The 121896-nt window shown below is 43.2% G+C and overlaps 1 protein-coding gene across 2 annotated transcripts; it reads left to right on the forward strand.

Annotated features, from left to right (window-relative positions):
• The first annotated feature begins 14006 nt into the window (after positions 1–14006).
• On the forward strand, positions 14007–119128 carry LOC144597615 (deubiquitinase DESI2). Of its 2 annotated transcripts, none has more exons than XM_078407123.1 (5): positions 14007–14920; positions 94049–94121; positions 95649–95742; positions 100445–100586; positions 115861–119128. In XM_078407123.1, exons 1-5 carry the CDS (start codon positions 14882–14884, stop codon positions 116104–116106), a joined length of 594 nt encoding a protein of 197 aa, XP_078263249.1. In that variant the 5' UTR covers positions 14007–14881; the 3' UTR covers positions 116107–119128. The 2 variants fall into 2 exon arrangements, with proteins under 2 accessions (XP_078263249.1, XP_078263250.1); XM_078407124.1 differs by lacking the exon at positions 14007–14920 and adding an exon at positions 78555–78606.
• Positions 119129–121896: the final 2768 nt, after the last annotated feature.

Genomic DNA, 121896 nt, shown 5'->3' on the forward strand with positions numbered 1-121896 from the left:
TCACCACCGACAGCGCATTCCAGGCACCCACCACTTTCTGTAAAAAAAACGTGCCCCGCATGTGACCTTTAAACATTTCCCCTCTCAACTTAATGCTATGCCCCCTAGTCTTAGATATTTGTAATCCTGGGAAAAAGTTTCTGAATGATTACTCTATCTATGCCTCTCATAATTTTATACACTTCTATCAGGTCTCTCGTCAACCTTCGGCATTTTAGAGAAAATAATCCAAGTTTGTCCAACCTCTCCTTGTAGCAAATGCACCATAAATCAGGCAGCATTCTGGTAAAAGTCTTAGTTTAGTTTAGTTTACAGATAAAGCATGGAAACTCACCCTTTGGCTCACCGAGTCCATGCTGGCCATTGGTCACCCATTCACACAACCTCTGTTATCTGACTTTCTTAACCACTCCCTACGCACCTGGGAGCAATTTACAAAGGTCAATGTGGGTGGAAACCGGAGCACCTGGAAGAAACCTAAACAGTCACAGGTAGAACATGCAAAACTCCACATAGACCTCACCCGAGATCAGGATCAAGCCCAGGACTCTGACGCCGTGAGGCAGCAGTTCTATGTGCTGTAACCAATATGCACTTCTGCACCTTCTCCAAAGATTCTAACAACTTTCTGCCTGATAGGGTTTATTCAGGTCATGTTTGATCTTTTTTCCCTGTCACGTTTATTCCATGTTGGTGACCCCTCCACCAATGCGAACACTTTATGTCTAACTGCATTGTTTCTAGCTATCACTCAAGACTGGGGGATTTGAGACAGTCAATGGAGATGTCATGAGAACAGTCCATATTACAGTCAAAGAGGAGCCTGACGTCCTGAGGAATATGAAGGTATCTGGGCCTGATAAGATATATCGGAGTGCTCTATGCGAAGCAAGACATTGCAGGAGCCCTGATGTAGATCTATGAATCATCGTCGGACATGGGTGAGGTGCTGGATAACTGGAGGGTGGCTAATGTTTGAGAAGGTTGCAAGGAAAAGGCTGGGAACTATGGACCAGTGTGCCTAACAATTGTGGTAGGTAAGTTACTGAAGAGGATTCTGGGGGATAAAATAATATATATATGCATTTGGATAGATGGCGGGTGATTAAGGACAATCAGCATGGTTTTGTACATGGCAGATTGTGTCTCAGAAAGTTTTTCAAAGAAGTAAGCAAAAAGGTTGTTAAGGGCAAGGCTGTGGATGTTATCTATATGGACTTCAGCAAGACATTTGATTAGGTTCCACATGATAGACTGCTCTGGAAGATTAGATCACATGGGATCCAGGGAGGGCTAGCTGACTGGATAGAGAATTGGTTTTATGGAAGGAAGCAGGGGGTGATGGTGGAAGAGTTTTTTTCAGACTGGAGGCCTGTGTCCAGTGGTGTGCCTCGGGGATCAGTGTTGGGCCCATTGCTGTTTGTGGCTTGTATCAACAATTAGATGAGAATTTGCAAGGCATGATAAGTAAGCTTGCAGATGACACTAAAGTAGGTGATATCATAGATAGTCAAGATGATTATGAAAAAATACAGCAGAATCTTGATCAACTGAGCAAGTGGTGTGAAGAGTGGCTAATGGAGTTCAATGCAGATTAGTGTGAGGTGTTGCAGTGTGGTAAGTCAAACCAGGGCAGGAATATTAGTGAATTAGTACCACAGTGAATATTAGTGCCCTGGGAATGTTGTAGACCAGAGGGGTCCAGGAGTATAGGTGGACAGTTCTCTGACAGTAGGGTCACAGGTAGATAGGATCGTAAAGAAGGTTTCTTCAGTCAGGGTATTGAGTATAGAAGTTGGGACGTTGTGTTACTGTTGTTCAAGACATTGGTGAGGCCGCATTTGGAGGATTGTGTTCAGTTTTGGTCACCTTGCTATAGGAAGGATATCATTAAGCTGGAAAGAATGCAGAGAAGATTTACGAGGATGTTGCCGAGACTCGAGGGCCTGAGCTACAGGGAGAGATTTGTCAAGCTAGGGATTTATTCCTTGGTGCATAGGAGGCTAAGGGGTTATCTTATAGAGGTGTATAAAATCATGAGGGGAATTGATAGGGTGAATGTCCAAGGTTTTTTACCCAGGGTAGATGAATCAAGAACCAAAGGCCATAGGCTTATGGTGAGTGGGGAAAGATTAAATAGGAATCTGAGGGGGCAACTTTTTCACCCAGAGATTGATGGGTGTACAGAATGAGCTACGAGAGGAGGTAATTTAAAATACATTTAAAAGACACTTGGACAGGTACATAGATAAGACAAGTTTGGAAGCCTATGGGAAAAAATTGGGCAAATGGGACTAGCTTAGATGGAGCATCTTGGTTAGTATGGACGAGTTAGGCCAAAGGATCTGTTTTTGTGCTGTATGACTCTATGACTTTATCTTGATTTTAAATACCTGTCAGATCTCCTCTCAGTGCCTGTGTTCCAAAACGTACAACTCCTGCTGCTCTGGTCTGTCCATGTAAATAATGTCCATATTCCTGGAATTAATTTAATAAATCATTTCTCCAGCCTTTCCAAGCTAGCAATATCTTTCTTAAATTTGTTGCCCAGAATTGGACACAATGCTCCAATTTTGTCTGAACCAGTGCTATAAAATGGTTAGCAACTGGGAGATGCAACAGTCTGAAGAAGGGTCCTGACTTGAAATGTTACCTATCCATGTTGGAAAGGGCAGACACAATCGGCTTGGAATGGGCAGACACAAAGTGCTGTAGTAACTCAGTGTGTCTTTATCCCTTTAGAGAGCTGTGAGTCTTTGGAATTTTAATCCTCAGAAAGTTGTGGAAGCAGAAGTTGTGAATATTTTTGATCAGTAAGAGGGTAAAATGTTGCCAGAGTTAGACAGGAATATGTTATGGTTACATCGAGATCAGTCATCATCTTATTAAATGATGTAGCAAGCTGAAGGAGTTGAATGATTCTAATTTACATGTTTGTATGTACATAGATTATAGATGTTTGGAAAATGATGGACAGATGCATTACAATTTCCTTCCATAGTCCCTTAGGTGACCTTGGATACATTCCATCTAGACCAAATGATGTATCCTCTAATTGCATCTCCCTTTCCAGCACCTCCTCTTTATCAATTGCTCGTCCATTAACATCTCAATATAGTTTTCTTTATTGAGGCTCCTGCAGAAACTTATTCCTCGGTAATGACTGATGTAAAATTCTTGATTTGTAGCTTAGCCATGCCTTAGACCTGTTTAGTCAATTTACCTTTTGGTCTCCGGTTGCTCCCCCTCTCCACTTACAACCCTTTTCCTATTCACATACCTATGGACTATCCCTTTGCATTCCCTTTCATATCAGCTGCCAGCAATTTTTCTCATGCTCTCTCTTATTTTCTTACTTACTTTCCCGCTGAATTTTCTGTAATCAGTCTGTTTATCCTTTTGCGTTTACAAACTATCATGTTTTTTTTCCATGCTCTATTTTGCCCTTCGTTAGGAGTCATCCAGGGATCTTGGCATTAATTACGCCCACCTCCCCGCACCCCCCACGTCAATGTAAGTTGACTGCAACCAAAACACCACCACACAGTTCCTATTGTTCAGTTGCAATTTTGCCTACAACTTTTTGGTTTCAGTTTATCAGGGCCACATCTATTCACATTCCATTGTCTCTTGCCCTTCTCCAGTTGACTTGTTTTTTGCAGTGGACTAGATCCCTTTTCCTTTGCTATTCAAAATCTCCATTGATATTCATTTGGCTTTCATTTCTCATTTCTCCAGCTTCCTTGTTAGGCCAGAAATGTATTGAATAAAGAAAACTATCTGAATGCCCTTTAGAATCACCTTCCCCTCCTTGCATCTCATGTTATTTGTATTCCAGACTAAAGCAGAGAAGACGGAAGATGTGCAAGAGCTCAAACTGCAGCCGATCTGAGATGGTGGGTGTTGATACGACTGGAAAGAGTTACAGAGGCAGAAGGGTGATGGACTTTAAAAACAAAGGTGGGATTTAAAAAAAATTAGATGATTCCTGGGTGGGTAATGAATGCCAGCTATTAGATAAAGACAAAAGAATAAAAAGTGCTGGAGTAACTCAACGTGTCAGGCAGCATCTCTGGAGAACATGGAGAGGTAACATTTTGGGTTGTACAGGTTCTTCATACTGATAAATCTGCCAGTCTGAATAAGGGTCCCGACCCTTGTAAACATATTGTAGAAATGAAGGAACTACAGATGCTGGTTTACAAAAGGACACAAAGTGCTGGAGTTACTCAATGGGTCAGGCAGCAACTGTGAAAAACATGAATAGATGACATTTCGGGTCAAGACTCAAAATGTCACCTATCCATGTTCTCTGGCAGTAACCCATTGAGTTATTCCAGCACTTTGTGTCCTTTTGTGTAAACCATCTACAGTTCCTTATTTCTGCATTAGATAAAGAGAACTGCATTAGATAAATTAAGTAAAATAGTTGGGAGGTTATGTTGCAGTTATATAAGACATTGGTGAGGCCACATTTAGAGGATTATACTCAGTTTTGATCACGATGTTCTAGAGAAGATGTCAAGAGTGCAGAGAAGATTTATGAGGATGTTGCCAGGACTAGAGGCTCTGAGCAAAAGGAAGCATTTGAGCAGGTTAGGGCTTTATTTTTTGGAGGACAAGCGTATTTTTTTTAAGGGTGGTGGGTGTATGCAACGAGCTGCCGGAGGAAGTAGTTGAGGCAGGAACGATCGCGATGTGTACAAAAAAATGGAGATATGCAGAGGACAGGTTTAAAGTGATATGGGCCAAATGAAGGCAGGTGGGACGAGGGTTGCCAACTGTCCCGTATTAGCCGGGACATCCCGTATTTTGGGCTAAGTTAGTTTGTCCCGTACGGGACCGCCCTTGTCCTGTATTAGGCCTGGACAGCGCTGTAGGCCTGGACACTGTAGGCCCGGACACTGTAGGCCGCTGTAGTCCTGGACAGTGTAGGCCCGGGCGCCACCTAACGGAGGTTGCGTAACAACCCGCCTCCCGGCTCAGGCGACCGCCATTGGTGGAGCGGGAGCATGTGACCGCTGGCTGGGTGAGGTAACGTGGGGCACCGGGTGGTGACCTTACCCTTTGCCCCTTATTTGGGAGTGAGGAAGTTGGCAACCCGAGATGGGACTAGTGTAGTTGGGGCATGTTGGTTGGGCATGGGCAAGTTGGGCCAAAGGGCCTGCTTCCACACAGTATGACTCAGTAACTCTATAGCCCAGTGTAAGGTGGAACATAAATTGTACTAGTTTGCAACTGTGCAGAGGGTGGAGATGGGTGCCTGGCTATAAGACTTCTGGAGAAGGACTGTTTATGTAATAGACAATAGACAATAGACAATAGACAATAGGTGCAGGAGTAGGCCATTCAGCCCTTCGAGCCAGCACCGCCATTCAATGCGATCATGGCTGATCACTCTCAATCAGTACCCCGTTCCTGCCTTCTCCCCATACCCCCTCACTCCGCTATCCTTAAGAGCTCTATCCAGCTCTCTCTTGAAAGCATCCAACGAACTGGCCTCCACTGCCTTCTGAGGCAGAGAATTCCACACCTTCACCACTCTCTGACTGAAAAAGTTCTTCCTCATCTCCGTTCTAAATGGCCTACCCCTTATTCTTAAACTGTGGCCCCTTGTTCTGGACTCCCCCAACATTGGGAACATGTTTCCTGCCTCTAATGTGTCCAATCCCTTAATTATCTTATATGTTTCAATAAGATCCCCCCTCATCCTTCTAAATTCCAGTGTATACAAGCCCAATCGCTCCAGCCTTTCAACATACGACAGTCCCGCCATTCCGGGAATTAACCTAGTGAACCTACGCTGCACGCCCTCCATAGCAAGAATATCCTTCCTCAAATTTGGAGACCAAAACTGCACACAGTACTCCAGGTGCGGTCTCACCAGGGCCCGGTACAACTGTAGAAGGACCTCTTTGCTCCTATACTCAACTCCTCTTGTTACGAAGGCCAACATTCCATTGGCTTTCTTCACTGCCTGCTGTACCTGCATGCTTCCTTTCATTGACTGATGCACTAGGACACCCAGATCTCGTTGAACTCCCCCTCCTCCTAACTTGACACCATTCAGATAATAATCTGCCTTTCTATTCAGATTCAGAATGTGTCTCTCTCAATCAGACTTCTATTTTCCACACTGATTATTTTCCAGCTGGAACCCTAACCAGCAAATGGATTTAATCTATGTTGCCTGAACTGAACTTTTAGAGTCTGTTGGTCTTTTTTGTCTTTTTTTTTCACAACAGTGAACAGTTGCCATAAAAGCAGACTGGTTGCCATGGTGAATTTGCATGTGAATTGCTCATTATAGTTAAATATTATCTTGGGTATTTCAGGTCATGATGAGTGATGTGCTGTGTAATACTGAGTGACCAGGTATTGTTTTAAATGTTTTGCCCAACTTCAGTAAATGAAAAAAAATCATATAATGCTATTTCAGTACTGGACATATGGATCTGGGATTCAGTATTATTATGTGGAATATGTTGTCTTTTCATGACAACAGAACATTTTGTGCCTTTTCTGCTCTTTCTTGTATTGGCACTCATACCAAAGATTCAGACATAGAAAATAGAACAATACAGCATAGTAACAGGCCCTTCAGCCCACAATGTCTGTGACAAACATGATGCCAGGATAAACTAATCCTATCTGCTTACACATGACCCATAGCCCTTAATTCTCTGCATATCCATGTGCACACCTAAAAGCTTATTAAATGCCACTTTTATATCTGCCTCCACCACTACCCTTTGAGTTTAGTTTATTATCACATGTCCCGGGGTACAGTGAAAAGCTTCTGTTGCGTGCTAACCAGTCAGCGAAAAGACAATGTATGATTACAATCAAGCCATTCACAGTGTACAAACACATGATAAAGGGAATAACATGAATGACGTTTAGTGCAACTCTGGGCAGGCATTCCAGTTACTCACCATCCTCTGTGTAAAAACACTTGCCCCACATATCACCTTTAAGCTTTGCCCCTTTTACTTTATGGATCCATTTGTAGATCCAGATACACATGGAAGCATATACTTTATAAGCCATTCAACCCCTTGAAGATATTCTGCCATTCAATGGGAAATCTGTGTTTTATCTCTGTCAAATAATCTTGGTTCTGCAGCAATTTATATCATATTTACATGACAAATTTAAAAGATATTCGGACAGGTACATGGATAGAAAAAGTTTAGAGGGATATGGGCTAAATGCAGGCAGTTACAACCAGTATAGATGGGGAATCTCGGTCAATGTGGGCAAGTTAGGCTGAAGGACCTGTTTTCGTGCCATATGACTCTAGGGCTCTATATCTTTGCTAGACGCTGATCTGTCAATCTCAGAATTAAAACCACTAGTTAAACTCGCAGATGCTTTTTCTATTGGAGACGCCTTCATACTTCTACAAATCTGAATATGAATAATGCTTTATTTTTGTGTTGGAAGGAACTCCAGATGCTGGTTCACACCAAAGATAGACATAAAATGGTGGAGTAACTCAACGGGACAGGCGGGATCTCTGGGGAGAAGGAATAGGTGATGTTTTTGGTCGAGACCCTTCTTCAAACTCCATTCTTTATTTCTAACAATTCTAATTTCTAATTTCGTTGTACTGTGCATACAATGACAATAAAGGCATATTATTATTATTATAATTCTAGCAAAAAGCTTTTTCTTCCTCTTTTGAAATGCTTGGCTCTGATTTTAGGATAATGCCATCTTGTCCTGGATTCCTTCAGTAGCAAGAAAAGTCTCTCTCTATCCACTCCATCAATTCCTTTCAAAGTCCTTAATACAGAAACCATTGCATCCCTTAACATCTAACATTTCAGGGAACACATCCTACTTTGCAATTTATTTGGTTACAATAGACTTTTTGGAGCTTCAGCAATGGTCTGATGAATTTGTGCTGCACTCTGTACACAGGCAATGTACCTTTTGGAGGGAGCAGTGCCAAGACCAATGCCATTAGAGACACAGCGCAGAAACAGGCCCCTCAGCCCACCAAGTCTGTGCTGCCCAGTGATCACTCCATACACTAGCACTATCCTACACACTGGGGACAATTTACAATTTTACCAAAGCCACATGTACGTGTGGAAGGAAGCCGGAGCACCTGGAGAAAACCCACTCATTCACAGGGAGAACCTACAGACAGACACACCCGTATTCAGGATCAAACCCAGGTCTCAGGCACTGTCAGGCAGCAACTCTATTGCTGCACCACCGTGCCACCCCAAATGCTTATCTAATCATGGCTCAGTAAAGCCACATCAAAAGTTCTTCTTCTTTATATTCTAACTCTCTGATTATAGTAGCCGACACAATTGGTCTTTTTAATTATTTTTTTAACTCATTCCTGCATTCCCTGCTTAAATGATGATTTGAAATTTTCTTTAACCTCATATTTAGCTGCATTGAAAGCTATCTTCCAAAATTACAATAACTCACATAATTAGCCAGGCCCACTTGTTGTTTTATGCAGCTTGCTTATGGGGCTGGCATTTTCTGGACAAAGCTAATAATCATGTATTTAATGGTTAGTATTTTTCATTGTGACTGTCGGGAACATCAGGGCTCCAGTGGAAGGCACAGGTGAAAGCAATGGATCCATACTTCATGATAGTTCCTTGCTGCTATCATTCTGACAATGAAGTCCTCATGGAATCCAATGCTGGAATGTCCAATTCTTGCAGTTTTATACCAGTGATATTGGGAAACCTGACCTCTGAACCTGATCATATTGAGTAAAGTAATTCAATTTATTTCAGTAGCTATGAGATAAATGGGTAAGTCATAGGTGATTTTTATTTTGGGGGGGGGGGGGGGGTGGGTGCAGGGGTTATTAGTTGAGTTAATTTGAATATATTTAAGAGAGTTGAAGACTTGTATTTTTGCTTTGTATTTTCTTGTCATCTTTAAATTTTGAATGGTATCTTAAATTTCGACACGTTAACAAATATTCAAAAAATATATCCCCTTTCCTAATCTAGAACGTAAGTAACCTATAAGTTTCTTCTGCACTTTAAATAAATCTTGGCAAATCTTGTTTTAATTAACCAAATTCATTCGCTATTTACTTTGAAAGTCAACTCAAAGATCATTGATTAGCATGGGCTCAAATAATGCTATGCTATTTGATGTGTTTATGACTGAATGACAAGCTCAAGAGGAGTTTCTCCATCCTTGCATCTCTGTACAGTATATGTTAGTTTGAATGCACGGCATGTTTCCACTTTCAACACAATCAGTCTTGGACCACATACTTGTAACGAGTTTGACTTGGGACATAGATTCTGGTTGTGGTTCATTTTTAACACTGGACCAATGGATTGAAGAAACCTTTACTGAGTTAAAGCCACAAATACAGACATGGCTTTTAATGATGCTCTAGGTTGTGACATCTAATTTCTGCCAGTTTAGTGAAGGACATCTCATCACAATGTCTTGTGATGTGCATATGTACCTTTGATCTACTTGCTCCTCAGGTATCTTTGGTAGAGCAGAGATCTATCTTTCCTGAAGAATTAATGTTAAGAGATCTATACTTTTATTTTCTTGCATGTTAGGGAGAGATGGAATGGTGTTGGTTGGGGAGCTGATCTCTGTTTTCACATAACTGACAGGAACAAACAAGTGGACTCTATGGGTTATAGAGTCATATCATATCATATATATACAGCCGGAAACAGGCCTTTTCGGCCCTCCAAGTCCGTGCCGCCCAGCGATCCCCGCACATTAACACTATCCTACACCCACTAGGGACAATTTTTACATTTACCCAGCCAATTAACCTACATACCTGTACGTCTTTGGAGTGTGGGAGGAAACCGAAGATCTCGGAGAAAACCCACGCAGGTCACGGGGAGAACGTACAAACTCCTTACAGTGCAGCACCCGTAGTCAGGATCGAACCTGAGTCTCCGGCGCTGCATTCGCTGTAAAGCAGCAACTCTACCGCTGCGCTACCGTGCCGTGCAGAATGGAAATAGGCCATTCGGCCCAACTTGCCCGTGCTGACCAAGGTGCCCCATCTACACTAATCTGCCCACTTTTGGCCCGTATTCCTCCAAACTGTTCCACTCCATGTACCTGTCCAAATGGCTTTTAAATGTTCCTATAGTAACTGCCTCAACCTTTGGCAGCTCATTTCATATATCCACAACCCTCTGTGTGAAAAAGTTACCCCTTATCATATCATCATATCATATATATACAGCCGGAAACAGGCGGTTCCTATTAAATCTTTCCCCCTTCACGTTAAACCTATGTCCTCTGGTTCTTGATACCCCTACTCTGGCTGAAAGACTTTGTGCATCTCCCCAAATCTTTTTCCCTCATGATCTTATATACCTCTGTAAAATGATTTTCGGAAGTCTTTAAAGTGATAGTAAGTCATTTTTTGAAAGATTGGGGGTTTGAGGTCTGTGGGGAACTGGCACGCAGTTGGATTAAGGCCAGAGTAAATTAGCCATGATTATATTGAATGTCAGGGAAGGATTGAGGTGGTGGGTAGCCTACTCCGATTTTCCTTTGTTCTTGTGTGACACAAGGATCATTGGTTTATATTATTCTGAGTGTACTTAGAATTTAGATTATGAAAATTAGGCATGTTCAGTTTGTGAACTAAAACCAACAGGGAAGGATCAACTACCTGTAGTTCGTGAGATTAAGTCGGGTAGAAGCAGCCAGCGGGAAGAAGTCACGATCTTCACCCTTCAAACCCAACTCTAGATTTCAAAATCAATTCCACGATGAAAGAAAAAGAATTCCAAGTACTCACTCAGCATCTTGCACAATGGGTGTACGAATGGCTCCGATTGTAGTGACATGTAGATAGATAATTAGTCTGAGGAAGGGTCTCGACCCAAAACGTTACCCATTCCTTCTCTCCTGAGATGCTGCCTGAGCCGCTGAGTTGCTCCAGCATTTTGTGATACCTTAGATAATTAACTGAAAACTTTAAAAGATTACAAATGGATGGCACATCTTAGTAATTGAAACTTGAACTACCTCAACAAAACATTATTAAGTGCCCTCTAACTGTGAGTCGTGGGCAAGTTATCAGCCCCTACAGTCATGCAATCATTTTTTTTTTTAGATAATATTAGTTTTGTCGCAGGGATAGAAGAGACAGAATCTCTGGAGAGAAGGAATGGGTAACATTTTGGGTCGAGACCCCTCTTCAGACTGAACGTCTGAATTATGTTAATAACATTAAATGGCAAGAATCCATCCTTCATTCTATAATCCATTTATAAACTTATTTTGATTGCACAACATTTTCACTTTGATATTATATGTTTCAGAAATAAAGCATTTATATCACAACCCTTTTAAAAGACATTATCACAGTTCAAGAACATTTTGCCTTCAGTGCAGACACCTTAATGTCACAAGGTTAGAATGGATGTGAAGCTTTTCAGCTTTCGAGTACAGCTAAATTTCACAGTTAAAAATTATATTTTGAGGCTCATTCCTGCCTGAGAATTTGATGCTACTCGGTTTGAGATGATTCCATTGAAGTTTGTGTATGGACTTGAGTAGGCGAGGGTTATTATGTGCTATAATAATGGTCTATCGTTGATGTTAGTCCAAGCGGCGCTGATTATAGGCATTAACACACCGGGTGCTTTGACTTTGTGGACGGCTGTCACTACTGGCCCCTCGTGGTGCTGTTCATGAGGTTTATCCCCACCTGCATCCCAACCCTATTCTCCAACATTGGGAGCTTTCGAGAACATTAAAAAACGATGCTTTTATTGTAACTCTTGGTTCAGGATAATGCTCTGATTTTTTTTTCAAATAGAAGAACTTGAAAGACTTGAAAGGACATGAAGTTCAAGAATGTCGGACCTCCCTAGCCTAGCTGCCTAGCTTTCTGTAGCCTTCTGACTCAAGAATCGCCAATTCAAATGTCATAAACTGCAGCCCCGCTTTCAAAGCACCTGCTCGGAGGAAGGAGAAAAATCACGTGTGGTTGTCCTGCGAATGCATCGGGTGTAGTGTATTATTTCGGGATTGCTGCAAGGCTTTGCACAAACTCGTCTCAAACGCCGGGATTTAAAGGTGAACCTCCCCGCTGCTGTTCCTGACCCCGGCCCGGACCACGAATCGCAACGCAACGCAACGCGCCGCAGGAATGTGATCCCACGTTGGCTGGCGGCGCTGTCAGCAACTAGTCACTGAACCTTTCACATGACCCGCTCTCTCCAATGTCGTCCCTTGCACCGGGTGACAAATTCTCATTGCATCCTGCACATCTCAAAATGAGAATATTCCCATCAGTTCCCTCTATTGACTTTAAACTGTGATCCAATCTTAGCCATAAGAAGATAACTGCAGATGCTGGTACAAATCGAAGGTATTTATTCACAAAATGCTGGAGTAACTCAGCAGGTCAAGCAGCATCTAGGGAGAGAAGGAATGGGTGACGTTTCAGGTCGAGACCCTTCTTCAGACTGGGTGAAGTCACCCATTCCTTCTCTCCCGAGATGCTGCCTGACCTAAGTATAAGAAAATAACTGCAGATGCTGGTACAAATCGATTTATTCACAAAATGCTGGAGTAACTCAGCAGGTCAGGCAGCATCTCGGGAGAGAAGGAATGGGTGACATTTCGGGTCTAGACCCTTCTTCAGACTGATGTCGGGGGTGGGACAAAGGAAGGATATAGGTGGCCCCATCCCCGAACTCTACCTCTGCTACATCGACGACTGCATTGGTGCTACCTCTTGCACCCATGCAGAACTCACTGACTTCATACACTTCACCTTCAATTTCCATCCTGCCCTTAAATATACCTGGACTATCTCTGACATCTCCCTCCCGTTTCTGGACCTCACCATCTCCATCACAGGAGACAGACTAGTGACGGACATTTACTACAAGCCCACCGACTCGCACAGCTATCTGGACTACACTTCTTCCCACCCGGTCCCCTGCAAAAAGTCTATCCCCTACTCCCAATTCCTCCGTCTACGCCGCATCTGCGCCCGGGATGAGGTGTTTCAGACTAGGGCTTCCGAGATGTCCTCGTTCTTCAGAAAACGGGGCTTCCCCTCCTCCATTATAGATGAGGCTCTCACTAGGGTCTCTTCTACATCCCGCAGCTCCGCTCTTGCTCCCCCTCCCCCCACTCGCAACAAGGACAGGATCCCCCTCGTTCTCACCTTCCACCCCACCAGCCAGCGGATCCAACATATCATCCACCAACATTTCCGTCACCTACAACGGGACCCCACCACCGGCCATATCTTCCCATCCCCTCCCCTCTCTGCGTTCCGCAGAGACCGTTCCCTCCATAACTCCCTGGTCCACTTGTCCCTTCCTACCCAAACCACCCCAACCCCGGGCACTTTCCCTTGCAACCGCACGAGATGCAACACCTGTCCCTTTACCTCCCCCCTCAACTCCATCAAAGGACCCAAACAGTCTTTCCAGGTGAGACAGAGGTTCACCTGCACCTCCTCCAACCTCATCTATTGCATCCGCTGCTCTAGATGCCAACTTATTTACATCGGCGAAACCAAGCGCAGGCTCGGCGATCGCTTCGCTGAACACCTGCGCTCGGTCCGCATTAACAAAACTGATCTCCCGGTGGCCGAGCACTTTAACTCCCCCTCCCATTCCCAGTCTGACCTTTCTGTCATGGGCCTCCTCCAGTGCCATAGTGAGGCCCACCGGAAATTGGAGGAGCAGCACCTCATATTTCGCCTGGGCAGTTTGCAGCCCGGTGGTATGAACGTCGACTTCTCCAACTTCAGATAGCTCCTCTGTCCCTCCCTTCCCCTCCTCCTTCCCAGATCTCCCTCTATCTTCCTGTCTCCACCTATATCCTTCCTTTGTCCCACCCGCGACATCAGTCTGAAGAAGGGTCTCGACCCGAAACGTCACCCATTCCTTCTCTCCCGAGATGCTGCCTGACCTGCTGAGTTACTCCAGCATTTTGTGAATAAATAAAAATGCTGCCTGACCTGCTGAGTTACTCCAGCATTTTGTGAATAAAATCCAATCTTAGATGCTCCCGTTCACTTAATAACGGGGAATTAACATTGCATTAAAAAAGTAATGTTGTAATTCGAGTTTTTTTTTTGGTAAATTCAAGGGGTTCCTGACCGCCCCAGACGTGAATGATTTTTAAGCAAGTTTATCTTTCTCAGGTTGCAGCCCAGCTTTAAGCGTTCCCCGGGCCTGCTGAAACGCTGAACGCTTATGATGTAACCAGCTCGCAGCATCTCCATCTCAATTTGCAGTGGCTGCTTTAAGAGCCAGGCTTGGGAGCTTGCAGCTTGCAGCTTGCCGCTTGCCGGGCAGCCTTCAAGTGATGTCATTCTACTCCAGCCAGGCGAGAGGGAGCCTCGCTGCATCAGTACCGTGGACAGCGCCGGCCACCGCTCCTGCTGCCGCTCGCCTAGGCAAGGCAAGGCAATCCGCCGGCGGAAAAGTAACCTGCACCTCATCTCCACACCCCTCCTCAACCCTGGGCATGAAGCAAGCTTTCTCCAGCGGGGCAGGGGCGTCTAATGCAGTGACGTCTAACCAAAACCCAGCAGTTGAGCCGGTATATTGTTGGGGACTTCGATGCATTTTGTTCTAAAGTGCTGCGATACGTGTTTCAGCCTTTTTATTCAGGCTGAATTTACAGAACCTATGGATGAACTGTCAGCACACTCTCCCGATCACATTGCACGAAGTAGAGGCTGTCCGGTCCTCACCGTGTATTTTTGGACAGTGGATAGATTTTCGATTCTTGCCTGAAAAAAAATATTGTTGCGCCCGTTTGATCTTGGATGCAACCGTAACCGTGGGCCAGTGAGAGAGACCCAGGGCCAGCGATTGATCTAAGGATTATTGGATCTGAATGATCTCTGCAACGAGCGATGGCAAATGAACCAGTCATTCTCAATGTTTACGATATGGTAAGTCCTAAAGAACACCCATTTGATGCAATAAACATAAAATCTAATGGGCTGCATAATAAATATGGGGGTCAGTGTGTTATCCTATTCCCCAGAGGTTGCTCCATTTGTGTTCAGGAGCCATAGAATGTACATCAACTGAATTCACGTTAGATTGAAGAATGATAAGTAGGACTCTTGGTATTGGGAGGATCTCTGCTCTTTCTTTGTCAGTATATGCATATTGTTTCTGTTTTACAAATCTTATGATATTAAAATAATAAGTACTTATGACTGCTATATTAGTGCCATTGATAATGAACATCTTCAGTGTGGCACTGATGTATGGAGCAATACTAGGATTCTCCTGTAATTTAACATCTAGTGGCTGTCTTTAGGTGTTCTTACAATACTTTACTGAATTATATGAAATCCAACTCTCAACCTTGAGTACAACGGAGTGCAGTAATAGATTGGCGTGTTGCAGGTTGGAGCATTCTTGAAGAGCATGGAGAGTTACTCTTGACTTCTCTGAGGTCCCTATTAATGGTTCACTTCAGAGAGATGTCAGCCGGGATCAAAGAATTGTTGCTCCCCTGACCCCAGGCCCGAAGAGGCAAATGAAATAGCAGAGCAAAGGAAAGCAAATACCACCAACCTACTTCAAATTGAAATGACAATTCATTTGTCATACAATTGATAAATAACTTGAGACTCATTACAGTAATTGGGACTCATCACTCTGCATCTGAGGGTGATCACTAGCAAACTACGTCTGGTTATCCATGATATTCTAGTTCTTACATCATATTATGATAATTTAGTACAATGCTATATTTATCATAGCATACACCAAGAACTAATATATAGAAAAGTTCTGTTCAGATCACATTTTTGGGGCATTGATGGCAAAAGCCTTAAAGCATTGATATACAGAAAGATCTTGGGGTCCATGTCCTTATCTGCCTGAAAAGGGCAACACAAGTAGATTAAGTGGTAAATAATGTGTATGGAATGCTTGCCTTCATCAGTCGGAGCATTGGGTATAAGAGTCAGCAAGTCATGTTGAAGTTTTATAGGCCTTTTATTAGGTTGCATTTGGAATAATGTGTGCAGTTCTGGTCACTCCATTACAGGAAGGATGTGAAGGGTTTGGGGGGGGGGATGCAAAAGGGTTTACCAAAATGCTGCCTTGATTAGAGGGTATTTGCTATAAGGAGTGGTTGGACTAACTTGAATTGTTTCTTTGGATTGTCAGAAGCTGTGGGGAGATCTGATAGAAGTATTTTAAATTATGAGAGGCATAGATAGGATGCCTGGAACATGTTGCCAGGGCTAGTGGTGTAGGCAGATATGATAGTGGCATTTTAGAGGCTTTTAGGTAGGCACATGGATATGCAGGTAATGGGAGGGGAGGGATATGGATCATGTGCAGTTGGAGGAGATTAGTTTAACCTGGCATCATGTTCATCACTGTCATAGTGGGATGAATTGCCTGTTCCTATGCTGTACTGTTGCATGTTTTATGTTTGGTCTTTCTATGAGACCAAAGCAAGGTAGATCAAGGAGAATAATGAATTTTTAAATTAAGTATAATGAGCTATGACTTTACCAAGTGGCCAAAGGCAATAACATATTTTAAGGCTGTAACATTGTTTAACCTCGTGGACGTGGTGTTGCATTGGCTTTTGTGTCACACTGTGCAAACTCCATATCTCATTATAACATAACCTGAAATTAAAGTCATGTTTCTGAATTAATTTTATTAAAATTGCACATAAAGAGTCTGTAATGGTAAAATATCGAAGCACCTCATGCACAGAAGGGCAGATAGTTCTTCACATGTGAGATGGTTGAGTTCAGTTCAGAAGTTATATGAGGCCTTTTTCATATACACCTCCTTGTTGCAAAAACCCTTAACATTTATAAAAATAGCAAAAGTATGTAACACTTATGTTACATCTTTAACGGTGAAATGTGACTCCGTGTAATTCAAAGAAAATTTATCTAACAAAATATGACACTGAGCTGTATTAGACAACATGACTTAAACTTGGTCAAAGATCGGTTTTATAAGTGGCATATTAAAAGGAAAGGGAGAGATGAACCAATGGAGAGGTTATGGGGGCGGGAGGGAGGTAAATTTCAGTTCAATGACTAGGAAACTGTTGGTCAATGGTGAGGTGATTAAGTTCAGGGATGAATAAGGGAGATGGGCAAGTTGGGTTATGTTATGAAGATATGGAAGAGTGTTGCATGTAAGACATGGGAAGTCAAGGAAAAATATTTAATATTGCCCAAATGGATCGCCAGTGTAAGCCAGTGATGTCAAGAGTAAAGTGTAAAAGGGATTTGGGGGGAGTTAAAATATTGTTGAGATGAGTGGATATCTTTGTAAAGTGAAAGATAAGGGGACAACTGGGAGAACATTGGAATAGTCAAGACAAGCGGATCAGAAGTACAGATGAGTGTCACAGCAGTGGATGAATGGAGGTGATAATGCATAATGGATGTGAGAAAAGACAGTTTTGGTGATTGAATATCATCTTGCAGTCAAATAAAGAAACCAACGGTGCAAAAAGTCTGTGTCAACCTCAAGGTGATATCCAGAGATCCAGTGTGTGAAGGAGAGAGGGGCAGAGAGAGAGAGGCAGAGAGAGGGGCAGAGAGAGAGAGAGAGAGAGAGAGGCAGAGAGAGAGAGGGAGAGGCAGAGAGAGAGAGGGAGAGGCAGAGAGAGAGAGAGGGGGGCCAAGAGAGAGAGAGGCAGAGAGCGAGAGAGAGAGAGAGAGAGAGAGAGAGAGAGAGAGAGAGAGAGAGAGAGGCAGAGAGAGAGGCAGAGAGAGAGGCAGAGAGAGAGGCAGAGAGAGGCAGAGAGAGGCAGAGAGAGGCAGAGAGAGGCAGAGAGAGAGAGATTATAATAGATAGGAAGTATTCTGGTTCAAAGATGTACACAAGTACTTAATGTTAACTTTCTAAGGATGTTAAGCATGCCTTCTTACATAAAAGGAGCCAGTGACATTAAAAAAAAATCAAATTGTGCTTAATGACAATGTTTATAAGGACAACAATGTCACTCTTAGGAGCAAAACACTTATGTTTGCAATGAGAATTTTAAAATGCATATTCACCACCCTGCACACTGTGTTCAACAACTGGCCTAATGGCCACAATTTGAACTGGGATTTATTTGCAAGAACATTTTAAATTTTCTTTAATCATCCGCATCCATACATGACACAAAACTGGGCAGAAATTGCTTTGTAAATTGAAAATAAGATATTGTTACATCAACCATTAATTAAGACTTTTTTAATGTGCTGTATCTGGTTCATATCATCTTGTCCGATTCTTATTGTCATTTTACATCCTCTATGCTACCAGGGCCATCTTTGACAGAGCGATGTTACATCTCACACATGGCTTTGGTTTGTTATTCATTGCCTTTAGGTAGAAAGAAATCCTTGCAGGTCTTGTTCAGAAAAAAACATGCAGTGATAAGCAATCAGAAGGCATTATCAATTATTCCATGCTAATTTGTGTCATGGCAAATACTGCCTGAACAACAGGGGGATAATCCCACAGGATTGTCTGAGGGTTTGTTTATCATGAATAAGCTTTATGTTTTTTGAAAGAAGCAAAGTGCTGGAGTAACTCTGCGGGTCAGGCAGCATCTCTGGAGAAAAAGGATGGGTGACGTTTTGGGTCAGGACCCTTCTTCAGACTTGTGATTTTTGAGCCTGTTTCACCGGTCTGTAAGACCATGACTGATCTTCTCCCTATTTCCTTATATCTATTACCTCTTCTGTTAAAACATGGTCACCCTTAACTTGTGGGCAGTGATATGTGCCGATTCACTTATCATATGAAGCAAGAGGCAGGATTTTCCCAGGACATACAGTATCATTTAGGCATTATTTTTTAATCCTTTCCATCCTTTATTGTGGAAATAGTCAACGTGGGACATTGTCCCATTATCAGACATGTGTCATGACTTGAAGGTTCTGTACTTTCACATTGTGATTTCAGTAGTTAATATTGAGACATATTCTACCATTTATTTCAATAGCGATATTTAATTGGGTGGCTGATCGAATGTAAACGGTGGCTAATGGAACAAGTGCAATTTTAACCAAACAGCTTTGTTGTTTTTACAAATTATATAAGTACATATCCAATTTAGTTCTCGAATCCTTCTGACTTTGTAATTACTGTTATCTACCTTTACCTTCCACACCCCATCCATCGCAACCCCTCACCATTAACTGTGGCTGGTGCATTTTGATGTGTGGATTTGCGTTGCGTAATCAGAAGTTGTCAGATTTACAATGTTAAATATGATCCCAAGCAAGTGGATTTTTATGGAAGAGAACTGTTTAATTATGTGATCAATTTGGTGAGCTTGTGATATTTTAGATTGCTTTATTTTAAGCAGTAAGATGCAACCTGAAGTGACACTTGCTGAAATTGAAGTAGATTATTCAATAAACATCAACCAAATGTATATAGCATCGGAAGTGTTGACAGGAATCATTCTGTTACATAAAGACTGCTGCAGGTCTGGGACTCTCATTCAAACATTTGGAGGGTAGACCTACATGGAGTGTGTAAACTGAGACTGATAGATTTTATTCAAGCACAAATATTAAGGGTCGCAAACTATGGGATTCAACAAAGCATTGGTCTATTGTGAATTAATTGAAAGGAAGAACAGGCTTGATGGACTGTTTCTATTAATTTACACTACCTTAGGAAGGGTATTATTTAGGCAATGAATATGTTATGATATTAAAAGGAATTGCACAATTGCACAAGTACATTGAGCAATATTCCACCAACTTTACAAATGGCAATTTCTAGGCAAAGATATGGATGAGCATTGGTTTACTTTGGGCTTGTATTTACTGGAATTTAGAATGATGAGAAGGATGAAACATATAAAATTCTTAAGGGATTGGACAGGCTAGATGCAGGAATAATGTTCCCCTTGTTTGGGGAGTCCAGAACTAGGGGTCACAGTTTAAGAATAAGGGGTAGGCCTTATTCTTAGGACTGAGATGAGGAAAAAAAAAATTCACCCAGTGAGTTGTGAATCTGTGGAATTCTCTGCCACAGAAGGCTGTGGAGGCCAATTCACTGGATGTATTCAAGAGAGAGTTAGATATAGTTCTTAGGGCTAACGGAATCAAGGGATATGGGGAGAAAGCAGGAACAGGGTACCTGTTCAGCCATGATCACATTGAATGGCGGTGCTGGCTCGAAGGGACGAATGGCCTACTCCTGCACCTATTGTCTATTGTCTACTGATTCTGGATGATCAGCCAAGATTATAATGAATTGCGGTGCTTGCCCGAAGGGCCGAATGGCCTACTTTCCATGTTTCTATGTTTCTATATTTACTTGCATATGAGTAATGAGGGTGGAATCATTCTTGAGTTCTGAAAGGATCTTCCTACATTCACTGCCCCAAATGTTTGCCCCAAACCTTCCAGATTCCCATAAAATCCACATGTTTATCCATATCCCCATGATATACTTTAATTTATTCCTAAAATGCAATTCATGCAATTTCGATGAATTAGATTAAACATTATCGATTATTCAACAGCAGAATAAACAACAGCATCAAAACAAGCCAGGGTGGATCATAACATGAAAACTGAATTATTCTGCTGGTGTTTTCACAAAAACCCGGAGCTGCGAGAATTACCTGCCATTATTTTATTGATGTATTACGTGGGAAGCAGGGCATTTTGTGTTTAATCATGTCTCATCTAAACAGGCAACAAAGCTGTCAGCTTCTGAAATAAACCTTTTACAAAAGGTCTTTTGTAAATAAGTAATTATCTATCAGGCCCACACGAGTTACCTCTTGATCCTCCAGTTCGCACAACCGGAAAGGTGTTTTCTTTTCCTAAGCATGAAGCTGTCATGTTTCACAGGAATGCTTCTTAAATATTTGAATAGACAAATACGATGACATTTTACTAAAGACACAGCCGCCTGGTACCTCAGCTGCACGGAGGCAGAAAGGAAAGCTCTACAGCGGGTAGTCCATAGAGCTCAGTGGGCCATCGGAACACAGCTACCAGACTTGGAGGGCATCTACAACACACGATGCCTCAGAAAAGCCACCAGCATCCACAAAGACTCTTCACACCCCTGCAACAGTCTGTTCGAACTCCTTCCATCAGGCAGACGATACAAGGCCTTCTACGCCCGCACCTCCAGACTCAGGAACAGCTTCATCCCCAGGGCCATGGCTGCTATGAACCGGTCCTGCTGAGCCGGATGGTCACAACGCATAGCGATCCAGCACAGATCAACTTGCACTTTATCCTGTCTAAAACTGTTACAATTGTTTCGTTGGGTTGCTGTTGTCTAAATTAATTAAATTATTGCATCGTATGGGAGGCGCATTCCCAATCTCGTTGTACCCCTGGGTACAATGACAATAAAGATATATTGTATTGTATTGTATTGTATTGTATTGTATGATGAACGTTATCCCCAGAAGCTATTACTTACAAGCAGGTTAGTTCATTGCGATATGCAACTAATGTGTGAACTTTTATATAGTTTCAAAATAAAGCTTCCATTTCTTTTGTGCTTTTCCTTCCCTAATTTTCTTGACTACACTACCCCGTTATGTATGACATGCAATGGGCAATGTGCACTGTCAGCATTCAGCCAGCCAAGTTCAGGAAGGTAATTCGCCTAGAATGTAAGGGGCAAACACGTCTCTTGCTAAAAATTACAATTAATTTTGATTCCATAGTTGGCAGCGTAGAGTTCATAAAAAATATGTGAATAGTCATTCTCCACCATTCCTGCCAGTTCAGGAGTGAGTTAGAATATCATTTTAGGCATCATTTGCAAAGCTGCATCTAAGAAGCTTTATAGGCGGCATGGTGGCGCAGCGGTAGAGTTGCTGCCTTACAGCTCTGGAGACCCGGGTTCGATCCTGACTCCGGGATCTGTACGGAGTTTGTACATTTTCCCTGTGACCACATGGGTTTTCTCTGGGTGCCAAGGTTTCCTCCCACATTCCCAAGACATCCAGGTTTGTAGGCTAACTGGTGTCGGTAAAATTGTAAATTGTCCCTCGTGTGTCGGATAGTGTTAGTGTACGGGGATCGCTGACCGGTGTGAACTCAGTGGGCCGAAGGGCCTGTTTCCACGCTGTATCTCTAAACTAAGCTAAACTAAAGATGGGCACGTGGATATGGAATGGAGGGATATGGATTATGTGCAGGCAGATGAGATTAGTTTAGCTTGGCATCTTATTCGGCACAGACGTTATGGGCTAAAGGATCTGTTCTTGTGCTGAACTTTTCTACGTTCAAACTATTTTAACATGACGTACAGGTATGTAGGTTAATTGGCTGGGTAAATGTAAAAATTGTCCCTAGTGGGTGTAGGATAGTGTTAATGTACGGGGATCACTGGGCGGCACGGACTTGGAGGGCCGAAAAGGCCTGTTTCCGGCTGTAGATATATGATATGATAGGAAAGAGTGGAAAACTGCTAACTCATTGGAGGTTAACATTGGTGTAAAGGAACAGTTTATTGAAGCCAAGGGATCAGCCCTCCTTAATCACGGGAAACCCAAATGACAAGACCCTGAGTGCATTAGGATCTGCTCAGAATAAAGTAGCGTAGCGGTCGAGCCACTGCTTTACAGTGCCAGAGACCCAGGATTAATCCTCGCTATGGGTGCTGTCTGTACGGAGTTTGTGCGTTCTCCCTGCATGGGTTTTCTCCGGGATCTTTGGTTTCCTCCCACACTTCATAAATGTACAGGTTTGTAGGTTAATTGTCCCTAGTGTGTGTCGGGTAGTGTTAATGTGTGGGATTCACTGGTCGGTGCGGACTCGGTGGGCCAAAAGGGCTGTTTCTGCACTGTTTCTCTAACCGAAACGAAAAAAAATTAAATGTTGGTTACATGTCTGGAGGGATCAAAATGGCCTGAAAACCATGAGCAATAAAAATGGCTGTATTTAAACAAATGCTGGTTGGTAGTCACCAATTATAATAACAATAATATATTCCTTTATAAGCAGATAATTCTGATGAAAGCTCATCACCTGAAATGTAAACTTTGGTTTTCTTTCTGCAAATTCTTCCTGTGCTGCTGAGCATCAGTAGCACTTTCTACTTTTATTTCAGAATGAGGGTTCTGAGGCCTTTTTGGTTTTCAATACCTAGTCTAGTCTGAGTTGGCCTGATGATCTGCTGCATTTAACATTGGTAGGTGAATGTGAAATTGGAAGTGGCTGTGGGAGTTGTTTTTGAAGTTCAGAGATTTAGGATAGTTAGAAAGCTGAAGCCTGCTCCCAACATTGGCCAAATATTATTGGACTGACAGCGAGCATTGAAACATCACCTGGTCACGACGCACATGAAATTAAAAGCATCCACTAATGCAGCAACAGCAATCCTGCCAAAACAGTCTGAAGAAGGGTTCCGACCCGAAACTTCACCTATTTCTTTCCTCCAGAGATGCTGGCTGACCTGCTGAGTTACTTTAGCATGGGAGCAAAATAGGATTAATGGCTCTAGATTCACCGTGTCACTCGTATGGATTATGAGCGTTGGGCGGCAGAGTGGCACAGAAGGAGAGTTGCTGCCTTACAGCGCCAGAGGCATGGGTTCAATCTTGTCTACAGGAGCTGTCAGTTCGGAGTTTGTACGTTTTCCCAGTGACAGCGTGGGTTCTCTCCGGGTTATCCGGTTTCCTCCCACACACCAAAGACATACAGGTTAATTGGCTTTGGTAAAAGAAAATTGTAAATTTTGCCCAATGTATAGGATCGTGTCAGTGTACAGGGTGATTGTGGACTCAGTGGGCTGGAGGGCTTGTTTCTGCACTGTGTCTCTAAAGTCTGAAAAGTCCTTATCTAATGACTGAGTCATGCAGTGTTCATTTAAGCCATTCTCCCAACTTTAACTTCCTCACTTTAAGGAAAGAATTCCAAGGAGGTGAAATCTTGCTACAGGCATGGAGACATTCAAATGAAGCCTTCTGCACTATTAGTATGCTTGAGAACTAGATGACCCTGAGTAGCCCTGCTGTAAGTTGAGTAAGCAGCTTTTCCAAGTTGGTATGTCTTTTCAGTTTGTTTGTCACCAAAATAGTTTGGCAATCTGTGCATTCCTACCTTTTTATCGGGGGAAAAGAAATGACCGCATTAGCAGCAGAGTTTGAAACGATAGTTTGGATCTTTTTTAACCAATTATCTATGCCAAATTATCTATGCCAAATGTAAATTTATATTAGTTGGTACTTTTAATCTGCACTGAGGCCTGTTGGATGCTGTTTGCTGCAGGCTAATAAATTAGTAATTAGTTCATAAATCTTGAAGCACGATTTAAACACTGCTTTCTATAAGGGTCCATTATCTGAGCTGAACGATGAGAGATTAACACTCATTCCATGATGCTACAAGCACCCATTGAGCTACTAAAGGACATCCATGGTGCCCCAGCACAATATTGGCATGGAGCCTTGGCATTGAGGTGCTCAGATGCTCCATCATGAAGAAAAAGGAACTGCAGATACTGGTCCTACAAAATAGGACACAAAGAGATGGAGTAACCCAATGGGTCAGGCAGCATCTCTGGAGAACATGGATAGATGACGTTTCGGTTTGGGACCCTTCTTCAGACACCCTTCTTCAAACACCCTATTCCAGCACTTTGCATTGTGTTCCGTAACGATCTCCCTCAATGTTGTGTGGCTGGACAGTATTAATCAGGCAAGAAGGAGTCTATACCAGCATCCATTAGAGTTCATAGACTATTTGCCAGTTAGTTGCTGGGCTGTTTTTTCCCCCCTCTCCTTTTGCTGTGATTCTACAACTGGTATTGTGTTTTGTGCAGTTGTTTCAGATTGTATAGATCTGGGAAGAAAGGCTGGCAAAGTGCTTAAGGTATTTCTCTGACCTCAAGACCTCTATATAAATGTGGAGGGTCCAGTTATAAATACAAGAGCAGTTCTCCCCCTGATGTGTAGCATGAGTAGTTGATTGGGAAGGCAGTGACACCTAGCAGGGCAAGCTGGTTGGAGGGAAGAATGGGAAAGATGCAAAATGGTGCTCAACATGTGGCCTTTTCCACCCGAGGCATTCACAAAACAACAAGAAACAAATACCAAGAATAATGCCATTTATTCCAGCACTTTCATGAGGGGAACATGACAATGATTGGGCCACACAGTGGGTGCAACAGTACAATTGCTGTCTTGAGGCGCCCAAGACCCAGGTTCGATCATTACCTCAGGCACTGGTCGTGTGAAGGTTGTACATTCTCCCTGTGACTGGGTGGGCTACCTCCAGGTGCTCCGGTTTTCTCCCACACTCCAAAGAATGCAGGTTTGTAGGATAGTGTAGGCTTCTGTAAATTGCCTTTAGCATGCCCCAAAGTGGGATAACATAGAACTAGTGTATGGGTGATCAGTGGTCAACATGGACCCATTGGGCCAAAGAGCCCGTTTCCACACTGTATCTCTAAACTAAACATCGTTATTTCTGGTCTAATTTGCTTTACTCCAGGAATTCATTCCTGGATTCCAGTTGCACAAAGGATGCGATTCCTGATTTTGATGTGCATGGGTGACGTCTTTCCTTAGTGATCCCTTGGGAGGTCCATCATGGAAAATTAGGCTGGGATGTTCTCAAGCACATGCTCAGAACAACCACATCTAGGCAGTGCTGGCAGCATCACTCTATTGGGTCATTTCCCCTTCATCCTCTACATTGGGACCTCCTCCTATCCACTGATCCCACCTCTGACTCTTCGATCACTCCTGAATTTCACTTTGACTTTCAACTTTGAACACTGACAAACATTTCAGTCAACCTGGACTCTGAGTTGTTTGAAGAACAAGGCCCCGAGAAGCATTCCCAATCCTGGATATCCGTAATTCCCCTTCATTGAACCTTGTATACTACATGCCTTGAGCATATCTGCACAGCTGCCAACAAAGATTCGAAATATTGATTCAATGAGAACGTTCTTACTGAATCTACTCTTATGGTTCTGATAAAAACTCATATCTGAGCATGGAAAGGACAATATTGTCAGTGCTGTCAAAGTTACTAAAGCATGAACTATGTATGCATTTGGCGCTAGATTCAGAGACAGTTTCTTCCACACTGTTTTCAGGCATCTGAAACATCCTATCACCAACTAGAGAGTGGTCCTAACCTACCATCAGCCCCCTTGGAGACGCTCGGACTATCTGTAATCAGACTTTATTGGACTTTATCTTGCACAAAACGTTATTCCCTTTATCCTGCATCTGCACACTGTGGACGGATCAATTGTAATCATGTATCGCCATTCCGCTGACTGGGTAGCACGCAACAAAAAAACTTTTCACTGTACCTCAGTAAACGTGACAATAAACTAAACTAAAGTAAACGGCATGGTGGTGCTGTGGTAGAGTTGCTGCCTTACAGCGCCAGAGACCCAGGTTCAACCCTGACTGTGGGTGCCGCCTCTACGGAGTTTGTACGTTCTCCCTGTGACTGTGTGGGTTTTCTCTGGGTGCTCCGGTTTCCTCCTACACTCCTAAGTCGTGAAGGTTTGTAGGTTAATTGGCTTCTGTAAAATTGTAAATTGTCCCTAGCGTGCAGGATTGTGCAGTGTTTGCGGATTGCTGGTCAGCACACACTCAGTTGGCCAAAGGACCTGTTCCCATGCCCAATCTCTAAAGTTTTAAATTCTAAAGACCAACTGTGAGAGAGACCAGCAATTATTCTGTAATTATTGTCTTTGCCATGATGTATTGACTCATCAGCCTGAGATCTCTAGCTACAAAAACTTACTGTGAGACTCTTATACCAGCCCTGTTTCAGTCTCCATATGCAGAGAAATAAACCCTGTTTGGGTTCAGTGACTGGCAAGGATTGTTCCTCTGGCTATCTTGGCTCAGCTTCTCTCCTACTTCTCCCCGCCCATCTCCTCCCCCCACTCCCATGGCGCTGATTGATTTTTGGCAGAAACCTGTCTGTCAGTGAACAATGTGCTCTGTGCCAGCTAAATCTGGCATCAATGTAGAACATAAATCAGAACAAGTGGTTTCTAAAATGAAAAATATTAAGAGCTGTTCTTCTGCATATAATTGAAATATTGGAGAAAGTTTAGATTAGAGATAAAGTGTGGAAAAAAGCCCTTCGGCACACCGTGTCCACGCCAACCATTGATCACCTGTACACTAGTTCAATGACCTTCACAATTTACAGAAGCCAATTAACCTACAAACCTGTAGAAACAAGGAACTGCAGATGCTGATTTATACCAAAGATAGACACAAAGTGCTGTAGTAACTTGGCGGGTCAGGCAGCATTTCTGAAGGATAGGTGACGTTTTGGGTTAGGACCCTTCTTCAGACCTGCAAGTCTCTGGAATGTGGGAGAAAACCAGAGCACCTAGAGAAAACACACGCGGTCACAGGGAAAATGTCCAGGCTTCACACCGACAGCACCCGTAATCAGGATCGAACGCTGGTTTCTGGCGCTGTGATGCAACAGCTCTACCGCTGCGCCACCGTGCCGCCCTAAATGGCCCTTCATACTATTTCTATGCAGCTCTTTGCAAACAAGTGCAGAAACCACCAATGCAATTCCAATTGATCCTGCATTTCTGCCAAATTCTAATAGCAGATGCCATCTGCGGACAGGGAGTACTGGCTGATGAGCTGCAAATACTTGGCACTGGGCTCACACTTCCCAGTGCTCTCATTGCTTATGGAAACAAATGCAATATTCACAATACTGCAAAACAGAACCATGCACATCAGTCAAGTGTCGGTGAGTGCTAGTTGTGAAGCCCACTGCTGCAGCCCTGTGAAAGGCTCAACTACCCCATTACCAGATGGCTATTATGGCCGCTAGCTGATAATTTGAGTCATCAATGGTCTGGCAAAAAAAAAAAAACCCCACGTGATACTGAGCTTCAGCTTTTGCAGCTCTTGAAGTGACATGATTCATCTCAGTAGTTTATAGGATGTCTAATTTTGGAGAGTATTACTCAGGCTGCTCAGTGAAAGCTGTCACGAATCATGATGTTATGTAGCATTGGAAACAGGCTTTCCAGTGCGTAAGGCAGAAATGTAATAAACAAGCAGGGGAAAGCTTGGGAATGTACAAGATTGTGGCAGGTGTCAAACGCCACAGAGAATACTTTAAAAGTCGCTTGCTCTCTGCACAATTCTGGATGAAAGGCCAAGCATAAACCCATCAAGATTTGAAGAGTGGGTAGCTCAGATATCCAACTTTATCTAACACAAAGAACTGCAGATGCTGGTTTGAACCAAAGATAAACACAAAGTGCTGGAGTAACTTCAGGCAGCATTTCTGGAGATCTAGCTTTCTTGGAGACAGGGATGGTTGGGTTTGCTGTGAGTGCTAGCATAAACTTGATGGGCCAAATGGCCTCCTTTCTTGTATAACAAAATATAATTATAAAATGTAACATCATTTCAACTGCCTGATGGGTGGTTCCCATGAATTGGGGAATTTAATATTCATACTACTGGGTTGTAAGCTACCTAAGCGGAATATGAGGTACAGTTGCTCCAGTTTGCATAGGGGTTGGAAGTTACCTAACATTAGAGAAGTCAACGTTTACCCCCTCACCCTTCCCTCCACTGTCTCCCATCTAACTCTCCCCTCCAACCCTGTCCCCCCTCCCTCCACTGTCTCCCATCTAACTCTCCCCTCCAACCCTGCCCCCCCTTCCCTCCACTGTCTCCCATCTGACTCTCCCCTCCAACCCCCACCCCCCTCCCTCCCTCCCGTTACTTTCTTCCCTTTAGCTTCACAATCCGCAACTCTTCAAACCTGTCTCGTACCGACTCTGGCCTTTGTTCCAACCATCTGCGTGTCCCCCCCTCCCACCCCCTCCCTTGCCTGTGTCGACCTATTACCTGTCATGCTTTGTCCCGTCTCTACCATTTTCCAGCTTTTTTTCCCACCCCTCTCCCCCACAATCAGTCTCGATGCAAAATGTCACCTATCCATGTTCTCAAGCGATGCTGCCAGACCCGCCGAGTTACTCCAGCGCTCTGTGTCCTTTTATGTATTAACCAGCATTTGCGGTTCCTTGTTTCTACATAGTAACTCACTATTACCCGCTTTATCATCACACAATATCAAAAGATCTTCACTGGATTCTTCTCCAAGAACATGAATAAGAAGCCTTTGAAGAGAAGCTCCAAATATGGGGACTGATTCAGATCTTGACAAGGAATCTACATTTAGGAGAAACTAGACAGATGTGGACCCGTTGGGTCCAAACCTCTCCTGTGGGCCCAGCAATCCTCCGTCCAAACCTCTCCTGTGGGCCCAGCAATCCTCCCCTAATTGACGACATTAGCAGTTCCATTAGTACCAAAGGGACGACATTGAGTAAGGTGGGCCTAAAATTGTCATGCTATCGTGCACCGTTTTGGCTGTAGTTCAGGAACAAACAAACAAACAAACAAACAAACAAACAAATGAGAGTTTTAGTATATAGATAGCTGGATAGATATAGATGAGCAATAGTTCTGAAGTTCTTATCATTTGCCAGTGAATTGGATAGCAAGAAACACTCTTTATTCTGTACCAAGACTGGGTACTATAATTGTTGATTTATTTGTCTGTTTGTTGTATATACTGAACTTTTTTGGTGTTGATTATTATGGATTTTTACAGAGTACTATGTTTACATGTGTGTTTACATATGTGTTTACATACGTCATTGATCCGTTTCAGGACATATGACAATAAAACACTCTTGACTCTCGATCTCAAGTGGTGAACTGTGGTTGTCAAATAATAGCCTTTATCTTTTGATGGAGGTACAAGCTGAATATCATGACCCTGAGTTATTGAGTGCAAATAAAAAGCAAGGAGATCATTTTAAAATTAGGACAAATTCAGGGAACTTTAGTACGCACAAACGTTGGTGGCAATGTTAAGATACTTCCTTAGATACAAGGATAAGTTACGCTTCAAAATTTGAGATAAATAGATTAAAAAAATTATTTAAGGGTATTGGTAGTAAGTCATAGTGACGCATTATCATATCATCATCATATCATATATATACAGCCGGAAACAGGCCTTTTCGGCCCACCGGTAGAGTTGCTGCCTTACAGTACCAGAGACCTGTGTTCAATCCTGACTATGGATGCTGTCTGTGTGGAGTTTGTACGTTCTCCCTGTGACCGCGTGGTCCAGTTTCGTCCCACACTCCAGAGATGACAGGATTGCAAGAATGTTTTAATCCTGGTTCCAATGGTCCAATGACATTATAATGAATCCCAATTCAGGCAGCAAAGTGAGTGCCAACTAAATCTTTCATTTTATAAATAATTTGATGATGTTATTTCAAAATTATCACAAAATGCTGGAGTAACTCAGCGGGGTCAGGCAGCATCTCAGGAGATAAGGAATGGGTGACGTTTCAGGTCGAGACCCTTCTTCAAACTGAGATGCTGCCTGACCCGCTGAGTTACTCCAGCATTTTGTGATACCTTCGATTTGAACCAGCATCTGCAGTTATTTTCCTACATTATTTCAAAATTATGTCATTTCTAGGTAATAATAAACCAAAACTAATATACGTGGGTTCCAAGTAAAGTTAAGTTCTGGATTATGGATAGAAAATTACTAAAAAACAGTTTAATTACTGAGTAAGAGACATTAAGTATTGAGAAAAAGACCTCAGGATATTGGTGGAGGGAAGTTTACTCATAATTACTGTTCTTGATTAGCACAGGTGACAGAGGTTATGGGGAGAAGGCAGGAGAATGGGGTTAGGAGGGAGAGATAGATCAGCCATGATTGAATGGCGGAGTGGATTTGATTTGCCGAATGGCCTAATTCTACTCTTATTCCTTATGACCTTATGACCAATAGCCTGCAGTAGAAAGCAAACAAAACATTGATAATAATGAGTGCACCCACTAAGTGAAGAACTTAATTTTAAATGCATGTGGGGGTTAGTCAGTCACATTGAGAAATCTCTGTCCTGTTTTAGTCCCCTTATTTCAAAGCGAGGTTCTGTTATGACATTGGAGAAAGTCCACAAGATTAATACTACGGCTGGATACTACGACACAAAATGCTGGAGTAACTCAGCGAGTCATGCGAGGAATAGGTGATGTTTCGGGTCGAGACCCTTCGTCAGACTGAGATTCAGGGGAGAAGGAAACTGAAGATATGACGAGGTACAAAGGAAAAATTAATGAAAGGTATACAAAAGGACAAATCAAAGCCAGCCACGATGATCAAGGAATGGTGGAGCCCACAATGGTCCATTGTTGGCTGTGAAAACTATTCTATTCGGTATAAACCAGCATCCGCAGTTCATTTCCTACACTTAAAAGGACAGATGCGTAAAGGATAGTCTGGTATTTTTCACCTTGTGAAGACAAACACCAGGAGATTTTATGAAAGATTTTCAAGGTAGAAAGAGACATCTTTCAATGTCAAGAATTCCAAAATGAAAAGTGGTAGGTTCAAGATGGTTAAAATTGATGTCTATTTCAACATGATAAATGGAGCAGAGAGTGATCAGCTTGTAAAACAAATTGTAGATTGTTAAACCAGAGAATTATTGGATTCCAAGGAAAATATAGATATGTTCTTGGTGTTTAAAATATGTTGGATTGGAATTACAAGCATATTTCACAAGTAAGAAGACCAGAATAATTTTAAAAGATCGATACATTTTCCGGGTAAAACGTATTATACATGGCAAATTTGTGTCATGCTGCAAGATATTTTATTTTGTGGATTTTTTTCTCTAAGGGTGTGTTTCTTTATTAAAATGGAGGCTGATCACTCACTCTATAAAACCTGGAGCTGCTTGCAAGCTGGAGAATTCAGACACATCCAGCACAAATCTATCCTGAGAAAGAATCATTTGTTCCTTCAAAAGTGTTACCCAGATGCCAGCATCAGAAGGTGAATAGACTGCTGGCTTTTGGCCAAAGCATCGAGCATCTCTTTCTGCAGCTTTGTCAATATACCCAAATTAAGCTATCAAGGTCTCTGCAATAAAATAGAATGACATTTTTTCTCTCCCTAAATCACATTATAATTCCAAACAACACTGAATTTCAGACAGTTGTAATTTAATATGTGGGAGAACTTCATTTTGCGCTACTCTTTGTTCAGCCCAAGGGTGCAGCAGCAGTTAATTTATATTTTTGAACTGTTGATTACTATTGTTTGCTGAGAACATGTGATCACATGTCACTCTATTGCTGAGAATCATTTTGCACCAATAGAAAGGGTTACCAGTCCTTGACTTGAAGAATGAAACTGGATGCGATTGGATGTAATTGAAATGGTGGATAAGGTGGAATTGAAATGGTTCTGGATAAGATGTGAAAGGGTTCTGGATAAGGGGAAGAGATTGAACCATGCGGCCCACACCATCTGGTTTTCTTGGGATTGCTCCGACCATGGTTTGTTCCAAGGTAATGTGTTCCTATCCTGAAATGCTGTAAAAGGCACATTGTATGGGGAATTACACCACTTCAATGATTCCTGATGCTGGAATTGAGTCAAGGTCATAAGGGTGACTCGTACCTGAAAGTGCCTAGTCATGCACCCAGTAAAATGACCTGGAAATTATCATTATCATGTTTCACCGTTGAAAGCAAAATCAATTTCTTTTCTACCTGCATACAATGAACAAGACACCATTATGTGATTGAATTTCTTGGCCTACTGTATTAACCTCCCATGAAAATAGATTGTTATTCATATCGTTTTGCTATTGCCCCATGTGCCGAGGAACAGTGAAACACGGTTTTGTGTGCTGTCCAGGCAAATCATGCCACACATAAGTACATCGGGTAGTGCAAAAGGGAAAGTTAACAGAGTACGGAAGATAGTGTTGCAGCTACAAAGAAAATGCAGATAGAAAAACAATGCAGAGCAGCAAACAAGGTAGATTGGAAGATTGAGAATTCATCCTTGGCATATGACAGGTTGTTTCAAAAGTCTATTAAGACTTAAAAATGCAGTCAAAGAGACAGTAAGGAAGTAATAGCACGGAAAGGCTGAATTAAGCATGAAAATACATGGTAAGAATACCATAGCTGATACTCAGTGTTTCGTATAGACACAATGCTGGAGTAATTCAGCGGGACAGGCAGTATCTCTGGAGAAAAGGAATGGGTGACGTTTCGGGTCGAGACTCTGCCACATCCCCTCTCGCTGCTCCCCCTCTGTGATTCCTCTGACTTTCAGTCTGAAGAAGGGTCTCGACCCGAAATGTCTCCCATTCCTTCTCTCCAGAGATGCTGCCCGTCCCGCTGAGTTACTCCAGCATTTTGTGTCCATGTTGCTTTAGAACAGCATCTGCAGTTCCTCCCACTGTTTCTTTTTATTGGCAATAATATCAGCCGCAATACAATGGGTAACTCTCTTTGCTTTTGAGTCAGAAGGTTATGGGCTGAAATCCGGTGGTGTTGAAATCTAATACCAATTAATTGAGTGTTGTCAAGTCAAGTCAACTTTATTTGTCACATACATATACAAGATATGCAGTGATGCTATGTTGAACACATTGAACATGTTGAACACTAACACCACTGTAAAGTACTGAGGGAGTGCTGCAGCATTGGAGGTGTCATCTGTTAAATGACACGGTAAACCCGCCCTCACGTAGACACTTCACCATTTAGAAGCACAGCAGGGTAGTTCTCACGATCCCATGGCCAAAATTCATCCAACATGTCATCACAATAAAAAAACACAGATGATCCTGACATTATCATTATTCCTTTTTTTTGGGGAATGTCAATAGACAATAGACAATAGACAATAGACAATAGGTGCAGGAGTAGGCCATTCAGCCCTTCGAGCCAGCACCGCCATTCAATGCGATCATGGCTGATCACTCTCAATCAGTACCCCGTTCCTGCCTTCTCCCCATACCCCCTCACTCCGCTATCCTTAAGAGCTCTATCCAGCTCTCTCTTGAAAGCATCCAACGAACTGGCCTCCACTGCCTTCTGAGGCAGAGAATTGCACACCTTCACCACCCTCTGACTGAAAAAGTTCTTCCTCATCTCCGTTCTAAATGGCCTACCCCTTATTCTTAAACTGTGGCCCCTTGTTCTGGACTCCCCCAACATTGGGAACATGTTATCTGCCTCTAATGTGTCCAATCCCCTAATTATCTTATATGTTTCAATAAGATCCCCCCTCATCCTTCTAAATTCCAGTGTATACAAGCCCAATCGCTCCAGCCTTTCAACATACGACAGTCCCGCCATTCCGCCATGTCGTGGGCAATACATTGCTTTCCAAAGTAACTACACCTGGAAGCACTCTGTTGACTGTGAAGTCACAAGGACATTGAGAAGTGTGGCAAATGTGATAGGGAAGCAAGCCTTTCTCTTGTGAATGGCCATGAAACAGATTGTGCTCCAGCGTTGCTCAACACTGATTAACGAGATACAGCTAATATCTGCCTCATATTAGTAATATGTGGCGTGTAAAAGCACAGACGTTGGAGTTTTTAGCAGGTTCTTCTTTGAGGCTTACTAAGCATGGCAAACGCATTTTATATCATCCTCTTCAGGAGCTTGGAGTGTGTGTGTGTTATAATTATAAATTTGGCACTTATAATTCACGTCCATTGTACCTAAGGGCTTGTGTTTAGTATTTCATCAATGATTTAGTAAAAGAGGATTAATTAAACGGTAATATTTCTGAGTTGGGGCAGCACAGTGGCGTAGCAGTAGAGTTGCTGCCATGCAGCACCAGAGTTCAATTTAATCAGCGTTCAATCCTGATTGCGTCTGTACAGAGTTTGTACGTTCTCCCTGTGACCGCGTGGGTTTTCTCCAGGTGCTCCGGTTTCCTCCCACATTTCAAAGAAGTACACGTTTGTAGGTTAATTGACTTCTGTAAATTGTCCCTAGTGTGTAGGATAGAACTAGTGTATAGATGACGATTGGTCAGTGCAGACTCGGTGGGTCGAAGGGCCCATTTCAATGCTATATCTCTAAAACTAAAACTAAAACAAAAAAAAATGCATTGAAAATAAATGGATGAAACATCATATCTTGAACATCCCTAACAATCTTTGAAATGATTTCTCTGGTATAATACACCTTGACTTACATCAATGTAACAGTCTGTTTTTCATTTGAATTTCCAGCCAAGTCTCTGGAATTTAAATGTTAACTCAACTGTCAATTAGATCACCTTTTTTTTGTGCAAGATAAACTCAGATGCTCAGCTTACTTGATGAGGTGACATGGCAATATTGAAACAGCATGGCCATTGCCAAGAGAACCTGTTTTGAAACATTTGACTTACTAATAATTGCGTTTAAAAGATTACAAATCACAGAAAATTCTTTCACATAAGTTGCCAAGAATATGCTTTGTTTATACTGAAGATAGACACAAAATGCTGGAATAACTCAGTGGGATAGGCAGCATTTCTAGAGAGAAGGAATGGGTGACGTTTTGAGTCGAGACCCTTCTACAGACTTTTTATTCAACAGCTTTGGTAACTATTGAACTAAATCTGTAATTTAAAATGTATACGAATACAGATTGACATAATAGTCTTAGTGTGGCTGATTTCAAATTGGAGCGGTGCAGTGGTAGAGTAGCTGCCTTACAGCGCTAGAGACCCGGGTTTAATCCTGACTATGGGTGCTGTCTGTGTGGAGTTTGCAAGTTCTCTATGTGACAATGTGGGTTTTCTCCGGGTGCGCCGGTTTTCTCCCACACTCCAAAGACTTACAGGTTTGTAGATTAATTGGCTTTGGTAAAAAATGGAAAATTGTCCTTAATGTTTATTGTGTGCTAGCGTAACGGGGATTGCTGATCAGCACAGACCTGGTGGACCGAAGGGCCTGTTTCCATGCTGTTAAACTAAGTTGAGTTTAAGAAATAACTATCAAATTAAAGCAGGCCATCTTACTTAGTTTTATGTTGTCAACCTACTAATAGACTTCACCATTAAATATTTCAAAGATGATACAAATTGTTTCATGTCATGTGTTAGCTTTCTGAAGATAGACACAAAATGCTGGAATAACTCAGCAGGACAGGCAGCATCTGGAGAAAAGGAATGGGTGATGTCTCGGATTGAGACCCTTCTTAAGACTGAAAGTCAGGGGAGATGAAGACTGGAGATATGGAAGGGTAAGGTGTGAAAATGACAGATCAAAGTAGATGTTGATCAAGGAAATGTAGAATATAGAAAGGTTCTTTGTTAGCTGGGGGGAAGCTGACAACCTTTTAAATTTAACTTTCCTGAACCTGAAATATTGAACAATTCTGAACCTTAACTTCCTGAATTAGCCGTTAAATGATAACTTCCATATTTTCTAAATTTCCTTCTGAATTGTTCCAATTAATGTAAAGACCTCCCAGAGCCCTAGTGCTGTCTAAACAAGTGAGGATCTTATTGGAACTGAGTTTGAGCTTTAAGTCATTTGTCGAAATAAATTATTTGTTAAATCTCCCTTTCTCCTCGTTACTCAAAGTAAAATTTAAAATGCTAAGAGATTCACTGCGTGCTTAATACTAGACCAGTGGGATATGAAGATATGAGGATTAGTGAGAAGGGGAAAAGATCAAAGAATATACCATAAAGCATTACAGAAACGGAATCTCATTGACCATGGATATAGAGAGAGCACGTTTCTCCATCATCAGAATTAAATGTATCAAAATGGTCCAAACCATAAGTAAAAGTGGATGAAAATTTAAAGTACAAATGTTATCAATCGTTTTGCAATTATGACAGACAATGTCACAAATCATCTTGTAATTATGAGACACTACTCATACAATGACATCATCATCATGATTATGACAAAATAAAGCAATAGGTCCACACATCGATCAGATGGATTTATGAACTGAACGTTTGCGTTATTTTGAAAATATAATTGACTAGACAGGTTGGACCCATTCGGTCCAAACCACTCCTGTGGGCCCGGCAACCCCCGATGGGTCTAAACCTCTCCTGCGGGCCCAGCAACCCTCCATCCAAACCCTCTATCCAAACCTCTCCTGCGGGGCCCAGCAACCCTCCATCCAAACCTCTCCTGCTGGCCCGGCAACCCTCCCCCAACTGATGACCCATCGACCCGTTGCAGGCCGGGGAGTGTCCCCCGGAGGCTGGCGAGGGGGGAGAGGATAGGGGAGAGGGAGCCACTCACCCCGGCCCCGGGCGGCCATCGCGGCGTCCAGGGCGACCCGTGGACCCGCTGGGTGCTAACCACTCCTGCAGCGGCAGCTCAACAGCGATGGCTGTTGCTTTGAGTGGGAAGAAACCCCAGCGGAAAACCAGTGCGCTTTGAGCACACGCGCTGATCCGGCGGCCATCTTATGTAAGTATTAGATCAACGGGCCCCAACTGCGCAGGCGCGGACCCGTTGGGTTTCCATTGTGACTTCGAACACGCAGGTATTACTGCGCAGGTGCAGCTGACAGGCAGGGTAAGTGGGAAAGGGATTTATTAAAGTTTAAAAGGTGGTTTATTAAAGTTTAAAAAGTGAATAACCTTTAAAATATAACAACCATTTGCACCACAGGCCAATGGTGAGTAAGATGGGCCTAAAATTGTTGCGCTACCATGTACCGTTTTGGCTGTATTTCAGTTACGCACAATCAAACAAACAAGATGAGAGTTTTAGTAATATATATAGATAGATATTTCCCATACGTATTTCCATACTGTAAATAATTTTGAAAATGCAGGCCCTTTTGATTAGACTTTTCTGAATGTTTTTTATCTGACTTTTTCCAATGATCCAATCTATAAGTGCATTGATCATGTGCTTGGCAAGAACCCAACACAGCTGAGATTTCACAAAGAAGCAATCGTCGGATTGGGTGAATGAGTCTATTTCAGTGTCTGAGACACAGCAGGAGATTTCAAACGGCAGTCACTGGATTGGTTGATTGATGAAAATTAGATAATTGAACAGCCAAATAAAAGGAGGCTTGGTTTAGCAGAGCAGCCTTTAGGGAGTGGCTGTGTTGGGTGAGGGACCGGGTGAAGGGTGGAAGAGGGAAGAGGGAAGAGGGAAGAGGGAAGAGGGAAGAGGGAAGAGGGAAGAGGGAAGAGGGAAGAGGGAAGAGGGAAGAGGGAAGAGGGGCTGCTTGGAGAGGGGAGGTGGAATCGGGGCCTGTGGGAGGAAAGTGTGGAAGGGGGAGGGGGAAGAGGGGCCAGATGGAATGGGAAGAGGGGCCGTATGGAGTGGGAAGTGTCGTGTGGAAGGGAAGTGTGAGGCTCTGGCTCAAGAGGCTTCGGCGAGGATGCTTCGGAGAGCGGGATAGGAGGTAAAGTACAGTCTGCAGTTTCGTGCGTGTGATTGTTTTGCCTTTTTTCCTCCTGGATTTAGTGCTGTAGTGAGGCATTCTGGAGCAGAATGGTGAAATGCTCCTCTCGCAGGATGTGCAAAGTCAGGGAACCTACTGCTATTCCCGATGACCACGCCTGTGGGAATTGTGTGCAGGTGCAGCTCCTTACACACTTTACTAGGGAACTGGAGCAGCAGCTGGATGACCTTAGGATCATCAGAGAGAATGAGAGCTTCATAGATGGGAGTTATAATGACGTGGTCAGACCCGAGGTGCAGGAAGAGAGTAGGTGGGTGACCATGAGGAAAAGGAGTAGACAGAGAGTGCAGTTGCCCCCAGTGACCATTCCCCTTCAAAGCAAGTATGCTATTTTGGATGCTGTTGAGGGGGATGACCCATCAGGTGAGAGCAGCAGTAGCAGTGAAGTCTGTGGCATCAGGTCTGACTGAGACAGAGCAGAGGAGGGTAATGTCGGCCAGAGCCATAGTGGTAGGAGACTCATTAGTTCGGGGGGCAGACCGGAGATTGTGTGGCAGCAATTGAGACTCTTGTAACCCTTGCTCCGTCTCTCCCCCATCCTAGTTCTCTGACTAGTTTCACTGTCCTCCTGATTAAATTTCACTGATTGTCTCCCTCATTGTCACCTTCCCCTGAGCTGACAATGAACCATTCGACATTTTCCTTGATCAGCATCCCCTTTCATCTGTCGCTTTCACACCTTGTCCTTCCATATCTCCATCTGTCTCTCTCTCTCTCCCTTCCCTGACTCTCAGTCTGAAGAAGGGTCTTGACCCAAAACATTACCCATTCCTTCTCTTCAGAGATGCTGCCCGTCCCACTGAGTTATTTCAGCAGTTTATATCTATCCAGGATGGTGTGTTGCCTCCCGGTTGCCAGGGTTTAGGGTGCCTCTGGGTGGCTGCATGACATTCTCAAGGGGAAGGGTGAGTAACCAGAAATCTTTGTGCATGGTGGCACAACTGACATGGGTAGGAAAAGGAACGATGTCCTGCAAAATGAGAGTTAGGCAAAAGTTCAAAAAGCAGTGTGGTGATCTCTGGATTACTCCTGGTGCCGTGTGCTAATGAGGATAGCAACTGGATGATGGAACAGATGACTGCATGACTCAACAGTTGCTGAGGCAGGGATTCTGATTTATAGACCATTGGGATCTCTTCTGGGCCAGAGGTGACCTGCACAAGAGGGATGGGTTACATCTGAACTGGAGTGGTACCAATATCCTGGCAAGCATGTTTACTATTGCTACATGGGTGGGTTTAAACGAGATTGGTAGGTGGGTGGGATGCAGAGCTGGACTGAGGCAGATGAGATGCTAGAAGTCAGTATGGAAAGTGATGATAGAAAGTTCAGTGGACAAAACGGGCAGGAGCATGACAGGGAGCAAGGACGGACCGTTGCATTGAATTGCATTGGTAGCATCAGCTTTATGAAGCAGTACTTGTTTGTAAATTTAAACCTTACGAATTATATTAATAGAGTTTTCATTATCCAAGTGCGTAACTCAGGGCACTAGTCAGGAATCCTTGATGGAAAATAAAATTCTGAATTAAAATCAAACTCTCTAACACATGTTTTAACACCGTACCAAAATGGAGAAGACTACATTTCTGACTGCCCAATAATATTATTAAATTGTCAAGTATCTATTATGGAAGATTCCACTACTGCTCCAATCCTAGCACTGCATCCTCGGTATAAAGCAAGGAACAGGCATATAAGTACATTGTCATGCAGTGTGAGGTTAATTTGCGTTATAATTTTCAGATTGGCGATCCTTCATCAGAATTGTTTTATTTTAGATTTGTATCATCTACAGGGTTACACGCACACACACACACACACACACACACACACACACACACACACACACACACACACACACACACACACACACACACACACACACACACACACAACTATATGTAAATAAATACATACATACATACACACACACATATATATATATATATATATATATATATATATATATATTAGTGTATATATATATACATGCATACATATATATATACATACATATATACACATACACACACAGCGCACCTAATTTTGGCAGTTATATGAGTCAATATTGCCATTTCATTCATCCAAAGCCTATCTTGTCCCACTGATTAAATCCACAAGCGTAAACATGGCTTTGTGCAACAGAAATAAATACAATATGAAACACAATGAAAACAATAATGGAATAATGGGTAATACCAAACTGGTAATCAATTTCCAGGAAACTCGACAATTATAGATGTTTGTACATTAGCAATCAATTTCGAATTTTTCAATCAGTTGATTGATTTGTGATTGCTTTTAAGGCATCTATTATTTAAGGACCAGTTTGATGCCGTAATGTTGCTGATGAGTATATTTTTAAACGTTGGAACTACAGAAACAGGCAAGGCAAACCTGTTCGTCTTTGGAGTGTGGGAGGAAACCAGAGCACCCTGAGAAAACCCACGCGGTCATGGGAAGAACAGACTAACTCTACCGGCAGCACTCATAGTCAGGATCAAACATGGGGCTCCGGTGCTGGAATCAGAGATCTAACACTTGACCAAAATTAAGACCTTAAATATTAAAGTTTACTTTTAGTGTTGAGTGCCCTCCTTTTATCTCTGGCTGATTGTTTAACTCCTGGTCTTACAGCTTCATGTGGAAGTACATTGTGCATCTTCTGTATCTGTTATGGAGTCAGTCATGGAGTCATACACCATGTAAACAAGCCGTTTAGCCCAACTTGTCCATGCCAACCAAGATGCTCCACTGACACCAGTTCCACCTGGCCACATATGACCCTTACCTCTCTAAACCTTTTCCTATCCGTGCACTTGACCAAATGTCTTTTAAATGTTGATATATTACCTGCCTCAACTACCTCCTCCTACCATGAGGAACCATGTCAAATGCCTTGAAGTCCATGTAGACAATGTCTACAGTTTTGCCCTTATCAACCTTTTCGGTTACTTCTTCAAAAAACTCAATCAGAATCGTAAGAAACGATATCTCACATTTAAAAAATACATGCTGACTATCTCTCTAATGAAACCCCTGTCTATCCAAATGCATATATCCCTGCAGTAACTTTGGGGCGGCACAGTGGCGCAGAGGTAGAGTTGGTGTCTTACAGCGCTGGAGGCCCAGGTTTGATCCTGACTATGGGTGCTGTATGTACAGAGTTTGGCTGTTCTTCCCATGACCGCGTGGGTTTTCTCAGGGTGCACAGCTTCCTCCCACACTCCAAGAGACTAACAGGTTGACAGGTTAATTGGCTGTTGTAAAAAATGTAAAATGTCCCCAGTGTGTAAGACAGTGACTCGGTGGGCTGAAGGATCTGTTTCCACACTATCTCTAAACTAAACTAAACTAAAGGATTTGCTGGATTGGTTTAATACACTGGAACATTGCTTGATTACACCCCAGTTTGAAGACAAATGTCAAGTTGTATATTGTTTGGAGGTTGTACCAGGAGTTCAACAGAAAAACAGTTCATAATGGAGAAAATTGTGGATTAGCATTGGCTTTTATGGTACTTAATGCCTTTTACTCTATTTTAATATTTAATACTGTTCCAAGTTTAAAGGAAATATTGTATAAGGGAGAAGAAGAGCTCAATTGCTTGCAAGTGACTTGATGCACAGCATTGGGACAAACATGTTTTAATGACTTGTGAAGCTTGAATTCCACTGGTAGAGAAGAGGGAAAGATTGACCTGGAAAATTGTTACATCTTGGTGGTAATTTCTGATTATAAATAAATCAAAAGGGGATATAAGTGAGATCTGATCATGTTAACCAGATCATGTGCAAGCAAGTGTCCAAATTATTGGGAAATAATTCTTGAAACATCATTGGGAATGAGAAAGCAGCTCGGGGTATGACTTACGGCTGACCCTGATGTCATATGACAGACAACCAACATCACCCAGAGATGTTGCCTGTCCCGCTGAGTTACTCCAGCATTTTGTGTGTATCTTCTCAGGAAGCATGGAATTAGGGAGCAAGAAGTGCGCTGAGCAAGTCTAAAGGTAGAACAAAACTGCGCAACACATATCGGCCAGGTTCCCCTGGGTGCTTTTCTTTCCCAGAAGAATGATCTGACCACAGTGACCCACTGCAACTGTCAACAAATTACATCAGGCCTGGAACTACCACTGATCTTAATTGCATTAAAGCAAGGCCATGGATTACTTCTTTGACTCCAATACCTTTATTTAATCATCATTTTTTTTCTAGAGGATATTTTGACTAGCATGGGTGTTAGGGATCACGGGGTGAAGGCAGGAGAATGGGGATGAGAGGGGAAGATAGATCCGCCACGATTAAATGGTGGAGTAGATGATGGGCCGAATGGCCTAATTCTGCTCCTATCACTTATGAACTTATAACCTTATTAAATATGAAATACGATTATGCACACAACCCATCACAATACAAATGGCTGTTACTGTCACAAGCCAGCCATTTTGTTAAATAAGGATATGTTTATGGAGGCTGGAATTACTCCAAGTGCTTTTTGTGTTCTTTCTTTAATCGCAGTCAGTGTGGACAGCAAATCAATCTGTGGGACTCAAATTACCTCAGAAATAACCTAGTTCTTACACAGGGCACAGCAATTTTTTATTCAGAATCGATGGGTAGGTAACTGCTGTATTTCTCAGAGGAGTGTTTTGATGTAGAGGGATAGAGTATTTTTCTGCATTGGAATTCCACTGTTGGCATTAGTATCGAGCAGGTTAGATATGCAAGAGTTTAGATTCTATCTGCAGAATATATTTTCTAATTGCTTTTGTCGTCCGCAGTGCCTGTGCAAGATGCTGAAAGAAGGCAATTCAAATAGCATGGAAACTGGGCCTTTTGCTCAACTTGCCTGCACCGACCAAGATGCCCCATCTATACTCGTCCATATCCCTTTAAACCTTTCCTAACCCTGTGCCTGCCTCAACTACCTCCTCTGGCAGCTCGATCCATATACCCAAAACCCTGTCTGTGTGAAAAAGTTGCCCCTCAGGAATCTTTCCCCTCCCACCTTATAACCTATGTCCCCTGGGTCTTTATTCCCCTTCTCGGGATAAGGGAATTGTAAGACTACAAATATATGCAGAAAATGTTGGAAATACTCAACAGGATAGGTTGCATCATGGATAGAGGAGCAGAATTAGTGTTGGAAATACTCAACAGGATAGGTTGCATCATGGATAGAGGAGCAGAGTTAATGTTTTGGAGTTGGTGTCTCTTCTTCAGAACTGGGAAAGAGAAAGAATGAATTAGTTTTAAGGTGGAACGAGGATGGGGAAGGGATGGATGGGATAAAAGGATTATTTCTGATAGGGTGAAGCCTGAGTTGTGCGATGAGCTGTTGATGAAGGTATTTGGTTGATAGGTTGATGAAGATCGCTAAAGAGAGAGGATACAAATAAAAAAACATTATGGGCGGCACAGTGGTGTAGCTCATAGAACTGATGGCAAACAGTGCCAGAGACACAGGTTCGATCCTTATTTCATGTGCTGTTGGTGTGGAGTCTGCATGTTCTCACCGTGACTGCGTGGGCTTCCTCTGGCTGCTCTGGTTTTCTCCCACATCTCAAATATGTACAGGTTTGCAGGTTAATTGGGCTCCGTAATTTATCCCTAAAGTGCAGGGAGTGGATAAGAAAGTGGGGTAACAGAAATATTATCTCCCGTATTCTCTTTATCCTGTATCTGTAATCATGTACAGTTTTTCTACTGACTGGTTAGCATGCAATAAAAGCTTTTCACTGTACCTTGGCACATGTGATATTAAACTAAACTAAGCTAAACAAAACTGAACTAATGTGAATGTGTGATCAATGGTCAGTGTAGACTCAATGGGCCGAAGGGCCTGTGATGGCGCTACATCTTTCAATCAATCAATCAATTAAAAGCTGTGAAAATCAAAGCTGTAGGAGCAGCCCAGCCGATCAATCTATGTTGATGTGCAGAACAAAATAGAGCGAAGATCAGAGATGGATGACCTGCGGAAGCTCTTCGGGCTAACGGAATCAAGGGATATGGGGAGAAAGCAGGAGTGGGGTACTGATTTTGGATGATTAGCCATGATCATATTGAATGGCGGTGCTGGCTCGAAGGGCCGAATGGCCTACACCTGCATCTATTTTCTATGTTTCTCTGGACGAACCAAACAGTTCTGATGCAGGAAGAAAAAGAAAGCTATCTGAAATGACTACATTTGACATAAGTAGGAAGGAAATACAGATGCTGATTAAACCAAAGATAGACATTAAATGCTGGAGTAACTTAACGGGTCAGGCAGCATTCCTGGAGAAAAGGAATAGGTGACTATTTGGGTCGAGATCCTTCTTCAGACTGGGAGTCAGGGGAAAGGGAAACGCGAGATATAGATGGTGATATAGAGAGATATGGAACAAATGAATGAAAGAAATGCAAAAAAATAACGAAGATCAAGGAAAGGTGGAGCCTTTATGAGGTGCTGTTCCTCCACAGAAAGGTCAGTGTGGGAATGGGAGGGGGAGTTAAAGTGCTTTGCAACCAGGAATAATGTAGAACAGGGGTGTCAAAGGACTGGCCTGCGGGCCGCATCCAGCCCGCGAAGGGGTCCAATCCGGCCTGCGGGATGATTTGCGGAAATGCCAGCGCAGTTAGATTATACACAGAAAGTCAGCTACGTGACCGCTTAAACTCGCAGGAAATATGAATTTTGCGCAGAAAGAAAATGCATGTCTGATCTGCAGCTGTCACCTCCCCACTCCCCAGCTCCTGGGGTGAGTGGAAGCTACGCCCATATCCAGCCGGGCGGTGAGAGGATGAAGTAAGAGAGGGGAGTGAGGGAGTAGTTGGAAGGAAGGAAGTGGGGATGAGAGGAGGGATAGGCTGAGGAAAGGGAGAGGGCAGGTGAGGGAGAAGGTGAGGGTAGAGAAGGACATGAGAGGTGAGGGGAAGGAAGAAAGACATAAGGAGAAGGATGGGGAGTGGGGCCTTCAGGTGAGATGATGGACGACCATCTTTCACCATGCCAGGTGGCTGCTGTTCACCACCCAGGCAGCCCATTGTGGGCAAAACAAACACCGTAGGAAGACTATAAGACAGGGGAACAGAATTAGGCCATTTAGCCCATCAAGTCTACTTTGCCATAGCTGATCTATTTTCTCTCTCAACCACATTCTATTGTCGTCTTTCTCCCTGTAACCTAATCAAGACCTATCAATCTCTGCCTCAAAAATACCCAATGTCTTGGCCTCCACCGCAGTCTGTAGCAATGAATTCCACAGATTTACCACCTATTCCTCCTCATCTCCATTTTGAATGTACGACTTTTTATTCTGATGCTGTGACCTCTGGTCCTAGACTCTCCTCTTACTGGAAACATTATTTACACATCCACTCTATCCAGGGCCTAGATACCAATCATAAAAGTAATGCTTGCTAGGCAATCTTCTTCATAAGAAATGAAATTCGTAATGTGAAACACTTTGTAGTTATAGCAGGGATTGAGACACATGAGAGCAGGTTGAAAAAACAAAGGCAACGAAAGCTGTGGGAGCACGTGTTCGCACGTGTTCGCACGCGCACAACTTATCCGGCCCGCATGAACTCGCATTTTGCCCATTCCAGCCTGTGACCTAAAACGAGTATGACACCCTTGATGTAGAGCAAATATGTTCAGCAAACCAATTGCTCAGTCTACATTTGATCTTGCCGATATATAAGAGACCCCACCTGGAACAGTGGGTATAGTAGATGAGGTTGGAGGAGCAGCAATTGAACCTCTGCCTAACCTGAAAGGACTGTCGGGGTCTCTGGACAGAGTCAAGGGAGGAGGTAAATGGACAAATGTTGCATCTCCTCCGGTTGCAGGGGAAGGTACCTGGGGAGGAGGTGGTTAGGGTGGGAATCGATGGAGTCATCCAGGAGGTTGCAGAGGGCATGGGCTCTGCGGAAAATATAAAGGGTTGGAGATGGGAAGATGTGATCAATGGTGGGATCAATCAAACCACCCAGTGTAAAGATACAGGATAAAGAGTATAATGTTTAGTGCACGATAAAGTCCAGTAAAGTCTGATCCAAGTTTGCTGGATTATTGGAGTTTTACATCATACCAATGGATAGGAAGTTTCAAAATCTACCCTAATAATTCTTCAATGGTTTCAATCAGCCACGTTTGCATTGAATGAAAGTGCAATGCAATGTGAGGCCAGGTAGCCTACGCCTGCTTTTGTTTTCTTGTGTTCTTGTGTGAATATTTGCTCTGTGGTTTAAGGAGATGTGGTTTAGGAAAGAGCTGAAGTAAAGCCCAAGGGATGTTGTGAGTGGGAGGAGCTGACGAAGGCAACAGTGGGGAGTTGATACTTCAATTTGGCTATCCATCTAGGGAAAAGAAATGAGGAAGCAAATTATCAGCATGAACCAAGCCCTGGGCACAAATTGTTATCACTTGTCTTTCACTCTTATATATCACAAGAGTTCATTCTGCTAACAAATTCTCAAACTGTTCTGAAATCTTCATGCATGTCTAACAGATAAAAGTAAATTTCCTGGGGAAAAATCAGGAATGGGGTACTGATTTTAGATGATCAGCCGAATGACTTTCTCCTGCACCTATTTTGCTATGTTTCTATGTGCAGGCAGATTAGAGTTGGTCTTGGCATCATGTTCGGCACAGTATGGCCTGGAGAACCTGTTCTCGTGCTGTCCTGTTCTATGTTCAGTGTTCTAAATAGGGCATAAATAGCAATGCAAGATCCTTAGGATTACATTGCCTGGGAAATCCCAGTACTTCGAGGAGTGTGTTAGGAATGTGTAGCAGCCGTTTCACTCAATGACCCTCTGCTGAAACCTCTGATTTAGAGGCCCACGTCCGTGAATACAGTTAGTCATGGAGTGGTAGAGTGATACAGTGTGGAAACAGGCCCTTCAGCCCAACTTGCCCACATCGGCCAACATGTCCCAGCTACACTAGTCCCACCTGCCAGTATTTGGTCCACATCCCTCCAAACCTGTCATGCCATGTACCTGTCTAACTGCTTCGAAAATGTTTGGATAGTCCCTGCCTCAACTACTTCCTCTAGCAGCTTGTTCCATACATCCACCATCCTTTGTGTGAAAATGTAACCCCTCAGATTACTATTAAATCTTTTCCTCTTCACGTTAAACCTATGTACTCTGGACCTCAATTCACCTACTCTGGGCAAGAGACTTGGTGCATCTACCTGATCTATTCCTCTCAGGATCTTATACACCTCTATAAGATCACCCCTCATCCTCCTGTGCTCCAATGAATAGAGTCCCACCCTACTTAACCTCTGTCTATAGCTCAGACACTCTAGTCCTGGCAACATCCTTGTAAATCTTCTCTGTGCCCTTTGGCAGAGCATTGTCCATTTCAGTGCAGTAGATGTCCCGCCTTGTACATCCCTCAGGCTCTGGACTCGAGGAGGATGGGTTAGAAACATATAGAAAATAGGTGCAGGAGGAGGCCATTCGGCCCTTCGAGCCAGCACCGCCATTCATTATGATCATGGCTGATCGTCCCCAATCAATAACCTGTGCCTGCCTTCTCCCCATATCCCTTTGTTGTCTGAGTGTTGGGAGAATTGGAGCCTTGTTGAAGTGTGGGCATTGTAGGATGGAGGGGGTGGGCCTCAATCAACAGTTGGGACAGACCAGGGCCAGTGTTTCCAAGAGGGAATAGAGACCTATATTTTCAATGAGATGGAGATTGCAAGTGTGGAGAGAAGGAAGCAGAGAAGATGGTTGGTGTGCAGGGGTCATGCCTAAAGATTGAAGGGCGAGTGAGGCATGTAACTGGACATTCACCCAGTGTGCAATCACACTGGGAAGACTAGGTTGTCTCTGCATTGACCTCTGGGGAATGCTCTCCAGGGACAATGTGGTCCAAATTATTTGGTAATGCTCAAAATGTTACATGGAGAATGAGTACAGCAGTTTCGCACAGAAATAGGCCCTTCAGTCTACTGAAGATAGACACAAAATACTGGAGTAACTCAGCGGGTCAGGCAGGTTCTCTGGAGATAAGGAATAGGTGATGTTTTGGGTCAATACCCTTTTTCAGATATGTTCTTCAGTCTACTGCCTTTGTACAGATGCAAACCAATCTCATTTACCTTCATTAGGTCCACAGCATGCATCATTTGGCCTGGCAATTTAAGTACCTGTCTCAGTGTTTCTTAAATGTAGTGAAAAGATCTGCCTCCACCATCTCTTCAGGTAATGTTATCATCCTGTCCAATCCTGACACTTAATGCATCTTGGTTTCAAAGTTGACCTGCATCAGAAGTCAAGGCTCCAATTCCAGCAGTGTAATAAATGGTCTGGAAATGAACATTAAAATGGTTCAGGGAAAATATTTGCAGTGCTGAAAAAGAAGAGTTATGATATTAACTTCTAAAGGTACGTCCTTTTATTCTGAGGCTGTGCCCTCTGGTCCTAGACTCTCCCCAATGTTTTGTCATTGTCTGGTCAGAAAAACTGTGGAATCTGTAAGGTCACAGGATTTTCACTGAAAGTTTCTGAATGACGGCAGTAATTTACAGCTTTGGTTAATCACCATGTACAGAAATGCTGGCTGCTCTTCTGAACTCGTGCTGTGAGTGAGAACTGAGTTAAAAGCCTGAAGGCAAAGACAAAAGAATTATAACAAAAACAAGATCACTTCTGCAACCTGAGATTAATACCCAAATCCCAAAGCTGAATTATGCGGTCATCAGCACTACTATTAGCATGTTACTACAGAAAAACCTTTAAAAACAATCATGAATCTTACATCCATAAGTTCACAAGTGATAGGAACAGAATTAGGCCATTTGTCCATCAAGTCCACTCTGCCATTCAATCATGGCTGATCTATCTTTCCCTCTCAACCCCATTCTCCTGCATTCTCCCCACAAACCCTGATACCCATACTAATCAATCATTGTGCATTAAAACTGCAGCATATTCAAACTTCTCTAGAAAGTAGGAAAAAAATCTGTGCAAAAAAGAAACGATAGAAACAGGACTGACTTAGAAGCAAGACGAGGAGAGGGTGGGGGAAGAGGTGGTGTGTTGGTACAATAATAATGATCCCCTGGTATAAACATTCATTTGCTTCTCAACATTGTGCTTTGCTGGGAAACAGCAATGAATTGAATTGATACTGGAAGTGCATGAGTTTTATGCACAGATGTCAGGCAATGGCTGGTGTCCTTGAGAACTGCGAATGACAGTTCTCAAACCTTTACAGCGCCAGAGACCCAGGTTCGATCCTGACTACAGGTGATGTATATATGGAGTTTGTACAATTAGTTTAGTTTAGTTTAGAGATACAGTGCGGAAACAGACCCTTCGGCGCACTCTCTTGAAACACACTCTGTTGGCCTATTCAGTTCTCCTCTTACACCAAGGCCCCAGGCACTACAGGTCTCACTTTCCGTCATTTGATATTGAGGAGGTAAAAACATACTTGGTTGCCATTGGGTGCAATGACTATTTAATGAAGCTAGTTAAAGTTAACCCATTTCACACAGAGATTTGAAACCAGTATTTTAAAAAAATAGAATTATTTGTTCATAGATGTGTGGATGCCACGGGGAAGATTGCCTTTATTGGCAGCCCTGAATTGAAGAGGCAGTTAAGAGACAACAAGTTTAGCTTAGTTTAGTTCAGAGATACAATGTGGAAACAGGCCTTTCGGCCCACCGAGTCCATGCCGACCAGTGATCCCCCGCACACTAACACGATCCTACACAAACTAGGGACAGTTTACAATTTTACCGTAGTCAATAAATCTACAAACCTGCACGTCTTTAGAGTGTGGGAGGAAACCAGAGCACCCGGTAAAAACCCACACAGGTCACGGGGAGAACGTGCAAACATACAGACAGCACCCGTAGTCAGGATCGAACCCGGATCTCTAGCGCTGTAAGGTAGCAACTCTACCGCTGCGCCACCATGCCGCTAAGGCCAGTAACATTAAGCACAAAAGGACATAAAGTGCCGAAGTAACTTAGCAAGCCAGGTAGCATCTCTGGAGAACCCAGATAGGTGATATTTCAGGTTGGGACCAATCTACGTTCTCCTGAAATTCTGCCTGACCTGCTGAATTATTTCAGCATTTTGTGCCCTTTTGTGTTTTAACCAGCATCTACATTTGTTTCTACATTAGTAGCTTTAGAGTTATACATAGAGTCAGACCGAGTAAGGATGCTGGATTTTTTTCACTGGCATATCAGTGAACAAGGTGCATTTTTATGACAATGCAGTAGTTTCCTACTCATTCATCCTAAAGTTAGTTTTTTTTACAAGCAATCCACATTAATTTAAATGATTGATACTTCATTGTTGTATACACTAGGTGCAGTGAAATTCTTTGTTTTGTATACAACACACAAATATGTAAAGAGTTGCCATGTATAGGGTGCTGACAAAGTTAGTTACAAAATAATATAATCCCGATAGTTCCTCTTCCTTCTAACTCCCCCCCCCCCCCCCCACACCCTCTCCCACGATAGAGTAGATGTTTCCACTGGTGAGAGAGTCTAGGACCAGAGGTCATAGCCTCAAAATTAAAGGGCGCTCTTTTAAAAAGGAGGTGAGGAGGAACTTCTTTAGTCAGAGGGTAGTTATCTGTAAAACAGAGGGCTGTGGAGGCCAAGTCAGTGGATATTTTTAAGGCAGAGTTAGGCAAGTTCTTGATTAGAACAGGTGTCAAGGGTTATGGGGAGAAGGTAGGCAAATGGGATGAGGAGGCTGAGATCAGCCATGATTGAATGGTGAGGTCGACCTTTTGGGCCGAATGGCCTAATTCTACTCCTATAACTTGTGAACGTGAACGCATTGTTCTCATGACGGCCTCCCCCACTGGGTCACTCTTTGTTCTCGGAAGAGCGTTCGCCACCGACCACCAGCACTCTCACGGCCCATCCTGGACCCACTGACCACCCGGACTCTCACGGCCCACCCTCGACCCACTGACCACCCGGACTCTCACGGCCCATCCTGGACCCACTGACCACCAGGACGCTCATGGCCCACCCTCGACCCACCAACCACCGGCACTCTCACGGCCCACCCTCGACCCACCGACCACCGGGAATCTCACGGCCCATCCTGGACCCACTGACCACCAGGACTCTCACGGCCCACCCTCGACCCACCGACCACCGGGACTCTCATGGCCCGCCCTCGATCCACCGACCACCGGGAATCTCACGGCCCACCCTCGACCCACCAACCACCGGCACTCTCACGGCCCACCCTCGACCCACCAACCACCGGCACTCTCACGGCCCACCCTCGACCCACCGACCACCGGGACTCTCATGACCCACCCTCGTCCCACCGACCGCCCGGACTCTCACGGCCCACCCTCAACCCACTGACCACCAGGACTCTCACAGCCCACCCTCAACCCACCGACCGCTGGCACTCACGCGGGCCTCTGTACAAAGAGGAACATCTCACAATGTGCTGGGCAAATTCCATGTTAAATCAAATACAGAGAGGGAATTAAAGAGAGGGACAATGACATGAAATAAGGAAAAAGGAGGCAGAAAGGGATTATTTTTTTAATATATTTGAAATTTATTAATTTGAACCAATCATTCAGACCTGAAATAAGGAGACTCTACTTTTCTAATTCAGTGTGAGAGAGATTGATTGGCAGTCGTTAACATTTACCAGGTTGAGAGGGTACGAATTGCTTTGTTTAATCTTCTCTGGCATTTAGTTCATACATACAAAGCAAATACAGCTACTCCAGGCCTGCAGTAGATTTCAGTGGAGAGGCAATGGTTACTCTGCCTTTTTCATAAAGATTTATCGATTGATTGAAAGATATAGCATGGAAGCAAGTTCTTGTTCACACTCATTCCATTTTATTCCACTTGTCCATCCATTCCCTACACACAAGGGACATTTTTTATTTTACAGAGGCCAATTTACCTCCAAAACCGCATGTCTTTGGGATGTGGGAGAAAATCCACGTGGTCGCAGGGAGAACGTGCAATCTCCACACAGACAGCACCCAAAGTCAGAATCGAACCGCTGTGAGACACCAGCTGTACCAAGCGAGTTAATTTCAGGATAATCCAAGACAGAAGACAGGAGATCAAGGTTTAACCAGGGTTCTGTCCTCACCTGAACACTAATGTTTAGACACAAATATCAGAAGACTCACCATTATTTTCATGCAAATAATAGCCCTATGTTTTTTTAGTCATGGAATCAGGCCCTTCGGCCCAACCTGCCTACACAGGCCAATATGTCCCAGCGACACTAGTCCCACCTGCCGGCATTTGGTCCATATCCCTCCAAATCTGTCCTCTCCACTGAAGTTAACTGCAGGTCTGGAGTAGCTGTATTCTAACTGTTTCTTAAACGTTGGGATAGTCCCTGCCTCAACTACCTCCTCTGGCAGCTTGTTCCATTCACCCACCGCCCTTTGGGTACTTGAAAATATCATTGCTTTGAAAAGGAAAAGAATATTAACTGCTTTAGGAAGAATGCTGATTTAACTTGCGGGGAAAAGAAAATCTCACTGACAGCTGAGATCAAAGGTTTGGCAAGATGCACTTCATGATGCTTTGTGTATTTCCTGCTCTTTGTGTTCACTGTGCCTCAGAATATCCCCATCCCATATCAATTGCATTTGACTTGGAGAAACACCCTCAGTTGATGCCTAATATATATTTGGGAACTATAGTGAACTGGTTTAGCTTTGTGTTTATTATTATCATGTGTACTGAGGTACAATGAAAAGCTTTGTTTTGCACGCTATCCAAACAGATCAGACACACCACACATGAATCAGAAACAGATCAGATATACCATACCTCAGGGGTAATGTTCTTACACACAGGGTGTTGTGTGAAAACATTACCCCTGAGCTATGGTATATCTGATCTGTTTCTGATCAGATATACCAGAGCTGCTGGAGGAGGAGGTTGGGGCATGTACTTTGCAACATTTAAGAAACATTCAGACAGGCACGTGGATACGATAGGTTAGAGGGCATTGTGCCAAACACAAGCAGGTGGGACTAGTGTAGATGGGGCATGTTTGTCAGCATGAGCAAGTTGGGCCGAAGGGCCTGTTTCCACGCAGTATGACTATGAATACAATCAAGTCAAACTCAAGCTTAATAGAGCAAAGGGAAAGATACAGAGTGCAGAATAGAATTAAACGATGCTACACTTAGATATTTCAGTCGATAAAGATTTAAAAGAGTGGAGTGATTGTTCACATGGCTTTGGTTGCTGGGTTAGGTATGCAGATGCCGAGATTAATAATGTGATCTCATATAAATTGAGTCAATTTCAACAGATAGTTTAATATAAATTGCATATTGTCCTATTTAGACAAAGGAAAGTCAATTTGCCCCACAAAGGTTTAATGTCAGGATTGAACTACCTCCTTCCATGTTATTTTATCCCAGTCCATAATTATATCTTTCTTTCTCCCTCATGTACTTTGCTTTAAATGCATCTACGCTATTTATTTCTAAGACTTCATATGAGGGAAAGTTCCACTGTCTAACCAATCCCCAGATTAAACTCTTGCTCCTGAGTGACTTTGCCCACCCCCAGTGCTTGATTCCACATGAGTGGGAAATGGTTCACAATTAATTCTGAATTTGACCCGCAACCTTTGTGCAATCTTCCCCAATAAAGCTGATGTTTGGAGACATGGTCATGGAAATATTAAGTTGTCATAACAACACAGCTGGTTCACTTGATTTCTTTGGCATCTTGTTTACCTGGTCTGGACTCTGTATGAATCGAGTAGCACATAGAGAGAGGTGGATGTTACTGCTATGCAAAGCAGGCCTAACCAGCCAGCTGGTTGTCTTTGGCAATGAACGCTGGCTTTGCTCGTGACATTCAATCCCACAAATTAATTAAAAATAAAGTCAGATCTGGAGAGTAACTAAGTGAAAGAGTAAAAGGTAAGACGGGAGACATAAGCAAAAGCAGAAAATAGCTTATTTTGGCTATTACATTTCAAATCTGAAATAGAACCCAAGAAGCGATGTGACCTTTTGAGAATCATTAATGGCTTGAGAGCTATTTGTGGTATTATTGTCTCAGGATATGTATTTAGGCACCACTAACTATTTGCATTTGCACATCATCCTACATACCTGCAAGTCCTTTATGAGGAGGAAAGGTCGATACTGATGTGCTGAAGGCCTAATGAAAAATTAGAGGTAAGTTGATAACAGAGTGGGAGGAAGATTTCTAGCCTTTGTCCACCCATCTGCTAATCAAAATTCATTGGGGTGGAACCCGCTCCAAGACAGACGTAAAGCCCACCGTTTGACCTGTTTTTACAAAATGTTAAATGGTCAGCTCGACATAAATGACCAAATCTACACCAAACCTAAACCTATCAGGAGCAGATGAGGGCATTCGATTCAATTCGAGATACCAGCTACAAAGACAGATGTGTATAGCAATTCATTCTTCCCTTGCACAAATAAAGCATGGAATAGTCTTCACCCTACTATAGTTACTCAACCAGACGCAACTAAATTTAAGGTAGCTCTCCTTCTCCAAGAAGCCCTTCTTGCTGAAGTCCATACTCCGCCACCTCCAGTTTAAATTCTATTTGGAATATTTTGGAGAACCAAGAACCAAGAAGAACCCCTGCCCCATCTCACTTGTATCCACCTATCACTCACCAGCCTTTGTCCTGTCCCCACATCTTTCCGGGTTTCTCCACCTTACTACAATCAGTCTGAAGAAGGTCCCAACCCGAAACGTTCCTCCCACGAATGCTGCCTGACCCGCTGAGATACTCCAGGACTTTGTGTTTCACTAGGGAGAAAGGTTTGGATGGGAGAGAAACATTGATCCAAAGAGATGTGATTTGAACAGGTAGGCCCTCTGGAAAAACAAAATGTTGAGGTCATGTCCTACTGCAATAGTGGGAATGCCTGTTATTGTTGGAATGCCTGCCAATGTTTAGCATCTTGGGGCACATTTAAATAACAATACAGTACAGGAGGAGAAATGCCAGCAATAACATTCAACCTAAGCAAAGAAGGGGAGGAAATGAGTCAAGTATTTGTGGGGGGAGGAACAAGCCCATGAATGGTAATTGGAAGCAGAAGGGAAAAGATTATGAACTGGAACATATGGCATCAGATGATCATTTAGATAGCATGCAATCAGACCAAGAATCATTTGAAATCAGTGATGAGAATCTTTAATAAATTTAAGTGAATAATGGAATAACAGATGGATGCATTGAAAAATGACAATGCCACAGGAACTAGACAGCAACAGAATAGCTTGATTAATAAACTTAGATTCATGAAGGATTGGAGAGACACAACCACGGAAACAGGTCCTTCAGCCCACTGAGTCCATCAACCACCCATTTACAAATGCTCCCCGACTTACGATGCTTCGACTTACGATATTTCGACTTTGCGATGGTGCAAACGGCAGCGACCCGTAGCGAGCCGCAACTCGCTTCCGGCCACGTGATCACGTGTATTCAATGCATTTTGACTTACGATAGTTTCGGTTTACAATGGGTTTCTTGGAGTGGCCAATTAAATTACTAACCTGCTTGTTGTTCATTTTTAGTTTAGTTTAGTTCAGTTTAGAGGCACAGTGTGGAAACGGGCCCTTCAGCCACTGAGTCCACGCCCACCATTGATCACCCGTTTACAAGTTCTATTTCATCCCACTTTCTCTTCCTACATACTAGGGGGAAATTTAAGGAAGTCAATCAACCCTGAAACCTGCACGTCTTTGGAAAGCAGGAGGAAACCGGAGCATTCAGATAAACCCATTTGATCACAGGGATTACATACAAACTTTGCACAGGCAACATTCAGAGTTAGGATCAAACCCAAATCTCTGGTGCTGTGAGGCAGCAACTCTACCTACTGCTCCACTGTACCGCCTATCTGTTGGGATGTGGAAGGAAACTAGAGTACCCAGAGGAAACCCACACAATAGAAGGAGAACGTACAAATTCCACATAGACAGCACCCGAGGTCAGGCTTGAACCCACATCACTGGCACTGTGAGGCAGAGGATCTACTAGATGCATCATCGTGCTGTTGACATAATTCATATTATGTATGCATGAGTTTAACAAACTAAATTTACTAATATGTATCTGACAAATTTATAAGAAACCAAAAGTACCACTGAATATATATTTTCAATGAACCCTGGCACTGCAGAGTATTACTGATTCATGTGAAGGGTGAAGTTTCCAGGTTAGTAGAAGCAAGGAACTGCAGATGCTGGTTTTGTAGAAACAGACACAATATGCAAGAGTAACTCGGCTGGGCAGGGAGCATCCCTGGAGAATATGGAAAGGTGATTTTTTCAAGTCAGGATCCTTTTTCAGACCAGGTTTCTAGGATGCTTTCCAATCTGTGCTATTAGCTTACGTAGAGTCCAATGCACTGAGAATGATCTTCTTCTTGCGTATGGCGTGCACAGCCTAAAGTTGTAGGTCAAGGGTAGACATCCAGGCCAGGGCAACATCGGTTGCTGGGTGGATGGCCTTGATGCCACCAGGGAAAAGCCTCAGTGAACAGTCAGTCACGATGAGAATGATAACACACATTCTTTCTGCTTCCTACAATGCACAGAGGATTCATTGAGCTGGGTTCTTGCTTGCAATGACTGTCCAGTGACTGTCTGTGCACCCTCCATTATGAGTTTATATAATCTGCTGGGTGTCTGTTGGAAGCTGCCCTGGAATGTCCTCTACCAGCAAGAAGCTGCCTGACCTGCCGAGTTACTCTTGTACTTTTTGTCCTTTTGTGTGTTAACCAGCATCTGCAGTTCTTTGTTTCTACAAAGGAGCAAATGAGTGGCAACTCAGCGGAACGTTTAAGTTTCAAACTCTCATTTAACCCTCATCTAACCCTCAATAAACGCTCATTTTAACGGACCTCTTGGTAACGGATTTTGGTTATGGCAGGTGGACCTACTGATGGTTGCCCGTGCCACCCCCGGCTCCCACCACCTCTCCAGCCACCAGCAGCACCCTTGGCTTGCTTACAGCGAGAGAATCTGAAGAAGGGTCTCGACCCGAAACGTCACCTATCCATGTTCTCCAGAGATGCTGCTTGACCTGTTGAGTTACTCCAGCACTTTGTGTCCTTTTGTGTATTAAGCAGCACCTGCAGTTATCTGTTTCTACAAGGGAGGAAATGAGTGGGAACTCGGTGGGATTTTGCAGTTTCAAGCTCCTGCAATGTCCATGATGTTGAAGCAGAGTGAGATTGAACACTGCCCGTCTAAAATACTATTGCTTTCATGTGTCCTCTTTTCCAGCTTCAGGATATGCTGAAATAACTTAATTTCTTCTCTCTTAAATTTAAGAGCATGGATTTGAGAGTGTGGCTGCTTGGTATTAATGTAGATTTATTGTAAAACTCTATGCAAGTGGGGAGATAACAATTGTTCCAGTGTTAATACAAGTACCCTGGCGAACTACAGCAATTTTTTACTAGTCAAAATCTATATTGCAAGCAATCTGGTTGTATTTACCATCTGGTTGTATGTGCTGTTGAGTTAATATTGCCAGATGCTGACCCACAATAAGTTCATAAGTCATAGGAGCAGAATTAGGCCATTCGGCTCATCGAGTCTACGCCATTCAATCATGGCTCTTCAATCTTTCCCTCTCAACCCCATTTTCCTGTCTTCTTCTCGTAACCGTTGACATCCATACTAATCAAGAACTTGTCCATCTCCAGGTTTTAAATACCCAATGACTTGGCTTCCGCTGCCGTCTGTAGCAATGAATTCCACAGAATCACCGCCCTCTGGCTGAAGAAGTTCAATTAGATATTTCTCTTGGGGTAAACAAATTTATGTGAGCCTTTGCTGTGTTCAGACAAGCTGATTCAGTGTTTAATGAATGGGTGTTGCAATGCAATTTTTTAATTAGTTGATTAGCTGAAGACTAATATCCACATGTCACTGACTGGGTTGTATGTTCTTAATTAATGCTGGAATGCCTCCGATCATCAATGTTTCTACTGGCCTCAAGTGAGAACTGATTCAAACTTAATAACTGTCTTTAAAACAGTTCTAATTATATTGTGCTGATTTGTTGCTGGTGGTTCTGAATATAGCTTGAAACCTAAGCAGGAAATTGAATAAGAAGGCTCACTTGCAGTGTCTGTTGACCTGGTTTTTCACCTGTATTGAAAGACTGACACCTTTTGCCAAATAATCTTATCTAGTACCTTACTGGTGGGCCTTTTAAGTCATGCAGAAACAAAGAACTGTAAATGTCAGTTAATGCACATCAGGACACAAAGTGCTGGAGTAACTAAGCGGGTCAGCCAGCATCTCTGGACAACATGGAGAGGTGATGTTTTGGGCCGAGACCCTTCTTCCATCTGAAGAAGGGTCTCGACCTGAAACATCACATCTCCATGTTCTCCAGAGATGTTGTCTGACCTGCTGAGTTACTGCAGCACTTAATAGCCTTTTAACACATCCAGTATCAAGTAAGGCACGCACACACACAACCACACATCCAGTGGTGGTGACTGATTACAATTGGGGTAAAGAGCAAGACTCTCAACTGTTTTTCTCCCCTTGCTCGACCTTGGGATACTGAACGTAATTATCCTCCCTGAACTCATATTAAAGTTTCCTCTTTCCCGCTTTCACACTGTGTTTAATCCACTGGACATTGAACAGATGAGAAGTAGCCAACAGCACAATATCCATAAACTGGAGGAATTTAAAACCATTTTGCCTGTTAATTCAACCACTGCTGTGTTTATTGAGTACCTAATTGGCGTCTAATTGAGTGATAAATGGATTTTCAAAATCCATCCTTGTGTTCAGGGTTTGCCCTTGGCCCTCTCTTTCTCTGTGGATCTTCCCACCCCCAAACCTGCCCACGGCACCTACACTTCTCCAATCCTGATCGGTTGTACAATCCTCACGTCTAAATGCAGCACCAGGGAGGGTTGGGGGAGGAGGAGAGAGGGGAGAGATGGAGGGATGAGGGGAGGGAAGAAAGGGAAGGGGAGTATAAGAGGAGGGGAAAGGAGGATGAGGGGACTGCGTACTTTTAGGTCTAAATTTCCTTCCCTACCTCTCGCCTTTTTTTGAGGCGCCTCAAAACCCAATTCTTTGACTAATATCTCTGTCATTCACTTATGAACTCTCCACACATCCTGTCCTTTCACTTATAAACTGCCACGCACAAGGCAGAAACAACATTCTTTCTCACATTTATATATGCAGTATATACGCAATGTTTGCAGTATTTTTATGCATCTCCACACATACTCCGTCCCCCAGTCATTCTCCAACACCCTACCCGAGATATCCTGCACTCTGCCTCACATGCTCTGCCACTACATTAAAACTGCACCGTTCCCCACTGAGCCATGAAAGCATATGTAGTGAGTAGGGTGGAGGGAGGGTGGGTAGGCCAAAGGGAATCTCAGAGAGAGGGTGAGAGCAGAGGTTTCTGAGGTGATACCCTATGTTGACGAACTGTCTGATTAATAGCTCAATGAAGGCAGTTAGACAGAGAGAGAAATCGAAGAGAGCCATGAAGCTCAGTCGATCCATTCTTTCATCAGATAGCGGGACTGACATATGATGAAAGAATGGGTCGACTGGGCTTGTATTCACTGGAATTTAGAAGAAAGAGAGGGGATCTTATTGAAACCTAAAACATTCTGAAGGAATTGGACAGGCTAGATGCAGGAAAAATGTTCTCGATGTTTGGGGAATCCAGAACCAGGGGTCAGAATAAGAATAAGGCGTTGGCCATTTAGGACTGAGATGAGGAATTCTTTTTCACATAGAAAGTTGTCAATCTGTGGAATTCTCTGTCACAGAAGGCAGTGGAGGCCAATTCACTGGATGTTTTCAAAAGAGAGTTAGATAGAGCACATAGGGCAAATGGACTCAAGGGATGTGGGGAGAAAGCAGGAACGAGGTACTGATATTGGATGATCAGCCATGATCATATTGAATGGCGGCGCTGGCTTGAAGGACCGAATGGCCTACTCCTGCACCTAATTTCTATGTTTCTATGAAGTGTAGGTCAGGAGTTTTGCTGAACCTGAAAACAAAAGGAAAGTGCTGTAAATGGTTAGCACATCAGGTGGGGTCAAGAGAGAGGCTGATGTCTTCTCTGCGCAGCAGAAGCCTTCCCGAAGTGCCGCGGGCATGGATCCAGGAACCCGCCAGTGGACCCGACAGCTCAGTGGACCGCAAGGGAAGCTGCCGGGCCCGGACCCTGCACGTCACCCGAAGAGCAGGGAGCCGATGAGGAGGGAGCCGCTGGAGACGTCAGATGTGAGGAGCAAGGGCCGATAGGAGGGTGAACTGGGGGTATTGCCTCCAGCACCTTCAAGGTCAGCTGCAGGAGGCGCCCCAGGACACAAAGATGGCCGGACAATCAGAGGGACGTCGGTTCACGGGCCGATCCGGTCGAAGGCGAGGGGGGGGGGGGGGGTCCTGCAGGAGCCTGGGGCTTACCAGGATCGGGAGCTGCTCCAGTAGGCCGAGTGCGCGCGTGGACCGTGAAATGGACAGAGGTAATGGTTCCAAAACATGGCGGCACCTGCGTGCATTAATATGCAAAAAGAATTTCACTGTGCAGATGCACGTGTGACAAATAACGCATCATTGAACCTTATGATCCCATGATAGCACACACCAGATACCCAGCTTGCAACAGATAAATACTATGATATATGAGCATGGCATACCCCCTGATCTGCTTCCAGGCTCTTGCCAATGTCAGCTTTTGTGTGATGATGTCTGAAAGCCTGACCTCTGATATGCTCTTCTTTTAGCAAGGAGATCTTCACTGTATTCGAAGCAAGAACTCCATCCATTTTTATTATGATTCCAGCATCTCTTAAAATCTCCTCTCTTCTAGCACATAATGATTTTTTTTATAAGCCCAAGACTGATATATCCATTGCTTCTTGTTGTGGACAATTTTCTTTCTCTGCTGGTGATTTGCCCCGTGTATTGAGGACCTTCGCACTGGTTTTTCAAAGAGAGACCAAGTGTATTTCTCTCTCTGCTTTCTTCATCTTTATCATGGGTATGGCTGTCCTCAGGCTGCAGTATTTGTGACAATGTGAAGCCACGTCCCAAGGCCTGAGGCTGAGGGTTGAATCCTAGATGTGATCAATAACATTTTTCAATCTGAAATACAGGGTGAAAGTGAATCCCTAGTTTGGTAACTCGCTTGTTCGTGGCCTGTCAAGAATAATAACCTCAGCCTGGCCATGCTCTCATTTCACTCCTACCTCCGGGAAGAAGGGGCAAGAGTCTGAAAACCGTGACAATCAGGTTCAAGAATCGCTTCTTCCCAACAAATAACAGGCTTTTGAGCACTACATAACACTAACCTCAACTTACCTCAACCCATAACACCTATGGACTGTCTTTGGTTGCATGAAGAACATTTGTTTTTTGGGGGGGTTTTGTTAGCACGTATTGTGGTTGTTAGTTTATTGAATTTTTGTGTATTATATATTATCTATATGTATTGTGCTTACAGGTCTATAATGCAGCAAATAAGAATGTCATTATTCCGTTGTTGGTACATATGACAATTAAACACTCTTAACTCTCTTAACTCTTGCCACACTCCACCTACTGTATTGATGACTCTATTGCCAGTGTGTAGGAAGGAACTGCAGATGCTGGCTTAAACCAAAGATAGACACAAAATGCTGGAGTGACTCAGCGGGACAGACAGCATCTCTGGAGAGAAGGAATAGGTGACATTTTGGGTCGAGACCCTTCTACAGATCCTTGTGTGTCAGGGGTTAAGAGGAGAAGGCAGGAGAATGGGGTTAGTAGGGAGAGATAGATCAGCTATGATTGAATGGCAGAGTAGATTTGATGGGTTGAATTGCCTAATTCTGCTCTTATTACTTAGGACCTGATGAACTTAAGGGTCTCAACCCGAAACGTCACCCATTCCTTCTCTCCAGAGATGCTGCCTGTCCTGCTGAGTGACTCCAGCATTTTGTGTCTGTCTTCCGTGTTTATTACTAGCGCTATGACTAATGAGTTGTTTTGAGTGATGAATTGTGCTGTAAATGATGCTGGTGTGTTGCCATCATTGGAAAAGATACCCAACATGGGTATGGAGGTATGGGGAGAAGGCAGGAACGGGGTACTGATTGAGAATGATCAGCCATGATCACATTGAATGGCGGTGCTGGCTCTAAATGGAATAGAGCATTGCAAAGTTGTCTATTGTCTAAAGTACTCAGAAACCCTCATCAAAACACTGCGCAGCTGTCATGCCTCGACAGAGTGAGAAACTGGAAAGTAGTGGCGGTCACGTCTGCGCTAACTCAATTTCAGCCAAAGTCATGCAAATAAGCTGTATCAGCTGCCTGCTCAATTTTGCTGGGCAGCTCTCTCCTCGAGCATCTCTAAGCGGATGTGACAGTTCAAAGCAACAATCGTAATGAATGCCACTGAGACTTTATTTACAGACCTTTGCTCATATTGTTGCAAGGAACTCCCTATGAAGGCAACTGGCAGAGAAAAGGCCATTTACACCTCAGGTCCGATGCAGGATAGAGCTTGGCCTCAGGAGCCCTCAACACTATTTCTCTTTAATGTGGCTTTTGACGCAAATAAATATTTTCACAAATAAATACTTCAAGTAGTGCATTGAAATATTTTGGAAAGCAACCGCCAGCCTTGCTTAGTGCCTGGTGGCTAGAAGCTAACTTTGTGAACATTGTAAAATACTTATTATACTTGCAGACATCCCACAGGTTGAAAAACAGGTGAGGGTTATTGAAATGGGGAAGGATGAAACCTTGGGAAGATTTGTAAGAGTCAGAAGGTTACATTGAGACATTTAACCTAATGGCAAATGGAATAGAGCATTGCAAAGTGTACGCTCATGTACTTTGATAGAGGAATAAAGGCTTGGTCTACTTTCTAAATGGGGAGAGGATTCAGAAATTGGAGGTGCAAAGAAACGGGCGTGCTGTTGCAGGATTCCCAGAAGTATTGCCTTCAGCACCTTCAAGGTCGGCTGTAGGAGGTGCCCCCTGGGACACAAAGGCAATCGGGCAAGGAGAGGGATGTTGGTTGACAGGCTGAGCTGGTCGAGGGCAACAGAGGAGGCCCTGCAGCAGCTTGGGGCTTATCTGGGCATCCCTGGATCAGGGACGCACCAGTACAGTCAGCAGTGGACCAGACTTTGGTCTTTAGACTTTTTCTTTTTCTTTTATAAATTGCGCAAAGATTTGGCGACGGGTGCAAGAATTTCATTGCAATAAAGAACCTTTGAAGCATTGGACCATTATGGTTATGGTTTAATCCCTTTGAATGCACTAATTTATTCTCACAATGGGGCAATGGCTCATTCCCCAGGGCCCAGAGGAACACAGCAATTCCTCCTGAGAATACATGTGATTTATTGGCTGGAGAATGCTATTGCTTTTCTTCCCCATTACCTGATTGCTTGACCCTTTGGTTTGTTGATGGTTTTGCAGACCTCCTTCTTGTGGAGTCCCCTCCATGCATCATCATTTCAGTGATATTGATATTGTTGGGATTGATTGATATTGTTATTTACTGGTTTCTAACAGCTAAGCACATTATTGTTTTCTGTCGCCGGATCAGATCGCTGTAGCCAGCGAAATACATCTGCACAAATGAGTTTGCACAATTCTGATATTGTTGCAACACATATCACAGCGTGAAGTTTATAGTGAAAGTAGAATTTTTCTCATTTCAGGTTGCTGAATATATTTAATGGTATTATTTGGTTCCTTTTTTCTTGTGGGTGATCTATCCGTGTAATCTTCATGTTGAGATCAAAAGTGCCTGGGCTATCAGAGCCATATTATCCATCTGCAATCTGACAAATTCCTCACCCTAACAACAAGTGGATTTATTGGCACTGTAATTTTTCTGGAACACCAGTGGATCCATCCTATCAAGTAAGGTTAGGCAGATTGGAAATGTAATCTTTAGTATGAATGAATGAATGAATGAATGAATGAATGAATGAATGAATGAATGAATGAATGAATGAATGAATGAATGAATGAATGATACTTTATTGTCACATGTACTTAGGGTACCTAGGTGCAGTGAAAAGTTTTGTTTTGCAAACAACCTAGGCAGTACACAAGTGGTGTCATGTGTTGGTACCGACAAAGTTACAAGAGTACTAAACAGTCCTATCTACTGCTTGTTCACTGCACTTGGCAGCAATAACCAATTATTGCCAATGTACATTCAAAGCAGGACTACGATTTTGCTTAAGCTAAAGTCCTCCAAACCATGCAGCATTCAAAACTTACTTACACTGTGGAATCACATCCTTTCAGTAGTGTACAGATCTAACCGGCTCTTTCAGTTAAATATTGAGCGCAGAAACAGGCCCTTCGGCCCACCGAGTCCGCACCGACCAGCTATCCCTGCACATTAACACTATCCTACACACATTAGGGACAATTTACATTTATAAGAAGTCAATTAACATACAAACCTGTAAGTCTTTGGAATGTGGGAGGAACTCGAAGATCTCGGAGAAAAACCACATGGTCACGGGGAGAACATATAAACTCCGTACGGACAGCACCCGTAGTCAGGATCGAACCCGGGCGCTGTTAGGGAGCAATTCTACCACTGCGCCTCCCTGCTGCCCAGACTTTTGGCATGGGGATGCACTTATATTTGTTGGGGATCCCTGCAGGTCTCTCTGTGGACCTCCACAGTCGTTTTTTGTGTGAAATCCCCAGGAATTACTCCAGGGTGCCCTGTCCCTAGATTAACTCCACGGGTCAGGCAGCATCTCTGGAGAACATAGCTAGGTGATGTTTCAGGTCGGGATCCTTAGTGTTGGGTCCAGTCCCGAAATGTCACTTATCTGTGTTCTCCAGAGAGGCTGCCTGACTCTCTGAGTTACTCCAGCACTTTTTTTTGTAAACCAGCATCTGCAGTTCACTCGAGACAAACTCTCAGTGATGTTTCAGGAGCAATGAAGCTTCATTCTAATGGTTTGTCATGTCATCTGTGGCCTCCTTGTAACATCCTCTCAACTGTTGATCAAACCCTGCAAGCATGAACATTTAGTTCCAACGTCCGTGATTAGCAAGCGAAATGAGATTTCCTGTTGTGACATCTCAGTAGTGATGACCATGTCAAATGGTATTAAGTTGTAAAGTACATGGGAAAAGATCTCACATGTCATCTCCCTCAGGCAAGCCAACTTCAACAAGACAATACAGGCGTGAAAAGACTTCTTTGATTAGCTTGACCATAATCATTTGAGTTTTTATTGTGAAAGGATAGAGAGTCAGACAAGGGAAGATGAAGTGGGAAAAATAGAGAACTTAAATGAGGATAGCTGTGAAATAGAATGTGACGACTGCAAACAAAAAAATCAAGAGCAGGGAATAGGAAACAAAAATAAATATAAATCAATTGAATAACTAAAAACCAGTGAGTCACATCATGTTCCTAAAATAAGCCAGCTCGTGGTACAAATGGCCCATAATTTTGCATAGTTTTCACTTGCTGTCAGAGAAATAGCATTGTGCTTCTGGAGAGATTTACCTTGCAGGGCAGACTAAAGGGAGTTTTGGTCTGTACCTGTCCCATGAGTACATAGTCCTCACCCTGAAGACCAAAACAGCTTTGACTTCTTTACAGAACATAGAACAGAACAGCAAATCAACCAACAATGTCTTGCAGAAAATCCATTACCAAAACCATACATGTAATCTGGACTAGAGGTTTTAGAAAATGAAAGACTTCTTATATTCTTGGCATCATGTTCAGCAAACAACATTGCAGGACCCGTTCCTGTGCTGTAATGTTTTGTGTTCTATATACTGTGTTCTATGTTCTCTTGATGACCCTCAGACTATCCTTAATCTGACTTTTCTGGCTTTACCTTGCCCTAAACGTTATTCCCTCATCACGTATTGTATCGATACACTGTAAATGGATCGATTGTAATCATTCATTGTCTTTCCGCTGACTGGTCAGCAGGCAACAAAAGCTTTTCACTGTACAATATGTGACAATAAACTAAACTAACTAATGTTCTATGTTTACAACAGAACTGGTGAGAACGAGACTGTCGATGCGTGATACTGGGCCAAAATACTGGTGAACTCAACTCTGTGTCTACATGACACACAAACACACTACTGATAGACACAGGTCTGTTGTATGTCAATTCAGAACATATCCAATGGGTACAGGGTTTGTTACTGTATAATACGGCCCAGATGACTGGAGACCACAGGTCCGTCACTGTAGAACACTGATGGATACAGGTCAGCAACAGTGGCACAATTGAGCATGATGCTGGTAGATGCAGGCCTGTGTAATAACAGCACTAGTTGTACAGGTATTAAATACATTATACATATACAGTACTGGTGGCTGCTCTGCCATTGGATTACAGTAGTGGTGGCACAGATCTCTCATGACCACTAACCATAATTTCAAACAATTCCTTCAAAGGCCTGGTATGGGCACAGTGATATCAATAGTCCAATGCCCACCAGTTTTTAACTCAAATGATGTACAACAACAGACCTATACCCACTGGTACTGTACCCCAGTGTTATACAGGGGTGGACAAATGCACACCAGCATTCTGGCCCAATGTTATACAGTAACAGACCTGTGCTCACTAGTTTGGTACCCAAGTATTCTACACCCTCATTCCTGTGCCCATCAGTAGCATACCTATATTATAATGTAAACTCTTTTGCGTTACCATCACCCCTATTACCTCTCCTTCCCTCCCCTCACCCTGCCTTGTCAGAGCTGGCCACTTGCACATAAGAGTTTTACAGCTGGTGCTGAAGGATGGAGCGGCAGGAAATGTTCTTAGCTTCCTGACATGGGGGAGTGGGAAGTGCTTGAGAGGAAGGTGTAAACAGCAAGTTCCTTAAAAAAGAATCATTCAGCTTTTATATATATTTTTTCTGAATGTCCTGTTTACCACAGAATGTAGCAGCAAACATTCTGGAGACTTCCAAAGAAAGGTTATGTTTCAGTATTGATAGACTACAGAATCTGTATCGTTTCATCTTTTTCCTCTTTTATTTATATAATATGGTTTTGGCAACAGTTATAGAAGATAATTGTGTCATATATATTGTGTGACTATATGGCCCATGTTACTCCTGACGTTTTCGGTTATATAGTGGGAATTATTAGAATCCCATCCACCCACAAGCCCTATGCGCAATGTCCCTTAATATCGTAATACACTGCGTCAGTAGTTTTATCAATTAATCATAACGTGTTTAGACACAAAAAACTGGAGTAACTCAGCGGGACAGGCAGCATCTCTGGATAGAAGGAATGGGTGATGTTTCAGGCCGACACCCTACGCGTTGTTTTCTTTGAGGTCCAAGTAACCCAATTCAGGGATTACATTTTACTTATTTCTTCAATAGAGAACTGCCCATTTTCATGCTTACAATTTAAAAAAAGAATGCATAACTTTCATAAGCATGATTTCTCGCAGCATTGTCTGACTAGTAGCCGGTCACACTGCAGTTCCTTTAATGATCCTATCGCATTTCTTGGTACAACGAATGAATGATTCATGCTGTATAAATGGGCACAAGTTCATTCATTAAGTCAGCGGTACCACACCTTTGCAGAATCTAATAAAGACCGGATTCATCAGGAAGGTATCCCTCTGTAGAAAAAGGTTCCACAGCAGAGAGTCTTGCGTACATTTTTGCCTCCTATCGAATATGCAATGGTGGCACTAGGCATATCTACAAAACTGCGACGTGCAGTTTGAAATAAAATGAAATAAATCAGGAAGAATTTGAATAAGATGAAGGAAAACATGAATTGGACTTTAAAGTAGGACAGAATCAAGAATGTTTTATTGTCATGTGTCACTTTAGGGCTAAAGGTATCCCTAAAAGGGGTATGGGGAGAGGGCAGGAACGGGGTACTGATTGAGAATGATCAGCCATGATCACTTTGAATGGTGGTGCTGAATCGAAGGGCTGAATGGCCTATTCCTGCACCTATTTTTCTATATTTCTATGTCCTGGAATTCTTTTGAAGGCTGTGGAGGCCAAGTCAGTGGATATTTTTAAGACAGAGATAGATTCTTGATTAGTACAGGTGTCAGAGGATATGGGGAGAAGGCAGGAGAATGGGTTTAGGAGGGAGAGATAGATCAGCCTTGATTGAATGGCGGAGTAGACTTGATGGACCGAATGGCCTAATGCTGCTCCTATCACTTATGACTTTATGATTTCCACGTTGTAATGCACAAAATCATTGCATCATTGTGGGTCTCTTTGGGCTATGCATTTCTTCAAGGACCTATGGCTGGACACTCACGGAGCCCATGGATCCTATCTGCACAATACCTGTGTCAATCGCCCAAACATGTCTAACCAACAATGATAATGCTTACACTGCCAAATGTCAAACAGAAATGGCATGTCCCAGCAAGGCAGTGTGTACATATGCAGAACAATAAATAAATGGCTTGATTACTTTTAATCACTTTTCTCTTGTGAGTGAATAGTGCTATTTTGGTTTACAAAGCTTCGTGAAAACTAATTCATCTGTGCAACACTCTTGTATTTTTGACTTGAGAGTCACAATATATATTCAGGAATCAGGTAATCATCTCCTGATGTTCATTACTTTTAATAATAGTGCAAATAGCATAGACTGAATGCGCATCTCATTTCATTCATTATTAAGTAAAAATATGGGTTCTTGATAGTAAGAGCACTTTATCATTGTTATCTTTGATATACTTCAATGGAACCAAATTAATAAAAAACACTTTACTCAATGGAGGAACAGATCCAATTAGCTTAAGTAACACTTGATATGTTAGTGATGCTGGATCCCTGTATTTTCAGCATTTCAAGTGGTACTCTGAGCAGCTTTCATTGTTGACGACAAAGTGGACGTGATGCATGTTTTCTTCTTATGTATTCTGATGGATTATGAAGCAATGCTAATTACTTCACATCTTCCCTCAAAACTGTCACTGAACAATTTGTCTAATTAACTTAATTGTATTACATCATCCAAGAGCGCTTTTGTAAACGGACAGTTAAGATATATTTCCAGCTGCCAGTAATTTTGTGAAGAAAATAGTTGGTGATTATAAGCCATAGACATTCTGCATGAATACAATAATCACATAAACATAACAACCCACATGATAAATGTCCCCTATGCAATATTTCCAAGCTGTTCAAAATGTATTGAATTGGTGATGTCCAAAGGTTTTTCAGTCCTTTTTCGGAATTAGGAATTAATGAACTTCAAAGTACAATAAACCCTCATTATAATGGACCATGGGGGGAGGGGGGAATGCTGTCTGTTATTGCCGGTTGTCCGCCAGAACTGAGTACGGTATTATCATTGTATAAGTAGTAGAAACAAACAACATTCACAATTTGCTGGTTAATACACAAAATGACACAAAGTACTGGAGTAACTCAGCAGGTCAGGCAGCAACTCTGGAGAACATGGATAGGAGACGTTTCGGGTCGAGACCCTTCATCAGACTCTTTCATTGTAAGAGGCAGGGGAGGAGGTGCAAGCCAGGGGTGCTGCAGGCAACTGTTGGTAGGTCCGTGTGCTATAACCGGAATATCTAATAAAGAGGTCCGTTAAAATAAGGGAATACTGTATTTAGCCATTTGAGTGGCTGCCGTTTTAATGGGCCGACTGGATAGTTTCGTTTGGATCATAGATTTAGATTAGGAACAATGGAGTGAGGCTCTTGCAAAACTTAAATCATAGCATAGGTGAATGAACTGCCTCTGTGCTGTAAATTTGATGGAATTGTGTGCAGTGTCCATGGTGTATTGTGCTAACAGCACAGCCTAATGTAGCCTGCTCCAAATTTCATTCAAGTGAAGCAAATGGCACAATTCTCAGGAGACAGTGTTGAACAACTATATAACATGTTCACCAAGATTGACAGGAGAATGTTTTTAAAATTTGGCAGCAGGTCACTGACATATCAGAAAAAGAATGGATGTTTTTGTGCTCCGACTAGGAGATGGAGATTTCATTTCAATGGGGTATTATGCAGCTAAACCTCTGGATCAGATATGTGCGGGATTCAGCTTTGTATTAATACTGCTGCAGTTTGTTGACTTCCTGCAACATTTCTCTCTGGTGGTAAGACCCTGACTTACATATTCAGTTTCATGCTTCTCTTCGGATTGACTGGTTATACCAAATGATGGACATCCACAGCCTATTGGGATGAGCAGCAAATCCTACAGGATGGTGGAAGAGTTTGTGGGGAGGGGTGGATACAAAGTTGGGTAGAAGAATACAGGGAAAGCTGTGCTTATGGGTTCCAGGGCCCCAAACAAAACAACTCCATCTATCTGGCCCTCAACAATCCCATTAAATAATTTACCTTTGATTGGCAAAGGCTTCAGTGGCTATAGGAATGGGAGCTCAATGCACCTTGCACAGCCTAATTCTCCCTGTAAGGCCCTGATCTACATAGTCACACAGTTTCATGGTTCTATTTGGATTGGATTATGAAGCAATTATTGAACGCACTGGCAGGGAATTCTACAAATGAACAAATACAAGACCTGCATCAGCCTTTCAATGAACAATCACCCAGTGCTTTAGTAGACATTAAGGTGGCATGGTGGTGCAACAGTATTGCTGCCTTGTAGCACCAGAGACCAGGGTTTTGATCCTGACTACGGGTGCTGTCTGTACAGAGTTTTGTACGTTATCCCCATGACCTGCGTAGGTTTTCTCTGGGTGCTCGGGCTTCCTCCCACACTCCAAAGACTTGCAGATTTGTAGGCTAATTGGCTTAGTAAAATTGTAAATTATCCCTAGTGTGTGTAAGATAGTGCTAGTGTGTGGGGATTGCTAGTCGGCATGGACTCAGTGGGAAAAGGGCCTGTTTCCATGCTGTAACTCTAAACTAAACTAAACTAAAGTTGCTGCATTACAGCTCCAAAGACATGGGTTCGATCCTAACTAAGGATGCTGTCTATACAGAGTTTGTATGTTCTCTCTATGACCACGTGGGTTTTCACTGGGTTCTCCGGTTTCCTCCCACATTCCAAAAACATGCAGCTTTGTAGGTTGATTAGCTTCTGTACTCATCCTTGGAGTGTAGGATAGAACTAGCATATGGGGTGATTGTTAGTTGGCACTGACTCGATGAGACAAAGAGGCTGTTTCCATGCTATATCTCTAAACTAAATGTGTCAGATGGCACAAGGGGCAAGCACAAGTCCTCTGTTCCATCCCTCATCACTCCTGTTTCGGTCCATTTCCACCCTTCACTCCTTGAGTCTCACGATGGATTGCAGTATGTTAATTCTGTTAGTCGCCCAACTAGATTGATGTTTTGAGAATAGCAATAGGATGTAATTTTTCTTGACAGGCAGTCTTATCCATCATACAAATAGGGCTATTCAGCAGCTGTTTGACAAATGTGTTGTTCACAGTGATGTAGTATGAAGCTTTCTAGATTAAATAAAATGCCTGTCAACAAAGTTAAGAAAGGAATTCCATTCTAACCTCATTATGACAATGGATTCTGACAGCATAATACCTATTTTATCTTCGTTTTTGCAATATCATATAAAGATCTGTTGACAGTGAAAGACCTAAAATCTTATTTCTTCCTATATCTGGGCTAAAGCTGGTCAATTGAAATGCCCAATAATTTGTGTTCAAAATTTCTCCTCAATCCTACGTGGATTGATTGAGTCCACAGTGTTCACTTTGCCAGGCTGTTTTGTTTGTGATGCAATCAGATCTGTCTGATAAAGTAGAAATATTTAAAACATATTCTGTTCTAGGTCATAATATATTCCGAAAGCCTAGGCAGCTGTCTTCAGATTTATTAAGAATTAAATTAATGTTAAGTGACCAATGTCTCTCCCAAAATTTAATGTGATTATTCAACAGTGGACCAGCAAATGTACATAATTTCAGGCTGTACTGCATGATATTTATATACTGCATATAAATATATTGATATACTACATATATGGATAATATTTCAAACATAACTCTACCATATATTTAATCATAAATAGGGGGCCTTAGACAGCAAATGATAAACCTTAGAAACCTTATCTCGGTACCTCTGCCTACTCAACTGGATTCAAGCTACAATGAATTCTGAATAAATTGTTGTCAGTCTAAAGAAGCAAAGCATTTTAATCATATTGCAATCTAGCTCTCCACCCTATTGCATCAGAAATCAGGATCAGTTCTTTGAAGAAAAAATGTGTAGGAAGGAACTGCAGATGCTGGATTACACAGAAGATAGACACAAAAAGCTGGAGTAACTCAGTGGGACAGGCAGCATCTCTGGAGAAAAGGAACTGGTGATGTTTCGGGTCAAGACCCATCTTCAGACTGAGAGTCAGGGAAGAGGGAAACAAGAGATATGAAAAGGTATATAGAAAAACTGAATAAAAGGTATGCAATAGGACAAGTCAAAGCCAGCAACGATGATCAAGGTGGAGCCCACAATGGTCCATTGCTGGCTGTGGAGAAGATGTTAACTAGTGATACAAACAGTGCAACTCAACTTTAAATACTCAAGAAGAAAAAAACTCCAGAATAATGAAAAAGAGATGAGGATTTGGACAAAATTGGGTAGCTCGACCAAAGAGCGACATGGCATGATTGAATGGCATCTTACTGTGCACTTTCAATGTCTAATCCTGTGAAAGTACATTTGAACAGTGGGGCTTATTTCATGTACTGATGGGGGATGGAAGAGGGTTGTTAATTCTCTGACCATTGGATGTTTCTATGTGGGGAAACTGAAAGGTTTAGGTTGATATAAATTTTGATCAAAGTTATTTTAAATTTGTCTGCTATATCATACAGTTTGGAGATGCACTGAGTCAGACCCCATTCTGACCTGGATATTAACATGTTTCCTTGTTGGTCGTCTACAATCCTTGAACTCCTTGCCAAATAGTACCATCACCAGATAGACACCAATATTGAAAAATATCTTCAACAGCTCACCAGCACCTTCACAATAGCAAAGAAATAGCAAATTATCAGGCGCAATGGTAAAGTTGCTGTCTTACAGCACCAGAGTCCCGGGTTCGATCCTGACTACAAACTGTACAGAGTTTGTACGTTCTCCCCGTGACCACGTGGGTTTTCTTCGGGTGCTCCAGTTTCCTCCTACACTCCAAAGACATACAGGTTTGTAGGTTACTTGGCTTTGGTAAAAATTGTAAATTGTCCCTAGTGTGTAGGATAGTGTTAGTGTACAGGGTGATCGCTGGTTGGCGTGGACTCGGTGGGCCAAAAGGCCTGTTTCTGTGCTGTATCTCTAAATTAAACTAAACTAAATATCAGTTTTACTTGTAATGTCCACGTTCAGAAAATGAGTTTTACAAGTCAAATTGTATCGAGAAAGTTCTAAGGACAAACTAACAATGATGTCCAATGAAAATTCATCTAAAGAATAATATTGGTGTTTGACTTTATTTTTCGCATTATGGACTAATTCTAATTGAATTATTGCTGCTTTGTTCGTTAATGGAGATAAAAAATAACAACTGATCATTAATGTTCATTTAACCAATAGTTAATTGCAACCTTTTGTTGTGTGCTAGATTTAATTCTGACTTCCTCGTAGGACTATAGTGGAGAAGATTCAATCTTCCAGCAACAGGTGTAATTACACCTCAGTAGTTTCGTGCTGAATGTCAGAAGAATTCTATCTCATTAAGAGACGATTAATTTTCTTGAAAATGTTTCTCATTGAAGAGTAATTAATAAAGCTGAACTTTTTACAACCTAATGTCAGCCCTGTGTGGGATAAGAGAATCACACTGACAATATCATGAATGTTAATGAGTCGGTCTCAATTAGTATTCTTGGCAGATCGGCGAACGCTGGATTTGTGCCATCTCTGTCTTTTGATTATATATCGTTTGTGATACAGCGGCTTACATCCACTATTTGTCCAGAAGAAGTGAAGGTTTAATATTTATTTTGTTATTTGTCAGCTACTCTCTCGTGTTCAGTTGTCATGAGTGGTGCAATTTGACAGGATAAAGCACACACATGTGCAAAAGGTCAAAGTGTGTAAGAAAGGTAAGGAGTGGAATAATGTATGGCAAGATAACAAGGATGACATTAAGAAAACTATTCTAAGTACAGTAATGAACGAAAATAATACAATTGGGAATGCAGAGGAGAATGTAATCGGGAAGGCAAATTAATAGTTATGCAAAATTCTTCCATGTTAGGTATTTACCACAATAGTATGCTCACTGGTATCCTTTGCAACCTATTTACACTCAAGCAAATCTCATAATTATTTCAGACTGTCAGGTTTAAATTTTATTTTGATGAGAAACCACGTATAAGCTCAGATATATTGTCATCCCCTGTACTTTTTAATGAAACTACTCATTCTTGTAGCTTTGACACTTGCACAGAGAGCATTAGAATTTGTGAGATAGGTTATTAATGATGGCCATTCGAAAGGGACAGTAGAGACAGATTAAAGAGATAATTACACTTCTTTTTGGAAACTGATGCGACAGAGAAATAGTATGACTCGATAAGGCCTGCTGAGAACAATCAAGGAGGTTTACCTTCTGTGACCAAAGAATGCTGCCATAGCCAACACTAATTTCACTACCAAAAGTAACATACGTGTTATTTACAAGTGATATTTTTGCTTCATGTCATCCGGCAGTGTTACTGGGACCTCTCATATAAGGGTTTCTCACCTCTAGGTTAGCCTGGTAATCACGACTGGCTATGCAAAGGCTTTCTTTTGACTTTGGCAGAATCAATCACTTGCATGGAATTCAAGCAAGCCTGAACTGAATCAAGGTTGGCGGAACATTGAAATCTATTGCCGTGTCTTTTTTTTTGTTGCACTCCTTCATTGATACTCATTTCTTTAAAGGTGCGATCTGCATGCATCAATAGTAATTCAATGAGACGGAAATTCATTCTCAATTGCTGACACTAAAAAGAGTGTATTACAGGAGATACTCAGCAGGTCAGACTAAGGGGTCATTGACCTGGAACATAACTTTGTTTCATCATCCTTGGATGCTGCCTGACTTGCTGAGGGTTTGCAGCATTTTCTCGTACTAGTTCAGCTTTCCAGCCTCAGTAATTTCTTTTTATTTTCACAATATATTCTAGATTACAACTTACAAAATTCAGAATTTCAGAAACTGAGTCCGATATGCAGCTGCTACCAACCTTTACATCTGTGCTACAGCCCAACATGATTTTCTCCCCAGAGGCCTCGCTGCATACATTTTCAACCAATCGTTTCCTTATCGGGACTCCTTACTTCCCTATTTGCTCAGAATTACTTCCAATCAACTATTGGGTTGCATCACCACTTGGTTTGTGAACAGCACATTGGCGAAGCGGTAGGGTTGCTGACTTACAGCACCAGAGACCTGGGTACAATCCTGACTATGGGTGCTGTCTACACAGAGTTTGTACGTTCTATGTGTGACCATGTGGGTTTTGTTCGGGTGCACCTTTTTCATCTCGCATTCCAAAGACATGCGGGTTTGTGGGTTCTCTAAATTGTCCCTATCATCTGCATCTCTAAACTAAATTGAACTAAACTAAACTAAACTAAACTAAAGATAGGCACAAAATGCTGGAGTCACTCAGCGGGAGAAAAGGAATAGGTGACGTTTCAGTTTGAGACCCTTCTTCAGACCGAGATTCGGGAGAGGGAAACTAGAGGTATGAAAAGGTACAGAACAAATCAGAGTCGGCATCAATGACTCAGGAAAGGTGGAGCCCACAATGGTCCATTGTTGGCTGTGGATGAGGTGATAACAAAGGCATATGAACAGTGGAACTATCAAGATGACAAGGGTGGGGGAGAGATGGAGAGAGGGGGAATGTAAGGGTTATTTGAAACTGACTAAGCACTGCTCAAAATCACAAGAAATTGCAGAGGGTTGTGGATGTAGTCCAGGGATGGGCATCACACACCAGAATGAATGGCTTTCAATAGTGGAGCAGCAGGAATTAGAAGAATTGCAGAGATGTTACCTATTGAGTAATTTAGAAAGTGTACTCCAGCATTTTGTGAGTAATTTAGAAAGCTCACAAGGTATTAAGAATGTAAGAATGGGAATTTTAAAACAAACCTATCAATGGACCATGATTATTATGGGTCAGTGAAGCTGGGCAGTTTGCATTTGGGTCTTGTTGTGGTTGTAGAGATTGGATCAGTTCAGCCAAACTGAGCAGCATGAATGGTGGGAGACTGTGGGAGGGATGAGATGGTCAGATTTGGGATGAACAAAGACTAATGTCCTGATTTCAGCAGCTGATAAGCTAGAATATGGAACGAGATGAATAATATTCCCAAATACTCAAAGGGGAATGAAGATAATTTAATTTTGCATGCTGAGCCATCATGATGTGGAAGCAAATTCAGTATTAACTTCCAACAGGAATTCAATAATATTAAATTAAGGCTCCATCTGTTCTCCCAGATGGAGTATGTTGTAATGATATCATAGGGGGTTAATTTATTTGATGGGTATCAAGTGGACTGGACTGTTTAGTTTAGTTTAGTTTAGAGACACAGCTTGGAAACAGGCCCTTCGACCCACCGAGTCCGCACCTACCAGTGATCCCCGCACATTAACAGTATCCTGCACGTACTAGGGACAATTTTACATTATACCATCCAATTAGCCTACAAACCTGTATGTCTTTGTAGTGTGGGAGGAAACCGAAGATCTCGGAGTAAACCCACGTGGTTCATGGGGAGAACGTACAAACTCCGTACAGACACTCACTCGTAGCCAGGATTGAACCCAGGTCTCTGGCACTACACCGCCGTGCCGCCCCCAACTGTTGGTTGTTGATCAGGGGGATTGATTTCAAACCCCACCACAGCCACTGGTAAATTTAAATACAAGTAATGAGATAAAGCGGTGGACACAGTGAATATGAAATGCCGTATTGTTGTAAAACCCCAATGATTTACTCATGCCATTCAGGGAAAGAAACTGCCCTTCTTGGCCTGGCCTCCGTGTGAAGCAACATAGCACTCCTGCAGCAATATAGAACACTCTAATGTTCACAAGTTATAGGAGTAGAATTAGGCCATTTGGCCCACCGAGTCTACGCCGCCATTCAATCATGGCTGATCTCTGCCTCCTAATCCCATTTTCCTGCCTTCTCCCTATAACCCTTGACACCCGTTCTAATCAAGAATTTGTTTATCTCTGCCTTAAAAATATCCACTGACTTGCCCCTCCACAGCTCCTCTGAAATGGCTGAGCAAGTGATTTGGTTGAGGGGCGATCACAGATGAACATCTCAAGAATGAAGTATAACCCCAAAGAAACCATTCCCCGCCACCATTCCCCAACTTTCTCTGTTACATTGGCGACTGCCTCCACTAAACTTCCACATTATTCTCAAATTCACTTCGATTATAGCTGACACCTTTCTCCCCGTCTTGATCTCTCTGTCTCCATCATAAGGGACAGACTATCGACTAATGTCTCCTAAAATCCCACTAGAAATAGACACAAAGTGCTGGAGTAACTCAGCGGGTTAGGCAGCATCTCTGGAGAAAAAGAATGGATGACATTTTGGGTCAGGAAGCTTCTACTTTAGGAGTTTACTCCGGGTGCGAGACTCCCACAGCTACTTTGACTACACCTCCTTCCACCATGCCCCTTGTAAGGACTCCATCCATCCCTTACTCTTGATTTCTCGGTCTCCATTTCATCTGCTCCCAAGACAGGGCTTTCCACTCTCGGACATCTTTTTTCAGTAAACATGGTTTCACTCCCGTAGTTGTGGAAGGAGCCCTCGCCCGTGACGTGCCTCCTCTGTATTCCGCAGTTCTGTTCACGTATCCTCCCGTCCCAGACGAAACAGGGGTAGAGTTCTCCTGGTCCTCACCTTTTACCCCACCAACCACCACATCCATGCCTAATCCCCTGTCTTTCCAAAGGGCTTGACTGTCTGCTTGGGTGCTACATAAATGGAGGTCTTTCTTCTGCGGAGCTATATATTTTTTGATCCATGCGAGGCAACTGATGCCGGGTTTTAATTGTGTTCACACCATCAGTGGAAGCTGTTTCCTAAAATAAAACATGAGTTTATCTCTTAAGTAAGCAGGGATATCCCATCTATTTGATTTATGGATCAGGCCGAGCAGAGTGAAAAGCTGTGCGTTTCTGATAGTGGGCCTGACGGAGTAATTATTAATACTGACATTTATTGTATCTCACAGACACACAGGAAGGAGCAGCATACTGATGAGCTGGACGCACAGAGGCTTTTTCAAGGTTAGGCTACACATAAGCTAACATGATGTTGATTGACTACACTAAAGAACATGTCAGATTTTGACTATGCTGAGAATTTGAAAGAAAAAGCAGCTTGTTGCATTTTCTTCTCTTCTCTCTGCTCAGATTCACCTTGGCAGTAGGTTCGATAACAGGTATTTAATCAATTATGTTGATTAAAATAGCTCAACTTTCCTTTAAGGTAAAGCATTTCTTTCATCTCCGACCCACACCTGACACTTGGACACATAACCCCAAATGTTCCTGGTCTTTTCACACAGAGGGAGTAGGAAGGAACTGCAGATACTTGTTTACACCGAAGATAGACACAAAATGCTGGAGTAACTCAGTGGGACAGGTAGCAATTCATGGACACATTTTGATCATTTATAATTTAATGGCAAATCAGTATCTGTGACCAATATCTCACTTTAGCAATCCTCCCTTGTAAAATTTAAATAAATAGATTTAATCTGTCTATTACAATGCTCCACTTGAGAACACAAGAGAACGTAATCTACACTGGAATTTAGAAGGATGAGAGTGGATCTTATTGAAACATATAAGATTATTAAGGGATTGGACATGCTAGAGGCAGGAAACATGTTCCCAATGTTGGGGGAGTCCAGAACCAGGGGCCACAGTTTAAGAATAAGGGGTAGACCATTTAGAACGGAGATGAGGAAAATCTTTTTCACTCAGAGAGTTGTAAATCTGTGGAATTCTCTGCCTCAGAAGGCAGTGGAGGCCAATTCTCCGGATGCTTACAAGAGAGAGTTTGATAGAGCTCTTAATGATAGCGGAGTCAGGGAATATGGGGAGATGGCAGGAACATGGTACTGATTGTGGATGATCAGCCATGATCACATTGAATGGCGATGCTGGTTCAAAGGGCCGAATGGCCTACTCCTGTACCTATTGTCTATTGTCCATTGTCTATTGTCTATAAAGAAGATGTACGATGTGCTTGCCTGCATTGGTCGAGGCATTGAATATACGAGTCAGGAAATCATGTTGTAGCTTTATAAAACTTTGGTCAGGCCACATTTGGACTATTATATGCAGTTTTGCTCACCATGGTACGGGAAGAATGAGGAGGCATAGGGAGAGTGAAAAAGAAGTTTATTAAAATGCTGCCTAGGTTAGAGGGTACGAGCTATAGGAAGAGGTTGGACAAACTTGGATAGTTTCCTCTAGAACATCAGAAGTTGAGAGGAGACCTGCTAGAAATATGTGAAATTATGAGGGGCGTAGATGAGCTAGCCAATCAGAACCTCTTTCCCAGGGTGGAAATATTAAACCGTGGAGGGTAAAGGTGTAAGGTCAATTGGGAAAATTTAATGGAGCAAAATACAAAGTGCTGGAAGAACTCAGCAGGTCAGGCAGCATCTGTGGAGGGAATAGCCATTATGAGGATGTTTCGGAACGAGATCCTTCTTCAGACTCCCAGGTCCAGATCCGAAATGTTGGCTGTCCATTCCCACCACAGCTGCTGTCTGACTCATTTAGTTCCTCCAGCATTTAGTTTCTCGCTCAGGATTCCAGCATCTGCAGTTTCTTGTGTCTCTCAAGTGTAAAGGAAATGTGCCGGGCAAATTTTTTATGCAGAGTGCCTTGGGTGCCTGGAATACCCTGCCGAGGATGGTGGGGGAAACAGATGCAAATGTGGCGCCTCAGAGACTTTTAAATGGGCACGTGGATATGCAGAGAATGAAGCGACAGGTATCAGTGTAAGAATAGTGAAAGGCTTGGATAGAGTGGATGTGGAGAGGATGTTTTCACAAGTGGGAGAGTCTAGGACTAGAAGTCATAGCCTCAGAATTAAAGATAGATTCTTGATTCGTACAGGTGTCAGAGGTTATGGGGAGAAGGCAGGAGAACGGGGTTAGGAGGAGAGATAGATCAGCCATGATTGAATGACGGAGTAGACTTGATGGGCCGAATGGCCTAATTCTACTCATATCACTTATGACCTTATGACCTAGTGCAAATCAGAGGGGTTTTGTTTTTGGCATCATGTTCAGCACAGACAATGTAAGCCAAAGGGCCTGCTCCTGTGCTGCACCTAGAACTATGTTGCACTGTTCTAGGCAGACATACATGGGACCTTATACAGCCCATGTATATATCTAACATTCACACCAGATTCAGAAAAAATGAGGCTGTTATACAAACAATGGCCATGGATTTACGGGTTACACAGGCTGCAATTCATTCAACTGCATGCGACTACACTTGGAATACTATGTTTGGCCATGCTCCCAGCCCAGCCCGTGTATAATCAGCCCTGCTAGGCATGTTTATGCTGCTTCTCTCGGATATATGCCAGTGATATCACAAGAGACAGATAAAATCCGAGTGAAATATTGTCCCATGGACTTTTATTCACCACTGAAGTGATTTCATTGAGTCAGTCAATTTGCAATATTCTCCTTCTGGGGGTATAAAATCCAGCAGGCTGAACAAACTAGAAATAATTTATTGTGGAGCTGAGCTGGTTAGAGAACTGGTGCCTGAGCCTGGAGAGGTGGATCAGGGCGTTCCATCTGCGAACAGTACTATTCCCCCCCCCACCCCCCACCACCTTCTTCTTCTGTTACATTCCTCCCTCTAGCTTCACAAATCACAGCTCTTCAGCCCTGTCTCACACCTTCTGCTTTTATATCTGGGCTTCTTTCCAACAATCTTACTATCAAAAGTTCAATGATTCAATGATACTTTATTGTCACGTGTAACAAGGTGCACTACAATGATTTGTTTTGCATGCAACCCAGTAAAATCACACAGCAGACCTTACCTCAGCAGTACGCAAGAGTTGACACATTTCTGGGGCTGACAAAGTTACCAAAGTTCACCGATCCCCGCGTGTCAGCATCCACCTGCCAGGCTTTGTCCAGTTGCTCCCCTCTTCCAGCCTTTTTCTCCCCCCCCCCCCACCCTTCATAAGTTCATAGGTCATAGGAGCAGAATTAGACCTCCAAGTCCTCGTGGGCCAGCGATCACCCCGATTCAATCTGATTCAGACAGTCTCAGAGAGAAGTGTCGGAAAACATCAAAGCCACGGAGGAGGATTTCAGTTGCAGTGCAGATTTTACCAACAGAGCGGGGGTGGGGGGTAATGGACATTTAAGGTTTAGCAATATGAGGTAAGATTTGACTTTGAAGTAAAAACATCTGCAAATGCTTTGTAAGTAAAAACATCTGCAAATGAGTTAGACAGAGCTCTAGGGACTAGTGGAATCAAGGAATATGGGGAGAAGGCAGGCACAGGTTACTGATTGTGGATGATCAACCATGATCACAATGAATGGCAGTGCTGGTTCGAAGGGCCAAAAGGACTCCTCCTGCACCTATTTTCTATGTTTCTATGTTTCTTTGCTAGAAATCAGAAATAATGCTGGAAACACTCAGCAAGTCAGGCAGCATGTCTCGAATTGGAAATAGAGCTATTACTCGAAGGCAGACATTTCCAGCATTTTCTGTTTTTATTTAAGATCTGGCCTTTTTGCTTGCAAACAATCAGAATGAGATATTTGTCAATTGTTGCGACAGGAAGCTGCAGCAGCCAAGTTTTCCTTTCTGCAGAAGATTATGATACGTATCAGTTGCTATAATTGCCTTCAAACCAAGATGAATAACCATAAATTAGAATGTACAACAGAGAACCTGATTGCAATTTTTTTTCATTACTTTACAATGAGATAAAACATAAGTCCGAGAAAACAATGAATAAAAAAAATCTGCTTTGCAAATACGCTGAGTACTTACCAACCCTCAGATGTGCTAAATCACTTGCTTAGATTTTGCCTGAATGGAAAGTTGTTTTTATCTTCATTGCCTAGTAATTAAAATAAACCGTGATAGGTTGAGAATGTAACAGTGAGTGAGTTTGAGATTAATTCACCAATAAAATCACTGACATGGAAAAACCATATAGAAATCCGAGTCAATAAATACTCTGGACTTTACTCCCAGCTCCCTAAGGCAATGAAGCAAGCTCTGGCAAACCCTGATGCATTACTAAGTGTGCATCCACATACAACTTAGTTTCCTTCCAATTGTAGCTTAAACAAGGCTGGGAGCAACCACTTGAATGCACTGCGTCTGTCTCAAAGCCATATCACTCCATTTCTGCCATAAATCTATTTGTCACTCTGAAATCCGTCATCGGTCAGGAGCATTGAATGCATGCTCTGCTCCACTCCACTGAAGTCAAAGGCGCTGAATCTCGAAAGTTGAATAAAATGCATGGCCACAGCAATACTGTGCATTCAGCACTGCTGACTGTAAATGAAATTCCTGACAATACTCCCATAACAGTCGTAGACTCATAGACTCATACAACATGGAAACTGGCCCTTCGGCCCAACTTCCCCACACCATCCAAAATGCCCCATTTACACTAGTCCCACCTGCCTGCATTTGGCCCTTTAAACCTATTCTATCCATGTATCTGTCCAAATGCCTTTTAAACGTTGTGATAGTGCCTGCCACAACTATCTCCTCCAGCAGCTCATTCCATATACCCACCACCCTTTGTGTAAAAAAAGTTGCCCCACAGATTCTTGTTTAATCTTTCCCCCTTCACCTTAAACCTATGTCCTCTGGTTCTTGATTCCTCTACTCTGGGGAAAAGACATTTATCCTATAATATCCTCTACCGATCTTATACACCTCTATAAGATCACCCCTTATCCTTCTGCACTCCAAGGAATAAAGTCCTAGACTACTCAACCTCTCCCTATAGCTCGAGTCCTGGCAACATCCTTCTAAATCTTCTCTGCACCCTTTCCATCTTAACAACATCTTTCCTTTAATAGACACAAGGTGCTGGAGTAACTCAGCGTCTTGGGCAGCATCTCTGGTGAAAAAGGATGGGTGACTGAAACTGAATACAATACTCTAAATGTAGAAACAAGGAACTGCAGATGCTGGTTTATACCAAAGACAGACACCAAGTACTGGAGTAACTCAGCAGGTCAGAGAGCATCTCTGGAGGAAAAGGATTGGTAATGTTTCAGGGTGCCAACCCAAAACGTCACACCGTCTGTACGGAGTTTGTACGTTCCCCCCGTAACCTTCGTGGGTTTTCCCCGAGATCTTCGGTTTCCTCCCACACTCCAAAGACGTACAGGTATGTAGGTTAATTGGCTGGGCAAATGTAAAAATTGTCCCTGGTGGGTGTAGGATATGTTAGTGTGCGGGGATTGCTGGGCGGCGCGGACCCGGTGGGCCGAAAGGCCTGTTTCCACGCTGTATCTTGAAAAAACCCCATCCTTTTTCTGCAGATTTGCTCCCTGACCCGCTGATTTAATCTCGTACTTTGTGTCTTTCTTGTACAATACTCTAAATGTGGCCTCACCAATGTCCTGTACAACTGTAACATGACAACTTCTACACTACTGACTGTCAATGAAATTCCCAGCAGTACTCCCATAACTTCCATCCCCTCCGACTGATCTACAAACTCTCCGAGTTTATGTTAATATTGATGAAATCTGCAATCCAGTTTGCTAACTCCCTTGAAGATATCAAGCACCTCATTCAGATTTTCATTGGTTCTTTTTTTCCCAGTCAACATCATTATTTCCCCTAATGTTCTTCTTAGCTCAGGCACCCCATGCAATTCATCAACTTACTGCCACCCCATTATATCCCCTCTTAGTCCAGGGAACCCTCCTCTTCTCCCCAGAACTGTAACACAAAACAGGATACATAAAGATCTGTGTTCTATGTAAACTAGTTACCATTTCCCCAGCTGTGTGCTACTTTCTTCAAGGCATGTGTTTAAAGAACATATTTAATTTTTCTCATTTCCATCAAGAATTATCTCTCCCAAGGGCATTTAGGTATCTCTTTAGCTTAATTTTGTTTGGAGATACAACGTGGAAACAGGCCCTTCGGTCCACCTAGTCCGCATCGACCAGCGATCCCTGTATACTAGCACCATCCTACACACTAGGGACAATTTACATTATACAGAAGCCAATTAACCGATAAGCCAATTAACCTGTATGCCTTTGGAGTATGAGAGGACCCGGGGAAAATCCACGCACTCACGGGGAGAACGTCCAAATTCCTTACAAACAGCTGCTGTAGTCAGGATTGAATCCGGGTCTCTGGCGTGATAAAGCATCTACCCAGATGTGGCCATTTGTGTCATGGCATCCAAGGCGACCCCCAGCAGAGCACTAGCATCAATCACATTCTCCTGCTCTTCAGTTCCTTGTATTCTCCCTCACCAGCCCAAAACTCCCCTTTGACTCTTCTGGAATTGTACAGTGGCCAAACACCAGCTCAAAAGCAATCAAGCAGCGGACAAAACCATGCTGACCGTTCCTAATTAATCCATTCTCTTCTAAATGCAAGTAACTCCTATCCTGAAGAATCCTCTCCACTTGTTTCCCGACTGACGTGAGACACACGTCAATTTCCTGTATTTCCTATAATTTCCTGTCATTTCCTGGATTGTCTCCTTCTCTTCTTTAAAACAACGAAACAAAATGGCCACTCTCAGCCACCTGGGACCTTTCCTCTCGCTAGAGAAGGTACACGGATCTTCGTCAATGCTCCTGCAATTTCCACTCTTGCCTCTCAATAACCTGGGATCATCCCATCAAGCCTTGGGAATTTGGGATTCTTGGAAGCCTTGGGATTCACCCAAGTGATTCAATTAAGCACAGAAGATGATTCCAGTCTATAAAAGGCCCTGTGCTAAGATGAAGTATTTGGCTGAAAACTAACAGTACTTCAGTACCATTTGTTTAGTGGTCTCATTGGGAATTTGAGCAGATAGTGTGGCAGCTGGGATTGCTTTCAAAATTTAAATTAAGTTCTTTCGGCACGCTGCTGTGTCTGGGATTAGCACTCATGCGCAAGCCAATCAAAGCGCATTTCTTTAAACAAAATCATCGAGGTATAAAGGCCAAACTAATGGAACTTTAAAGCTGATTTGATTGGGACTGAGATAAACACTGGACTGTCAGACCATTGAGATCATTGTAACTTAAAGCTTTAACTTCAAAGCATTTTTTTAAGAAGCTTTTCAACTTCTGAGGGCCGGCAGAAGCTCTTTGGAGTATTGAAGGATAGGACGGAGTAGAGAGGTAGTGAAATTATATGGATAAACACTTAATCACTTGCCAGCTCTATTAGTTATATCTGGATGTAGTCCAATTGTTAACAATATTCCCTAAGTGCTGCATAACTTAGTTTAGTTTAGTTAGTTTAATTTATTATTATTATTGTGTAGGAAGGAACTGCAGATGCTGGTTTATAGCGAAGGCAGACACAAAATGCTGGAGTAACTCAGCGGGTCAATTCATTTTCTCAAGAGATACTGCCTGACCTGCTGAGTTATTCCAGCAGTTATTACTATTATTGTCAGCTGTACTGAGGCACAGTGAAAAGCTTTATTTGCGTGCCATCCAATGAAAGACCATACACGATGACACTCGAGCTGGCCACAGTGTGCAGATAAAGGATAACGGATAAGAAATGCTGCTGTTGAAATAAATAATTAAAAGAGTGGGGCAATTGTCATGTATGATAGTAGATCCTCTCTGGGACCAGCACAGAAAGAGTTGACTGGCTCTGGCGCTATAAGTTCACAAGTTCATAAGTCATAGGAGCAGAAGTAGGCCATTCGGCCCATCAAGTCCACTCTGCCATTCAATTATGGCTGATCTCTCTTTCCCTCTCAACCCCATTCTCCTGCCTTCTCCCCACAATCCCTGATACCCGTACTAATTAAGAATCTGTCAATCTCCGCCTTAAAAATACCCATTGTCTTGGCCTCCACAGCCGTCTGTGGCTATGAATTCCATCGATTCACCATCCTCTGACTAAAGAAATTCCTCCTCGACTCCTTTCTAAACATATCTTGATGAACACCACACAAATTCTTGTAAGATATTTGGCTCCGATGCACCAGCAGTTCAATTTGATCACCATACAGGGTGCTAATGTACACTTTGGTTGAGAGGCTGCTGCGCAGGAAACTCAGGAGCCTTTGAGGCTTTGAATCCACCTCGCTCTAGGGAGAGCCTGTGCTTCAGGTACCTGGAACAGTGCAGATTAAACCCAGGGCTGGAGCCAGGTGTCAGGAGATCAGGGCAAAGTCAGACGGGGGTAGGAGGGGTAACCATGGACTGGACATGGGGTTGGGAGATGTTGGATCCCATTGTGAGCATCAGCGGGGAGGAGCGGTCAGATTGGGTCAATGCTTCATTTGCAATGTGGGAGGGCAGGTGTTGGGGTACAGTAAAGGTGATGAATTGGGATGTAAGATCAGTACACCTGTGACAATGTTGATCTGTTAAGAGAGTTTCAAACAGGACCAATCTGAAGAAGGGTCCCGACCCAAAACGTAACCAAAACGTTCTCCATTAAAGCTGCCTGACTGGGTCTGCAGTCTGAAGAAGGGTCCTGACCCGAAACGTCACCCATTGCTTCCATCCAGCGATGCTGCCTGACCCGCTGAGTTACTCCAGCAGTTTCTGCCCATAATCCTTCTGAGTCGGTCACTGATGCCCGTCTGGAATCTTCTCAGGAAGGCTCGCTGTAGACCACGTGTACTGAGGTAGAGTGAAAAGCTTTTTTTTGTTGCGTGCTATCTAGTCAATGAAAAGACAATACATGATTACAATCATTACAGTGTACGGATTCATGATAAAGAGTATATTATTTAGTGTGAGGTAAAGTTCAATTAAAGATGGTTCAAAGGTCTCCAATGAGTTGGATGGGAGGTCAGAACCACACTCGAGCTGGCGAAAGGATGTTTCAGTTGCCTGATAACAGCTGAGAAGAAACTGAATCTGGAGGCATGCATTTTCAAACTTCTGTACCTCTTGCCTGATGGAAGAGGGGAGAAGAGGGAGTGACTGGAATGAGACTGGTCCTTGGTTATGCTGGCGGTCTTGCCAAGGCAGTGTGAAGTGCAGATGGAGTCCACGGAAGGGAGGTTGGTTTCCGTGGGATGTGGGAGGAAACTGGAAGAAACTCACATAGCTACAGGAAGAATGAGCATATTCCAAACAGTTTAGTTAGATTTGAATCCAATCCGTTCTACATTTTATTCCCTAAGTAATTGTTCCAACAGTTCTAACACCCTTGACAAAGACATGAGTTATACCAGCTATACTCTCATTGCCCAAGAATCAGTAAATTATCTGAACAATGTTTGAGAAGGTGTTGACTAATACCATCAAAATGACATTTGAATTCAGAGGCTATGTGAATGGTTAAGATTCAAGAGAAGATGGGCATAGATGGACACTAAGGGATTTCAGTCTATGTAGAGGAAGAGGAAAATCACACTTATGATGGGCCTGGGTATAATCTTTCAGTCCCTCCTAACCAGCGGGTTATCCTTCAGTAACTCTGGGCTCCCATTCTTTTCCTCCTTTCTGCCTAGTTTTGAATCTGAATCTCTCCATTTAGACTATTAGACATAAGTATCCAGAGATCAGAATGGCACACATCTAGAGTTGGTGGTTTCAACGTTGAAAATTCATGTATTGTCTTTCCACTGTCTGGTTGGCATGGAACAAAAGCTTTTCACTGCACGTGACAAAAAACTAAACTCAACTAAACTCAAAAAAGTATATATTTTATTTACCTAGTGTCTCCTGTGGCTTTCCGAGGTGTAATATAATTTATATTGTTCTAGATTCTTTTTCAGTGTGAACTTTTCAAACTTACTCAGTCTAAAATAAACAAAAGTTTCAAGCTCATGACTATTAAATGCTATCTTTTCTTTGCGAACTTCTCTTGCTGCAGATTTCTTGATTGCAGCAACATAGGCCCCCAAACAGTTTTGAATCTTGTAGAAACAAGAAACTGCCGATGCTGCTTTATACCAAAGATAGGCACAAGGTGCTGGAGTAACTCAGTGGCTTAGGCAGCATCTCTGGTGAAAAAGGATGGGTGACGTTTCAGGTCGGGACCCTCCTTCAGACTGGTTTGGGGTAAGGGAATCGAGAGATATAGGCGATGATGTAGAGAGATAAAGAACAATGAATGAAAGATATGCAAAAAAAGTAACGATGATAAAGGACAAATAGTTGAAGCAGCAGATTCCTAAGCTTGATGATGTTCCGATCACAAAACCCAAAGAACTGCAGCTTGATTTGCACGACAGATTTGCTGAAATGCTAATACAGCTGGCAGCAAATCTGCTGAGAAATGGCGAAGTGTTGATGTCACAGAACTTGGCGCACTTTTGTCACTCTGACTCATTGCAATGCCTTTGTCATTTTAATTTGGTGAGCTGCGGCCCTGATGATCAGATCCATCGCAATGAGGTTTCTGGTGCAGCAGACAGTGTTTCGGTTCCAGGGTAGGCAGGAATATGATTATTTTTGCTGTTTGTGCAATACTGACAGCCGCTGGAAGTATTGAAGGGAAGCAGGCTAGGATTCCCCTGCGTGTGCCTCATTAACTTGACGTCAGAACTGTTAACTTGGAGCTCCGCACTGCCACGGATACGGCAATTGAACATGTAGCTCACAGTTTAAAGGACACACCCACATCCAAAACGACACCAAGCACAGACTGGGCGATCGTTTCAATGAACACCTATGCTCAATCCGCCTTGGTCGACACGATCTTCCGACTGCCAAACATTTCAACTCCCCTTCCCATTCCTATACTGACCTTTCTGTCCTGGGCCTCCTCCACTGTCAGAGTGAGGCCACTCGCAAATTGGAGGAACAGCACCTCATATTTCACTTGGGCAGCTTACAACCCAGCGGTGTGAATATTGATTTGTTTAATTTCAAGTAGCCCTTGCATTCCCTCTCTCTCTGTTCCTCCCCCACCCTAGTCATCCTGCTGGTTTTGCTGTTCGTATCCCTTCATTATCACCTCCTCCACAGCCAACAATGGACCATTGTGGGCACCACCTTTCTCGAGACATTGGTGCCAGCTGTTATTTGTTCTGAACCTTTTCATACCTCTAGTTTCCTTCTCCCCTGACTCTCAATCTGAAGAAGATCTCAACCAGAAGCATCACTTATTCCTTTTGTCCAGAGATGCGGTCTGACCCGCTGAGTGACTCCAGCATTCGGTGTCCACCCACATCCAATGCTCTTCAAATGGTGCACTCACTGCCATCCGACTTACTGCTAATTATATTCTTCAGGTTGTGTTTATATTAGAACAAGTGTTTTGTGCTTGCCAGAGTTTTCATAACTCAACCAAATTTCAGAGTGGGGTGGTGTGTGGATTCACTGAAGGTCACTGAAACCGTGGCATTTTAGGATTGCAGCACAATTGAGGGCATTGAGCCACTGACGTCTGTGCTGACTCCAGGTAAAGCAGTCTATCTGTCACATACCCTGGCTCTTTTTTTCTTTGACCCTCAGGTTTAATATTGGAGATAGAAAGGCGCAGAGAGGAGCTCCACTCTTTCTCAATGTCCATGATCAACAATGTCATTTTACTGATTCCTCCTAGCTGGGATAGAGTTGCATGAGTGGTGCAGGCAACCTCTCCTATTTTGTTCACTTCCTCCTTCTCAGTCTCACTTTCTGTCTCAACACTTCCCTATCACTATCTCCCTCTCACTCAATCTTCCTTTGCCATTTCCCTCTCTCCCCATCTCTCTCTCCTCTGCTTTGTCCGTCTCTTTCTCTATTCTTTCTCAATCTTTCTTCTCCCCTTCTTTTCTCCACATCCTTCCTCTCCCTCTCCCTCTCCCTCTCCCTCTCCCTCTCCCTCTCCCTCTCCCTCTCCCTCTCCCTCTCCCTCTCCCTCTCCCTCTCCCTCTCCCTCTCCCTCTCCCTCTCCCTCTCCCTCTCCCTCTCCCTCTCCCTCTCCCTCTCCCTCTCCCTCTCCCTCTCCCTCTCCCTCTCCCTCTCCCTCTCCCTCTCCCTCTCCCTCTCCCTCTCCCTCTCCCTCTCCCTCTCCCTCTCCCTCTCCCTCTCCCTCTCCCCCTCACCCTCACCCTCCCCCTCCCCCTCCCTCTCCCTGTCTGTCTTGCTTTATCTTCACCTTCTCTCCCACCCCCTCTCATTTCACCTTATTACCTCTCTCTCACTCCTTCTCTTTTAACTCTAATGTGCCTCAATAAAACATCCAAACATACGAATAAGATGATTTCCCTGGAGTAACATTGGAAGTCAGTTCTGAATCAGAGCAGTTTACTACTGCGGTCCGCAGCAAGGCTTGCATCAGGCAGGACCGCGAACAGCCGGCAAACATTTTCATCCTGGTTTCTATTTGAACTCGGCAGCCAGTGATAAAAGGCAACTGAATCAAAATACTAATAGCTATTAGATTGTTCTTTTCCTTTGAGTGTTGCCTCCAATCCATATTGCAGAGATTAAACAAAAATCTCATGTGTTTCCATCAAAGTATTAGTGTCAGAATCCAAAATTGCTTTCTTCTCAACTTTAGGTAAAATTATGTGATTAGCACAACCATTCCAATAGAATGGATTAGAAAAATACATCTTCGAATTACTTCTGAATTAGATCAGCCAAACTCTCATAGCTCACTAAGTTACCATTTGAGGTCTAAGGTATCCACCTAATGTTTAATTTACTTCTCTGCTTTGTTTTCGCATTTCTAAATTAATTCAGGCCTCTTGTTGGTGATCAAAATAAAAGAAAAAGCTCTAAGCCTTCCTGAAACATTGCGCTAAAGATGTGGGCACAATCATACTATCTTGGCGTAGAAACAAAGAACAGCAGACGCTGGTTAATACACAAAAAGGTACGAAGTGCTGGAATAACTCAGCCGGTCAGACAGCATCTCTGGAGAAAATGGATAGTTGACGTTTCGTGTCGAGACCCTAAAAGTCACCTATTCATGTTCTCCGGAGATGCTGCCTTACCTGCTGAGTTACTCCAGTACTTTGTATCCTTTTGCATACTATCTTGGTGGTATGTTGAGGAGTCTGCCTTCCCCCTGCTTCCAGGTGAGTATTCTTCTTTCCGATCGGTCCGTAATGTTCACCTGCCACAATTTGTCAGCACTGCCATTTTAAAGTAGTTTTCAGTGACATTGCCAGAAGCCTATGCAGCGACAGGTTTTCTTGGTGGTGGTTTATTCTTGCAATATTTCCATCCATCAGGCCCAATCTGTTGTTGGACATGATCAGTGAATAACCAACAAAACCAAGTGGGGATTTCTAAGGATGACTCCATATCAAGTGTCAAAAGTTACATTTAACTTGGTCAGGGCTGTCACTGATGAGAAGCAGCACTTCAAAGAAACAAAGATGGACACAAAATGCCAGAGGAACTCAGCGGGACAGACGGCATCTCTGGAGAGAAGACTCACATCTCATTCAAAGAATCACATATCCTTCCAATCTGCAGCCACCCAGAACCACTTCTGAATGGGCATAAAGGCGGAGTTTAATTATTTCACCATGATACATGGCGCCCAATTATAAAGGAATTTTTAAAATTTTATAATCCTATTGATTATAATCATCATAATCTGTTATTAGGTGTAAGTGCTGAGGAAAAAAAACGTATCTAAGACAGTGAAGGTTCGTTAGACGTGGACTAAAGTGTGAACTGGTTGATCCAGATGATTTAAATTCAATTTGCTTTCCCTTAGGATACATTTTTTTTAGCTAAAATTACCTCAACTTAAAGTCGGCTAAGATATGCTCACACAATGCCAAGATATCCAACACCTGAGTTGCAATTGATGGCAGAATTGCATAATCTGTACTATATTGTCATTGTAAAGTGGACATAGAGGACTGAAGTGGGTGCAGAGGAGATTTGCAAGGATAATGTCAGAGGTTATGTGGATCAGGAAAGGGTGATCATATTGGCTCCCTTTCTCTTAAGAATGGAAGGCTGAGGGCTGATATAGTTATTTTTTAGACGATAGGAGGTTCTGATAGATTAAATGCTCAGAGAAGATTTTTATGCAAAGGATAGTTAGAATGTGGAACACCTTTCCACAGTGAGTGATCAATGCATAATGTATGGCTAGATTTGAGAGGAGGTTGGAAAAATATGCGAGGAAGAAGAGAATAGAGGGTTACAGTGATAGATTTAGTTATACGAGAAAATCTAGCGGCTTGAATAGCACATAAATACTCGCATGAACCATCATATCATATCATATCATATCATATCATATATATACAGCCGGAAACAGGCCTTTTCGGCCCTCCAAGTCCGTGCCGCCCAGCGATCCCCGTACATTAACACTATCCTACACCCACTAGGGACAATTTTTACATTTACCCAGCCAATTAACCTACATACCTGTACGTCTTTGGAATGTGGGAGGAAACCGAAGATCTCGGAGAAAACCCACGCAGGTCACGGGGAGAACGTACAAACTCCTTACAGTACAGCACCCGTAGTCAGGATCGAACCTGAGTCTCCGGCGCTGCATTCGCTGTAAAGCAGCAACTCTACCGCTGCGCTACCGTGCCGCCTGTAAATAACTGTTAGGTTATTTCTGCTCTGTGTATCCCATGAAGTCGTTCGTAATATTTTCTCAGTGAACTAATGCTTGTTCGTCAGAGTGAAGGAAATGCCCCGGGCTCTGATTTGATAATATACTTAAAATGGGGATTGAATTCTGCAGTCGTTAACAGAGTGTCAATGTGCTTCACTTGGAAGCAGGTCCAGGTGTGTGTCACAGTTTAGTAATTAAGATCTATATAGGCAGAAAATTGAGAATATTTAAACACAGAACTTATGACTGAAACTGTAGGAATTCACCTCAGTAAAAACAGGCTACAGCTACAGAAAAAGCAATGATTGGGAAAAATTACATACATAAAATCAACCCCAGTTACATACCATCACATATACAGTCAACTGGCTCAACTAATAGGAGTATTGTTCAATTATCTCCACTCTGGGAATAGCATTGTCATAATTATGCCAGAAAATAAAATCAGGCACAAAATGTTGGAGTAACTCAGTGGGTCAGGCAGCATCTCTGGCGAAGATGGATAGGTGATGTTTCTGGTCGGGACTCTTCTTCGGTCTGAATATCACAGAAGGGGAGTAGTGAGAAAGGGTCTCGCAGAAAACCCTTTGGAGAGAGGAGAACTTCTTCAAAGTATGCATACCTTGAGGAGATTTTGCAGTGGAGCATTAAACTGTATAAATAAGGAACTGCAGATGCTGATTTACAAATAAACAAGGATGGGTGACGTTTCATGTCTGGACCCTTCTTCAGGCTGATCGGTCTAAAGAAGGTCCTGACCCAAAATGTCACCTATCCACGTTCTCCAGAGATGCTGCCTGACCACTGAGTTATCCAGCACTTTGTGTCTTTTTTTTTTACAGTAGCATCTGCAGTTCCTTGTTTCTACAAAAAAAAGCCATTCTATTTGAAAGTGACAAGCAAAGCAATTATGTGTTTGATGGCTTGTTAGTATCTAGATGCTGCATAGCTAGGCGTCCTGAACAGCTCATTAATATACCATTTACCATTTGTGTTTCCTTTGCAGTATTGGATTAATGAGTACACGTCCACACTTGGAATAGGAGTTTTCCATTCTGGTATTGAGGTGTATGGGCGAGGTAAGCAATGGGATGTTGTATTGTATGCCTCATGCACCTGCACACCATTTCTCCACCGTCCAGTCTCAGGTTAACGTTTAAATAAACCTCAGACAGTTATAAATAGTCAAACATCAGAAGGTCACCTTTGTCACTTGTAGTATTTAAATTAGGTTTGGATCTTTACACCTCATTGCAGCATTGCGTTCAAAAAAAAGTTGAAAATGTAATTTAGAAAAAAGAGCTAATGGAGGAACTCAGCAGGTCAGGCAGCATCTGTGGAGGGAAATGGACTGTCGCCGATTCAGGATGAGACCCTTCTTCTAGACTGAAGAAGCAGAGGGGAAGTGGCCAGTATGAAGAGGTGGGGTAAGAGCTAGCAAACAAAAGGTAGAAACGAGGAACTGCGGATGCCAAGGAAAGACACAAAGTGCTGGTGTAGCTCAGCGGGTCAGGCAGCATCTCTGGAGAACGTGGATAGGTGACGTTTTTTGGGTTGGGAGCCTGTGACCCGAAACGCCACCCCTCTATTTTCTCCAGATACCCTGCCTGGCCCTGCTGAGTTACTCTAGCATTTTGTGTTTTTCCAAAGTGATAGATAGACATGGGTGAGGAGGGGTTGATAAACCTCAGGTGGGGGAGGGAATGGTGAAGAATAAGAACAGAGACTCGGACTTGATGGATGGAGAACAAAAAGCTGCAGGTTCTGGAATCTAACAGGAAAAGAAGGTGAAGAGTGGAACTAAGCTAAGGAGGAGTGGCGGCAGATGGGAGGAACCGAGGGAGGGGAAGGGTGAGGAAGAGGGGGCAAGGGGATCCAGTGGGAAGAGCATGGAGCAGGGGGGAGGGTGAGGGAGGGGGCAAAGTCGAAAATGTAATCATCTAAAAGACATGCATAATCTATGTGCATTCATGCCATAATTGGACTTTAGACATTAGATACAGCACGGAAACAGGCCCTTTGGCCCGCCGAGTCTGTGCCAACACTAACACTATCCTACACACTTGGGACAATTTACAATTTTACCAAAGCCAATTAACCCACAGACCTGTATGTCTTTGGAGTGTGGAAGGAAACCGGAGCACCCAGAGGTCACAGGGAGAACGTACAAACTCCGTACAGACAGCACCTGTAGTCAGATCGAACCCGGGTCTCTGGCGGTGTAAGACAGCAACTCTACCACTGTCACTGTGCTGCTCTATAAAGTTAAAGATACACACACATATCCCTATACTTATACCCCCAACGTTTAATGTGTCATCCATATCCTTCAACGCTACTAAGGTCTATATGTCAATTCTCAAACTGTGGCACTGATAAATCCCTAATCCTCCTGATGTATGTTGTCCATGGAATATTGATATAACTTTCTCACCTACACCATCCACCGCTTTGTTTTTTCATTGCATTATTAGGATGTTTCAGAATCAGAGCCGAACAAACAGCTTCCACCACATTGTGCATTCAGTGCGTGTCTGGGGAGGGATTACATTCCTGTGAGTTGCTGAACCTTGCTCGAGTCACCTTTTCTCTGCTCTCTTTGTCAGAGTACGCCTATGGTGGCCACCCCTACTCTTTCAGTGGAATATTCGAGATCACACCTGGAAATGCTGCTGAGTTGGGGGAAACATTTAAATTCAAGTAAGGATTTATTATTGAAGGAAACACAATGCAGTTTGCGCACATCTGAGGATCCTATGTAGTAAGTCGCAAAGGACAAAATAAATAGCAGGAGGAACTGAAGAAGGGTCTCAACTCGAAATGTCACCCATTCCTTCCTTCCAGAGATGCTGCCTGTCCCGCTGAGTTACTCCAGCATTTTGTGTCTACCTTCGATTTAAACCAGCATCTGCAGTTCCTTCCTACACAGGAATTAGTTCAGTTTAGTTTAGAGATACAGCATGGAAAAGGGCCCTTCGACCCACCGAGTCCGCACTGACGAGCGATCCCCGCACATTAACACTATCTTACACCCACTAGGGACAATTTACACTTATACCAAGCCAAATAACCTACAAACCTGCAAGTCTTTGGAGAGTGAGAGGAAACCGAAGATCCCGGAGAAAACCAACGCTGGTCACGGGGAGAACGTACAAACTCCCGTATTTATTCACAAAATGCTGGAGTAACTCAGCAGGTCCCGTAGTCAGAAACGAACCCGAGTCTCCGGCACTGCAAGTGCTGTAAGGTAGCAACTCTACCGCTGCGCCACCATGCCGACCCCAGTTCTAACATCATAGTGAATTGAAGTGAGGACATAATGGCATCCTATATATGATGGATAAGTTTAGTTTAGCGATACAAATATGAAAACAGGCCCTTCGGCCCATCGGGTCTATGCTGACCTTCAATCATCCATTCACGCCAGTTCTATGTTATCCCACTTTCTCATCCACTCCCTGCTCACAGAGGGTCAATTGACCGACAAACCTGCACATCTTTGGGATGGAGGGGGAAACCAAAGCACCCGAGAAAACCCACATGGCAACAGTGAGAATGTGCAAACTCCACACTGACAGCACTGGAGGAAAGGATTGAACCCTGCCCTCCAGTGCAGTGAGGCAGCAGCTCTACTAGCTGCAATACTGTGCCACCCCTTAAGAAGAATTTTACAATATCATTTTTGGTCAATGAGTATTTCAATCCATTTAGACCTTTGTTGTAAAGGAAGCGTTGAGTGTGGATGTAGCCACATTGTTAAACCAGTGACATTGGTAACATATGTCAAACTGCTGGAGGAACTCAGTGAGTCTGGCAGTATCTGTCAAGGGAAATGGACAGATGATGTTTTGGGTTGTCATTCTCCTTCAGAAGGAAGCTCCATTGCAACAACTCCTTTTAACTGCAGCACAACTGTGCACATGCAAAGCTTCAGGGAGAGGCAGCTTGTGATTTTAAGTTCTGTTAATTGCACCACGAAAGTTAGCTCTTAGGGCTAACAGAATCAAGGGATAAGGGTAGAAAGCAGGAACAGGGTACTAATTTTAGATGATCAGCCATGATCACATTGAATGTTGGTGCTGGCTCGAAGGGCCAAATGGCCTACTTCTGCACCTATTGTCTATTGTCTATGAGAGTCATACACCATGGAAACAGCCTCTTCAGCCCAACTCATCCATGCCAATCAAGATGCTCACCTAAGCTAGTCTCATTTGCCCACGTTTGGCCTACATCTCTCTAAAGCTTTCCTATTAGAGCAATAATAATATGGCCGTGAAATTCTGTTTAGATTAGTCGTTTTTGGTGTGTGACCTGTTTGTGGGAAAGGGATTGATTACAGTTCTAATTTATAATGCATGGTTTGATTACAATCCAGCATTTTTGAGCTCAAACGACAACCTCAGTAGCATGGTTCACCTGCCATTTTGATATGACGATTTCATCTGCTGCCTCATGAAGCAGAAAACCATCATGGTAAGGAATGCAGTACTCTGGTTTAGACAGAGCAAAGGGACTTCCCTTCACCCGAGCATCCAGTTTAGTTTAGTTTAGTCTATTGTTAGATGTACCGAGGTACAGTGACATTTTTTTTTGTTATGTTCTATCCAGTCAGCAGAAAGACTATACATGATTACAATCGAACTGTCCACAGTGTACAGATACAAAATTAAAGGAATAACGTTTAGTGTGTATAACGTATAACGTACAGTCTGATTAAAGATAGTCCGAGGATCTCTAATGAGGCAGATGGTAGCTCAGTACCACGCTCTAATTGTTGGTTGGATGGTTTAATTGCCTGATGACAGCTGGGAAGAAACTGTCCATGAATCTGGTGGTATACGTTTTCACACTTCTGTACCTTTAGTCTTGATGGGAGCGGGGAGAAGATGGAATGGCCGGGGTGCAACTCATCCCTGATTATGCTGGTGGCCTTGCCGAAGCAGCATAAGGTGTAAATGGAGTCAATGGAAGGGAGGTTGGTTTGTTTGATGGTCTGGGCGTGTCCACAATTTGAGCTGTTCCCAAACCATGCTGTGATGCATCCTGATAATTTGACCGGGGTGAAACAGTGGTCAGATGGTAAAATATGAAAGCTGCCTCATGACTGAGTGCCAATGCTCTTTACTCTGGTGTACAGATAAATGAAAGGTCAGCATCTAACAATCAATAAATCCATTCAAGTGTCTCTTAATAAAATGGCCGAATCCTGCATTAACATTCTTCATTCTGAACAAGATTGTCTTGACTGTTTATGTGTTGTTCAAATAGAAACATTTACCGGTCACCAGAATTTGGATGAACTAACTTTAATGTGTGCAGATAATAATCCCCATGAATGCAAATTTAATTTCCAAACCAAATTTGGAAGCTGAAGGTATTGCTCAGCGAAACTCCTTATAAATTGTCTATAATAAAGGTCCATTTACTGCTTGCTGCTCTTTATTTACATTGGCTGTTATTTTTTTTATTCCCCGGGTGCTAGTCTCGTATTTACAATTTGTTATTCAGGAGCATGCAGCACATTACTAAATAACTGCTGCGCCATTAGAGCCCCTAATAATCATGCTCAAACAAAGATGAACTTTATAAAGATTTGCAAAATCAATATTGGCGATCTTGCAAAGTAAACCTGCCATTGGAATTCACAGGAATAAGCTCCAATTTTACAGTGGACCTATGACTCGTTTAACTCCTTAGTTCATGGAATCATGGAATGTTTATGGTACAGAAAGATGCCATTCAGCCCATCCTGTCCACGGTGGCTCTTTACCAGAGCAACCCTGCAGTTCCAACATTTTGTTGTGGTTCTTTTTTTTTAGAAATACAGTGCGGAAACAGGCCCTTCGGCCCACCAAGACCATGACGACCAGCGATCCCCGCACATTAACACAAGCCAACACACTAGGGACAATTTACACTTATACCAAGTATACAAACCCAAGCCAATTAACCTACAAACCTGTACGTCTTTGGAGTGTGTGAAGAAACCAAAGATCTCAGAGAAAACCCACGTAGTCACGGGGAGAACGTACAAATTCCCTACAGGTAGCACCTGTAGTCAGGATTGAACCAGAGTCTTTGGCGCTGCAAGCGCCGTTAGGCAGCAACTCTACCGTTGCGCCTTCACAAATTCCCACACATTTTCTGTAAATTTATATTTATCAATTCTTTGCAAAGGCCACATGGAACATGCCTCTAACACTTCTATAAGCAGAGCATTTTCCAGTTCCAGTAACCCAGGGCGTAGATTTTATTTCCCTTATATCACTTTTCATTCTCTTTGCCATTATTTAATACCTGTGATCTCATGCCCTTGACCTTTCCACTAAAAGGAACAGCCTCCCAATAGCCATTCTGCACAGTCCCCTCATCATCACCTTAATCAAATCTGTTCTCAATTTTTCTTCCCACAAACAACAGTCGCAAACTCTTCTGTCTATCCAATATCTGTCAATTCACAATTCTTTCTCTACTGCAATTACATCCTTCCTATAATGTGACAATCAGAATTGAACACAATACTTCACTTGAGACTGGACCACTGTTTTATAAAAATTCAACCGAATCTTGAATGTTTAAACAGGGAACTGCAGGTGCTGGTTTAATACACAAAAGGACACAAAGTGCTGGACACAAAGTGCTGGGTTAGGTAGCATCTCTGGAGACGATGGACTGATGATGTTTTCAGTCACCAGAAATAGAGATTGTAATTTTTAGACTTTAGACTTTAGAAATACAGCGTGGAAACAGCCACTTCGGCCCACCATGTCCACAACGACAAACAATCGCCCCATACACTAACACTATCCTACACAATAGGGAATATTTACAATTTAACCAAAGCCAATTAACCTATAAACCTGCACGTCTTTGGAGTGTGGGAGGAAACAGGAGCACCCAGAGAAAACACACACAGTCACAGGGAGGCGGAAAACTCCATACAGACAGCACCCATAGTCATGATCGCACCTGGGTCTCTGGCGCTGTAAGGCAGCAACTCTACTGCTGTGCCACTAGGCCGCCCTTGCATAGTATTTTCACTGTACCTCAGTGCACATGACAATAATAAAATAAACTAAACTACATCAAACCTGACGATCTTTTCATATACACCCAAGTTCTAAAATATACAAATTAAATATTGTGTTTGTTGGTGAATGAATGCATGGTTACAAATTAAAGTTACTGATTACCAGAAAGGTGGACAGACATGTCCCTTAAAACTATTAAAAATGTCAAAATGGTGTGAGGCAAATATAGAAATTGTGCTGATCTCTTGCTGTTCATCCATGTCCTTAATGAGATGAACTGCACACCCATTGACTGTGACCATTGCCTCACTACATCTCTATGCGCTGCACGTAACCCTGTTACATGAATGAAACCTGTTGTGTTTATTCAGAGAGGCCATCGCTCTCGGCACCACAGACTTTACGGAGGAAGATGTCGACAAAATTATCGAGGAGCTTGGGAAGGAGTTCAAGGGCAATGCCTACCATCTCATGCACAAGAACTGCAACCACTTCTCTGCAGGCCTGGCAGAGGTAGGAGAACATGCGTTTTAATGAATGTACTTTAACAATCCTATATTGTGAATGTGCCCACACACTCACACAGACACACACGCACACACATACACCCTCACACACATACAGGCAGACTCCCACACACACTCCCACACACACACACACACACACACACACACACGCATGCACACATTAGTTTAGTCTAGTTTAGTTTAGAGATACAGTGTGGAAAAAGGCTCTTCGGCCCACTCACCCTGTGCCGACCAGCGATCCCCTCAAATTAACACTATCCTACACAATGGGGACAATTTATATATTTTTTACCAAAGCCAATTAACCTACAAGCCTGTACATCTTTGGAGTGTGGGAGGAAACCAGAGGACCTTTAGAAAGCGGATTTACTTTATGAGAATATGCGTTTTAATTAACGACCTCTTAAATTCCTACATGGTAAATTATGAACACATGCATCCTCACACACGCGCACGCACACACGCGCACGCACACAGATTAATTTAAAAAGAGCGTCTTTATATGCTTTTCAAATGGATTTACTTTATGCTGTAAAATTAATGTGTTTTGCAGTATGTTCTAATTTGTCCTGTAGGATTCCCCAATGCCAAAGCTATTGTTCTATGTTAGATAGTTCTCTAAGTGAGGAAGAGAAAAAGACCTAGATTCCTGTCACATCTTGGCTGAATTTATCTTTGTGTACTCACCTTCCTGTTACCTATCTTTCCGATGAGCATGTAATCAGAAGTTACAATCTATTGAATGGAATATACATAACCCCACCATCCTATACGTAACCATATAATTCTGTATTTCCATCCATTAGAAGAAGCAGATTCATTATCACTACCCTCTTGATTCCGAGGGTTTTAACTATAATTTCCTGTAAATCGTCCATTCCTTGCTTCTGTTTACTTCCTCACCTTCAGCATCTTATCACTGTTTAAACCAGGAGTCGGCAATCTCTCTCGGTAAGAGAGAGAGAGAGAGAGTGAGACGAAACCCGTCGACTCACTCTCTCTCTCTTAGTCCATACCCTCCACACGCTCTTGCATCCTCCTGTCCTTGCCCTCCCTCCATTCCGCTCAACGGCCACTCACAGCACGGGTTATGGTCGAGATATGGGGCAGTGAATGAAGCGTTAGGAAGGGCATGAAAAGATGAGAGATCGAGTCCAGAAACACTATGGGGCGACTGTACTTTCATATTACCTTTAGCAAAACCTGGTAAAATGCTAATAGATTTACGATGATTCTAACATTAGTTATACTGTTACAGCAATAGTTTAGCAGGAGTCCTTTGAGCGAAAAACAACACCCAGTGTCACACTAACTGCTATGAGACAGACAGATAAACAGACAGACAGAGAGAAGTGTGGGTAGGTTCAATACCAGTGTCTCAAACTAACTGTTATGTTCAGTAGACATAATATTGCTTAAATATATAAATATAAGTCAAAGTTTAGTTAGTATGTATTATTGTTATGTATTGTTATTATTACCTCCATTTATTAACTGTGGCGATAGATGTGGCCTGCCATCCGCTCACTGACATGGGCCCTGGCCCCTATGCAGAACAAGGTTGCCGATCCCTGGTTTAAACAATGTAAAACATATATAAAGTTGTTGGCTAACTGAGTGCATCATTAGAGAGGAGCTAATGCATAATTTATTCCAGAGTCAAGAGTGTTTAATTGTCATACGTACCGAAATGGAACAATTACATTCTTACTTGCGGTAGCACAACAGGTTTGTGAACACAATATTCAATAGATAACGTAATAAACAAAAAAAAAGAAAAATAATTGAAATAAATTATTAAATCTAATATAATGCAAAATAAAACAAGGCCTGAAGTCCCGATTGCAACCAAAGTGATTCGTAGTTTGGAGTTTAGTTAGAGTTCATAGTTTTTAACAGCCTGATGCCTGTTGGGCAGAAGCTGTTCCTGAACCTGTATGTTGCATTTTTCAGACTCCTATTCCTTCTTCCCAATGGCAGGAGTGAAATGTGTGTGTAGGCAGGCTGGTGTGGGTCCTTGGCTGCTGGCTGCCTTTTTGAGGCAGCCCCCCCTATAGTTCCCTTCGATGGTGGGGAGGTCAGTACCCATGATGGACTGGGCAGTACTCACCACTTTTTGAGGCAGTGCCTCCTATAGTTCCCTTTGATGGTGGGGAGGTCAGTACCCTTGATGGTCTGGGCAGTGCTCACCATTTTTTGAGGCAGTGTCTCCTATGGTTCCCTTCGATGGTGGGGAGGTCAGTACCCATGATGGACTGGGCAGTGTTCACCACTTTTTGAGGCAGCACCCCCTATAGTTCCCTTCGATGGTGGGGTGGTCAGTACCCATGATGGACTGGGCAGTACTCACCACTTTTTGAGGCAGCACCCCCTATAGTTCCCTTTGATGGTGGGGAGGTCAGTACCCATGATGGACTGGGCAGTACTCACCACTTTTTGAGGCAGTGCCTCCTATAGTTCCCTTTGATGGTGGGGAGGTCAGTACCCTTGATGGTCTGGGCAGTGCTCACCATTTTTTGAGGCAGTGTCTCCTATGGTTCCCTTCGATGGTGGGGAGGTCAGTACCCATGATGGACTGGGCAGTGTTCACCACTTTTTGAGGCAGCACCCCCTATAGTTCCCTTCGATGGATGGAAGGTCAGTACCCATGATGGACTGGGCAGTACTCACCACTTTTTGAGGCAGCACCCCCTATAGTTCCCTTCGATGGTGGGGAGGTCAGTACCCATGATGGACTGGGCAGTACTCACCACTTTTTGAGGCAGTGCCTCCTATAGTTCCCTTTGATGGTGGGGAGGTCAGTACCCTTGATGGTCTGGGCAGTGCTCACCATTTTTTGAGGCAGTGTCTCCTATGGTTCCCTTCGATGGTGGGGAGGTCAGTACCCATGATGGACTGGGCAGTACTCACCACTTTTTGTAACCTCCTCAGTTTCTGGGCATTTGAGTTGCCAAATCAGGTCAAGGTGCAACCAGTCAAAATGGTCTCCACTGTACACTTGTAGAAGTTCAAGAGAATATTCAACATACCGAATCTCTTCAATATTCTTAGGAAGTAGAGGCATTGATGGGCTTTCTTTAGGATTACATTAATGTGTTGGGTCCAGGACAGATCTTCAGAGATATGCACATCCAGGAATTTGAAGTTGTTGACTCTCTCCATCACCATCCCGTCGACGAACACAGATATATAGATTCTCGGGCTTTCTCTTTTAAAATCACCAAATGCTCTTAGGTTTGACAGGTGTTGAAAGCAAGGTGTTATTCTGGTATCATTCAATCAGATGATTGATCTTCCTCCTGTACTCCTTATTACAATACAATACAATACAAACTTTATTGTCATTGTGCAGTGTACAAGTACAGAGACAACGAAATGCAGTTAGCATCTTAACCAGAGTGCATGCGATGGAATAGTAAAACATATAATATATACAGTAATTCAGTAGCGGTAGTGGAAATTCCGGTGAGCGAGATCAGTCACTGATGGGAGGAGTGCCCGAGGCGGGGTTGGAGGGTGGGGGGGGGGGGGGGGGGGGGGATGGCAGCAATCACCGAAGCGCAGAGTTAAGTAAGGTAACGACCGCAGGAAAGAAGTTGTTCCTGAACCTGCAGGTCCGGGAACGGAGAGACCTGTAGCGCCTCCCAGATGGGAGGAGGGTAAACAATCTGTGGTTGGGGTGAGAGCTGTCCTTGACGATGCAGCGCGACCTTCGCAGACATCGCCTACTCTGGATAGACTCAATGGAGGGGAGTGAGGAACCGGTGATGCGTTGGGCAGTTTTCACCACCCTCTGCAGTGCTTTCCGGTCGGAGACAGAGCAGTTGCCATACCATACTGTGATACAGTTAGTAAGGATGCTCTCGATAGTGCAGCGGTAGAAGTTCACCAGAATCTGAGGAGACAGATGGACCTTCTTTAGTCTCCTCAGGAAGAAGAGACGCTGGTGAGCCTTCTTGATCAGTGTTGAGGTATTGTGGGTCCAAGAGAGGTCATCAGAAATGTTGAAACCCAAGATTAACTGTAATTCGTCCAACAGCGGTGGGGTCATCGGTAAATGTTCACTGTCATGGGCATAGAGTGAGTAGAGCAGGGGACTGAGCACCCAGCCTTGAGGTGCTCCTGTACTAATGGTTATGTTGTCAATTTGTATCGATCGTATTCTATTGATGTTTAAGTCGAGGATCCAGTTGCGAAGAGAGGTGCAGAGACCGAGTTACCTGCAGTGGGTAACAAGTTTGGAAGGGCTGATAATGATAGGAGGACTGAGGTCTGCTGTATACAGTTTCTTGAATAATCACTTTTTTTCAATTAACTTTGTAACAGATAATTCCTTGACTGCCCAAGACCGAATCTATCCCTTGTACTTTTCAGATGTTTTTGTGTATGCAATGTTGAGGATTATCGTGGAGGATGATTTCTCCCATATCCTCACTGATTGGAGTCTGTGGGTCTGAAAGTCGAGAATCCAGTTGCAGAGATGAGTGCTGACTCCAAGTCCCGTGAGTTTGGTGATGAGCTTGGATGGGATAATGGTGTTAAAGGCAGCGCTGTAGTCTATGAAAGGGAGTCTGTCGTGCTATACACGGAGAACTCAACACAAAATAACATAATGAATTGTGGGAAACAAGGTTACATTTTGTAACCTGTTATTTTTCTCATGTGTCTGGCCATTTGTGATTACTCATATTTATCTCCTCCAGCAGCCACCTTCTGCACCTTACGGCCTCGTACTTGTAGCAGTGTTGTGGGACTAATAGAGATTGAGATTTGACTGCTGTGTGTGCATCCCATTGTGGGGAGAGGGCTGTGGCCGATGACTAGGCCTCAGGCTGTGGACCCAAGGTCCTGTTCGTGATCGCAGTTCACTGCCCTCAAAGGCCTTTGAACAGTTTACAATGTCTCCAGTAATCAGAAACATCTGAAGACAGTTCATTCAATTTAAATAATGTACCAGAATAAAAATTGATTCAAAAGATAAACTTATTACTTACAAACTCCTGAATCTAGTAGAAAATAATTATAGATTAAGTTTCTTCGTGGTGACACGGTGGTGCAGCGGTAGAGTTGCTGCCTTACAGCGGTAGAGATCCGGGTTCGATCCTAACTTCGGGTGCTGTTTGTATGGAGTTTGTAAATTTTCCCCGTGACCATATAGGTTTTCTCAGGGTGCTCCAGTTTCCTCCCACACTCCAAAGATGTACAGGTTTATCGGTTAATTGGCTTCTGTAAATGGTAAATTGTTTCTAGTGTGTAGGATAGTGCTAGTGTTCGGGGATTGCTGGTCAGCGCAGGCTCGGTGGGCCGAAGGGCCTGTTTCCGCACTGTATCTCTAAACTAAACTAAAGTGAAGGAAAATAAACAAAACACTTACCTTTGTCATTAGGGGCAGTGACCCCAGTCAACTGAGTTCATACAACACATGCCAACCATCCTAACTGGAAAGTTTAAAGATTTAAGATTAAAAAAAAGATTTCATAGGAATCTAAGGGGTAACTTTTTCAAACAGAGGGTGGTGGGTATATGGAGTGAGCTGCCGGAGGAGATAGTTGACACATAAACTATAAGAACATTTAAAAAGACATTTGGACAGGTACATGGATAGGAAAGGTTTAGAGGGATATCGGCCTAATGCGGGCAGGTGGGGCTTGTGTAGATGGGGCACCTTGGGCAAGCTGGGCCGAAGGTCCTGTTTCCATGTTGTATGATTCCATTACTCTATGACGCCTGCTATCTTTGACTCGTGTGAGGTGTTCCAGACCTCTCATCTTGGAACGTCTGTGCTCCACTCCTGGACTCAATGCTGAGGTCTGCTAGACCTTCAACTTATTTCTGGTTTGCGTAGAGGTCAGAGATGGGATGCCTCGTCATTTGGTAAATGCATTTGGGAGTGCACCTTCTAAATTGAACCTCTTATGCACTGAACGGCATGGCAATTTCCGCTGTTGTTTGTATGATTTAGATTCTCTGGCTTTTAATTGTTAACTTGAAATTGAGGTGAGTTCTTAATGGAGATTAGCAAGGATAACCCTCCAGGGGTTTCTCTATCGGACCCATGCCTACAGGCTAAATCCCTTCTACTGAGTAGATGAAATACTGAAGACAAGTATGAGTTTACTGATCTTTCTGTCCTGGGCCTCCGCCATAGTCAGAGTGAGGCCACATGCAAATTGGAGGAACAGCATCTCATATTTTGCTTGGACAGCTGACAACCCTGCGGTATAAATGTTAATCTCTCTAAAAAAAATCTTTAAAAAAATTCAAAAAAATAAATTTCAAATAACTCCTCCATTTATTTTTCCCACCGCACTCCTCCCCTCCCCCATCCTAGTCATCCTGCTAGTACCACTATTCGCATCCTTAAATCCCTGTCATTAGCACATCTTTCCCAGCCAACAATACGCCATTGTGGACTGCCTTCCTGAGGTCATCTGTTGCCGGCTCTGTTTTGTCCTGGGCGTCTCTATCTTTCAGTCTGAAGAAGGGTTCTGACCCAGAACGTCACCTATTCCTTCTCTCCAGAGATGCTGCCTGACCCGCTGAGTTACTCCAGCTTTTTGTGCCTATCTTCGGTATAAACCAGCATCTGCAGTTCCTCCCTACACATTTTGTCAGAGTTTATGTTATTGGCAGTTCCCTTTCCCCAAATGCTTTACCTATTGGAGAAACACATTCATGTTTCCTTAATCTTATGAATGAATAGATGAATGAATGAATGAATGAATGAATGAATGAATGAATGAATGAATGAATGAATGAATGAATGAATGAATGAATGAATGAATGAGTTTATTGGTCCAATATGTGCATATGCAAGGAACGTGCCTTGGTGCTCCGCTCACAAATGACAACACAAACATACAGTTAACAATTAAGAATAAAGCATAAACACATCAAAACAATAAGGTTACATTACGGTCTAAACATGAAAATAAACAAAAAAGAGACTACAGGCTTTGGTTATTGAGTAGAACTACTACTAGTGGAAAAAAAAAGTTTTTATGTCTGGCTGTGGCTGCTTTCACAGTCCGGAGTGGCCTTCCAGAGGGAAATGCTTCAAAGATTTTGTGGCCAGGATGAGAGGGGTCAGAGATGATCTTGCCCGCTCGCTTCCTGGCCCTTGCAGTGTACCGTTCGTCAATGGGGGGAAGGTTGCCGCCAACAATCTTCACAGCAGTGCGAACGATCCATTGCAGCCTCTGGATAACCTTGCAAGTGAGGATTTGTAAGTGCAAGGGGGTAATTGAACATTAAAGCATCACCTTATAGCCCGATTCTGTACTCAATGATATCCACATGACAAGGTGGGACAAAGGTGTTTCTGTGCTGTATATTTCTATGACTCTGACACATACTTTAAACTGTGTCATCGCCTTTGAGCCTGGATGCCACAGCCAGACAAAATCATTAAAAATCAGCAAACAATGTTGATTGTAAAGTCCAGTGAAGACCGATCAAAAATAGTCCGAGGGTCTCTATCCTCCATTTTTGATCGGACTTTACTGGCTTTATCTTGCACTAAACATTATTCACTTTATTCCCTTCATCATGTATCTGTACACTGTGAATGGCTCAATTATAATCATGTATTATCTTTCTGCTGACTGGTTCAGATGCAACAAAAGCTTTTCACTGTACCTGTGACAATAAACTAAACTGGATCTTAATGCTGGAAATGTAAAAAAGCAGAAAATCTTGGAAATACTTAACAGGTCATATATGGGGAGATAAATAGGGTTAACTCCATCAGTTCTGATGAAGGGCGATTGACCTGAAGGGTTAGTGTAAGAAAATAACTGCAGATGCTGGTACAAATCGAAGGTATTTATTCACAAAATGCTGGAGTAAATCAGCAGGTCAGGCAGCATCTCAGGAGAGAAGGAATGGGTGACGTTTCGGGTCGAGACCCTTCTTGTTCAGGGTTAACTCTCTCTCTCTGCAGATGCTGCCTGACATACATCCAGTACTTTTTTTTTTATCCCCGATTGAAATAACTCAGCTGTCATCTTGATAAGCAAACCTCAGATGTAAATCTCAGTTATGAGATATATAAATGTATTCCATGCAAATCTCTCAGCTGTTGCCACAAAATTAATCCTCTAATCCTTTCATGCAGCTAGCTTCTGTGTGTTATCCCAGTTTATGGACTGAATCATGTTGTCTGTGATGGATGATTCCAAAGGGTAATGCTAGAGTGCAGCCACGTTTGTGGAGCTGTTACAATTGTGGGACTTAAACTGAGTCAAAGGCACCGATGCACGTGTAAGTACGAGGGGTCCCGGGACCAGTGCAATCTGGTCTTTCCCGTGTTCCCCAGCTAAATGCAGGGGTTCTTGCCACTCTGATCCCACAGGGCAGGATATTTTGGCCAAATAATTTAACGAAGACAGAAACTGAAAATGAAAATAAAAGCAAACGTAGAAAACTTGGAAGAGAATTAGGCAATTTGGTAATAAAAATGAACTTCAAATGCTGAGTTATACCAACGATAGACTTGAAATGCTGGAGTAACTCACCGGGTCAGGCAGCATCTCTGGAGAAAATGGATAGATGATGCTTCGGGTTGAGACCCTTCTTCAGACTGGCGGTCTGAAGAAGGGTCCCGACTTGAAATGTCAACTGTCCAATTTTCTCCAGAGATGCTGCCTGACCCATTGAGCTACTCCAGCATTTCAAGGCGATCCTAGGCGATTTGGTCCACCGTTCAATATAATCATGGCTAATCCTCTGTCTTATTACCACACTTCAGGTCAAAACTCTGAATGCGAATGGAGCAGGAAGAGAGCCAGTGTAAAGAGGAGAGGGGGGAGTGGTGAGACAGGGGCCAGTTGGTGATTGGTGAATGTGGGAGAGGTGAAGGGTGGCAGGCGGATGGAGACAGATGGGGTGAAACATTGTTGTTATCTCTTTGCATGTCCTTAAAGCACACTCGTTAAAACATGCAACGAACCAAGCACACTGCTCTCATATTGGCCATGCTTTTACGGAAGATACCATCTGTTGCTCTGTGCAAGATACAAAACCACTTTTAGTCGCCCCACAACAAATCTGTCATGTTGCAGATCTCAAAGCAACAAAAAATGTCACCTGAGCTCCACTTTTCTCCCAAGTACGGGTGCATGGGCTGCAGCTCTGGAAGTAGGCAATAACATTCCTATCCTGAGCTTCATCTGTGTAATCAGTCAGGGCTGGACATATACATTGACCAAACCGTCCCGTCGGCCCAGTGAGGTGATATAATGAGAGCATATAATAAGACTGCTGATGGCGCGGACTTGGATTCCTATTCTGTGCAGGCACTTAAACGCTGACTGGGCTTTGACAAATGCCAAGATGTAAACTATGAGGCTCCTTGCTAAATGAAGCAAGATTCTGCTTCTGACCCCAGTGCAAGTATAAGCAGAGTCCCGTGGGAAGCGGCTGAGAAAAGTGAAAGGACGCTCTTGACAGAGGGAATATGAAAATTAATGGGCTGTGCAAGCAAATAGATAAAACACGATAACAAATTGAATTTCAAAGGGCCGTTGCCGTTTTGCAAAGGGATTTGGCTGGATTGAGTGCCCTATTGGGCAGAACTATCCCTCAGTATTTTGTATCACTTCAATTCATTCTCATATTCTGCTGTCAAATCCCACAGGGAAATATGCCTCCTCTTTGTTTAATATTTAGAGACGAGATTATATGTTACAGAACCCGAGTTCCCTGAGTGGCGGCATTGTGGCGCAGCGGAAAAGTTGCTGCCTTACAGCACCAAAGACCCGGGTTCAATCCTGACCACAGGCGCTGTCTGTACGGAGTTTGTACATTCTCCCTGTGACCGTGTGGGTTTTCTCCGGGTACTCCGGTTTCCTCCCACACTCCAGAGATGTACAGGTTTGTAGGTTAATTGGTTTTGGTAAAATTGTAAATTGTCTCGTGTGCTGGATAGTGTTAGTGTATGGGGTGATTGCTAGTCAGCGCGGACTCAATGTTTCCACGCTGTATCTGTAAAGTCTGAAATCTAAAGCAAAGTTAGTTGCAAATTGATGCCAACCACAGAAAGAGTCGAGTTTCTCCATTTGTCTAAACAGCAGAATATTCTATCAGGCAAACGGCCGCAGCCTGCACCAGAGTTTCCTTACTTCATTAACCCACGAGGATGGGAGTTCAGCTTTCCCTCTCAGCCTGTTCCGATCTGGCACTGCTCCAACAACATGTAGGTGAGCGGATGAGAGGTGGCACTGTTGGCATTGCAGTTGGTAGATTTGGGGTATTTGTGATGCCACTTAAAGGCATGCACACTGGGGGAATATCATGTTCAGTTTTGGACACCCTCCTTTGGGAACGATGTCATTAAACTGCAAAGAGTGCAGGAAAGATTTACCAGGATGTTGCAAGGACACCAGTGCATGAGGAAGAGGGAGAGCTTCGGCAGGTTAGGACTTTAGATCAGGGAGCGCAGGAGGATGAGGGGAGATATTATAGAGATAAAATCATGAATGAACATACAGAGTGTTTTTCTCAGGGTAGGTGTATCAAGAACTAGAGGCCATAGGTTTAAGGTGCGAGTGGAAATATTTAATAGAAACCTAAGAGGCAACTTTTTGACACTGAGGATGATGGATATATGGATTGAGATGTTAGAGGAAGTAGGTACAATAATAACATTTTTAAGACATTTAGACAAGTAAAAGTACATGGAAGGTTTAGAGTGATAAGGGCTAAATGCAGGCAAATGGAACTAACTTAGACGAGTCTTGGTTGGCACGGACAAGTTGGGCTGAAGGGCCTGTTTCTGTGCCGTATGATTCTCTGACTCTACATTCTGCCTTTAGAAGGAATACATATCGAATACAGAAATCATTACCATAACAGTTATGTTACCAAACTTGCAGCTCGAGCTCTGAATCACTTGTCCAGAACCATATGCTTAAATTCCACATATCCATTAAAAAAAAATTAGTCTCAGTAACGAAAACAGTGAAACTAAGGTATTGCTATTAAGCCCCAGTGGCCTTCATAGGTTTAGTCTTTACTTTAGAGATACAGCGTGAAAGCAGGCCCTTTGGCCAACCGAGCCCATGCTGACCAGCGATCACCTGGTACATTAGCACTATCCTACACGGCAAGGACAATCAATAGAAGCCAATGAACCTACAGACTTGTGCATCTTTGGAGTGTGGGAATAACCGGAGCACCCAGAGAAAACCCACACAAACACAGAGAGACCCTACAAACTCCGGACAGACAGCATCCATAGTCAGGATCGAACCTGGGTCTTCATAAATTCATAAGTTCTAGGAGCAGTCTTAGGGCATTTGGCCTATCAGTCTACTTTGCCATTCAATCACAGCTGATCTATCTTTTCCTCTCAACCCCATTCTCCTGCCTTCACCCCATAATCCCTGACACCCTTACTAATCAAGAATCTTTCAATCTCTGCCTTAAAAATATCCATTGACGTGCCCTCGACAGCCATCTGTGGCAATGCATTCCACAGATTCACCACGCTCTGACTAAAGAAACTCCTTCTCATTTTGTTTCAGCTTTCATCTCTGTGCCAGATTATCAATGCTCATTGACAGACCTGGAGTGCACACCTTTGATGCACATGTTAAGATTACCCAGGGTAATATATCACAGCCTGTAGCCACTTCATCACTTAGTTAGCAGTTTCATTAAAGTCCAAGACAGAATGGTAATGGAATATACTGACTCCATTTCACCGAGATCCCATGTATACCTGCGTTTCTGTAACTTCATCAGTTTAACTGAGCTTGACCACTATTGTTCATCTGTTATTGCTGATTGAAGTCAGATCTTTAGACAATGATTTTGAATTCATTGATAGGAAGATTTAACTTAAAACTTAAGATGCTTCAAATGTTCTCCAGGTATTAACTCTTTGCAGACAGTCTAATTTTACACTCTGATCATTTAAGGGGTGGCACAGTGGCGCTACATTAGAGCTGCTGCCGTACAGCACCGGAGACCCGGGTTTGATCCTGACCACGGGTACTGTAGAGTTTGTACATTCTCCCTGTGACCACATGGGTTTTCTCTGGGTGCTCCAGTTTCCTCCCACATCCCCAAAACTTTAGAGTTTAGAGATACAACGTGGAAACAGGGCCTTTCGCCCACCAAGTCCACACCAACCAGCGATGAGCCTGTACACTAGGACTAACCTGCACACTAGGGACAATTTACAATTAACAGAAGCTAATTAACTTACAAACCTGTATGTCTTTCGAGTGTGGGAGGAAACTGGAGAACCTAGAAAAAATCCACAGGGAGAACATGCAAACTCCGTACAAAAAGCACCCGTAGGTAGGATTGAACCCGGTCTCTGTCTCAGCATTGTGTCGCCCAAGGCGTAAAGGTTGTAGGTTAATTGGTTTCTGTAAATTGCTCCTAGTGTGTAGGATGCGAAAGTGGAATAATATAGAACTAGTGTCAGGGGTGATTGTTGGTCGATGCGGCTTAAGTGGCCTGTTTCCACACTGTATGTCTAAATTAAACTATCTTGTCATATTGTTAAGGAAAAGCTAGCACTCAAACCAGTATATTACAATAACATGTTTCAAAGTAAGCGGACATCTAAAAATGTCCATATGATGTCACTACAGCCAAGGAACTTACTGAGATTTATATCGCATTTTTTAATGTGATGTCATCTGAAATCGCATTGGAAATCAGCTGCACATTTGGCTGCTATCATCTAATGTTGCCACAAAATACCAGCAATGTGATGCAGGGATTGAAACATAGAAACATAGAAAAACAGGTGCAGGAGTAGGCCATTCGGCCCTTCGATCCAGCACCGCCATTCAATATGATCATGGCTGATCATCTAAAATCAGTACCCCGTTCCTGCTTTTTCCCCATATCCCTTGATATCTAACTCCCTCTTGAAAACACCCAATGAATTGGCCTCCACTGCCTTCTGAATTCCACAGATTCACAACTCTCTGGGTGAAAAAGTTTTTCCTCATCTCAGTTCTAAATGGTCTACCCCTTATTCTTAAACTGTGACCCCTGGTTCTGGACTCCTCCAACATCGGGAACATTTTTCCTGCATTTAGCCTGTCCAATCCTTTATGTTTCTATAAGATCTCCTCTCATCCTAAATTCCAGTGAATACAAGCCCAGTAGACCCATTCTTTCATCATATGTCAGTTCCCCATCCCGGGAATTAACCTGGTGAACCTACGCTGTACTCCCTCAATAGCAATAATGTCCTTCCTCAAATTAGGAGATCAAAATTGCACACAATACTCCAGGTGCGGTCTCACCAGGGCCCTGTACAACTGCAGTAGGACCTCCTTGCACCTAAACTCAAATTCTCTCGCAATGAAGGCCAACATGCCATTAGCTTTCTTCACTGCCTGCTGCACCTACAGGCTTATTTTCAGTGACTGATGTAGAAGCACACCCAGGTCTCGTTGCACCTCCCCTTTTCCTAATCTGACACCATTCAGATAATAATCTGCCTTCCTGTTCTTGCCACCAAAGTGGATAATCTCACGTTTATCCACATTATACTGCATCTGCCATGCATCTGCCCACTCACCCAACCTGTCCAAGTCACCCTGCAACCTCATGGCATCCTCCTCGCAGCTCATGCAGTCACCCAGCTTTGTGTCATCCGCAAACTTGGAGATGTCACATTTAATTCCTTTGTCTAAATCGTTAATATGTATTGTAAATAACTGGGGTCCCAGCACCGAGCCTTGCAGCACCCCACTGGTCACTGCCTGCCATTCTGAAAAGGAATCGTTAATTTCTACTCTTTGCTTCCTGTCTGCCAACCAGTTCTCTAACCATGTCAATACCCTACCCCCAATACCATGTGCTCTAATTGTGCATTGAAAGTCTAATTTAGAATTGAAACTGACAACAATTATAAGACCTAGACAGTATAGGACCTTAGGGCGGCACAGTGGCGCAATGGTAGAGTTGCTGCTTTACAGTGCCAAAGACCCTGGTTCGATCCTGACTATGGGTGCTGTCTATGCAGACTTTGTACGTTTTCCCCGTGACCTCGTGGGTTTTCCCCGGGTGCTCCGGTTTCCTCTCATACTTCAAAGATGTACAGGTTTGTATGGTAAATGGCTTCGGAAAATAATTGTAAATTGTCACTATTATGTAGTGTGTGCTAATGTAACGGGGATTGCTGGTCAGTGCGGACTCGGTGGGCCAAAGCGCTTGTTTCTACGCTGTATCTCTAAACTAAACTAGACACTATAACACTGGTTACTAACATGAGACAGTAAACTTAGACTACTAAGTAAGTGAATGGTTTACATCAAAGATGGTTGTAAGGTCTTAAATAAAAACAAACAAAGAATTGCTAGCATTCCTCAACAGATAAGACGACATATGTGACAAGCTGAGTAGAGCTAAAGTTCTGATTGTTTGTAAAAAAAAAAAATATGTGGTCACCTTGCACTTTACTGCCACATACTTTCTTAGCAATATGTCGGATCAAAGCCCCTTCGCCAGATGTAACTAGATCTAATTTTGCAGTGTTTCCAGCATTTTCTGTATTCATTTCAGATTTCCAGCATCTGCATTTTTTTTAATTTGTTTTTATTGCAATTAAGCATAATTAAGCATTATCCCTGCAGTACAAACCTTTTTTCCCCTGAGCGTAACGAAGCAGCAAACTATTTAAGTGAATTGAGCAACACACAAAGTGCTGGAGGAACTCAATGGGTCAGGAAGCATCTGTGGAGAGAATTAGACCATAAGCCAAAGGAGCAGTATTAGTCCATTTAACCCATTTAATTATGAATGATCTATTTTTCCCTCAAAACTCCACTCTCCTGCCTTCTCCCCATAACCTTTGGCTCCCTTCCTAATCAAGAACCTATCGATCTCTGCCTTAAAAATACCAATGCCTTGGCCTCCACTGCCATCCATGGCAATGAATTCCAGAGGTTCACCACCCTCTGGCGAAATAAATTCCTCCTCATCCCCATTTTGAAGGTATGTCCTTTTATTCTGAGGCTGTGCTCTCTTGTCCTGGTCTCTTCCATTCACGTATAGTCTTTCCTAATGATGTATAGCTTTCCGCTGACTGGATAGCACTATACCTCGGTACACGTGACAATTAACTAAACTAAACATTACTGGAAACATCCTTTCCACGTCCAATGAACAAACGATGTCTCGGGTCGGGGCCCTTCAGAGAATTATCCCTTTGCTTTTTTTATTGAAGTTACTGGAGGGGTTGATCTATCTTCGGAATTCCTCTCAGACTGCGTTTGTTTCTTTCCTAGATTCTTTGTGGCAAGGAGATCCCTCGCTGGGTGAATCGACTGGCTTACTTCAGTTCCTGTATCCCCTTCCTCCAGAGTTGCCTCCCCAAGGAATGGCTGACGCCCGCCGCCCTCCAGAGCCACATCAGCAGCCAGGGCCTGAACAAGGATGATCAGAGCGACACAGGGGAGGACGAGCCTCCGTCCACCTCGGCCTCAGCCACCACCTCAGGAGCTGCTCGGACCTGCAGACACACCAGGGTCTAACCATGCCTCTGGACCCGGAACTTCTCTGACCCTTTTCCAGTTTTTCATATCTGTTTTTTGTAGACATTCTGTGACAACCTCGACAGCCTCAGGCTGATACCAAGTCAAATCCCAGTGAGAGGCTCAGTGTGCGATGGTCTGGAGTGATAACTGGGTGACATCTAAATGCCTACCATCAGGGGAACCAGCGCTGACAGGAAGATGGTGTTGGAGCTGCTTCCCAGACTGTATTCCAGATCATTTTTAGAACACCTCATGCACATACTTCACCTTGACAACCAACCTCTTATGTGTATTGAAAACGGCAGGACAAAAAATATATATTTGGTGTCGATTGCACCATCTGCTGAGAGAAAACATTGGTGCGATGTTAACAATGATATCAAAGAGGCATTCTATTTATTAAAACAATCTGACCTGGAAGCAAGACATTTCTCCACCATTAACCTCATACAGTCTTATTTGCCAATTCTTTTTTGCTTTAAAATGTCGTAATGAGCTTGTCCATCAAACAGAAGAAGGGCGGTGAGGCAGGGACACTGTTGCACAGGATTGAGCGGAGAGGGGTGTCTAAATTGATGTGAGTGGGCACCTGGGCAGTGGGGATAATGCACTGTGTTGAATTATCCACAGTTATGAACGGCTGAGGGTGGTGGATCTGTGGAATTCATTGCCACAGACGACTGTGGTGGCCGAGTCAATGGATATTTTTAAGGCGGTGATTGAGAGTACAGGTTTTGATTAGTGCGGGTGTCAGGGGTTATGGGGAGAAGGCAGGGGAATGGGGTTGAGAGGGAAAGATAGGTCAGCCATATTTGAATGGTGGAGTAGACTTGATGGGCCAAATAACCTAATTCTGCTCCAATAACTTAAGAACTGTGCACAAAGTCCTGCTTTGGCACGCAGATAATTAAGGTGCTGCCCCACGGGATACCGACACTAGAAGGTACGATCCTGGCACACGTAGCAGGGAATATAGCATTGATATGCAGGGTGCTATACTGGCTCAAAAGGGGCACTCTCCGGGCAAAATGAGTGTAGGGAAGATATTCTCATGGATGGTCAGGTATTGTGCACCACTGGTAGCAGGCAATCTGTGGGTGAATTGAGGCAAAGCAGGATTCAGCAGCACTGTACAAGAACACGTGGAACGGGAAGAGTGGACGGGTGGTATTGCTGCAGAGAGAGTGAAATGAGCTCTGTGCAGGAACACAGACAGCAACTGGGCTAGTGCACTGCCTCAGAAACCACTCCGGTGGGTCAGCATATCAACACACACCCAATAGACAGTGCCACGGAGGTGGGACACTGGACTGCCACATGGGCAGGAGGTACTTGTTACACAGACAGCACAAGGGGCCACACAACCAGGAGGGGTGACTTGCTGCTGCCAAATAACCATTAGGTGGAGCACTGTAGTGGTGAACTGACAGCAACAGGGCTCCGTGATTCCCCACAGACAGAAGGGGAGATACTGCTGTGGCACACACATAGACAGTAGGCCAATGTCTATGCATGGGCAGGAGGTGTTTCAGTGTTTAAATCGCATTTCCTTCACAATTTAGATCGAACAGTGTTAAATGGAAAACCTCAGCTCTGATGAAGACTAACACCTACCATAGTCAATGGACTGGAGATTGTAATGACCTTGTGAATCATTTATTCCACAGTAATTCATTTGCCGTGGACACTGGTACGATGAATTTCTGCATTTGAGTCTTGACATCTTGTGGTTTGCTTTGAGTACAGCGGTTTTACATTAAACATCCTGGAGATGAAGAATACGTTGGTCTCTTTGCAGTAATAAATTACTTGCCACAGAAAATCCCATGCCAAGAATAGGTGGATCTCTGGAATATCAGCTCTGCAACAAACACTACATTCGGATGGTTTGCCAGCACTCCTAATGTGGCCTAGAGTCTACAGGGAATGAAAGTGAATCTCCCGAGTGCTGCAGTGAGGAAACCAGGGGAAAATTAGTAGAGAATATTCATTCAAAATATTGCACACATTTTTAATTTAGCTTAGAGGCACAGTGGTGCAGTGGTGCTGCCTTCCAGCACCAGAGACGGTGCTTTGATCCTGACCACGGGTGCTGTCTGTGTGGAGCTTGCACATTCTCCCTGTGACCATGTGGCTTATGTCTGGGTGCTCCAGTTTTCTTCCACATTTCAATGACGACCAGCAACTGAGGGAGATCACATTACAAATCTTCCAATCATACAGCTAACCATTAGTGATAACTGCAATCTGTAATTCGGCCGATTTTTCAAACATAAATTCAATGAGTAGCCTCAGTCTGGAGTTTCTGGTGTTCTTGATGATTACGCACAGCCCCAAGTGCAACTGGTTCATTTCACTCATCCCTTAGACATCATTAGTACCAGACACTTGAATGTAAACATGGTGTGTCAGTCTGGAAGTGCCTGGATCCCAATATAAACAGAGAAACCAGAACTCCTCCAAGTTACCAGCTCAATTTTAGTTCAGTTTTGTTTAGTTTAGTTGAGAGATACAGCGCGGGAAACAGGTCCTCGGCCCACCAAGTCCGCACCGACCAGCGATTCCCGCACATTGACAGTATCCTACATACACTAGGGACAATTTACATTTTTTACCGGAGCCAATTAACCTACAAACCTGTACATCTGTGGACTGTGGGAGGAAACTGAAGATCTCGGAAAAAAACCCACACAGGGGAGAATGTACAAACTCCGAACAGACAATCACCCGTAGTCGGGATCGAACCCGGCTCTCCAGCGTTGCAATCACTGTAAGGCAGCAACTTCACCGCTGCACCACTGTACCGGCCAAATGCTCCAATCCACCATATAACACGTGTTAGATGTTTACATCTATACAATCCACCATATAACATGTGTTAGATGTGTACATCTATTCAATCCACCACATAACACGTTTTAGATGCATACATCTGTACAATCTACCATATAACATGTGTTAGAAGTATACATCTATACAATCCACCATATAACATGTGTTAGATGTATACATCTATACAATCCACCATATAACATGTGTCAGATTTTTTAATTTATAATTTAATTTTTTTAAATTTATTATTAAAATATTTTTTTCCTAACTAGTGTTTATTCCCTGCACTGCCTGTATGGAAAAACAATGAACTGCAGATGCTGGTTAATACACAAAAGGACACAAAGTGCTGGAGTAACTCAGCAGGGCAGGCAGCTTCTCTGGAGATGTGATGTTCATAAGTTCATAAGTTATAGAAGCAGAATTAGGCCATTGGGCCCATCAGGTCTCCTGTGCCACTCAATCATGAGTGATCTATCTTTCCGTCTCAACCCCATTCGCCTGCCTTTGCTCCATAACCCATAACACCCGTAATAATCAAGATTCTGCCTAATAAAGAATCTGTCAAACTCCACCTTAAAAATAACCATTGACAGCCTCTACAGCGGTCTGTGGCAATGTATTCCTCAGATTCACCACCCTCTGACTAAAGAAATTCCTCCTAATCTCCTTTCTAAAGGTACATCCTTTTATTCTGAGGCTATGGTCTCAGGTCCTAGACTCTCCCACGAGAGGAAACATCCGCTCCACATATACCTTATCCAGACCTTTCACTATTTGGTAGGATTCAATGAGGACCCCCTCATCCTTCTAAACTCCAGCAAGTGCAAGCCCAGTGCCATCAAACGTTCATCTCCTCTGAACCCTCTCCTACACCAGCACATCCTTCCTCAGATAAGGCACCCAAAACTGCGCACAATACTCCAAATGCAGTCTGACCAGTGCCTTATAAAGCCTTAGCATTACGCCCCTGTTTTTAAATACTAGTCCTCTCTAAATATATGCTAGCATTGCATTTGCCTTTCTTAGTACTGATTCGACTTGCAAATTAAATATTTGGGAATCCTATACCAGCACTCCCAAGTCCCTTTGACCTCTGATTTCTAAATTCTCTCCCCAATTAGAAAATGGATTCCTACTACCAATAAGCATGCCTGTACACTTTGATACGCTGTATTCCACCTGCCACTTCTTTGCCCACTCTCCCAAGTGGCCCAAGTCCTTCGGGCTAAAACCCTTCTGCTGCCAGTGTGGAGTTTGCACGTTTTCCTTGTGACCCTGTGTATGTCCTTCAGGTTTTCCTCCCACATTACAAAGCTGTGCAATTTGGTAGATTAATTGGCCAATTAATAGTATGTAGGTAGGGGATAGAATCTGGGGGGGAGGGGGGAGGGGGAGGAGGAGGAGGGAGGTGTTGATTAGACCAGGAGAATAGTATCCCACAGCAATGACAACAGCTCTGAATTTTAGACATTTGGCAATTGCTTGCTGCTCATTCCCAACTAAACCAATCGGACATTAAAATCAATACACGAGAAACTGCAAATGATGGAATCATGAGCAATAATCAATATGCTGGAGGAACTCAACAGGCCAGGCAGCATCCGTGGAGGGAATGGGCATGCACCATTTTTGGTTTGGGACCCTTCTTCAGATTGACGGACTGGGGGGAGGGGTGGGGGGAAGCTGGAATAAAGCTCCAGCAGTCTGAAGAAGGGTCCAATCCCAAAGCATCATCTGTCCATTACTCTCTGCAGATGCTGCATGCCTGCTAAATTCTTCAAGAAATTAAAAGTCGAACTACTTCCCAAAATGAGCAGCCCAATTGCAAGGTTTCCACTTGACAGTTCTGGCGCCTACTGGTTGATAAAGTTGAAATGATGATGAAAAAATATTGAACAAAAGTATTTCTGCCTTTTTGCCTTTTCAGGGGTATATGGCTTTGAGCTGATTGTACAATGGAAAGTGAATGATCAGTCCAGAGTTTAAGTAATAAAGATTAATTATTGTGGTTTATGTTATCACAGTTCCAGCGTTCAATCGTTTCTAAGGAGTCACCCTGAGATATCCTTTGCCTCTTTTGCCATTTCCGAACAACTAAAGAAGCTGGAATGCTGATTGTTGTCTCCCTATTTTGTATGCCGGTGCATTTTTTTCTAGTATTATCCTGTGCACAGGATTAAAATGCCTTCATTACCTGAAATGGTCAGACATTAGCAAGTTGCTATGACCTTCTAGCTCTAGACACCCTTGTGGGCACAATATGCATTGCATTGTGTGAGACGCTACATTTGATGCCATGTCAATGGGACACAGCCACTTGGAGGTCACCTTGCCACCAATACTTTTGCCAGGTGTCAGAGCTTATGGGGAGGAGGCAGGTGAATGGGGTTAGGAGGGAGAGATAGATCAGCCATGATTGAATAGCAGAGTAGACTTGATGGGCCGAATGGCCTAATTCTACTCCTATCACTTATGACCAAACTGGCATCAGGATCTCAGCAGCACATCATCAACTGAAGCATTTAACAGGTGTGTCAGGAGGAACTTATCATCCTGTAGGATATGGTGCGTTTTGCCCTATATTTACCATGCCTGCTGCCAATATGTGCCAACATAGAGAATGCTTAAAATAGGGAGAGATTATAAGATAATGCTTTTGAGACTTATAAGACAGTTATAAGATACTTATACTTAACATTAGAAAATAATTCATTCTTGAACATGAGGCACAGTGGCGTGGCATGGCGGGCGGCACAGTGGCGTAGCGGTAAAGCTGCTCCCTTTCAGCGCCAGAGACCCAGGTTCGATCCTGACTCCGGGTGCTGTCTGCTTGGAGTTTGTACGTTCTCCCTGTGACCGCGTGGGTTTTCTCTGGGTGCTCCGGTTTCCTCCCACACTCCGAAGATGTATAGGTCTGTAGGTTAATTGGCTTCAGTAAAATTATAAATTGTC

This window comes from Rhinoraja longicauda, chromosome 10 (genome assembly GCF_053455715.1).
Source record: "Rhinoraja longicauda isolate Sanriku21f chromosome 10, sRhiLon1.1, whole genome shotgun sequence".
Taxonomy (NCBI): domain Eukaryota; kingdom Metazoa; phylum Chordata; class Chondrichthyes; order Rajiformes; family Arhynchobatidae; genus Rhinoraja; species Rhinoraja longicauda.

What these genes read in the sequence shown, in the direction of transcription:
- LOC144597615 (XM_078407123.1), top strand. Translation starts at nt 14,882, where the DNA reads ATGGCAAATGAACCAGTCATTCTCAATGTTTACGATATG. An exon ending in TATTGAGGTGTATGGGCGAG is followed by an intron (nt 94,122 to 95,648) that starts GTAAGCAATGGG and finishes TCTCTTTGTCAG; the next exon opens with AGTACGCCTATGGTGGCCAC. An exon ending in TCTCTGCAGGCCTGGCAGAG is followed by an intron (nt 100,587 to 115,860) that starts GTAGGAGAACAT and finishes TTTCTTTCCTAG; the next exon opens with ATTCTTTGTGGCAAGGAGAT.